The sequence below is a fragment of the Oryzias latipes genome, chromosome 12, assembly GCF_053564925.1.
Source record: "Oryzias latipes strain Hd-rR chromosome 12, Olatipes_Hd-rR_3.1".
In the NCBI taxonomy this organism is placed as follows: domain Eukaryota; kingdom Metazoa; phylum Chordata; class Actinopteri; order Beloniformes; family Adrianichthyidae; genus Oryzias; species Oryzias latipes.
This window is the reverse complement of record NC_136248.1, coordinates 23,328,048-23,458,140: the sequence shown is the minus strand read 5'-3', so window position 1 is coordinate 23,458,140 and position 130,093 is coordinate 23,328,048. Positions and strand designations below refer to the sequence as shown.

Below are 130,093 nucleotides of genomic sequence, written 5' to 3'. Positions count from 1 at the left end.
ACCCTAATATAGACATGCCATAAATATTTTGTTTAAAAAAATATACATAACATTCATGAATTATTTTAGTCATAAACTCTTAGAAATACGGTTTGCTGGTTCACTTATTCTGTTTACAAGTTTGTTTAATTGTTTGAACAAAACCAATGATGATTTTATCAACTGATAAAAAAAAAAGGTTCTGTTGTAAAAAAAAATCTGTTACTTAATTTTACAGGTAATAGCTTAAGAAAAAATATACAGAAAGAGGAGAGTGGTGGTTGGAATGTAAAAATATAAACGATGGTTAAATGTGCAAATTCAGAAAATGACAAGAGACTATTTGAAATATAACACAGAAAATGTGTAACATCCAATGGTGAGGTACATATTTACATATAAAAACTGAACAAAAAGAAGAAATGAAGAGAAAAACCTGCGAGACTGCGAGGACACGTGTGTGCATGTGTGTGTGTGTGTGTGTGTGTATGTGTTTTGAATTGTTTATGCATCATGTGAGTTTGTATTATAATAGAATATGAACATGCCTCTTCTGTAATCTGTTCTTATTTTGTTCAATGGTTATTAAAATAATTATTCATTATGTGTGCGTGTGTGTGTGTGTGTGTGTGTGTGTAATTACACAGTAGTGGACTAGTGGTGAGACAGTAAATCAGCTGCAGAATGACTTGAATTGCTTCGCTCTGCCTGCAGCTCTCCTCATCCTAACCGGTCATCAGGGAGGGAAACTCTCAGAATAAATACTTGGTCTGCACATGTGTGTGTGTGTATGTGTGTTTGTGTGAAGCGTGGCATACATATACTGTACATAACGCTCCTCATGAACATGGAGGAAAAGGCATATTTCAGTGCATCGCTGCATCAACTTTTCTGTTCCTCAAGTGTTTGGTTCAGAACTGGTTTGTGCTCAGGGCTGATGGTAAAGTTCAGGTGATCGATGAGAGGACGACGTTAGCGGAGGGAACTTGTTTATGTGGCCTGACACGGGTTTTGACCTGTGATCAACGAGACCCGTTTGTGGTGCAGCCGTGTATCAAAGCTGAGCGTGCTACAGGCGTGATAAATAGGACACTGCCATGTTTCTGTTTTTTTTCTTTCCTGCGTTGTTGGCAAAAACAGCAAACTAATGACTGAAATGAGATTAAAACTGATTCTAGATTCAAACATTGCTCCTAAAAAGACAATATTACATCCCAGGTATATTATTTGTCTGAATCAGTCATTTTACAGCTTACAGAAACTTGTTTTTTGTTAGATACGTTGCCGTTTTAGGTTGCTTATCAAAACCTTTGAGTTCAGAGAATTTTTAGGACTTTTTGCCTGTTTTTGACAGAAATGAAATGATTCAAACTTTATCATCATTAAAGGATCCGCACTGTTTTTTTTTATTTGTACTGCAAAAAAAAAAATCCATCTTAAATATTCCATCACTGTCATAGCATCGAATAAAGACAGCAAGTCTGAACATTAATTTAGGGCTTTGGCCTCCAGTTAGATGAATGTGTGTGAAATGCAACGCCTTTTCATAATGAGGCCAAGGGTTGCAAAGAAACCATCTAATATTTCGGAGGCATCCGTCTGTTGTTTCAGTGTTACTCGTGTTCACAAGCTGTCTGCTGAACTAATATTAGGTGAAATGAGCTTGGAAGAGAGGCAACTGATAATGGAGCTAAATAAAGCAACTTTTGTGAGTGGGAAAGAATGAACATTTTCTGTTTCTTCAGTTTTATCTGTCAATTTTGGTCATGAGATCATGAAACCCATTGTCTAGGTATAAGTCATAAGAATGTAGTAATGATCATGAAAAGCAATTTTTATGCACGTTTGCATTAAAAGGAACCTTAAGCCAGTCTCACATGTTGAACTTTTTGATTAATATTTAAAATTTGTGGTTATTTCATCAATCGGTGTGCACTGACTAATAAAATGTTGATTTTAAATTTTAAAAATGTGCTTGATTTTTTTTGCAATGTTTTATTTTTTAATTTTTTAATTAAATTTACATTCTATCCGTTTCAGGTTAGAAATTGGTTAAAATTTTATTTTATTTTTAATAAATCTCCCAGGAGTTTGTCGCATTTCATAGCTAATTTTAGTCTATAAATGTGTTTTTAAAGAGCTTTAAATTGTTATTTCAGAGACAGAGAGTTGAAGAGCTAACAAAGCAAGAAAAATGAAAGACAGGCCTGTTCCAGCGTGACTCACAGTCACACACTCAGAACCAGACGTTATTGGCAGCATGCAGCGATCAGCTTGGTTGTTCCTGTGCACCTCCTCGTATCTGCGCCTCCTCTACAGAGCATAAATGTGAAACTTGGCTGCACATCGATGAGTCCTCTTATGTTTGCTGGTGATGCAGAGCAAGCCATGCCTCGTTCCTGCAGAACACCAGCCTCAGTGTTTGCTCATTTGTCAAAGCCACTGTAACGCACACAAACACACGCACACAAAATTTCTTTTACCTTATCGTATCTCATCTTTTGCCACCACTACTGAGAAACCCCCAAAGCCCCCTCGCCGTGGCTACCACATCCAACCGCTCTCAATTACACACATGCACTAAACCCTCTGACTGACAGAATCGTTCTTACAGAACTTGTCAAATAAATGTTGACATCACTTAATCGAATCTATCCCGTAAAATGTCATTAGAAATCCAAAAACGTAACAACCATTAACATTTAAACTTTACTCAAGATGTAAAAAAAGAGGACTGACTTTGAACTTTTAATGCACATTTTATTTTTGGAACTTATTAAAATAATAAAAATGTTACACAATAACAAAAAAATAAAGTACAAACTTGGAAGTGTAACATTAGAAAATAAGAAGCCTTATACAACAATATATGGACAATCACAGCTTGTGAAGTTGTTTCGGTACCTTGATGCTTTTTTGTCGGTTTTTCTGCATTTCTTTTGTGTTTATATGAATAATGATTATGTGTTTAATGTGTAAAAATGTTTGCATGCAAAAAAGGGGGATTGGGGTGGGAATGAATACAATTTTTCTTTTTGAACACTTTATTGATTTTTGTTCATCATGTTTATTTAAATATTTTAATTTGGGTTCGAAAATAAATGGAAACCAATCAATCAGCTCCCCATATTAGGATATATTAAATGATTGTTCAAAATGTCAATAACTTGTTGTCAGGCTTCCTAGACTGTATGTAAGTTTGTAAAAGCAACCAATGTCATTTAACTTGCAAAAGATTTTAAAATATTAATTTTTTCCTCTTGCACACCAAAAACAATTCTAAATGTTTGGCTAATCTGGAAAGGATTTCTGCAGAAGTGAAAATATTGTCAAATGAAATAATGTTTAAGAAGTTTAATTTTGTCTTTTCAGTGTTTCAAAATGTTTCAGCAATGCTTTTATGGCTGCAACATCTGCCTGTTGCAATTTATTTCACCCCCAACAATATCACACATATCTATTATTTGGTTTTTATTAAATTCTAATTAGACAGCAGTCTATCAGAAACAGATGAGCTTGTTTTTCTTACTTTAAAACAGGAATAGTCTTTAAAAAAAACTGTGAGTTCAGTAAGTATAGACATGCAAATGAAAACCATGGCAACACTGTTTTAACGACTCACCTGAGTGACCTGAGCGTGCAATTGAACCATCAGATGCTCGCGCTTAATCTTTCACTTTTTTGTTCGCGAATGCAAAGCAGATTTCAGAAAATCAACCCTAAAAGACATTTTTGCAAATCTCTGCAGCTCAAAGATTGTATGAGTTTCAAAGGATGCATTGAAGAACTCATGAGTTGTTGCTGCAGTTATTACATTACATTAACTCACAATTATTTTCTCACTGTCCATCTTTCTTCCTCTGTTTCATATCAATATGCAAACTGACTCTTTCAAGTTTTATTATTTATTCTATAAATAAGTAAAACCACAAATCCTGGTTTCATAACCACATCAGAAACGTTAAACCTTTCAGCTTCTGTGGAATCTGAGAGGAGTAAAAGACAAATGTGACTGCAGCCATGACCCACACAATTACACACAGACACACAGCAAAGCGGGACGTTTTGACAAAGAAAAAAAAAAGGTTGAGAGGAGACCGCAGTCTCCCAGCCTTGTGTGGGATGTGGGAGTTAAGCTGGGCATGGACGCGGCACAACAGGAAACCCTCCCTCCATCTTTCCCCCACTTTCCAGACAAGACACAAGCAGGCACACGTACTCACACACACACACACACAGTCGCTTCGTAATTTCACCTCCCATCCCTGACCTGGAGCGCCTCATGCCATCACTGTGCACACTGTGCAGTTCAGACGAGGTCAGTCAGTGGGCTGAGATTTCTGATTGAAAAGTTGCGAGTTGGACTGATGCTTCAGCAGACACACAACGTGCGCACACACACACACGCGAGGGTACATGTCAGATATATTAGAACAATGCAGCCTCATGTGGGAAAGAAATGTGTGTGTGAAAACAAATGTTGTTATCAAAATCCAGAAAAACTCAAGCTCGAGCAAACCATGTGTCAGCGATTTGTCAAAATTTGTTTCTGAGCCTAAAAAAAAAGGAGAAACATACAACATTAATAATTGTTTTCATTCCAATTTAAGTTTTCTGGATTTTTCCTCTTTTATTTGTCTTTAGTCTTTAATCTTCTTTAATCTTCACTTTCTTATGTCCAAACTGCAAAAAGTCACAACCCAGCCCAGAAATACAAAAGAAATAAAAAATCGGACATAACTTGATGATGAGAGAGGTGTTTTAAGCAAAAAAAAAACTGGCAGAAATAAAGAATTTATAAAGCATCTATCAATGTGTTTAGGGAAAATGCTTGCTTTTTTAAAACTGATTGTCAATTTAAAAAAACAAGATTTTTATGAGTTTGGAAAGTCCCCCTTTCACTTAAAAAATGCTATTTTTAATTAATTTAGGGGCGTTTCTTCACACAGCTAGACGTCTTTCTTGAAGCTCATGTTGGATCAAAACAGATACACACATGAGGCAAAAAACCTTAAAACCACACACGTTTAGTCATGTTTCTTTTTTAATGTAGAAAACTTGGACTTTGACGCGGCAGCATCATATTACCGCAGAGGAAGAGCACGCTCTGCTCTGCATGCCGGCAGACTTTCTTCATGGAGGTTGGCTTCCCTCAGGAGGGCCATACTGCAGATCAATCAGCAGCATGGCCCATATAATCACCGCAATGATGCCAGACACAGCAGGACGATGAGTCTTTGTTGTCAAATAAGAACAGTCTGATTGACGATAATCACATTTCTAGCTCTGTCATCTGCATCAATGTAAGATTGTCTGAAAAAAATAACACTGAAACAATACTGGGTTAAGAATCTCCATAATTTGGGACTTTACAAAACCCATGTTTACAATATAAGCACTTTCTCATTAAAATCTCGTTATCATCATTAAAAAAAAAGGTAAAAAACATTGGTATATTTTTGGGTATGTGGTAAACAAGAAAAATAATTGGCATAAACACAATTTAACAAAAAAATTATTATGTGTTTATTTTCTTTGTTTTAATTTCAGAAATTAGTTATGTGTTAATTAGTTTTATGGGATTGTACTAATTAAATTCCCACTCCAATCATCTTTTGATACATTGTAAAAGCGTTCCCAGTGTTCTTTTATTGTGATTATGCCCTTTTCAGGCAAAAAAACCTGTCTCGTTTTTTTAAGACATAGTTTCTTAGAGCTTTTTAGAAATTCACCTCCGAATTATTGGGGCGACAGTTTACCATCATCATCATCAGCTTACAGCCCCTCACACTCCCAACCTTACATTACAGGTGCAATAAAAATAGTGAGAAATATCGGAGGTATCCAGCTGTACAGTTTTGAGCCAAATGCCAGCTCAGATGAGTAGGTACATGGATCTATTTGTGTGCAAATGGATGCATCAGAATGGAGCAGAAAAGAGAGTTTGTGGCCTGCTGACTGTATCTCCTACGTCACTGCTACAAGCTTTTTCAAACATTTCTTTTTGTCTGCTCCTGATTCATAACGATTTGAATAAAAACATACTCTGAAATGCAATTTTAAGCTAAATTTCCTTCATATATGTCCTCCATTATGAGAGAAATGCCACAAGAGCATTTTAAAAACACCCAAAAACATGATTTTCATTGAATTAGTTCTTTGATCAAAGTACTAGGTAAAAAAAAATTCTGTTTGTTCTAATCAAACAAGTTTTGAAGGTCACAAAGGTGTCGCTCCCCATCTTCCACCTGGTGTCATTATCACTTTCCAAACCCCCCCTCCTACCTTCTTTATGTACCTGTCACCCCCCCCCCCCCCCCCCCAGCCCTCAGTGCTTGTCACATCCCTCTGGTACCTGCCGCTTGTCTCACCTCTCCATCCCTACACCCTGTCGCTCTGTCTGCACTTCTTCTCTCCCTGTCGCACTTTTTCTCAGTTTCTTCTCCACCTATAATCCCCTAGCCCCTCTGCGGTCTCCCTGACACCCCCCCCCCACCCCCCCACACACACACACACACACACTCTGTCCCTCTCTACTTTCTGACACTATGTGTGGCTGTTGAACTTCCTTCTGTGTTCCATCTGCCCCTTTCCCACCTCTCCCACTCCCTTCCAGCAGACCCACCTACTCAACGGGTGCTCACCATGCAGGCGGGCACTCACACACTCACACACAAGGTGCCCGGAGCTGTCAGCGAGCTCCTCGGACTGTCTGCAGTTCAGCAGCAGGGGGAGTGTCGGGTTGCAGGAGTGGTGGATCAACACCTCAGTCCTGCTTCAGCAGAGGCAGGACCAGGGGAAAAGGCAGGAAGAAGATTTTTTTTTTGCGTGTGTCTGAATTAACAAAACGTATTTTATATTTTGTGTATTTTTAGCTGAAAACAGCTTTAGAATGTTAACTCTGTTCTAATACACTTAGGCAGGTGTATGCAAACTGAGGCTCTGGAGCCACATCCATCTTTTTTCCCTCATTTTTCCCCTTCACAAAAAAACCCACACAATTTGAATAAAAATACTGGGTTTGTAGTTTTGGTCAATTTTTTAAGTTTATTAGGATTATGTTTTGATTTAGATAACTAAGTAAAATGATAAAAGGAGGATCTCATTTGATTCAAGGTGGATTTTATTTTGAAAGGAATTTGGATTTGCTGCTGGCAAAAGTAAAAGAGACAAGGAGGGCTGCAAAGTCCCACTCCACTGTTTAAAAAATACACTTTATTTATGTTTGTGTGACCATTAATTCATTCATTTATAAATGTAGCTTTCAAAAATAGTGTAATATTTTTCTATGAATAACAACTTTACCTTCTAGTACTTTTTACAGCAGCATTTTTAAGTTCCTTTCAAAATAAAATCCACCCTGTGTCAAAAAGACCCTCCTGCTGGAGCAGATTTACTTGAAATAAAAAAGTCAAACATGGAATTTTCTGTCGTTTGAACTCTTATGCTTCTTCTTCCTTATCACCTTGTTCTATAAAAATAAATGTCAATATTGGTGTCGATTTCAGATTTTTATTTTCTGTAAATCTATGCATGTAAAACCAGTTACATTACTTTAAGAACTTTGTATCTGAGCAACAATTAGACACAACTAGACTTTTGTACAGCAGAATATAAGAACAAGTGCTTAACTTAATTAAATTAATATTTATTCAAAGTGTTAGAATTTTTCTTTAAAGCCAAAGCGCCACAAATGTGGCCCGCACATGTGGCTCCACATAGAGCCTCAGGTTGCAGACCCCCAATTTGGGTAAGGATTCAGTAAAGACCATATTGCTTCATCGCCCACTTGGTTTTTTTGTTCAGAATAACAAGTTGCTTAATGTTGGACTTTTTAAAGTAACAATCAAAATTAAAGTCTGCTTATTTTCCCAAAAAATAAATACCCCAAAAATTTCTAAAAAAAATTAGAAACACAAAAATTGATTTTTGGTTTTGTCTGAAAATGTTTCATCTGAACAAAAAAAAAAACTTGTTGCTACCCTACTGAGTGAAGTCACCTCTGATGTTTTATAATCTTTTATCTCTCTCCCCCCCCCCCATGTTTGTAGGTTACAACAGATCTGTGATTTACTGCACATTTTGGTGGCTGGGATCACAGCGCGGCCCTATGGTCTATTTGCTGCCCCCACCTGCTGGTTAGAGAGCTCCGGTGTTTTTTGTTACTCAACAAATTGAATCCCTGCCAATCTCAGGGTGTATATTTGTCCAAGTGTTAACGTGTGTGCGTGTTTGTGTGTGTTTTACACAAGGCGATGATCCACCCACTTGCTTTCCATCCAGCTCACAGTGATCTTTCTCCAACACCTATCTGCTGCAGCCATTCAGCCCGACAACAAAAGAGCGCAGCAGCACAAGACCACTGCGCCCGGGCCACTGGCCCAATGAACTCCAACGTGCTGACAAGCACAAATAATCAGCCTCTCTTTATGAAACCTACACGTACAGCAATGACAGTTTGCCGGCTGGTGTTGTTTATGTCACACCACTGCTCTCGGAGGCCGCACGAGGGAAAATTCTGCGACCTTAAAGTCTGTTGGGTCTGTGCCGTCTAATTCCAGGTTTATGGTTTTGCCTTTTATAACACAGACGAGGCTACCCGCCTGCAAACACACGGAAATGTCATCACCCACCCCCCTTTTGCTGCTAATTGGTGCCTTGGTATACGTTCCCTCCAGCTTCAGCTGGACAGATGTTTGAGGAACCTCCCTCAAACATCCCTTTGCTAGATCTGAACACTAAAGATAAATATCAAATATTGTAATCAAAATTATTGACATTGTGAGATATTTTTATTGACATTTCAAACATTTTTAAAATTCTACATAAAGCTGCAGCAATTTTACCAGTTGTTGAGTGACTACAAAACTCATTAATACAAATAACAAAACAGAAAAAACTGTTTTTTGGTCACACAAGGCATCAGGCAGTAAATGGAAAGAGAATAAAAGGGATAGGACACTTTAAATGTTTCGGTATTCTCGTAGATTTAAATTTAACTTTTAGAGATCATTTGGAAACGTTTCTAGAATTATTCAATTTAATTGATCAAACTTTAGAAATACAAGACCTGATCTAACTAATGAGCCAGCAAAAGTATATATATGTATATGCATATATTTAATGGTTTTTAATCATTTAGTCTTTTGACTGACTACATGGTCTCAAACAAATGAAACAATTTTAAAGCCAATCAAGTCCCTATTTAAAAAAACAGCAATTGAAATGTAAACACTTAGGTTTTGTGGTCATGTCACCAAGTGCTGTTGTATCTTCTATAAATTCTATGTTGTTACCTTTGTGTGTCGTTGTTTGTGCATCATTCAGTGTGTCCAATGTCTGTTTGTTTCTTTACCTGCCTCAGGACAACAGATGTAAATTAGCTTTGATGGTAATTCTGGCATTTCTATGCTCTAGCGGTATTAAAATATTAAATAATATGCATTTTCCCAACATAAAATATTTAATCAAATCAAATTATGTGAATGAGAAAATAGAAATACATGAATAAATAAATAAAAATTTGTACGGCACCCAGATGTTTTCAAACAACATTGTGAACCTGGTGAATAATATTGCTGTCTTGGTAACAAGGTCAAATCCTTTTATGTTCGTTTTCAAAGCTAGAATTGAATAAAAGCTGTAAGTGGAGAAATAGTACACAGGAGAGGAAGAACCTCAGCAACTACAGATGGGATGTGAGACGATAGTGGAGTAACTTCAGGAGGACTGAGGACCGAAATGTAACGGACAAAGAAGATAAGATGAAAGGAAGAATAAAAAGTCAGGGTTCCTAATTTCCTTGGACCGTCACACTTTCTGCAGCCAGCTGGAAACGACAAGAATTTTTCCACTGACTGTCCAACTTTAGATTCATACAACCATTTGTCACAACTGACCATGCGGTTTATCTGTTTTGTTCGTCTTCTGTATTTGTCTAAAACATTTTTTTTTTTTTTTTGTCTTCTGGTTTCTATTTTTATAACTACTGGCGCACTGACTGTGAGGTAAAGTCAGATGTTCACTATAAGTGAACACACATACACACACACACACAAACACCCATCTCCGGAATCCTGCAAACCTTTTTTTTAAACCGCGCTTCCCTTTCTTTCCACACAGCGGCAGGCTTTTACCAGAGAAGACACGGGAATTGTGCGTCACTGCAGACAAAGGTTTACTCTGAACTGAGATTATGTACTTTTCCCAAAAAGTCACAAATAACTGGAAAAAAAACACAACTCAAAACAAAAATTATAAAATGGTTAAAATGTTTTGATTAAATGAGCACATAAAGGTGGAGTAAAACTTAGACAGGTTTCCAACCAATCTTAGAGCCACAATCATTGACAACCACTAGATCCGACTTCTAAGAATGAGTTTAAAGTCACAAACTAACTCATCACTAAATAAATAAACAAAATCCCAGAAAGAAATAGAACAAGCAGACTCTAAACAAGACTAAAATCCACAACTTTCTTATTAGCTATATTTCTAATCATCACACCACTGTTCTGCCACACCTCGCTTATCAATCCGAAATAAAGAATAACATGTTTTTATAAATGTACAGGGAATGATTGTTAGTTGTGTATGTTCCTGTATTCACAATAAAGCCTTCGTGTCTCATATCTTGTTTCTAGGGAAATATCTGGAACAGCTGTTGTCTTTTATTGTTTTTTCTGAATTTTCAGAAAAAACCTGCATAAAAAACATTTTCTTTTTTAACATCCAAACACCGTACACTCCCTCCCAGGAAGCCCAGCTGGGGTTGATCAGGTCCCAGGTTTCCCCTTCCTCATCCACAGCCACCTTGAGGCTATTTCTGCTGCCTCAGTCAGCTCCTTGGTGGCCCTTCGCTTGCTGCCCCCAGTGATCCCCAGCATGATGAATCCCTTGCAAAGGAACTGGCCTATGAACCCCCCACATCCCACCTTGATGAGCTCACACCTTGCCGTTGTTCCGGCACTCCTCTACTAAATCAGCCTACATTCTTCCTATCTTTTGCATCGTCGATCCGGTCCACCCGAGGGATGGTCAATTCCAGGAGAATGATCTGCTTGGAGGGTTCTGAGATGAGCAGCACATCTGGGCCCTGGCAGCTGGTGGTGACTTCTCCCCAGCCCGGACAAAGGCGATGATGTTCTTCGCTAGGCGGAGGAACTTTCAATGGCTATTGCCACTTCTTATGGTGTTGGCTATTGCCTTCAGGACTTTGTCATGGCGTCGGTGGTCATTTAGGGGTTTCGAACAGCAGCTGAGGATGTGCTCCAGGGTCCTCTTTATTTATATAGCCCTATATCACAACACAGTTGTCTCAACAAGTTTGCACCAGTAATTATACAAAAACATCAAATCAGTTATAAAATACAATAGCTGATTGCTAAACTAAACCAAACAGACTAACCGGGGATCCCTGCCCTTAGACCCTCCTTCTTGGTAAGGAAAAACTCCTACAAAAAAATGATTAAGGTACAAAAAGAAGAAACCTCTTTCCACATGAAGGTGTTCAACACCATCAGACACCTATGACTCCTCTGTTTTTTGATTTTTTGTTTAGCAAAAATGTTAAAAACATAAAACCTCCCATCTCCTGATGTCCTCTCCCATTCTCTAGCAACCTTTAACCCCCACAATGTCTCAGTGATCTTAGAGCTCATCTGCAAATTTAAGTCCTCCACATGTCAGCTCCATTCCCCTCCTAAAATTAAAAAAGGCCTCTCTCTTTTCCGTTTCCTTACCTCTAACCAGCAGCTGTCATTGGAGTCAAAAAGTGGGTTTGGTTGTAAAAGCTACAATCTTCCTTCATCCATTCTTAATTTATCATTTAATGTTTTAGATCTAGGGTAATAAAGGTATTTGCCACTTGACTCTGTATCCATCTTCCTATGAAATGTCTTTATGAACCCATTCATTCCCTCTTGCTTCCATCACTGAAACAAACTGTCTCTAAAATCTCCAGCAATCTCCTCCTGACAACACATTTCTACATCTTAGCACAGCTTTCTACTGCATCTCCCACACCACCCTCCATACACCCTGCTTCAGCATCACTCACACCCTCCTGGGCTGGCTTTGTTCAAACTTCACAGCCTCCACTCAGTTCTTTCAACTAAATCTAATTCAACTAATCCATTCCTTTGCTGTCACTTCAGGTACAGTATATTCTCCCTTCTCTTGTTAATCCACCTTGTTCCCTTTGTTAATCTTTTTTCTGGAAATTTGAAATCCGCTTCCTGTGGTTTATGGGTTACTAGTTCTGCTACAGCCTTGGGCTAGTTTGAGTGTATTTGAGCTAATAGGTTGTTTGTCAGGGTGGGTATACATTTAAAAGCAGAAATAGGTGATACATTTCTGGTTTAGGACAGTGGTTTGGGACCATCCAACCACCACCCCCATAAAAGCTCAGTGGCGTTTAGTGAAGAGTCTTGTGGGTTCAAATTCATTGTTGATTAATAGAAGGATATAAAACGTGACCCAAAACACAGAGAGTCAGGATTGAGGGGTTGGACTGAGGGGGTTTAACCAGTGTGGCTGTGTCTGCAGCCCAATGCCCCTTTGGGGAATGGGTGTCATGCACTTCCAGAAATCTGACAAATAATGAAACTTTCAACATCCCATTACACGTTACATTTCAACCTAGACATTAAATGAAACCTAGTTGTCTATTAACCACAAATTTTTGCTTTCATTTTTACATCAAAGCAGACAGAGCAGTAAATCATGACTTTATTGTTACCCTTAGCCAAAATCAATCAAGTGTACTAAAATTAAATATAATGGATACTGAAAGTGAAGCAGTATACTTAAAGTTTACTTTTCAAATACTATCCAAATATTGTAAACTTAGCATCTACAGTTGATGGCTCAGTTGGCTGCATGTATAACTGACACATGGAAAAACCAGGATTTGTTTTCCAGGTGTGCCATGAGCTTCATCCAGTGTGTGTCCTTGTACAAGACCCTTCAGAATACTGTCTATGTCACCAAAGGGGGGGGGGGTTCTCTTCCCCCTGTGATGGTTCCCAGCCCCGAAAAAATACACAGTGGTGTCAGCAAGGGCATCCAGCATAAAAATCTCTACCAAACTCAATGTGTGGATCAGTGAAAGCTAATTCGCTGTGGCGACCCCTGAAGGGATACCAACAACATCTATAAGTTCTAAACTTAAAATGTTCCAGTTCAGTCTGAAGAAGTATTTAGTTAATATGTTTCCTACACACAACTGCAGAGGCTGTGAGGTAGAGAGGAAAAGCAGATAGAGAGGTGGTGGTGGGCTCAGACTCACTGCTTATGATTCCAGACCCCAAAGCAAACTTCCTAATAAATAAATAAATAATTAAATAAATAAGTAAGTAGTTTTCATACTGTATTGGGTTTACTGGATTTTTTGAAAAGTGAAAAAACAAAAAAAAAGGCTGTGCATAAAAGTGAATTTGTATCCATCATTTCACTCATCTTGACTCTGGATGTTTGACAGGCAGAAAACTCAATACAAGGTTGTGGAAAATAGACAAAAAATCCAAAGGAAGCTTAAGGTGCGCAGTTTAGAAACAAAAGAAGAGAAGAGACAGAAAAAAACTGCAAGGATAAAGGAATGCAGCCAGTGTCCAAAATTAACACTTGCTAGGCGCCAAATACAACCACATTTGATGTTTGAGGAATAAAATTAGGAGGAACATTTATACGGCTAAGGAAGGTTTGCAATTAATCAGACTGTTCGTTAGTTCATTGGGGATTTCATAAGTTCTGCTGCCATTGTCATATACGGTCAGTGCCTTATGCAATGTACACAATCGTTTGTCGTTTTTTTGTTCAGTTTTATTTGGCACATGAGCACAAAAACAGAAGAATATGTTCTTAAGATTCCATTGATGTTCATTCTTGAAGCCAACGGAAATGACCAGAGTTATAGTTCATGTCAGTGTTGTTTTCAGTTCAAGAAAAAAAAAATGGAAAATTTGGATTTCAAATATACAAGTATATTTTACTTATATGATTAATAAAGTAAAATAAACTATGTAGTTTGTTCTTGTGTTTGTATTTAGTTATTTAGGGCACGGCTGCAGAGGGGCGTGGGGGCGCCGTCCACTTTTCCCCCAAGGACCGCCTCTGGTGACAGCAAACAACAGCAACAACAACTGGAACTTCATTTCCCACATTGCTCCGCTTCCTAGTGCACGTGTCAAAGCTGCCAGCGAACCGGACTGGACGTCACATTCCTGCATTCCGCTTTTCCCGGTGTCGGAGTTTCTCTCAGAGAGCTAATCCCCTTTCTCCCAGTTGTTTATGACAGCCGGACTCATGACACGGCGGATTTGATTTCACGGGTTGATCCCGGGTCCTAATCTCCTCCAGGGTAAGAATTTATCCGGGTTTAAACCGTCTTCCCGTGGGAATGCTGTGAGAGACTAGAGCGGAGGACTTTTTGTTTTTTTTTAAGAACTGCATTTGAGCTAGTTTTCGCTTTAGACGAACTGGCTAAAGTACATAACCTATAATAATCTCCACTTGCAGACTTGTTGTTGTTTAGCCAATATGAGAGAGAACAGTTTAAATGCGTTTGTGGTCATATGTTTACTGTGGAACTTAATTGCTAAGCTAGCCAGCTGGTTAGCCGCAAAGCTTGCGTCACCATTGTTACCGGCGGCACGCGGGCAGACACACCCGGGCGTGGAGGAGCTTCCAGATGTGGCTTTGTTACCGTCACAGGGACACTGACTGTGCCGCATTAGTTCTGGTGATTGGGGTTCTGGCTGGACGCGCCGTTTGACCATAGCAGCCTTAGCACCCCCCCCTCCCCCCCGCAACATGGGCGTTGCTTTCCAGTCACTTAAAACTGTAGCTAATGCGAGGACGGAGTCTCATAGCTGTTTGTTACTCTCATTTCAACGCGGTAACATTGTACTTTCACCGAGAAGTGTTCGGAAACTTGGTTTAGGGGGTTAAATATGACTGCAGACACAGAAGGAGCTAAGCTAGCTGCAGATCAGCGGGGTGTCTTAGCTGTGTTGACCCTCACAAAGAAAGAGAGGATATTTGCTGCTGCAGCAGACCACTGAGGAGGGATCAATAACTGATTTGACAGCCATCAGTCTGCAAGACTGTTTGTTATAGCATTTTTAAACTGAAGTAAATCAAGTCCAGCCATGTGTTTTGATGTTTTTTTTTATATTAATACTGGTTATCCTTAAAGGTCACTGAAAGTTGCTGCTATCAACACAAAGATGGAAAGCATGCTCATATTGGCTTCATTTGACATAAAACAAATCCAAAATCCATCTTTTTAATTCATAGAAATTCTGTTCATGTCAGTCACATTCAGGTTCCTGTTTAACATTTTCTTGCAATATTTTGCATCTGGCTAATTTGATCAGACTCAGAGATAAATAAGATCTTTGCGTTTCGAGACTATTTGTTTTGAGATGTTTAGAAGGTTGGTTTGACAGTTGAATAGCCATGTGGGGAGTCCACATGGCTATACAACTGTAAAACCAACCTTCAAATGGGTGGAAATTCCTGATAGATTTACAGCTTTTAGTTTTGCTTCACTTGTTGCATTTTCAGGAAAAGCCTAAATAATAGGGAGTTAATTTATTAAAATGATTTGTATTCCTACGATCAAACCAGATGGATCTGTCTGAGGCAAGTTGTTAATCGATTGGACCAATACATTACAAAATTGTTTCAAAATGAGATGCATCGATTTGGAAAAAAACAAAACAAAAAACTTTTGAGTTGAGGTACATTAGTTCTGTTTTACAGTAACGTAAAAACGACCATCACAGCGGACAGCACACGTGATGGCAGCAAAAAATGATCACGCTATCGTTACAGTCCAATGTGTGGAAACACTTTGAATTTAGCAAAGACATGTGACCATACAGTGTGGTGGAATGTTCTCATAATAATCCGTTTGGATTGTTTTGATGTGGAAAAACAACAGAGGGTTGAACTTTATGAAACTAAAAGGTGAATGGATTTGACATTAATTCTTGTTTACTTGTTTGTTTGTACACATATTTAACTTACACTTGATTATCTTGCAAGAAATAGAAGGAATCGTGAAAACTTTACCAGCACTGTTCAGTAACCAGGCATTTATCTGAGTCACACTGGTTTGGCTAAAAGTGTTTTAGATCAATTTTAAGTAATTGAATTGGATGAACCGATATCGACTATGAATCGTATTAGCAACCGCAAATAATAATATGAATCAAATCGTTTTTTAAAATGAATCGCTGCATCCCTACTGTCTAGGATAAATCCTGCAATCCCAATAGCTACATTGGCACCACTTCCCTACACTGTTCTTCAATACTCTGGCTCTTTAGTCTATTGAAAATCTGTAGTTTTTTCCCCACAATAAAATGGACTTCAGCTCAGTGCCTTACTAAGAACCAAAACCTTGCTTTGAAGGAGACCAGAGTTGGCTTCAAAGATCCGCACTATAGACCCCAGGTGGGTTTTCACAACTTCGGACCATCAAAAGAACAAACTCGCACCTGAGGGTGCCATAAATTACTTTAATTTGTCTTTGAGATACAAAAAAAATCACTGCTACAAATCATTGTCATATAAATATATACCGTATATAAAATCAGCTTTGTATCTGCCACTTGCTGTTATATTAATCTTGGTTTCTGTTCATTCTCCTGTGTTGACTTACTGATCAGCTCTGCTTTCATTTACCGGTAGTTTTTTCCCCATAACATACGTGCTTTTTTGAGTAATGTTCTGCTTTTGCATAGATCCCCAACTACCGGTACAACTGTTGCATTTTGAATAAAACATTCTAAGGTCATTCAGGCCACAAAAATTGCTCTGACTAACTGGAAAGTGAGTTTTGCTGCTTTAGACCTGACCTAATTTAGACCTTCATTTTATTGACACCTCAGTGGTTTGTCATCAGCCTGTGATTTGCAGGCCCAGCACTGCTCATGCCTCTGCTGGCGCTCTGTTTCCCTTCCTGTCTGCCAGCAGCAACAACAGGTTGCTTTTAGGATGGCGATGCACAGCTTGTCATGTGGATGCAGTATCTTAAGAATCGTCAAGGGGAGGGGGTGGACTCACCTGCAGGTTGTGGAAAGGGGACAAAATATCTGCAGGAATGTCATCCTGAGTCACACTGTACTGCAGAGATCCAGGCTAGTTTCAGTTGGATGATCTTTTCATTATGGATCACGGTTGAATGAGTGGAGATAAGAATGAGATAACATGGCTGGTGATGTTCTAGATTTGTTAAGAGGAGAGATACCTGGAGGAGGCTGAATGCTTAGAACAGAGGGAGCTTAATTCATGCAGCAATAGTGAGCAAATGAGTGATACCTGCCCTGTGTTTGTGTAAGAACATGCTTGTTTTGTCATCATCTCACGTGTGCAGGTGAATAATGGCCACCACTGCTCTTTATTTCACCCTTTGTTGCTTTTCTTTTCCCCTATGTGTCTGCTTAGCTTTGAGATCTCCCTGTGAAGCCGGTGAAGTGCTTCGTGTGTGTGTGTGTGTGTGTGTGTGTGTGTGTGTGTGTGTGTGTGTGTGTGTGTGTGTGTGTGTGTGTGTGTGTGTGTGTGTGTGTGTGTGTGTGTGTGTGTGTGTGTGTGTGTGTGTGTGTGTGTGCGTTTGTATTTCTACCCTTGTGGGATCCGGGACCTGAAATTTCACCCACCTCGTGGGTACCAATTTTTTCCGTGGGGACCGAAGCTCGGTCCCCACAGGCACAAGCATTGGAATCAATAGAAAAAAGCCTCCTGATATGCCTAGTGCTGTTTTTTTTGCAAAGTAAAATCGGTCCCCTGGAGATGACTTTTCATGACAAGGTGTGTTTCACCATGACATCCTAGTGGTCAGAGTGGGTATAGCAGTGTGTGACGTTGGACTAATGGGGACATTTTCCTGACAAAGTGTGTACTTTTTCAATATCATATTTTATGATTACAAATATTGAAATTACTTTTGGAAAGTGACAATATTTGTATTGTCAAACAGATATACTTAGTTGACACAAATTATGTCATTTTTAAAGCCAGGATAACCTGGCAATTTCTACTCAAATGTCAAAGGTAAAAAAGTGAGGCTTGAGGCCTAGTCCTGAAACAACACCTTTTGGGGTCTTGTGAGGGGAAATGTGATCGTAGGAGCATCACACTTTGTACAGTAGCTAAGTACAAGGTTTTAACCATTACTGGTAAGTTTGGTAGTTCTCACTCTAAGCAGATCTGAGAAATTAAAGAAAACACCTCATCAGGAAAATCTAGGATGAGCTTATTGTAAATGTTTGCGTCTCCCTTGGTGGCCCAGTTTACGCAAGAGACTCCAAACTCTGGATGGTGCATTAGGGTAACAGCCTGATGTAATGAAAGAAGTTTCAGCCCCCCAGGTCAAAGCATTGTTCCTGTAGCCCCCTGTACCCTTGTTTCGGCCTACTCCAATTCAAGTGTGAAATCAAGATTAAAAATGCTTCCCTTTGGCCAATAAAGCCAATCTTTGACTATGTTGTATCATTCATCCCCCTGATGCAAAATAACTTTGTTGTTTGTTGCTAGCATGATGCTAAAGCTAACTATCTAACCAGGCAAACAAGCAATCTAAAATTTGGTGAACTTATTAAGCACCCCATGAGGGGCTCTCATGTGAATTTTCTCCTGTTTTTAAACAATATTGGCCCAAGGGGGCAGCTCCAAATACCTGAAAAACAGAAGTTCCAGGGTTCACAGTTTCAAAAATATATGTCTGATTGTGGCAAAACAGACGTCTCCCAGTTTGCAAACCCCTGTACAACATGTTAAAAATGTGGGTGCACAGAAACCCCTAGATATTTTTCATCCCCAAACTCCTTGGAAGAAAAATCAGGAAGACGTACACAGTTACCCCATTCTGAAAGAAAACAGCAATTCTCAAAATGTTTTTGGATGGATTTTTCCCCCACAGGCCCATTTGAACCAGTGACCAAAGCCTGGGTTAAAAATTTGAATGTAACTTAAACACCAAAGGTGTTTTTTTTCCCCTAACAGAAGGCATTTTGTTAATATCCATCCAAAAAGGGTTTTTTGTGTAGGTACAGAACACCATCCCTCCTAATGCATTAGCATTAGCATAATGCTAATGCTTATGCTAACGACACACTGCCAGAGCTCCACAACAATATCAGCTCGCTCCAGCATAAGCACCCGGAGGCATTTTACGTGGTTGCAGGAGACTTAAACCATGTAAACCTGACAGACACTTTGTTCAAGTTCCACCAGCATGGGAAATAACACTCTGGACTGTGTCCACATCAACAAAAAAGATGCACACAGAGCTGTCCCCATCCTCATTTGGGCTTCTCCGACCACATCGCAATCGTGCTGGTTCCTGTTTACTGCCCTTTCCCCAGACGCCAGGCACCAACACAGAGGACCATCACAGTGTAGCCCAATGAGACTGCCCCAGCTAACCAAGACACAGACTGGCAGGTCTTCAGAAGGCAGCTTTGCACTAGGTGGAGGAGCACCTGGAGGATTATACATCAGGTGTCCTCAGGTACATCAGGAAGTGCATGGAGAACTTCACCTGCACCATGACTGTAACGTACTATCCCAACCAGAAACCCTGGCTGAACGCAGAAGTGTAGTCTCTACTGAAAAACAGGAATGCTCCTTTCCAGTTTGGTGACCAGGTAGCACTCAGAGTAGTGAGAAGGGATCTGCACGCTGGGGTGAACAGGGCCAAGCATACCCTCAGAGGATCCAGCAACATTTTACGTCCAATAATCCCCGTAGTATGTGGAAGGGCATTAAGTGCATCACAGACTACAACACCAGAGTTGTTCCGAAGACCCCTTTCTACAAGACGCACTCAACCTTTTGTAGCGCTGCTTTGAGCTTTGAGGACTCCAACCCTGAAGAGTGGAGAAGTGAGGAAGACCATCCAGAGAATCAATCTTCACAAAGCTTCTGGACCTGACAACATCACTGGACGGGTCCTGACAGACACCAGCTCACAGAGGTGCTAACAGACATTTTCAACACCCCCCTGAAGCAGGCAGTGTTCCCTACCTGCCTGAAGACCGTAACGATCATCCCAAACTCCAAAACATCCTCAGTGACAGGTCTGACGGACTATTGGCCAGTGATCCTAGCTCCGATGGTCATAAAATGTTTTGAAAAACTGTTCATGACCCACATCACAGAATCCATTGGTGTTACCAAGGACCTGCACCTATATGCATACAGGTCAAACCGATTCACACAAGATGTCACTAGTGGTCCACACAACACTCACCCACCTAGAGAATAAGAACTCGTGTGTTTGCCTGCCCTTTGTGGAGTTCACATCAGCCTTCAACATAATCATCCCAAATACCCTCATCCATAAACTGCACACATAGGACTGTGCTTCACTCTTTGCAACTAGGTCTTGGACTTCCTGAAAGACCATAGTCTGTGAAGATCTGTGACCCCCCCCCCCCCCCCCCCCCCCGATCACCCTCAGCACGGGCCTCCCACAGGGCTCTGTGCTAAGCCCCGTCCTGTTCACCTTGCTCACGCATGACTTCACAGCAAGTCACTCCAGCAGTCTGATTGTGAAGTTTGTAGATAACACATCTATACTTCGACGAATCACCAACAACGATGAGTCCAACTACAGGGAGGAGGTGGAGCATTAGGAGGGCTGGTGCAGAGACAACAACCTCTGCATCAATGTGAAGAAGACCAAGGAGATGATCGTGGACTTCAGGAAGGACAGTCATGCTCCTCCTCCTCCTCTTTACATCGGTGGGGCTGAGGTGGAAGTGGTTTTTAGCCTCAGGTATTTGGGTGTGCACATCTCCAACGACCTCACCTGGAGCACCAACCCATCCTGCCTGGTGAAGAAGGCACATCAGCGCCTCTATTTCCTTATTAGGCTCAAGCGTGCTGTGATTAGAATCTCAGTCCTGACCACCAATATGTGCATAGTGGAGAGTGTCCTGACCTCCTCCATCACTGTGTGGCACGGCAACTGTTCTGTGGCAGAGAGAAAAGCTCTGCAACGGCTGGCTAAAACTGTGCAGAGGACTGTGGTTTCACCTGCAGTTCACCACTGAGATCTACAAAACTGGATGCAGGAAACGAGCCTCCTGCATCCTGAAAGACCCCAGTCAGCCCTTGCACCCTCTGTTCTCCCTGCTCTTCTCAGGCAGGTAGTGACAGAGCATTAAGAGCAGGACCACAAGACTGAGGAACAGTTTCTTCCCAAAAGCAGTAAGACTGGTGGAGATTCGGCGATATTTGTATCGATTTTAAATGCTGTCAGGCTGATAATTATTTAATTATTTATGAGCGCCCTGCAGCGTTTAACTCTTGTTTTCCATGTAACCCTTGTGCTATCTTAGGCACTTTAACATTGGGAGTTGGGTCATCTAGACCCACTACATAGTGCTCTGAACCTTTTTTCTTCAATGATTTGTGATCTTCACTGGTGTCCATGGATTACATGAAATCTTTCCACCTTTATCAACCTTTGTCATGGTAGGGAGAAGAGGTCAATGTAAGGGTGGGGTCATCTTAGAATAGCATAAGGGTTAAGCCTCCGACCGCTAGTTGGCACCGAGCCTCTTTGGGCAGCTGTGATGGTGTGGCTCTACACCCCACCCCAATGAAAAGATCTCAGTGAGAAGCAACTTGTTTTTATGAGACATGAACCACGTTGACCACAGTCAACGTCACCCCCCGAAGAGGATGACATCAAATTAATGGGCCGAAAATCGTGTATTTCACACACAAAAAGATTAGTCTGAAACTGAAGTCGAAATGTTCGTCTTCCCGAGGCAACCAAATCATTAAAGGGTTGCTATGGAGATAAAATCAACAGAAAAGCCGCCATTTTGAAAAACGTGGAATTTTTGAATCATGTGATGACATATAGCTCTCACCAATGGAGCAATGTCTTTTTCTGAGTCAGTTGATGATACTGATCCCTAAGCTAGCACTTTTAGCCACATTAGCATAACTAGCATAGTTAGCATTATTAGCATTTTGAGCAATGTGTTTTTCAGAGAGAGTTGATGATGCTGATCTCAATGCTAGCACTTTTAGCCACATTAGCATAACTGGCATTGTTAGCCTAATTAACATTTTGAGCAATGTGTTTTTCAGACAGAGGTGATGGTGCTGATCGCTATGCTTGCACTTTTTGCCACATTAGCGTAGCTAGCTTAGTTAGCATAATTAGCATTTTGAGCAATGTGTTTTTCTTAGAGAATTGATGATGGTGATCGCAATGCTAGCACTTTTAGCCATATTGGCATAGCTAGTATAGTTAGCATAATTAGCATATGCAGCTTTGACTAGCCTTGATCAAAGGTGGGTGATGAGGGCGGTGAGGCTGGGGAGGGCGGTAAGAGCGGCGGTTGTGCTTAGAGTTGGGCGTGGAAGGCAGATTGTGTCTGCTATACCATGCTATACAACGCTGGTTGCGGCTTTAATTTTTACTTAGGATGGGCACCAAACCCATCCTACCATTGCAACAACACATCATCAGTTGGGTGGTTTGGGGACCACAGGATTTCCTCTCTGCTCTGTGCACATGATATTGTCCTGTTGGCTTCATCGAGCCAGGACCTACAGCATGCATTGGGGTGGTTTGTGGCCGAGTGTGAAGCGGCTGGGATGAGGGTCAGCACCGCCAAACCAAATCCATAGATCTCGACCGGAGAAAGGTAGTTTGCCATCTCTCGGTGGGTGGAGTGTCGCTGCCCCAGGTGGAGGAGTTTAAATATCTTGGGGTCTTGTTTAAGAGTGAGGGAAGATCGGAGTGTAAGATTGATTGGCAGATCGGAGCAGCGTCCGTAGTTATGTGGTCGCTGTATCAGTCTGAAGAGAGCTAAGCCAAAGAGCAAAGCTCTTAATTTACTGGTCGATCTTCATTCCAATACTCACTTATGGTCATGAGCTCTGGGTCATGACCCAAAGAACCAGGGCCCGAATACAAGTGGCTGAAATGAGCTTCCTCTGTGGGTTCACACTGTGGGGTGAGAAGCTTGGTCACCTGCGGAGAGCAGGTGACCAAGAGTATAACCACTTCTCCTCCACATTGAAGGAAGCCAGTTGAGGTAGCTCATGCGTGTAGTCCGAATGCTTCCTGGACGCCTCCCTGGGGAGGTGTTCTGGAACTGAATCACTGGGCAGAGGCCCCGGGGAAGACCCAGGACACGTTGGAGAGACTACATCTCAATGCCGCGGGGTCCCCCCAGAGAAGCTGGAGGAAGTGAGCTCTTTGTCTGGTTATCTTTGCTTAGACTCCTGCCCTCGTGACCCGATCCCGGAAAAGAGGAGGAGGAGGATGGATGGATGGATGGATGGATGGATGGATACATACCGAACCGAAACTCTGTGCCATGTTGCTGCCAGTATCAAATAAAAACACAAATTGGGGATAAGAACGGGTGGAGCAGAGCCTCTGACCAGCAAATGCATGGAGCATCATCCAAAATGCTGTTGGCAAAGCCTGTCAAAGTGCAGACTGTCACGTAAATAAAGCATCTTAGGCACATTAAAGCACTCTCCTTCATCCTGTCATGATGCCTCATCATCACACTTTTTTTGTTTTCTGGAAAGAATTTATGTTTTTATTTTCCTTTATTTTTGAAGCACCGTTCAGGCTCCTGAACCGTTTAAAAGTAAGAAACTAAATTAAGCAATGTTGAAAATAAACAGCATTTATTTCCTCAATCAGCCTTTTAGGGCCTTATTGGTTTAGCAACATCCATTCCATTTTTATTCTTACCATTTTTATTCTTTCTTATAGAAGAATATTTTGTTTTGGAAATCAAACAATGTTGACTGTGCCCTTTATATATTTTAAGTTACCAAAATAAAAGCACTATGAATTTGCTTGGGTAAAAGCAACTTATATATTATTTACAGTTGCAGGGCTTAACATTGTGCTAATCAAATAAATTGAATTTTACACTTTTATTCTAATGAAAGATGTATTACTCTTGTTTATCTGCTTATTTAATATAATAATATCCTATTTTCTATTTGCGATTACGTAGGATTTGCTGTGTAAATTAGGGTTCTTAATTACTCTTTCATTTTACCCCCCACCTTAGTAGCTGGCATAACACATAAATTCTTCCCTGTGAGATTATTAAAGTTTGATTTCTGCATTTATTTATAAACAAAACAAACTTTTTAATGATTACACAAGTGAATATAGGTGCTGTAGTAAAGCTGAGGCACCCATATAGTAAATAGTTGCCAGTTCCTGACTTTTCGGGTTCCCACCGTGACTATCCCCCTCCCCCACCAAGACTGAGAGAAGGGTGAGCAGAGCAAAGCCACACCCGCTCAGCTCCACAGGTGCATCGTCTCCCTCTCAGCTCAGGCAGCAGTGCAGACAGCTAACCCAGTGGAGTCTCAGAACGGCAAGGATTTTTCATGGAATCTAGGTAAGTCTCATCAAAACTTTTTAAAAACAGACAGTAAATGACTTTGAGACATATTTAGTCCGTCTAGGCATGCTTTTCTCCGGTGGAAATGCTCGAGAGCCGAGCACATGGCGATGCTAGCTAGCTCGGTCCTTTGAAGCTAACGCAGCATGTGCTTGTGGGGAAGCTAGCTTTCCAAATGATTTTGGTCAGGCTGTTACAGATCCTAAATACATTTTAAATGTAATTTATTGACGTGTGGCCTTAAATGTATTAATTTGTCTTAAATTCTGTGAGTTAACCCCCCCCCTTCGCGCTGCGCCAATCTTGCTGCTTGCCGTTTGTGCAAAAGTGTTGATAATTTTGATGCTCCAGCAAAAGTATCGTAGTCACGTCTGCATGTCTGGGATCATTACATCGTTTAGATATTCTTCGTACCGGGATCAAAGCTCCCGCTGCAGGAGCTCCGTCTGAGTCATGTGACCCAGTCTCACTGTCCCGCATTAACCCGAGAGGGTAAAACTAGAATAGTTAGAGGATCTCATTTTTTTCCTCTTGATGAAAATAAGAAAAATATCAAAGTTTAGGAGGCCCGACCGAAATTTAATGCTTCATCAGTTTGACATGTTCTTACATTTAATGCTTGTATGTATGCTTGCTTAGATAAACATGATGTTCATGGTCTTTGTAAATATGATTTATATATTTTAAAATGATCTTTAAAAGGTCTTAAAGTCTTAAATTTAACTTTTTAAAATCTGTAACCATCTTGGTAGTGTTTATTTTTTTTTTCATTTGAAAATGCTTACCAATTTGATTTACTTTGGTTAATTTGTTTGTTTGTTTTAAAACCAGCATCACTTCAGTATTTTGTGGTCTTGATTTTTAGAGCTAAACAAAAAATGTATGACACCATGGTGCCCTGTTGTACGGTAATCAAGTGACTTTAAAAAGTATTTCTGGTTCCAACATTTAGTAATATTTTGATCATGTCTTTTGTTTAAAACTCGAGTCCCGCTTACATGTTTTTATACTTTTGCTTCCTGGTTGGTTTATGGTGCAGTAGTAAATAATTGAGCACATTTAGTACTGAGCATTTATCTAAATACTTTAAATCAAAAACTCAGGAAGGTCCAAAGCTAATGTTCATTTTGTGAACCTCATCTGCACAGACCCACTGCTGCGTCATCATTAAGATAATTGTGTAAAGTAAACTTTGTTTATATAATAGTTTATCAGTAAGGACATTTTTTTAGCTGAGTCTGTCTTTCATCTGAGTGTTTAATTAAACAACCTTTCTGTGTTTGATTCTTAGAAGAACCTTCAGATTTAAAAAGCGTGTGAAGATGCTTAGGGAGCAAAAGAAAAGGTGCCAGAAGAGGTACACAGAGGGCCTGAAGACCAAACATCCACCTGTGCAGGTAAAGTTTTTTTGCCACTGTTTTCAGTATACTATTTATTGGGATCAAAATACTTATTTATAGTAGATTTCTTCTTTGTAACAAGATTCTTAAAAAAATTCACATTGCAAAATAATTTATCATCTCCTTTTTAATAATGTAATATCTATTAGATGTGAAAGCATTGGTTAACACATTTCTGCTAAACTGATGTAAATGAGTAAAGTCATTTGTGTCCCCTTTATAGCCCTCTGTATCCACTGAAAGCTGCAGCTCCTTGGTTGGATCTTCAGACATCCCAGAAAGAGAAGATGCTGTTGGCAATAGCTGGGTAAGTGTCAAAAAGAACGGTGTTTTTTACCCTATGTTAACTGTTATGAAATTCCTGCTTGCCAGAAATAAATAGCCTGCTAAATTCCTTGGGTGGGGGGAAAAATAAAAATGTGGTTAAAAGTAAAACTGCAAAGATTTAACTTGTAGAGTTTTAATTCATAAATCAGTTAAATATCTTAAAATGTAGATATTTAATTTAGTGAAAAATTAAATCCAACATGTGATTAAACTTGTGCAGTTTTAATTTGTACCTTTTTAATTTTAAAAAGTAAAAATAATCTCTTAAGGAATTGGAACCAGACACCAACACCACTGCCTGTGTCCAACGAGAACAGTCAGATACAGATGAGCCAGAGGTTCCTCCCCTGACAAGAACAGACAGTGTATTTGTAAGTATTTATGATGGAATCCAGCCAATATCAAATACTTTTGTCAATGTTTTTATCAATAGGGCTCAGAATCTTTATCATCAAACTTTGCCTTAGACCAGGGGTGGGCAAACTTTCTGACTTGAGGGCCACATTGGGTTCTAAAGTTTGATAGAAGAGCCGGACCAGGAGCAGATGCCAGGAGTGAGAATGAAATAATATGGAATCTGGATGAAAGCACTTTTCAAGCAAAATTATATTTTACAACATTTTAGAGTTTTTAGGTTAAAACTTTTGTTTTCATTTTAGAGCCAATTACACTAACAGCTTGATGTATGTTGTGAAAACTCAGAGAAATGCTCCATTCATGTGGTGTTTGAATGATCATAAGAATGAAAAAAAAAACACATATTCAAACACCACATGGATGATAAAGCGGAGCCCCCAAACCTTTTCTTATGAGGGCCACAATAAGTCTTTTTTCTTTAAAACTTTAAGCTTCTTTATTTTATTGTGAAGCCCTATAATAAAGTTTTATTAATTCATGATCCTTTTAATACAACAAATAACACTATTTATGAAATAAAAAATAACCAAATTACTCTCTCTGTGATTTTCAAAGACAAAAAGTCAGGAAACAATATGCTGATACATTAAAAAGAAAAAAACAATGAATAGTGGATCCTCTCCCGTCTTCGTCCCGCTGAGACTTTGAAGCTGCAGCTCCTCACACGTCTCATAGTTTGCTCTAATACTGAGCAGCTGTGTCCTGCATGTCGTTTTCTTATCCAGTAATAATGAAAAAAGCAAATTTATCTGTCTTCTGCTGCAGCTAATCGTATATCTGCGTTACCTTTTCACCAGTACAGAGTTCTTCGTTTTTTGCAGGAGTTATGTTCTGAAAATAACCGTGATCTGTGAAATCCACGGAGTTTGGTTACTTACAGACGTTTTTTTATGGTAGTTAAACTTCTCACTGCCTTAATACACTTTTCTCACACAGACATGAACATTTTCACCTTTTCTCTTGTTTAAATTCTCAAACCTTCATAGAAATTAGGTCCAGGATCTTAGAATGAAAACAAAAATTTCTGTAGATCTAAAGCGCTCTGCCTTTCTGTACAGGAGACATGGAGATTGACTGACAGGGTCTTCAGCCAATCAGGACACAGGACAGGGTGTTTAAAAAAAGCAGCATAATCGATCTAAAAGAATGAGCTAAACTGGGAAAGATGAACTGTGACGTAGAAAGGGAAGACTGTCTTCTGCTCTATTTGACAGATTTTTAGAGGGTTTCAGGTTGGAGCTCAGACTGCAGTAGGGGGGAAGAAAATGTCACTTCTAAAATGGGCAGATAAAAAAAAACATGGGTCTCTGATATTGTTCAATGGGCCGTACCAAACATGGAGGCGGGCCGGATCCAGCCAGCGGGCCGCAGTTTGCCCACCCCTGCTTTAGACTGAACTCTTAACTTTTATAAAATATTATTTACAAAGTGGTGTATTACAATTTAAAATGAAAAACTTGTTTCTTTTCTCCAGCTCACTAAAGACTACTTTACCAAGCATGCCATGGTTCAAGATCTGTCAGACCTCCCCTCAAGCTGCATAGAAACTAAAAAAGCAGTAGCCTGCAGAGACTTTCGGCTAGCAGACAGATTGTGAGGATAATTATTTACTGACGGAGTTTTTTTAAATGTGTTTTTAGCTTTTGTTTATTTTTCTGATGGCCTGCAATCTACCCTGCTCATTACGTTAATGAGCACTCCATTTTAACACTTGTTCTATTCTGTTTTTACAGGGACTTCGGGACTTCAACATCTTCAACAAAACATCAAATGGAGTCGAGGAGTGAAGACAGTGAATCTGGTATTACACCCCCCCCCTTCTAAATTTAATCTTTTTATACAAGCGTTCCCAGTTGAGTTTTAATCGTGAAATCGACTATTTTAGCCAAAATCACTAAACCTATTTTGCTTTAAAGACAAAAACAAAACCTAACAGAGTAGTGTGATGTCGCACACAGGGAGTTCCATCTTGCCCTGATGGCTAAAATCTGGCTCAAAACTGTCTGGCAGGATTGATCCAATATTGCTTGTCATTATTTTTGCCCCACTAATATTAGCGTGAGGCTATAAGCTCGTGCTCGCACAAACGGCTATCTGTGACAGGGAGGGGAAGTAAGCCCAGTATTGTATTTCTAATGAACCACTGCCTATGGTCTTAAAAAATGTCTTAAAAAAGCAACACAGCTTTTGGATCTTGGCTAAAAACTGCACAATCATAATTAGGAGATCACTTTTAACGATTTTGACAAAAGAAAAAAAATGCATGTCTATGAAGACTCTCATTTATCCAGGTTGATTCCATTTCCACATCATAGTACAGGGTCGGGCAATTATTTTAAGTCGCATTGGGCCACATTGGGTTATAAAATTGGATAGAAGGGCCGGACCAGGAGCAGATGCGTGGAGTGAAAATGATTTAACATGGAATGTAGATGAAAACATTTGGATTGAAAATTATATTCTAAAACAGAATATTCTAGAGTTTTTAGTTTAAAACTTTTGTTCCCATTTTAGATCTCTATTTTATTGTGAAGCCCTTTGGTACCTTCAAGGAGTTGTAAAGTGTTGTATGAATAAAGTTTCATTCATTCATGATCCTTTTAAGAAAATAAATAACACTATTTATGAAATAAAACAATGACCAAACAACACTCTCTATGATTTTCAAAGACAAAAATTCAGGAAAAATATACTGACATTTAAAAACAAAAACAATAAATGATGGATCCTCTCTCGTCATAATTCCTCAGAGACTTTGAGCTCATCTTGCGTCTCACAGTTTGGGCAGCTGCGCTTTCTGTTTTCATCCAGTAATACAGAAAAAGCGAATTTATCTGTCTTCTGCTGCAACTACACATATATCTGTGTTACCTTTTCACCACTACAGAGTTCCCTCCTTTATTGCAGGAGTTTCGTTGTAAAAATAATCGGTGAAATCCACGGAGAATGATTACAGACGTTTTAAATTTATGGTAGTAAAACTCCTCACTGCCTAAATACACTTTTCGCAGACAGACATGAACATTTTCACCATTTTCTCTTGTTTAAATTCTTAAACTTTCATAGAAATTAGGTCCAGGATCTTAAAATGAAAACAAAGATCTGATCACGATCAAAGATTTCTATAGATCTGAGAGCTGCGCGTTTCTGTACAGGAGTTGAGGCACGGACTGGGGAGATTGATTGACAAGGTCTCCAGCCAATCAGGACACAGAACAGAGCGCACTGTTTAAAAAAGGCAGCATGATCGCTCAGATATAATGAGCTAAACCGGGAAAGATGAAATGCGACGTGGAAAGAGAAGACTGTCTTCTGTTCTATTTGACAGTGATTTTAAAGGTTTTCAGGTAGAACACAGACTGCAGAAGGTGGAATAAAATGTCAGATCTTGATTGTGTGGCCAGATTAAAAAAAAAGTGTGTTCGGCGGGCCGGACCAAAGATGGAGGCGGGCCGTATCCAGCCCGCGGGCCGTAGTTTGCCCACCCCTGTCATAGTAGTAGGTTTAGGGGCTGTCATCTGGACTTGGTTTTTAAAGTTAGAAAACGTTTCACCTCTTATCCAAAAGGCTTTGTCAATTCTGACAGAAAGCTAAACCTACTACTATGAAAGAAAATAAATGTACAGTCAGGACCATAAATATTTGGACAGAGACACATTTTTTTCCAATTTAGTTTCTGTACATTACCACAGTGAATTTTCAATAAAACAACTCGGATGCCATTGAAGTGCAGACTTTCAGCTTTTATTCCATGGGTTGAACAAAAAGATTGCAGAAAAATGTGAAAAACTAAAGTTTTTTTTTTAAACACCACCCCATCATTTCATGGGCTCGTTAGTCATTGGACAAATGAAATAACTGAAAACAAAATGGTCATTACTAATATTTGGTGGAAAAGCCTTTGTTGTCAATGACAGCCTGAAGTCTTGAACTCATGGACATCAGCAGATGCTGGGTTTTCTCCTTCTGAATGCTCTGCCAGGCCTTTACTGCAGCGGCAAACAGTTGCTGTTTGTTTGTGGGCCTTTCTGTCTGAAGTTTAGTCTTCAACAAGTGAAATGCTGCTCAATGGGGTTAAGATCAGGTGACTGACTTGGCCATTCAAGAATATTCCACTTCTTTGCTTTAATAAACTCCTGAGTTGCTTTGGCTGTATGTTTTAGGTCATTGTGCATCTGTATTATGAAACGCCGCCCAATCAGTTTGGCTGCATTCACCTGGAAGAGATTGTGTTTAAAAAATGCTTTCGTTTTTCACATTTTCATGCAATCTTTTTGTTCAATCTATGGAATAAAAGCTGAAAGTCTGCACTTCCATGGCATCTGAGTTGTTTTATTTAAAATTCACTGTGGTAATTGACAGAAACTAAATTAGAAAGAATGTGTCTCTGTCCAAATATTTGTGGTCCTGACTGTAGTTGAAGCTGGACTTGAAGAGCTGCTTCACAGTGCTTCCATGGCTGTTGTGTATGTGCCATTAGGGCATGGGTCTTTAATATTGACATTTTCTCAATTCAGGGAAGACAAAAAGTGTATGATTGTCATTTTAAAATAACCATATTGTTCATACAATGAACAGGACTCAAGACTGAAGAACGGACACGGCAGTGAAAAAGTCTAAAAGTCTAAGAAGCGACCCTTACAAACAGGTATGCTTCCTACATGTTACACTTTTAAAAGTTTCTTAAAAATGGCACAAACTATGTTTTCTAACAACCATTTTTAAGGGAGGGGGGTATTATTTATTATTACATTTCTTGCTTATAGCATATGTAGTTCAAAGATAAAATGTTACTAATAATTGTGCACAAGAGGTACATGTCATCAAAACTGTCTAAATCAGACTTTGAAACATCTCACTGCCAACATTGAAAGACTTGAGTTTCATGAAATTGTCTTATGTCAGCTTTCAATGAAAATGTGAGGTTGTGTGGTTCTTGTTGGGTTTTTAATTAAAATGTTTTCAAAAATGGAGCCCATGGTTTCTACACAGCAGAGAGACTAAGGCATCGATACTGCTGAGACGGGTAACTTTGCACAATACAGAATCATTTCTAACTACACCAGCAACGTGGCTCTGATACTTTATTTCCTTCTTTCAACACAAGATAAGAAAATCTATTTCTGTGGGCTTTCTTTTCTAATGAACATCTGACATTTAGTTAACACTGTTACAAGTAGTCAGACGTTTTGCTGAGCTTTTGATATATATCGTAGCATCTCCTTAGTTTTTGTAAATAAGAAATGCTCATTACCTTGAATCTGGTCTAATCACGTTTTGTACGTTGGTGACTTATAACATTTTTTCCTTTCTTTTTCTAAGGAGCTTAAAAAAAAAGGACCTGGTCTTCAGCAGAGTGCCGAGCATTGGAAAAAATTTTAGGAACCTGCATTGAAGGTGGGAGGGTACCAGGAAAAAATGTCTTTCCTGCATAGAAGCTTCGCAGAGGGAGCTGGAAGGACGAACATGGCAGGCAGTCAAGTTTTTTGTTAGGAACAAAATCACAGCACTGAGGCGGTATAGTTCAAAAAGACGTTAGTTTTTGTTAGTTAGAAAGATGTGATTCAACTTTATTTTGTTTTCTTTAATTTAAACCAGTGCTTGTAAATCTAAGTTCCAAATTTAAGCTTCAGACACATGCACTTATTTATCTTAGTGACCTTTTTTTCCGGAAGCACTTAATTTTCATTTGAAGCACGTGTATCGGTCAAAGGTGACCTTTTAATTTCTGAAGCACTTAATTTGTATTTAAAACATATGTATAGGTCAAAGGTGACCTTTAATTTCTGAAGCATTTTATTTGTATTTGAAACAATTGTATAGGTCAAAGGTGACTTTTTTTTCCTGAAGCACTTGATTTCATTTTGTAATTTTTTGACAGGTCAAATGTCACTTTGTTTTTATAAAGCACTTAATTTGAGTTCAACAGGTCTTTGTTTTCTGGTTAAATCTGTGTTTACGTTGTGGAACTCCAGGCCTTTAGGGCTGATGTCGTTTTAGTTTTCCAGATCTTTTTGCTCTACCCCCTTCCGATCCGCTGCCCCGGTGATTCCAGTCAGTTAAAAGTAGGAAAGGGAAAACGAGGGGGAGCCCTAATTTTTGTTTTCCACCAACTCCTGCTTTTGATTGACTGAGCTCACCTGGCCCAGTAGATCAACAGGAAGTAGAAGAAGAAAATCTGGAAAACAAGCAGGATGTCAACACTCCAAACCTGGAGTTCAACAGCCCTGCAGTAAGTGTGTGATAGAACGTTTAACGGGTCAAAGGGAACCTTGTTCTGTCCAACAGCAGTATATTTAGTTTTATAGATTGGTAACTATAAATAAATTGCCCATGTCTCTTATTTGCTGTTCGCAGTTTCCTTCATAACAAACATATTTTGACAGTGAATGATGCCTTGCATGTTTGGTAAATGACTTTATTAGTCAGGAAGTGTGAAATGAGTACTACAATCCCAATTGCCTTAGTTACAGAGCTGTTAACCAAAGTTAGAGTAACTACTGTTGTATGGGTGGTCCCCATGGGAAACCAAAATTCAGGTTTATTTTTCATGTTAGTGTTTTCAGTATTTGAAATGACAACACTCCTTGAAAAAAAATTACATTATTTTAGCAGTTAAAACCATCTCAGAAAACCTTGTAGAAAAGGTGGATCCCACCAGGAGGGTCCTAGTCATGGGACCTCACGGGGTAAGAAATACGGGTAGGTGTGTGTGTGTGTGTGTGTGTGTGTGTGTGTGTGTGTGTGTGTGTGTGTGTGTGTGTGTGTGTGTGTGTGTGTGTGTGTGTGTGTGTGTGTGTGTGTGTGTGTGTGTGTGTGTGCAAACACAACAGCATTGTGAGTCCATGGTTTGAACAGTTCCACGGTTGTGTCCAATCCTCTCATATTGGGTCACTACAGAAACAAAGGGAGACGACAATGGCGCTATTGTTTTTAATAAACGCGTGTTCAGCCATCCCTGTGACCCCCCCCAGTACGGCATTTGTACCCGGTTTGTGATTGGTCTGTTCACTTCACACCATTTACGCAATAAATACTCATGTGGTGGGTTCTTTGTAATACTGCTTTTATTTTGTTAGATTTTGTTTGCTGCATGGTAATCTATACATCAGCCCCCTATTACTTTTTTGGGGGATGTTCCCCCAGTATTTCTACCATTGTGGTGTATAAGATCTGAACTGAGTGACCCCCCTCCCCGGGAGATTTATCTTGGTTACCAGAGAACTTTTTGAAAATGAAATGTCAAATACCATTTTCATGAACATTTTAATTGACAGAGTAAGCAGTGTTGAAGAAGAGAATGAAAAAGCATTTTGCTTTTTCATTTTAATTTTGAGTCAAAATATGCAGCTTCATTTTCAAAATGAAAAAGCATTTCTGGTATTGACTTTTATTTTTAATTATGCTACAGAATCGCTTCCATACAGACAGACTCTAATCACTCACTGCTTGCTTGCGTTGTCTGGCTCCAGTGTGGTGGTGTCCATATTGTGAAAAAATGGCGCCTGAATTGACATCATTTGGCTGGAGCTGGATTAAGCCAATAATATATACAGTCAGTCAATGATTTCTATAAGATTAAAGAACATCAGTAGCTCAAAAATCTGTAGTTATGTTAAAAAAAACAACCTCAGACACAAAAAGTCAGTAACTCGGCCCTGTCCTGTGGGGGGGCATTCTGGGGGGGGGGGCACTATTGGTACGGGGCAGGGGGGGTTGACGGGTCGGGGTCTCCGCTGAGGCCATCGGCGGTTTCCCCGGCCGGTTGGCTGCCTCGGTCCCGTCGAGGCCTGACCAGAGCTCTTCTAGGGCCGGCGTTTGGGGGTGGGGGCCTGGGCTTGCTCCGGGGGGGGCCAACGCTTTCTGGCTCCTCTCTCTCTGTGTGGGGGGGGTGGTGCTGGGCCTGGGGTGTCGGCGCCTCCGGGGGTGGGGCCCCTGGGCTGGGTGGGCCTGGCCCCCTTGTTGGGGGGGGGGGGGGGGGGGGGGGACAGCTGTTTGACCACCTCATATAACCTCATAATAGGGTGAGGGGTTGGGGGGCTTAGCCTGCGTTGAGCCTTGGGGGGGGGGGTTTACTAGGCAGTGGCCCCCCTCCTATGGTTGCCGTATGGAGTGGGCCCCCCCTCTTTCGGTTTTATTTGCACCTTAAACATGTAGGGCCCTTGGTAGGGGGGGTGCTTGGACATCACTGCCAGCAAGCAGCAGATGTCCTCCTGGCACCCTACCCGCCAATTTTAACCGCACCTTAGACATTTAGGGCCCCTTGGTGGGGAGGGTGAGGGGACGTCACTGTGAGTAATCAGGAGATGTCCCCTTAGTGCCCTACCCGCCAATTTTAACTGCACCCCCCTTAGTACATACACCCCTCCCCCCCTCAATATATACATCCCAACATAAACACACACACATGCACACACACACTCTCTCAAACACACATACACGCACACACATTTTGCAAGGAAGGTGGGACCTAGGACCATCTGTCCCCTGCCTCTTCCCTGGTGGGGGGTACGGGCCCCTTTGCAACGGCGGCCGTGTCCCCGGGGTGCCGGCTCCCTGGGCCCGGCGGTGCTCTCTCCGCACGGTGGGGGGGGTTCACATTACATCTGAGCCGGGGGTGTTCGTGTCCCTGGGGGGTGGGTTCTGGTCCTTGCTCCCGAGTGCTGGGCCCCGCCAAATTTCCAACTGTGGCCGAGCCTGGTCGGGCCATATTTACAACACCCCTTGTGGGCCCTCTTTTTTCCCCGGGGTTCCCCCCTCCTGGGCGGGGGGGGGGCGGCGGGCCCCTGCCTCGCTCCTCCCTGGACCAACCGTGGGCCGGGCGGATGGCTGCCTGGAGTGCGGAGCGGGTCTCCCTTGGGGGGTCCTGGCTCGTACCTGGGGTTGGGGCGGGGGGATGCCCGGAACTCCTGGGTGGTGGTGGGGTGCTCGTCTGGGGCTGTGGGCGTCCTTCTCCGGTGGGGCCCTGCGTTGGGTTCTCCCGGCGCGCCGGGGGGGCTGCTCTCCTGGTTGGGCTGGGGCGGCGCTCTCTTTCCCTCCGTGCCTCCCTGCTCTCTGGCTCTGGGGGCCTTGCGGCGGCCCTGCTGGCCCTGGCCTGGGTGGCGGGCTTGGTCGCCCGGGCGGCGGTTGTTCCCTGCCGGTTCCCGTGTGGCGTTGGGGGGATTCCGGCTGCCGCTGCTGGTGCGGTGGGGGTCTTGGGGTGGGGATGGCTGGGCACTCTCCCTCCTTCTTTTCACGTTCCACCATCCATTTTAAAAGAACATAAACACTCACCTGAGCACAGGTGTTAGCTCAACAGACTGAATGACTGAAATATTTCACACTAGTTGGTTTTAAGGCATAAGTATGCGTGTGAACACTATCTGTTTTGTGTACATGTCGACAGGTGGACATTTTTGCAACTAACAGGTGTGTTTATAACATTTGAGTGTGTGTGGACAGGCTCCGCCCTTTTTTTTTTTTTTTTTTTACATTTAAACCTTACCATAATGATTAACAACCAGTAAACTTGTTGCTTTATGCTGCTTCATGGTCTTATCCCCCTTCCCCTCCTATTATCACCCCCTACCCCCCCCCCTCTCTCTTCTTCCCCTCTTTCCTTTTCCGTCCGGTCCAACACCAAAGATTTTCAGACATGTTTGAAATTAATAAAGTTTGGCCTCAATTACAAAAGGGGTTTATTCAGACATACCTTTGGTTTGTCTGAAAATTAATAACCCCTCTTGTTAAAGTAAAATATGTCCAACCCAAGAGGCCCTCAGCTCTCATCTGACTGCCCAGCTGTTGGACAGGACAAGTTAAAAAAAAAAAAAAATTAAAGTTAAGCTAATTTGTGAGTATGCTAAGGCGTCCAGTCAGAAGTAGACCAGATTAGTTGAATTAGCAGCTTTCCCCGCACGGGGTGAGAACATAGGCTTGAGCTCCCACTGGGTAGACTGGTTCTTATGATCCACCCTGTTTTAAGGCATAGGTGCCGGCATTGTTGCTGATATTCATTATGTTGGTCACCTATGACTATGACTATGAAGTGTATGACTGCATTTTCTACAGATGATACGTCAGTGGCATATCACATTGATGTATTCAGGAGTGAATGTAATCTGCTTTTTTCTGTCTGCCTAATGTTTTTTAATGGAAATATCCCATCTCGGTGTAGACTGATGCTCATGTCTCACCCCACACACAATGAAAGTGTGTGATTGGTCTCAGGCTGTTTCTCACGGCACAAGAGTGTCCCTCTGAATGGTGCTTAGCTTCAGGCAGAGTCTTCAGAGAGCCTTAGTGGGACATGCACTGCTTTTCAATTAATGGTGATTACCAATGTATTTTTGAAAGGTGAAAAATATTTTTTGTTTAAAAAATAAGCCATTCAGTAAATGTACTTTGCAACGCTCAGAAGACTTCAGTCAGTGCAACAAAAATTTGGTTTAAAAACGTTTAATCAGCGTAAAGAATGTTACAAGACAAAGCCTCTTTAGGGTTAATCATGAACAAGTCTTGGAAAAATCTGTCATGTGGAACCCAACTCACAACTAAATGAATTATTTAATGATGTTTGGTTTCTGCTAAATGAAAAAGTTGATGAGATGTGAAAGAGAGAGTCTTCTCATGCAATTAGTATCTAGAAGATTGAATTATTATACTACTTAAAACAAGATATGGTTGGTGGTGATCAAATTTTTTGATGTCTGTGTCTTCATTAGAATCTACAATTCCAGTGCTGTACTACAACATTAAGGATACAAATTAGTTCCAGACAGGATGGCATGCAGCTCTTTGTTGTAACAGTTGGTAGAGTTAAAGAGGGACAGTGGAAGGGTGGAGAAGGGAAGTAGGTGGAGCTTCTGAGGAGAGACGAGACTGAAAATTGCCTTAACTTGGGAAAAGAAGGAAAGGGTGTACTATACTTTTGTCTGTTGTCTGCTACATTGATTGTATCCCCGAATCTTTTTTCTTCTTTATCTTTTGCCTGCTCCCTTTAGGGGTCGCCTCAGTGAGACATCCCCTTCCATAATCCTATACTCTGGATCCTCCTCATTCACACCAACCAACCTCGTTGCCATTTTTAGTAAAAGTCCTTGAAAAGGTTTTTTTTTTTACCAACAACTCACTGACTTTCTCTAAATAAACAATTCATTTGATGTTTTCCAGTCAGGTTTTAGACCCCATCATAGCACAGAAACTGCAGAGTGTCAGGGCTAAACATGGGGAATCAGCGTTTCAATCTTATACAGCCAAAAAATGGAACAGTCTCGCTGAGGTTGTGAAACAGGCCTCTACTATATTAAGGTTCAAATCTAGACTTAAAAAAATCCTTTTTATAAAACTGAAGGGGCCTTATCGTTACCTGTTTTCATTTTCTTTTCTCTTTCCTTTTTTTTTAAAGTAAATGTTATAATTATTATTTATGTTTTTAACATTTGAACTGCATAATCACTTTGCCTTCTCTGAACTTGTCCAAACTATCTTAATCAGGGTTAATAGCTTGATCTTCAAAAAATCTAATGTAATTTGTACCTCTTCATTCATTCAACTCTGCCTTCTGTCTCTTTCTCAGAGCCACTGTCTCTAAACTGTCTCTTTTCATTCTTGCTGACATTCCTCTGTCACACCTGAAACCTTCTTCCATCCAACCTGTTTTCCCACTCTCTCTCTGTTGCTCTGGACTTTTGACTTTAAGTACTTAAAGTCCTCTGCCTTCTTTATCTCTGCTTGAGTTCCTCTTATTTGCATTCAGTCTTTTTTTCTGCTGACCTTTATTGGTCTTCTTTACAGGGCAAACCTCCATCTATCTAGTCATCTACAGTCTATATACAGATCACAATGTCATCTGCAAACATCATGGTCCATAGAGATTCCTTTTATAACCTCATAGGTCAGTCTGTCCATCACCAGAGCAAACAAAAAAGGAGCTCAAAGCTGATCTTTGGTGCACCCCCACCTGTACCCTGTTATCCTCTGTCACATTAACAGCATATCTGGCCACTGTCTTACAGCTGTCGCATATTTCCTGAACAACTTTAATGTACTCTACTTCTCTGCCACTTTAGACTGCCTCATCCAAAGCTACAGCTCCTTGCTATACTCTGTCACAGACTTTCTTTAGACCCAACAGAGCTCCTTCTGACCTTCTCTCTTCTTATCCAGAAGCATCTGTAAAGACAAATTTTGCGTCTGTGGTTTTCTTCATTGACATGAAACCATACTGTTGCCCACAAATGCTGACTTCTGACCTCAGTCTAGATTTAACCACTCTTTTCTGTAACTTCAGTGTGTGACTCATCAGTTTAATTTTTTCTATAGTTTCTACACCTCTGCAAAAGTGCACCATTTCATTCCATTCCTGAGGCTACCTTTCAACCTCCAAGACCTTATTAAAACAGCCAAGTCAGAAACCACTGCCTCTTCTACTCCTTGCTCTCTAAAATTTTCCTCTTTCTTCAAAGTTCGTCTCCCATCTTTCCATCACACCTGTGGAACCCGTCAACACATTTCCATCCCTGTCCCTGATGACCCTAACTTGATGAACCTGCTTCCCATCTCTGTTTCTCCGCCTTTACTAACCTTTATAAATCTGTTTTTGCCTCTTTTGTGTCCAACCTGTAGCACCAGTCATATCCGTCCTGTTACTCTTTCTACCACCAAGTCTGCTTATCCATTTTTCCTTTTTCCAGATGACAAACCAAATACCTTACTCTCAGCGTCCTTGATCACTTTAGGTCTGGCTGTCCAGTCATCTGGGAGAACCTCGTGATCTCCCAAAGCCTTTCTCAACTCCTCCCTCAAAGCCACTCAGCACTCTACCTTTTATAACTTCCACCACTTGGGTCTTTCTTCTGACACTTTTCCTCTTCCTCTCTACTAGTCCTGACGTCCTCCTCACACCACCATTTTATGCCGTCTGGCTACATTCTCTCTGCTACAATTTTGTAGTTGCTGATCTTTTTCAGATTATAGCGTCTGCTCAAGATGTAATCAACTGGTGAGCTCCTCCCACCACTCTTATATCACTACACATTTTCTCTTTTCTGGAAAGATGTGTTCACCTCTGTTATTTCACCATCTGTCATTCTGCATGTTTGTCCTGAACACCAAACTTATACATTATATCCATCTGTTCTCCCCCATCTTTGTTGAAATCTGTCCCAGTCACCACTCTTTTTTTTCCCCTAAATCAACCTCCCTCCAGACTTTCTTCTTCTAATGAAGCTCACATCCTACCTGGAGGCTATAATCACTGACGATATTCACCATCACACCGTTAACTTCCAGCTTCAGACTCATAACTTGACCTGACACTATTAACCTCCAGAATATTACTGGCAAACTCCTTGTTCAGGATCAGTCCTACTCTGTTCTTCTTTCCATCTACACCATGCTAAAACCCTTCTCTCAATTTAAAGGCCTCCCTCCCTTTCCGTCTGGTCTCCTAAACACACAGGATATCCCACTTTCCTCTTTCCATCTTATCCAGGTGACTTTTTTTTTGTCTGGATCACTTTAATCTCCTCCCAGTCTCTTTACTCCACAAATCTGGTTGGTGTTATTTTAGAACAGAAGGTCTTTTCTTCCCAGCAAAGAAACTCGGGAGCTGAAGAAAACCATTCAGACGGAAGTATTATTTAGGCTAAAAGTGGCCTAATAAACATTTGAACAATGTTCTGTGAGAGACGATGGTCTTTAAATCCTATTTTTAGGATAATTCTGTGTTTCTGCAGTACAGACAGTTTAAAATGTACACATATCTATCTTGTTTGTTTTGTTTGTCTAAAAATCAATGACCTTTTTTGTGTGGATTTCTTTCCTTGCGGCAGTAACTCAATACTACACGTCAAGGAGAAGAGTAGGACATCTAACTGGCAAGCAGCCACTTCCAATATGCATCTGTTAACTGAGTGTTACATTCAGGCTACTGTCATTGAATGCATCTTCATTCATTCAAACTGGAGATAAAATGATTGTGACGGATCTATCAAACTGAATCCAACAACTCTCGCAATGAGACAACTGCAATTACAAACGGTGTGCTTCAGTCATTGATGCCCTTCTGACTGGCAGTCCACAGTAAAAAAATAAATAAATAAAAAAAACTTTCATATGTAACTTTTGTAATTTTCTATTTATACACTACTACAGGTTTTTGGCAGCAAGGACAGTAAGCTAATTCATTAAAAGCATACAGTTTTTACTTAAATGAATCAAGTGGACATAGTCATGCAAACAGCTTTTAGCCTCCCGGCACAGCAGCAGGAGAAAGCCACTGCTCTGTCTGTTCCTAGTGGGAGGGGTTTTATAGTAGCAGGGGTCACAGTGAAAGAATGTAAAGTTATAAACTCTGACATCCCCTGCTTCTCTTACTGTTTCTTTTCTTTAAATACTTTGTTTTTCCTCAAGATGCAAAACAAAGTAATGCACTTTGCTTATATGGGCATCTTGAGTATTTTTTATGTATAGGAATATATTGAGTTAAAATAGGTTATTGTTATATATGCGTTTAAACTACTTTGTTTAAATTACTTTAGGCTTTTATTTTGTTTTTTTTCCCCTATTTTTTTTTCTTTTCCTTTTTACTGATCCAAAAGATGATACGAAACTATGACCCTCAAACTGTGACTCGATCCGAACTGTCAGTTTTGTGATCCGCTGCACCCCTAACAAAAGAGATTAAAGACTCACTCCAATGAAAATTGTGGTTTTGGTGTTTTTAATGTGTTCCAGTGGCATTTATCCGATGATGGAGGATGTAAAGAAAATTAAGTTTAAAATTGTGTTTATTAGTATTTCTGTATAAAAATCATGATGGAAAAAATGCTGTTGGAAAAACCTTGTTGCAGTGACGGTTGGAGGTGGGAGGGGCTGTATGCTCCTGGGGAAAGAGTCTTAAGAAAGGGATGGTGGGGCGTGTGGGCAGGCTTACTCCATACCAATGGTCCCTCTCACAACTGAGTACCAGTCACTGAAATTTTTCTCACTGAAGCATCTCTGACTTTAAAGAGTTCAGAACTGTTAATTCTTGGCTCACTTCTATGGTCGACTCCACACTTTGTAAATCCAGCATCTTTCCCATTTATCCCAGCGACTAAGTGATTCTAAACCTGATTCTGTTGGGTTTTGTTTCCAATGTCTCTGGTTGAACCTTTTGAATGTCTTCTTGAAAATATTTAAGCCTACGTACTCTGATTTTTTTTTTTTATCTTTACATCTCAAAAAGCCGGAGAAATTGAACAATATCTGCTAACTAGTGGATGCGTCATAGCATGATCAAAGCATTAAGTGTTATAATAAAGTGAATAGGTTTTAGCAGGGAACAGTTGATAACAGTAGTCATCTTGTTTCCCGTTTATTCACTCTTTCTACTGGTTTTATTATAACTCCATCAATTCAGGATGTCAAATGATCAGTTCAGTGGCCTTTTGGTAGAGTGTCCGCCCTGTGACTGGAAGGTCGTAAGTTTAAATCCAGGCCGAGTCATACCAAAGACTCTAAAAATGGGACCCAATGCATAACCTGCTTGACACTCGGCATGAAGGGGTTGGATAGGGAGGTAAGCCACCAAATGTTACCCGAGCGCGGCTGTGTCTGCAGCTCATCGCTCCCCCAGGGGATTGGTCAAATGCACAGAACAAATTTCACTCAGCTAGGTGTGTGACATATAATGGAACATTAACTTTAACTTTAAAATTTTTTTTTTTTTTTTTTACATTTCTTCGTACCAAATCTTTGTTTGTTTATACAAGAGCTAGACAGTTCTATTGACATTGCCAGATTACAATTGTGACCCCAGGTCAGATTATAAATTACTATAGGACATATTCACAAGTTAAGAGATTACCAGTATGCTTTTGTCCTTTTAATGTACATAAAGATAATGGCAGCTTTTAAGGCTAAAGTACTGTTTGAACAAAATTTATTTCCTTTGACTAGAAAAAGTAATGAGTTTTAGAACTTTGAGTCTATTTTATAAATGGATGATTTCCCTTAGACTTATGGGTTTATGAGCGGATTGGAATGATTTTCTCTTAATATTTAAAAATTTTTTTTTGCAAGAATGCCATTTTTTTTCTTCTCTTTTTGAAAACGTAAGCAAAGCAAGTTTTTTATAAAATAAAAAAGTCTGCGGAAAGTTGTGAAGTTACGCCTCCTGCTTTCAATAAGTTTGCTAATGGAGCTGCAGCTTGAACCAAAATAAAGGCGTTAAAGGGACCTTGTGTTGGTGACGTGTTGGCTGCAGAAGCACAGGGCTCCCCAGTGAGTCCCCAGGGCTCAGCAGATACTATTCTGCCTGTTCCAGCCATAAATCCTCTTTGCATGGCTAGTGATCAACCCAGGATGTAAAGGAGCTTAGTAGTAATAGACAGGCAGGCGGGAAGCAGCTTCGCTGTTGGCTTGGGGTCATGTTATCACACACAACTCTGACAGAAGAAAGACAGCAAGGAACAGGTACACAAACAAACTAAGGCAGGTAATAAAGTTGTTTATATTATGAAATATGGTTTAGTTTGGCCAGAGGTCCAACTTTTAAAAGTCTAGATTTATACTAACTGAGTAACCTGAGTGCCCTGCTGTTTTATTTTTTTTAATTAATTTTATTCTTGGACTGTAGTTAAGAAAAAATAAACCAAAGTGTAGGACACCTGCTTGGAGAATTTGGTGTTATAAATCTTGCTCTACGCTTTGTATGTAGAGCAAGATGGCACCATTGTATGTGGCAGGCCATCAACCTCTGCTCTTCATCCTGTTTTTTATTTATTTTTTATTGTTTGTTGAAGTGACATCACTACTCATGTATGATTGCTTCACTCTACTAAACATTTTGTAAATAATCTGGAGACTTCTGCTATGGGACAACCAAAGACACTTCCACCGTCTCTGGCATCTTTTCCTCCCTAAGAAGAACATTGAACTATTGGGAGTGACCAGTATTTATCTATTTGTTTGTATTTTTGAAATACGATGTCACAAACTGCTGTCTTGTTGTGATTACTGCTAAAATTCTAAAGAAAGCTTTCTATATTGTAGGGCCTGGACTTTTGAATTGAATTCACACTTTTTTTAAGCTCTGGAGTTCTTCCATACGCTTTTAAACATGCTTTGGTTAAGCCTCTTCTTAAAAAAACTTCCCCTTGACACCTCTGTTTTATCTAATGTTAGACGTTTCCCATTCGTCTTTTTTTATATAAATGATTAGAAAAAGTTGTTTTGAATCAGTTGCATTCCTTTTTAGAATGCACTTTTATTTTTGAGAAGTTTCAGTCAGGTTTTAGATCTTGGCATAGGTCCACAATGACATTACCATGTCTGTTGATGCCAAGCAACCTGCTTCTCTTGTGCTGTTGGACTTGACTGTAGCTTTTGACACGGCGGGCCATACAGTCCTTTGTCTCAGCTAGAACATCACATCGGCATTCGCGACACTGCACTTGACTGCTTTAAATCCTATTTAACTGGGAGAAGTTTTTCAGTCAGGACTGGTGAGGCCTCCTCTGTCCTGTGGGGTTCCACAAGGTTCTATCCTCGGTCTTTATATTTGCTGCCATTGCACGGCATGATCTCTCTTTTCATTGTTACGCCGATGATCTGCAGATATATCTACCTCTCAGTTTGGGGGTTAGGGAGTAGGGAGGAAATTGGGACATAGACTTTTCATTTGATCATACTGATACATTTTTTTCTCTTCTGCTTACTTTTCACACAGGTCACATTTCTCTCCCCTTTGCCCCCCCCCCCCCCCCCCTGCCCCCCCTCTCCAGTCACAGCAGTGGCTGACATGGAGAATTCCTCAGTGGCATCTGCATCATCTGAGGCAGGAAGCACACGCTCACAGGAGATCGAGGAGCTGGAGCGTTTCATCGACAGCTACGTGCTAGAGTATCAGGTGCAGGGGCTTCTGGGAGACAAGGCAGATGGAGAGCTGGACTTGGACAGTGGTGACAAAATGCCACAGGTTAGTTAGTTTTATTATGTAAACAGAGTGTTGTGTGTGTTTGCAGGCTGAGTTAAAGGGCTACTTATGTTGTTGTAACAAGCTGACGTTGATTCCTTAGTCACAACTGCCCGTACGGCTGGACACGTGTTGTCTACAGGTGAAAAATGGGCAAATCTGTCAGGAAGAAGACAGTTTATTAACAACTAGAACGCAGCGTAAGGACACCATACGACAGCATCACCTGTAGGTCATGAGAATGGGCTACTCACTTTATTCTTACAACTACTTCATAATACATTTGAGTAGGGCTGCACGATATGAGGAAAACTCGCGATATTGGTGATTAATATTGCGATAACGATATAATTTGCGGTATATAAACAAATAGCAAAACAACCAAAAACATAATTTCCATTTCACTGCAACAGTTAAAAAATTATACTCCAAATGACCCTTGTCGACATAGGAGGCAAACATCAAACATAAAAGGGCTCATCTGATTGATCAACAACGTAAACGGGTCTTTCCGATTGGTTAAATGCACAAAGGGATTTATTTCATTTGTTCAATATTTCAAGCTGCCATGAGTTTATTTTAGCATATTTAAGGTAACCATTTATTGCGATTTTTGTCATCTTTTGCGGTATGCAAATTGCACAGCTTGCTGTTGCGATAACGATAAATTTGCGATATATCGTGCAGGCCTACATATGAGTTAACTACGTACGGGTGCATGTGACTAAGATGTGCGTTAAGTCACACAAACAAAATGGTCAATTTCAGCTTAATAAAAAAAGCCAACTTTGTACAAAGCATAAAGCTAAGCTGGATCCCACAAAATGTCCCTGTATTTTAGCGTGTGGCAGTTAAGAACTTCTTTATTTCTGGAAAGGACTCCAGCAGAGCCAGACTCAGGAAGGCGGTCTGTTTAACCTGCCCATGGGAAAGGGCACAAAGCCTTTAACTCCAAACAAACAAACAAAACAAAAAACCACTTCACTACTGATGCATATTATGGGAAAGAAAGGAAAAAAAGAGGAACACTAGTTATTATATGCCAAAAATTCTAATGTAAACATTGACTCTGCAGATTGCAGAGTAAAGAAAAGAACACTGAGTTATTGAGCCAATGGGACTATGAAGAACTGTCTGTGGGATATCCTGTGTTGTATAACAAAAAATCTGGTTTATTCATTGAAGCATTGTGATGGGTTAATTATATAGATAGAACTCTAAAGTACACATAAAAACAAATTTATTATTTAGTCTTGAGCTGCAATTTGAGTCAGTGAGCTCTTTAAAAAAGCAGATAAATAATCCACATTTCTACATTTCAGTGGACTGAAGACTGCTTTGACAAAAGAGACGGAAGCTGGACATCATCACAAGGAAGAGGCTCCTCTAAACCTGTAAGGATTTTTGCCATATTCAGTAATTTTCCTGTGAGATGGTTTCACCTTTTTTTATAAAATATATTTTATAAAAAGAATTTCCCCCTGAAAAGAAAGGATGGATTTGTGTTTTGTAACCCAACACTCACAAAAGCGAAATATTAAAAAATTGAACTCAGATCAAACACCCTGGTATTTGTAAAAGTAAAATGAGCTCATAAGGAATTTATGTTTTCCAAACCCATATTTATTTTTTAGGTAATGACTGGATAAAAACATACAATACACAGTTTATACATTAGAAAAGTTAGATAAATTCTGCTAAATGTGGTCTAAGGGCCTCCTAATAAAGTGGGATTGAAAAACAGCCAATGGTATTCATCCATGATGTAAACCTGCTTTTACCTGTACAGGGTCCCAGGGTTGTCTATTTTAGGGCAAAGGCAGGTTACACCCTAGAGCAGGGGTCACCAACCTTTTTGATACTAAGAGCTCCATCATGGGTACTAAGTCATACAAAGGCCTACCAGGGCTCCTGAAATAACAAATTTGCCCAGTTTGCCTTTAGTTATTTATTTATAATGATTAATGATACTCATATGTGAAAAGATTCATCACTTTAATGATTTCTGTCAATAATTATCAACAATGACAACAAATCAGGAAACAGATATCAACATATTCAGCCCTTTTTTAATTAATGCTGATTGATGACTTAAAAAAATAAAAAATAAATCACAACCAACACAGTTTTGCTCCCGCTGCCTTTTTTAAACCCACACTAGCATGCATGTTTGACCTGTATGTGTTAACGTGCCCACAAAGGTGCGGGCACGTTGCGATAGTTCATTTGGCGATACTTGTATTGATTCAAAATGATGTCAGGATATTTATTTAATTATTTATGAGCGTGATGTTTCCTTTGGTCTTTTGTCCATTTTCTACAACCTTGAATAGACTTTTCTTTGTTGTGAGTCTGGAATCGCAAGTGGTGAGTCTAAGCTCCGTCCCCACCCCTGGATTAGAATCTGTACAGTTCTTAAAAGTCCCCTTCAAAATAAAAACATGTCCAGTTTTTCAGGATAAGGTTATTCTTGTCATTTTTAACAACACATTCATTCTAAATGTTGTCTAACATTGTAATTTAAACTGTAAATAAGTCACAACACACAACACTAAGTGCAGTTATTTTGGGAATGAAACATATGTCGAACAGCTTACTTTTATATTGTATTAAATCTTTAGAGTATTATCAAATATCATATTTTTGTGCTAATTTGAAATTTCTGGTCGCCAAAACATTTATACTTCACAAGCTACATAAAGAAAAAGAGACTCCAACTATTATTTCAACTCAACATTCAGACTGTTGGATAGGTAGATAACAGCTGAGCAATATGCACTCTGACATTATGTTGACTTGATGCAGTTTTAATGAAGCTCACAACCAACCAAAGGGGCAGAAACTGCCAGTTCATTGGTTTGAGTGAAACTATGAATTCTTGCCTAAAGGCAAATATTAAGGCTAAGCTGTAACCTGATTTGACTTACAAGTTAAATTAAGATTTTTCTCAATTTGTTTTTCTTAGTTTGACACAACCTCCGGACTGTCATGTCTTTTATAAATGTTCAGTATATCATAGTCTCTGCATTTTCTGCTTTCCTCCCCTTTAAACTGCAGGACGAGTGGGAGCACAGCAGCAATGGCAGTACTGGCTCTAGGCCTAGTTCAGGGTCCAGACAGGGGTCAGGCTCCCGTTCTGGCAGCAGAGGCCGGAATAACCAGTTCAAAGCTCCTGCTAAGGTAGTGAAAGATGTGCCTGTGTGCTTTCATTAGCAGTTTTGAGTGTTCTCCTCTGGCATCGTGCAAATGTCCACTTTATTAGGAAAAGAAAAAACACAAATTGAAACTGAAATATGGTGTGAATTTGTCATCTTTGTTTTTGTCTAGAACGGGAACAAAGATGGCTCCTTTGACATCCTGGGAACAGACATTTGGGCCGCCAACACAATGGACTCACGCGGGTATGCGTCTTAGTGTCTCACACCTTTTTTGTGTCTGCTAGTTTTGGATTCCATACATAGTTTCCGGTGAGTCATGTTGCAAATGTAGATGCTGTCTCACAGCTTTTGCTAGTCAGTCTCATGCTTTAAAGCTTAGTGTTTACAATCCTCTCTGTTTTTCCTAAATAATCTTTCAAACCAAACTTTGCTTTTCTTATTCCATACCAGTTTTCAGGCTAAAACCCGATATTTCAACATGTTTGCTCTGATATTTAACCAGCTTCACTGCCTCCTCTGAAAATGTTGGTCACAAAAAGTTTTATTGAAAAAAAAGTCAAACAATTTTTATGAAAAATTGATCTTTAATGTAAAAAATAATTTATTTAAAAAAACAGCAAGACACTTAATATTGTAAAGGGTTGATAGGTTTGATATAGTAAAATCTAAAGTCAAGACCATAAATATTTGGACAGAGACACATTCTTTCTTATTTAGTCTCTGTACATTACCACAGTGAATTTTAAACAAAACAACTCAGATGCCATTGAAGTGCAGACTTTCAGCTTTTATTCCATGGGTTGAACAAAAAGATTGCATAGAAATGTGTAAAACTAAAGCATTTTTTAAACTCAATCCCTTCATTTATTTCATGGGCTCGTAAGGAATTGGACAAATGAAATAACTGAAAACAAAATGGTGGAAAACCCTTTGTTGGCAATGACAGGCTGAAGTCTTGAACTCATGGACGTCACCAGATGCTGGGTTTTCTCCTTCTGAATGCTCTATCAGGCCTTCACTGCAGCGGCTTTCAGTTGCTGTTTGTTTGTGGGCCTTTCTGTCTGAAGTTTAGTCTTCAACAAGTGAAATGCTGCTCATTTGGGTTAAGATCAAGTCCACTGTTGTCTTCCGTGGACGTCCAGGTCTTTTTGCGTTGCTGAGTTCACCAGTGCTTTCTTTCTTTCTCAGGATGTACCACACTGTTGATTTTTACCCTCCTAATACTGTAGCAATTTCTGGCATGGTTTTTTTCTGTTTTCTCAGCTTAATGATGGCTCCTTTCACCTGCATGGAGAGCTCCTTTGACTGCATGTTGTCTGTTCACAGCAAAATCTTCTAAATGCAAGCACGAGTCCTCTAATCAACTCCAGGCCTTTTATCTGCTTCACTCATAATGACATAACAAGGGAATTTCCCACACCTGCCCATTCAATAGCATGGAAGTCAATTGTCCAATTACTGACGAGTCCATGAAATGAAGGATTGTGTTTAAAAAAATGCTTTAGTTTTTCACATTTTTATGCAATCTTTTTCTTTAACCCATGGAATAAAAGCTGAAAGTCTGCACTTCAATGGCATCTGAGTTGTTTTATTTAAAATTCACTGTGGTAATGTACAGAAACTAGAATGTGTCTCTGTCCAAATATGTATGGTTCTGACTGTACTTAGCGGCTTCACTGAGTACCAGCCACGTTGGCACAGCTGAAGACAGGCTGAAGTTATTCAACCTGCACCGTGGGATTATGTAAGCAGCTCTGTCCTTACCAGACACTGATGGTTTTAATTTAATTGTTTCTGCACTCCTAATTAAGCTGTGTGGATCTAGATTGAGAAGCTCATTCATTCATTTTTTAATCAAGCGACAAACTATGATGATATATCTGAATATTTAAATGTTATACTGTTTCCTGCTGCACGCAGAAAACACACAACCATTAAAACAGTTCAGAGTAATACAAGTGAGCGTGGCGTATATTCACACCCACCTTGTCTATTTGATTAAAATAGACCAGCATTTGCTCACTAAATAAGGCCGAACTCTGGTCTGGACCAAACAAGTGGAATGGATGGTCTGCTTCTGAAAGGGCTCTGGTGCGCTTTGCTTACTATGTGAATATAAACTAGCCTCAGTCTGGCCCAACTTCAACTGTCATCAACCTTTTTTAGAACCAAAATGTTAATGTAGCTGAAAGCCACAAGCTGTCAAACCTGGAGCAAGGAGGAGATGCCACGCAACCCGTTGAGACAACTGTGATGTGATATTGGGCTATATAAATAAAATTGAATTGAATGCATCCTTCATATTCGGGCTGACGCACATCAATTCATATTAATCGTTCTTTGTATATCACTGTTCATTAGGGTTGTCCTTAAAAGTGGAAATTGGAAATTCTAAGCTCCAACCCATGAAGTTGGTTGGATTAGCTGAAAAAAACTCTCCTTGGGAATTTTTCTCTCAATTGGACAATATTTACCCCTCCCTCAGTGACCTAGAAGTTTTCCCCTTCGGCCCCTATGGGTGCGCATTGTCAAAGAATAAAAACAACATAACAATTAAAATTAGAATTAAAATGAAAGTTTTAACATCAGAACTGATCTCAAACAATTTAATCTACAATTCTACATGTATGAAAAAGAACAAATATTAATGATGATGAAAATTGTAAACATTCAAAACATCCATTATATAACTGAGTATGCTTGTATTCCTGTTTGTTCTAAATGTGAAAAAAAATTCTTAAAAAGGCGATATTCATATTCCATATCCAATCTACAGTCTCTGTCCCAAACATTTGTTAGTGTTCACTCTGAGACTGCTAAGCCCATCTATTGGCAGCCAGCTTAGTTCTCCTTACTCTTCTGCTGAGGCACCATACCAGTCTCATTGAGGGAGGGGTAAACGTTGTTGGAATTGGAAAAAAATTTACAAGGAGAGTATTTTCAGCTATTCCAACAGATTTCAGGGGTTGGAGCTGAAAAAATATTAATTTGAAAATTTAGCCCTCTGGAAGGACCACCCTACTGTTCACACATGGTAACACAAAGTACTGTACACTAATAAATACATAAACAAAATATTAAATAAAACTGTTTTTGTATTTTTAAACCCCCCCCCCACACACACACACCACTCACCCATTTCACCTATAGCAATAACAACTCATGGTCGCACAACGTGCAGCTACTGGAGCAAACACAAACGCTGGCGTATCATCCTTTTAACAAATAAATGGAAGCGTGTGGTTTCAAACTCCTGAACAGGCACTAGTTAAAAAACTTTGCCATACACATGCTTCCACTTACAAACATTTGTCCACTTGCAAAATTTCAATGAAGATACATGCCGAACTAATCAAAAAATATAAATCCCACAGATAATTTGGACCAAAGAGGTGAACCAAGACTCTTTAATTTCAATACCCACTTCCATTATTCACGTTCAAATAAAGAATTTACAGTAAACTCTGAATCGTCTTAATGTAACTGAATTTTTCTGCAAGGATTTTACTATTTAAGCCCCATATGTTTTTAAGAGGCTGTAGCGTCTCTAATCATCATGGTTTCCGTGTTCCAGAGGTGCAGGTTGGGATGTGCAGCCAGAAAAGCTGGACTTCAGCCATTTCCACAGGAAACACTTGAGAGGCACGCCGAAGCACCTGCCACACATTGACAGAGAGGGGTGAGGCACTACTTGATCCACTTTATCTGTACAGTTTGGATCATGTTCAAAGTATAGTTTGAACATGGAACAGCATATTAATATTAAAATGATTTGAACCCCTGATTCACTGATTTCCTTTTTTCGCGCTCCTTTCATCTCCAGGATGAACAAAAACAAGTTTGTGGAAGAGGATGGCATAGACATGAATGACATTGAGAGGTTCCTTCCTCATCTGTGCTCTGTAAGTTGGACAAAAATTGCTTCATGATTTCTATTTTTTTCTTGTTTTATTAAGTTTATTAGGTATCATATGGTCAGTAATTTTGGTTAAGGACAAGGATTTGGCACTGAATATTTTACTAGCTGTTGGAGAGTGACCTCTAGTGGTGTAATGGAGGTAATGCTCCCTGAAGCAGCACTGAAAATGGAACAGCATATTCCATGCTGTTCCATGGTAAGCAGTATGCTGCTGCTTCAGAATAACTGGTGAAACTGATTTTAGAAGCCAGTAAAAGAGGTGACCTTTTGTTGGCTGTAGTTTTAGCAGCAGCTGAAATGTTCTGTTACTGCAGGATTTCAGTAGCTGTCAAGAAAAACAATGCTATTTCACTGGAGGAGACAAATCGTTCAGAGTTTAGATTAGTGTTCTCCCGCTTATTCGCGTTTAAATATTCGCAGTTTCACGTATTCAGGGATTTTTTTTCTTAAGTCACGGGACTCCTCCCGTTAATCACAAAGGCTCAGACAGCTCAGGATGCTTGTATGAGACTTTTGCATCTGAGGGAGGTGCTGCGGGAATTTCTTAGGGGAGGGGAGCGGATACAAAACGCACGCCGGCCCGTCGGCTTCCCTGCTGGCTTCTAAAGAAAAGGGGAAAAAAAGAAAACAAATATTTCACAGCGAACAACAGTTGCTTGCACCGGATATTGAATGGAGTTTGTGCCCCTCCATGAAGGAATGGCATCAGCTGACCCAGGTTTGTCCGGAAAATATCCTGAGAATAATTATCGTCTGGATGAATGAATGATTGATAAAATCGGCCTCTCCTGAACTTAACTGAAGGAGGAAGCACGGGCTCCTGGTTTTAAGGGACAGAGTGACTCTCCTAATGTGGGTTATAAGGTGCGCTACGGTGCAGCCCAGTGCTCTAAATAAATAATATAAAAAAAACTCTATGTTGAGCAATATTCAGGTGTTCTTTATTCAATGTTTTACAAAACATCAGAAGGGTTATTAATGAGTAAAGATCGTGACGGACATTCTTTGGCCTCAGTGGTTGGGGGGTTTCCGTACTTGCAGTTGTCTCTGGTCCCTTATCACCACAAATACGGAGAGAATACTGTAGACTGTGGGGCAGAGGTAAAGCAGTCTACCTCTGATCACAGGTTTGATTCCTTCTCTGCCTGTCCATGCGTGGGCAAGACACTAAATCCCCACATTGCTCCCAGTGGCCTGATTAGCGTCTTGCATGGCAGTGAATCCTGCCTCCTTAAAACGGAGTTTTGATTGTTTGTTAAGCGATTTGGACCTTACAAGAAGGTGGAAAAGTGCATCCTAAACACTCCCCACCTACCATTTAAAAGTTCAGACTGTATTATATATTTATAAAATGATACATATATATATACTATTTTATATTGAAATAAAAATAGCCCCTGAAAATGTGGAAGCATAGACTTAAATAACCATTTCTGGTGTTTTTTATGTGGATACATGAATGTTTCAGCTAAAAAAAACAAGTAGTCTTTTCTACATCCACGTGTGACATAACTGGGACAGTGGTCTTTGTTAGAAAACTTATCACACATAAATCATAAACAGCATGGCTTCGTAAATAAAGCTATAAATATCCTTTATGTTATATCTTTTTACAATGTCCAGCTCATTCTTGGTTAGTTTAAGAACAGATTAGCTTTACTGCCATATAAGTTAGCAAAATGACACATTCATATGGCAGCTGAAGTTAACTTTTGAAGTTTATTTGTTTGTTTTTTTCTACTTTCAACATTAACTAAAAAGGACTGAGGTGAAGCATCATTCTTATCGAAGCCCATCCAAAACAACCAAGGTCTGCTGCATTCACATTCTTTTTCAGTTATAGATGAAGCTAAGTCATTTTGGAGCACTAATGTGATATTTGTCTGATTTTTTTAACTGGCTGTGCCTGCGTCTTGCCCAGGACTCCCTTACAATAAGAATATCCTGGTTGAGTAAAGGTCAAATGTTGCAATGTTCAACCACCCAATTAAATTCAAGTCAATTTCAATTTTTAGATATATATTTTTAAATCTTAAATAAATTCCTAAATAATTCCAAATCATACATTAATAGAAGGTCAAATCTTTTTAAATCCTTGGTCTCAAGTCAAAAATACAAAGTCAAATTCAAGTGCAGTCTCTTACCAAGCAATTCAAGTCTTAGAGTTGAGACTCGAGTCTCATTGTAGTCAAGTCTCGAGACTGGAGTATTACCACCACTGGTGATAATAAAGACAAAAAAAGCTTTATGAATTACACATGTGATGCATCATTTCCATATATAGTGCCTATGAGACCACAGTGTAATGTATTCTATACCTGTTAAGACATTGCAGGATGCGAACATTGTTCTCTTTCCTGGGTGAATTGTGATTTATTGGAATGAGTTCGTTGTACGTGAATCCCGTCACACTGCTCTCCTCATGCATTCTATTCCCAGCCATGTCCTCCCTTTTCCAGCGTTTGAGCTCCCGCGTCGTCCTTTTTCCTTCCCTTCATGGCCTTTGAACTGAGCAGAAATCTCCTTTTAATCACGTTCTGGCCTAGATGGTCTACCTGAGTCACTAAGACGTCTGACTTATTGTATAGGCCTGAACCAAAGCTGCAGTTTCCTTTCATTCATGCACGGCCAAAAGTAAGAAAGGGTCAACTGAGTTTGTCTGCAGTGCTTCGGATCGGAAATATGCTGACAATGGGACACAGTCAGTCGGAGACATTACCGCGGGAACCTGGTTTTCCTTTCTCTACTGGTCTCATGCCGCTGAGTGTCTGTGGAAGTTTATGTCTAAAGCTCTACCACACAAAATCACAGGCTCTGATGCTACATTCATTCTTCTTTCATATCATTATTTATTTTAATTCTACTTTGTGCCCAAAATATCTGCAGATTGGAGTTCAGAATTCAAAATGTTTAATTCCTGACCAATAAAGTCTCATCTAAATCTGTTGCGGTCCTGATCCACAAGCTTAGTCACCATCCAGATCCTGACTGAACTATTGATCTGCTTTCCCACTTACTGCTGTTCTCTGCAAAGTCTGCAGTGACATTTTTGTGCAGTTGAAGAGAATCTAAATTTTTTTTCACACCATGCTTTGTGTCAATCTTAGCTAACGTAATGCAAAGATCCTTTCAGCAGCACCCCAACACAGTCAGAGCTCTGTCCAGTGTTGTTGCAAATGCTGCAGCCCTGGCTTACACCACCCTCTGCTGCAGAAATGTCACATTGTTGGAATTGCTAGTAAAATCCCAATGAGATGTCATTTCCCACAGTGGCATTAGTGAAAAGAAACCCAATTTATTCATATCTCTCTTTTTTTTTTTAAGTTATTGCATTCCAAACCTTGATAAATAAACTGAATTGTATTAAGTTTTACACACAAATAGATATTCTTTTATTAAAATGTATTACCTCTCTTCGATTTTTGGTGCAAGTTTTAGCTATCATGTCTGTGCTGTTTAATAAAAAAAAGTGTCAGAAATATTTACTAAAGCCTGCCATCACTGCTACATTATTGCTCTGCTATTCTTCAGCAGTGACTTGAAATGACAGATTTTATCTCTGCAATTGAATTAAAAAAAACTATTTATTAGTTACATCATCTTTGGACTTCCCTGTGACTTTCATGCTGGGTCATTGATTATGTTGGTTTAGGCTAGGGGTGTGACAACCGCATATATGTATAACCGCATAATCGCATCACCCCGGTGATGATCACCCCGATGAGATGATCACCGCGGTGATGACTCATCACCGCACGTCCCCACATGTTCCTCTTTTTTTTGTGTGAAAGTTCTGCATATTATGGTGCATGATTTGAACTATAATGAACACATTCATCTTTGCTAATATTTTACTTTTTCTGCGAGTTCTGTGTTCAGACTTCAAGGGCTTCTGGGGGAATTTTCATTGTATTCATTTCTATTACAAGCTGCGTGTGTTCTTGAGTGCGCGATGCGGCCCCTTGCCGGAGGATTTTGTGTTGGGTGGGGGGGTCACAAGAGTCCCGACACCGCACTGCTTCATCACCGCGGTGATCAAAAATCTCACTCCGTCACAGCTCTAGTTTAGGCTATGGCTGTGTACAGTTAATGTGAGCAAAAGGTTTTTTTTATACTCAGTCACATTCGGATGTTTTTTTTCTTTTCTTTTCTTTTGGAATCAATTTTTTTTTTTTGACATGCTCATTGTCACTAAGCACATAGTTAATCTCAAATGGTGAATGTTTCTTAAAATGGGTCTTTAGACTTAAAGTACCCCTTGGTTTATGCTTGTGTAACGAATTTACCACTTGTCTGACATGTAAATTGTTCCAGTGTCTCACAATTTTTTGGGGGGGAATAACTTTAGAAGTGATACGCTAATCGCTGGGGTCAACAGTCTGATAGCATCTGCTCGTTCCTCTGAGTATTTAAATGAGCGTTGTCACATTCACCACACCTGAAATGATGAAGGACAAATAAAAAAAAAATGTAAACAGGTTTTAATGAAAATCAAAAAGGAAATGCTTTCAAGTGTTGCAGCTATTTAAAGGAACATTTTTAAGAGGTGATGGTTGGACGCAGGCTTTAAATCAGAGTTCATATATTAGTCAGATAAGGGACAGGTTGGGCTGTCGTGATCTCCCCAGACAATTCAGCACTTGGAAGGAGAAAGTGGCTGGTCACTGAGGACACTTCCCATCTCTGTGGTTTGTGAACAAAGCCCGTGGCGAGGAACAAAGCTGAGAAACTGCAGACTGGTTGACCCCGCTGCCTGGAAGTGTACGTGCTGCAAAGCAGGACTTCAGTTGGGAAGACAGACTGAGGGCGGGTGGGAGTTTTGGGGGGCAGTCTGTCTGTCAGCTGTCAGTTCCCTCAGAGTTACTCACAAATATAAATATTTACTACTATCTTCTGGGTTTCCTCTCTGTCTCCTTCATGTCTTCAGTATCATTCACGACTTCCTCCGGTTTCTTTCTTTACGCCGTTTCCCCATTCCTCTTTGACCGTCGTCATCAGGGTTCCTTCTCCTTCGCTTCTTCCGTTCTTCACTCCTCCCCTCCATCCTTCAAATGTTGGTGGGCAGTAGAACAAAATCCAGGAGGTCATGGTGACCGGCAGCCCCCTTCATTGGCTCACTTCCTGCTATTGTCCTGGTGTTTGCAGTTTATTGGCTCCTACACATTATTAACCTCTTACTTTCATTCTTGATCACTACTGGACGCTGTTCTGCTGCCAGACCTCACCATGTGAGGAACAGTTGAGATATAAGGACATTCATGACGGGAGAAGCTTAGGAATGTAATACTTCCCCCTTGATGCTTAAAAATAGTTCAGTTTTTTGTCTTTTTTAGTTAAAAATCTAGAAAAATGTAGAAAAAGTCACAATAGATCACATGACAGAAGAAAAGCAGGAGGCTTAATTTTAGTTAAGTTTTTCCTTTTTTTTTATACACGATTTGGGATCTTTTTTATTTATTTAATATAACCGATGTTTCTTTTCCTCTAAATGAAAGAAATGTGTTGCGGCTTAGCTTTCCACCACAGTGCTGCTTTATTCTAACAATGATAAATTCTTCTTCTTCATTGTTAGCCTAAATACTTTGACCCTGCTGTCTGGACGTGTACGTGCTGCAGAGCAGGTCGCCATGTGTAAAAACAGCATTTCAGTTGAAAGGTCCAAATCGGTGAATTCAATTCCCGTCTGTTTTTATTGCATCTAGGCCAAACTGGTACTGACATATTTATTTAACTAGGTTTGTTAGTTTTTGTAACCCAAATGAAGAAAGTGTTCTGATTGTGGAGTTTTTTTTCTTTCTTTTTTTTGCTTCTGCAAAGCTTTTGTAAATACCTGCATCATTTAAGATGATTATTGGCTTTAAATGTTGTCCTCACTTTAAATGAGCAATTTAAAGAGTTACTTATTTGACCTGTAGCCCATACAGTTTACTTACCTAATGAATAATGACTTGATGCACATCAGCTGCTCATGACTCAGCAGTGCTTCTAAACAGTTTACTCTGATTTCAAAGCAGGTTTTAGAATTTACTTTATTTTTTCATTTTAAAGTTTGAAATTCAACCAACATTTTAAAAAAGAAAATATTTTGTTCTCAAACTATTATAAAATGTTTTTTTTAAATATAGACTTCTATTTCGTTTAAGTCATGGATCCTTTAAAGGGCCTACAGTCAAGACCATAAATATTTGGACAGAGACACATTTTTTCTAATTTAGTTTCTGTACATTACCTCAGTGAATTTTAAATTAAACAACTCAGATGCCATTGAAGTGCAGACTTTCAGCTTTTATTCCATGGGATGAACAAAAAGATTGCATAAAAATCTGAAAAACTAAAGCATTTTTTAAACACAATCCCTTCATTTCATGGTGCTGGTAAGTAATTGGACAATTGACCTGATCTTAACCCAAATGAGCAGCATTTCACTTGTTGAAGACTAAACTTCAGACAGACATGGCCACAAACAAACAGTAACTGAAAGCCGCTGCAGTAAAGGCCTGGCAGAGCATTCAGAAGGAGAAAACCCAGCATGTGGTGATGTCCATGAGTTCAAGATTTTGGGCTGTCATTGCCAACAAAGGGTTTTTTCAACCAAATATCAGTAATGACCATTTTGTTTTCAGTTATTTCAATTGTCCAATTACTTATGAGCCCATGAAATGAAGGGATTGTGTTTAAAAATGCTTTAGATTTTCACATTTGTATGCAATCTTTTTGTTCAACCCATTGAATAAAAGCTGAAAGTCTGCACTTCAATGGCATCTGAGTTGTTTTATTTATAAGTCACTGTGGTAATGTATAGAAACTAAATGAAAAAGTGTCTCTGTCCAAATATTTATGGTCCTGACTGTATATCACGCTTTTCTTAAGGCTTTCAGAGTAAACTAGATCTATATATATGATCACACTAAAGAACAATTTTTTAATATGAAACATCAGGTATTTTCGCAGCCCTTTTTCTTACTCGTAAGACGACTCGATCTCTGAGGCACCGGCTTTCGCTCCGTTTAGGTACCGCCCATTTCCTGACGTCAACCTAGAGGCCCTCGGCAGCGTCTGCGTCAGCGTTTGCCCACAAAAAAACAAACATCCAAACTTTTGCAAAGATGGATGCGCATATTGTGGATATAAAATCGTTTTGCTGATCCATGAAGAAAGTGTGTGTGTGTGTGTGTGTGTGTGTGTGTTAGCCTGGATTCCTCGCTTATCTAAGTTGCAATATCAGACGTGGAGTGGGAGGGGCTGGTGCTCAATGCGCATGTTTTTAGGGGAATACTCAGAAATGCGTGAATGGATCAAAATACCGCTTTGGGGTTGTTTATCATGAGAAATGAACATTATAAAACACTTCAAACCTCAAAACAGTTGATTTTTGTATGATTTAGGAACATTAAAGACCCACAACAATAAAAGGTGTTTTTAGCATTTTTTACATATTCTTGTGGCATTTTCTGATGATAGAGGACATGTTTAAACAAAATTTAGCTTAAAATTACATTTCTGAGTTTTTCTTTATTCAAATTGTTGTGAATCAGGAGCAAATGAAAAAATGTAGTTGGGGGAAAAAGCTCCCCGCTCCGCTCTATCCTGACTCATCCACTTGCAGACAAATGGATCCATGTACGTCTTTGTTTTCCTCGTCTGAGCTGACATCTGGATCAAAACTGTACGGCTGGATAGCTGCAATATTACTCGCCATTTTGTTGTAATGTTAGATCTGCGTTGTGAGGGGCTGCAATCTAGCAAGAAAATGTGTAAACCAGGGATGGGCAATTTCAGGCCTCGAAGGCCGGTGTGTCTGCATTATTTCCAGATATTCTTGCCCTACTCGTGACTGATTACCTGGTTCAGGTATTTCCAGCCAATCAGAACATGCCAGAGCAGGGTATGTTGGAAAACATGCAGGAATGCGGCCCTCAGTGCCCACCTCTGGTGTAAACGGATGGGAATGGGAGCCCCACTTGCACCGCACCATTGGTCCTGCCAAAGCTCTGAGGTGAATTTTTTTTTTTTTTTTGGCTACAAATGGCATAAACATAATTAAAAGACCAATGAGAACAATTTTAAAATAGATCAAAGAATGATTGTGGTGGGACTTTAACAATGAAACAAATAAAATCTGGATGTATAAAAGGAATAATTAATATGAAACACTGGCTACTTTATCAAGCACATCAGTGTAAATGCTTCTAAATACCAGTACCAGTGTACTAGTTTAACTAGTTTATCACATTTACATTTTCAGATGAGATAGATGCTGCAGTACAAACTGAGCAACTCCATAACACAGAAGAATATTTAGTTTTGTTTTGATAACATAACTAATTCACTTTGTTCATCTGAGAACTGATTAGCAGCTGTGTTGTGGTTCTTTGTTCAGAAATCAGGATAATATTTCAGAACGTCTGCTGCTCTTGCACCAGAAAGAGGGTTTTAAACTCTCGACTGTGCCGCTTGTAGGTAAATCTATGAGAGACAAAGATAAAAAGGTCTTGGCATCTTTGTGTCTTATGATAAACAGTCTGAAGCCAGAGTCACTAGATGGGTGTGCAGGTTCATCAAAGAACCAGAAATATGACAAGAGATGAAACCGTTGTGGGATCAAAGTGCCAAGTGGAAGAAAGAAGGGGAAAAAAACGGCTAATGTTTCATAAAACAGGAGTTGTAAGAGTTTTCTTGAAACAAGCTCTGTAGTTTGTATCCCTGAGAAGGATGAAGTCAGTAATTACTTTCTTTTTCTCCTAAAGCTTTGATGGGCTCTGACACAAACTGACAAGCGGTTGACTGGAGCATTAGCAAACGTCTGTCGCCCTTATTTAGTCGGTTTGTAATCCACCGTCAGCACTGTCAGACCCCATCAACGCCTTGTTTGACACATCTGTCAGTGAGAAAGATCACTTTGATTGACTGTTCAGTGAAGCGAAAGAGTGCTTCACGAGGAAGGTGTCAGCGACAAGAAACAAACAACTTTTTTTCTCAAATGTCATGTTGCTTTGTCCAAAACAAACCTTTATTTTTCATTATTATTTTTTAACAAAAATGCAGTCATGTGGAGTTAAAAAACAGTACTAGATCATGATGCATGCAAAATTCCTACATCACAGCAATGTCCAAACACTGAAACCTCTAACAGGATCCCTGCAAGGTTTTAAAAAGACTTAAAGCTATCAAAATCGTCTTAAATTTGATGTGATAGGACATCAATTACATTGTTAGAAAACATGTCTGAGTGACTGAAAATGATAAAAAAGTTGATTCCAAAATAGAATATAAAATGATTTAATATTCAAATTTCAATTTAAAACCTTTTTTGGGGCTTTTAAAAATTTCTTTTGAAATAACTAGTTAGATCAAAACCTCACAAAGGTGGAAGCATCTTTAACATAATTAGTTATCTCAATAAAATTCAATTGAAACCACTTTCTTGCTAAAATAGGATGCAAGAACCACATTAAAGTAAAATTGAGTCACAAATTTAATGATTTAATATTGATTTTTCTAAATTATAATTGATTTCAATTTGGATCCATTTTTTATTATTTATTTTTTTAACTCGGCCCCTTTTACAAGCTTCTTTGCTGCATTGTGCCATGCAAAGAAAGGTCAAGACTCAATTTTACTGGTTTTAAATCCATGAATTGAACCGAAAGTAGGAACCGATTATTGCAAATTTCGAGAACAGACAAATGATCGCGAAACACTGAACGGCAACATTGACTCTGTCCGAATTCCCTCACTAATCCCTAACTTCTAAAAGAAAAAAAACTATTTAGTGTGAGACGACGATCTAGTTCCCTGAATTTTTAAACAATTTGGACACCATGCTCACATTTGCTGAAGAAAAACCTAATAAATATGAACATTCAGAAAGACAATTTAGGAATCAACTGTGTTCTGATGATGAAACTTGGATGATTTAAAAACCATAATTAAAATAGTTTTTTTTCCACATGAAATATTTTTCAAACGCAATGCATTGTGGTCTATATTCCCCAGTTTATATTCTGTGAAATATCTTGGGCACTCGATTTTGGAATTGTAGATTAGGACCACTCTACAAAATGGTTAATGCACTATATACCATAGTGAGAAGTGAAGGAATTTAGACACAACTATTGACTGCTGGCTCATGGGCAGCACGGGGAAGAGCAAATTTAACAAGCCATGGTTAAAGAAGAAAAAAACCTTCATTCCTAACTTGTTAAGAGGAGTGGCGTGTTTGAGGCTCGCTGCACCTTCAGCCAGTTGGGAGGAGAAATTAGGATTAAATTGTGCATTAATAAAGGTTTTTTAATTTATTTTACAGAGCCCTGAACAGGGTTAAGCATCATATACTTTAGTTTCACTGTGAGCACCAAATTCCAGAAATTTGATCTTACCACTTAAAAAAAAATCAAAATAACTCAAATTTGGTGGGAATGCTGCTCTAGATGCCACATCACAATTGATTGCTTTTTTTGAAAATATTCTGCTAGAAATTTCTCTAAAAAAAAGGTTCCTGGCTTCTTTTCTTTCTCATAAAAAGGTTTGTATTTCTTATTGGTTAAACAAATGTGCAATCTGAAGATCCATGACACCATCAACTACAGTAGGAAGTCTTCCATCAATGTTAGTCAAAGTTGCAATGACAGTTTTTGATACAACTGTCCAATAAATTACATTTTATTTTTGCTTTTTTAACCTTTATTTAAATAGAATATTGTTGTTTTTTTTAATTAAGCATATTTGAGCATTAGTCTTTTGTGCTTAATCATCCCACCGTCTTCTCACCTTGTTGCATTGACAGCCTCTCTTCCCATCATTCTTGCTGTCTCCTCTGTTCTCAACAACCTGTCCTGCAGTCCAGCCCTGGACTAGTTTTAAATTTATTGCTCTTGGCCAATGGCCTCCTTGTAACATAAATAAGCTGGGAAGAACAATGGGCTGGATGACGGAGCATCATGCCAGAATTGTTACGCACCAGAAATGACAGGAAATCATGGACTTCACTTTCTATGCTATTGCAGAGAAAGTCCTCCTAATCTTCATTCTGAATCCATTCTTCACATTTCCAGCTGCCGTGGCGTTCTCATTTCCTTACTCTCCTTTCCGGACACTTGTACCTTCGCTGCACTAAAGCAGTGTCATTGTTATGAAGGGACTGACAAAGACATTGATACCAAAGATGTAAAGTTGAAGTACTAATACCTTTTTTTTTCTTGCACTTTCAATGATTTGTCAGTTAGCTTCCTTGTAATGCACTTAATAGGATCTATTTTAAATCTCAAGGTCTGATTGCACAAAATAATTTTTGTTTTTCAGCTGATTGAGCCTTTTCAAGAAACTCAAATTGTCTGGACGCATTTAACCCCAAACCACCGTCCTCTGTCTCTAAAGTCTCTGAACTAAATCCTTTTGTGGTAAAGCCATGTTTGTTTCATACTAAAACATTTTTCATATTTTTATTCTATTATAAACTTACATACAAACAGATATATGTTGAAAAAAAAATCCTTACACAAAAAAAGCTGGCAGTGAAGCTAATATAGCTTTATTTTCATGACTAAACTCGCCTTTGTTCGGCTCAGTCTCCACTTCTGTACAAGTGCCACATCAATGCAGGGTACCTCATGGTAGCAAATCAAGCAAAACGCAAACACCTACTGCTGTCTCGCACCGTTTCCAATAAAGGGGAAGAGCCCAGGCCACCAGTCTTCCTGCCTCTAACCGTAAATCGCACCGTTATAGCTTTATCTAATCAAATTGTTACCGAGAATGCGCAATAATTTACTCTCCCTCCCTGAACGATGGATCTATTTACTCCAACTGGATTTACTGAGACAGTCTCCAATGTTACCCCAACAGCCTAAAACTCTTTTGTTACCAATAAGTTTTAACACAACTATATTTACATTACTCTTCCTTAATCCTGCTATTTTATCAGCATTTTTTATTAAAGATATTAAGATTTATAAAGATTAAATCTTTTATTGAATATTTAACAAATACAATAAAATATTTTAAACCTTTTTTTAGCCAAAAGCACACAAGCAACAAATGGAAATGTTTCTCTTTCTGTCAACATTCTGCCATTCATCCCCCCCTTCGGCATCATTGTCACGTCCACAGCACTCACACTGGCTGCATGTAGGTAACAGGTCTTCTGGCTGAGGACCAGGACAGCTCAAAGCTCGCTTTGATCTACCTATCCATGCCTGCTAGCCTGCAAATAGCTTTTACACAAACACTACGCTCTTCCGCTTGGGCCATTTTTCAGCTTTCAGATTACTCCTTTTCTAGACATACATGGTTCATTCTTTATTATTGATGAGTCTCAATATCTGCCAACTAAAAACTTGATCAAGTTTAACTTTTATGTGTGTAGTTATGTTTTCAATCCACAAAGGGTGTAACGATTCATTTTAATGATTAATTTCATATAACAATTTGTGGTTGCTGATACGTTTCATAGTCACTATTGGTTCATTTTGAAAAATCTGATTTAATTCACAGATCTAACATAGATCTAGGACATCTTTAGCCAAAAATGTAACCAGTGTGACAGATTCCTTTTATGTCCTGCAAGATAATCAAGTGTGAATTAAACGTGTAGAAACAAGTAAAAAAGACTTTATGTCAAATCTATTCACATTTTAGTTTCCTAAAGTTCAGCTCTCCGTTGTTTTTCCACAACAAAATGATACAAACTGAGCATTAATAGAACATTCTAGCACACTGTATGGTCACATGTCTTTGCTAAATTCCAAACATTGGACTGTGATGATGGCTTGATCATTTTTTGCTGACATCACGTGTGTGTTTTCCACTGCGATGGTCGTTTTTAGTACAACCAACCTACCATACCTCAATCCAAATGGTATTTTCCAGTATTGATTATAGATCGATTTATATCATTTTGAAATGATTTTATAATGGTATTGGTCGATCATATTAACAACTTGCCTCAGACGCATCGATCTGGTTGGATCGTAGGAATATAAATTAAGTCGATTAATTATAATCCACTAAAAGGCACACTACTGGTTAATGAGACCTTAGAAAAATGAAAGTACGATAAGGAAAAAAGGAAAAAGTTGCCGCCTACTTAGAGAGTACTTTTATCTCTTTGGGTGTCCTGGTGCAAAGTGGTTATAACCTGGGGGAGGAAAAAGCTTGACAGATGTATATCACTACTACATTAGCGCCACAAGTAAAAAGCAGAAACCCTGTGTTCAGACACACTTTTGTACTCTGGTGTAAGAGGACTGGTAATGGAACCCAACCTTTCCCCGACAGCCGCTCTGAAAGTAGCAGAGCAGGGCATTGATGACACATTTGAAGATTTCTGGCTGTCAGAGTCTGCAGTAAACATCAACATCTGAGCCTTTTACCCCCAGCTAGCAAAAAGACTGTTTTACATGTACACTGCTTTCTTTATGGAATAAAGTTAAAGCTTCTGTGAAAGTAAAACCCAAGAATGGAAATTACACGGAAAATGCTGCAGTTGCAAAATGAGTAACATGGGGGCATTTATGAATCAGAAGTAGGGGCTGTTTTTGCCTTTTTTTTAATTTTCCTGAGAAATTGAACAAGGAAGAACGGAGTGATTATGCAAACAGCTGCGTAAGCTGTTTTCCTTGCCGACTGTTGTCAAACTGTTGCTCAATGTCAGGGGTTGAAAGTTTCTTCCCCCTCGGCACAGGCATGAGCCCCAAACACCCTAACTGAACACCAGTACCCTGAACTTTCATTGGGACAGGATGACACACACGGCGTACTCACTCCTCATGTGTCACGTCTTGGACGTTACAATGTGTTCACAGCTGTTCGTAATGGAGCTTATTTATGCACTCCTCCTCTTCACAACACCGCCCGTCCTCGCACACTGTATGTTTACCTAACAGCACTGGTCCCAAGCCACCTGTAACCATGGTAACCGCTCATAGTGACAAGGAGTGAAGGGGAAAATGTTCTCTTTGACTGACAGGCATAATGTTTTATGGATGATAGTTGTTATTTCTTTTTCAAATGAAGTGAGATGCATAAGTAGAGAGCAATATCCAACAGACCTTGTTTCAGCAAAATAAGAATATGGACGCCACCTCTAAAAGAATATCTTAAATGTTCTTTAAGTGTATTTTCCCTTTTCAAATAAACACTCTTTGCATCCAAGAACGTCTGCTGTCAAGCTGGAAAGATAAATGGAAAATATTTTAGTCACTTTTAAATTAAAGATTTACAGGAAGGAAAAAAAAAAAGCTCATTAGTCTGAGCTAAGTGAATAGTGCTGCATACCACCAAGCCATAATATAATAACTGTCGACACGCTATCTTCAGAATGAGAGGTGTCACACAGTTGGGTGTCGTTAATTAAAGTCCAACTCGGCAGCAGTGAGTTTGCTCTATACACAAACGTCTCTGTGCTCAGCAGAACATCAAAAGTTTAGTCATGTTTAGGTAGAAACGGTACAGAAATGTGTAGATTTCAAAAGCCCTAAAAATTTTTTTTGTTTGTTTTTGTAATTAATAGAGGTTACCAGAACCAGTCCTTGAGTCCTAAAACTTTTAGTTCAGCAGATTTCATGTTTGGTTAAATAAATATTCTCCTGTTAGCTGCACATTTATCTGATGCTTATATTTCCTGTCAAACAGGTGGGGGTGTTTAAGGTTCTGCTTTGACTCCTTCCTCTTTAGAGCAGGGCTGGCTGCTTCAGTGACGTTTGATAGTTTCCTGACGCATACCTTCAAATATTATTAGGCAAAGTGGTTTGGCTTTTCCAAAAACCAAGCTTGGTCCATTTATTCCTCAAGTTTAGGTTCTGCTGAAAAACTGGAAAGTTGTGCGTGTTTCAGTTCAGAGTCACAAATGGCCAAAACGACTTTTATCCTTTTGTTTTATTGAGTTGTAAAGCACTTTGGTACGCCCAAGTTTTGGTAAAATGCCATAAACTTTAATAGATCAAAAATGACCAACTGGTCAATATTGAACTACATTACTGAGCTGGGATTAAGCGAGTTCTTAGAAACATCTGTTCTTCACATCTTTCAAGCAGTTAAAGCTAAAAGATGTATATGGATACATAAATATTTGTAATTTGTGCAAATTTTTATGTCTTAAGACCACTGGTTTGCAATCTTTATAAAAGTATACTAAAAAGAAACTTCAGGCAGTGAAATTATGGCTTTAAAAAGTTGAAAAATATTGAATTCTAACTAATTGTATGAACTAATGTATACACTACTGTCACTGAAAGGAAATAAACCTTCAAAGTAAAATGTCTAAAGATTTTTTATTTTCAAACTAAAACTCTCAAGTACATAAAGGAGAAAATGTTTCTGTTGGAAATAATGTCAGTTTACATTAAGGTGGTTTCTAGTTGTTAGTCTTTTTGTATTTTTTTTAGGTGTTGCTGTGTCTTCATGTTCTATCTTCTTATCATGCTTAAATATTTGAAATAAATACATTTTAAAATTATCATCTATCTACTGTAACTGTAATCAGCAAAGCTTTGAGTGAAGGAAAACTGAATTTGTTGTAAAATGTTCCAAAACAGTGATTTTTATGTTTTTTCTACTGCTAAAGTTTTCAATCAACTTCCTTGTTTTTGAGTGACAAATATAATTTCTATCTTCGAAATATTTGTTTTTTTTTTTAATCTATTATGTATGTCTGATCTCTTGTTCTAAATTAAGATATAAATAATGATTAAATATTTGAAATTTTCAGACATCTAGAAAAAAGACATACATATAGAAACCGTTCAGACATGAGTCTGTCATGTCGCACATCTGAATGTGAGACACTCCTGAAGCATGTGGTGGTTTATCTGCCATTCCAACCTTAGTGTGAAGAACACAAGCATTAGGTTTAGATAAAGTATATTAAAGTGAAGTGTGATGAATTGTCTGTGTTTTCAGCTGCTGCTCCTTATGCAACATTTGCTCCTTGCAGGTCTTCCCACCCTTTCCTAATGACGCTGAGATCGCACACACCAAAAAGCTCTTCAGACGCAGACGGAATGACCGACGGTAACCAAGCACACATACGCATACAACAGACATAGACCCACACGAGTCGAGGCAAAGAGAAGAGACACATGCAGGCTCTACACCTTACTAGAAAAGTAAATAAACGTAGCAGTTGTCATTTGTGTTGGAGGATAAGGTCTAACTTCTTTTTAGATGCCTGATTTCTTGACTCTACTGTCCCAATTGGTTTATCATTAAAATGTAATTATTATTTTTTCCTAATTAATTTCTGTAGATTTTATAAAATCTGACTTCGCTGAAACTATATACTTGAGGAGAAAAAAAACCTCTCACTCCTGCCTTGATGTCACTACAAAACTGTTCTTCAGTTGCTAAGAAACAGGCCCACAGAAAATATTTTGGTTGTATTCAGGAAGAAAAAGGAGATTGTTTTTTTAACCAAACTGAGAAAAACACCTTATTCCTGTTTTTAAGTGAAGCAAATAATCAGTCTTTCCAGGAATTTTGTGTTTATGTGGAATGGCTGCAGCAAAGAAATGTCCAAACCGAGGAATGGAGCCAGCAGCAGTCTGCTTAGGTTTCGCTCTGTGTTTTGTGAACAGGAAACATCAACAAGGTCTATCCTGTTATCTTGTGCATCTTGCTGTCGTACAATTCTGTGTCACAGAATTGTTGCATCCCAGAGTAATTTTTTTATTATTTTTTATTATTTCTATATACTTTATATTTACTTTAGGCTGTAACATGATGAAATAATCTTTAAAAAAATGTTCTCTGATAAAAATAGTGGATTTTAAACATGTTCATGTGGCTTTTTTCTGACAATGGAAGACATGTATAAAGAAAACTAAGCTTAAAATTGCATTTCTAAGTATTTTCTTTTCATTAAAATTATTAGATGAAAAAAATGCTGTTTGAAAAGATTTTATTTATGCCGTACATAATACTCTGGGGAGGCATTTTGCTCCCAGCTCCGCTCCATTCCGATGCATTTACTTGCAGACAAATAGATCCATGTACGCCTTCGTTTTCCTCGTCTGAGCTGGAATCTGGCTCAAGACTGGATAGCTCCAATATTGATCGCCATTTTTGTTGTATCTGTAATGTTAGGTTGGGGTGTGAGGGGCTGTAAGATAGCTGGAATTAGTGTAAACCGAGAACTCTCAGCAACGGGAGGGAAAAGAGCAGCAAGCTCCGATCACCACCTAGATGTGAATTTCTAATGAACTCCTACCGCTCTGCAGAAACTATGTCCTAGAAAACAGCACAGGCTTCTGATTTTGGCTAAAAACGGCAACATCAGAATCAAAAGCCCACTGGGAAGACTTTTAAAATGGATCAAATGATGATCGGAGTGGGTCTTTGTTACTAAAAGGTAAAACAAGATGATGATGTACTAACAGTTTTTGTTCAGTTGTTCTACAAGTTCCACTGATGCTGAACCAGTTCATAATAACTTGACAAAAGGCACTTTTACTTTTTCTTGTGATGCAAACAGTTGATGTTTTTCTTTGTTCACTGTGAGAAGATTTGTCTTCAAATATTTATCATAAATAATTCCATCAACAGTAACAGTTTTTTCACAGCCTTCTATTCAAGCTGTAGTTTTAGTTCATATAAAATTTTAGTGGTTAAAAATGTTCCTTAAATCCTTCTTTAGCAGTTTTTTAATTACTTAGTAATATCTATATTTTTTTTACAAAGTTACAACATTTGTTAACATAACTAGAAAAAACATCCCTTTAAGGTCATTTTTGATTAAATTCCAGTCTGTGCTTCACCTACCGGTAAGTGTTTGTGGGTCACTGACTCTATAAGAGTTTGTTTTTCATAGAAAGGATATTTTTCTTTTATTGATATTAAGTGTTATCCATACCGGTTCTGCATGCATTTATGCCCACATATGCTGCATTTCGCTCAGTTTTATTCAAAATCTACAGATTTCTAAATGCAGATGCTCAGTCAGGCAGTTAAAGCTTGTCTCCCCACAGTCCATTAAGTCAGTGTGTTGTGGGCAGTGTGGAGTTTCTAGCCGTGGTATTGACCGTCTGGCCTGCAGCCCTCTCTTCCCCGGAGTCGATCAATTCTGCAGTCTGGGTCAACCAGCGATTCCATGAATTCTTCATCCATTCTCAGCAAACAGATTGATTGATCGTCTTCATTCTGCCTCTTCCCATGATCACATCTGCCAATTCGTTTGTACCTTTTTAGTCACTGTAGTGTTCTTCTGGACTCTGCAGTTCTTCACATGTTGTTTTTATGATGTTATCAACCTGTAGTTTGTTTTGTTTTTCTTTTTTGCTTTGCTTCTTCCTCCTGAAATTCTTATTTTCCTCCTCTGTGAAAATTCTCCTCCCATCAATTCCGTGCGTCTTCTGTCTGTTCTTATCACCTGCATTGTGGCATACCCTCCTCTCCTGCTTGTAGAACATTTGATCACTTCACCCGAGGGCAGTTAACCGTACTATTGCCTACAGGCCCGGGGGGGAAACGGCAAGTCTCGGCCAGGTTAGTGGTACAACTCCAAAGTTCTGAGGTTCATGGGGCCATAAATGTTTTTAGTATTGATCTTTTTGTCCTGCTCTTTAAAAAACCCTTTTTTCCAGTTAGCAAAACTTTTATTGTCTGAAAATCACACATTTAGAATAAAATAGAAGGCTTTTATTATCTTTATTCCAGAAAGAGTTATTTTTAAAGTGGGCAGACAATACAAACAAATATATATAATAAAACGCAGACTTTATAAAATAAGCAATAATAGAAAATGTGAATGTAAGAAATATAGGCTGAAAATGAAGCAATTTAGAAAAGTATAACCGTCAGAGTAATTTATATTTTAACATCTCACCCTAAAGAAAAGTCTATCCCAATTTTATAATGTAGTAAGTAAATATTAAAAAAGCTGGTGAAATGTCATCATTTATCCAAAATGCTGACAGCTTCTTGGCTGCTGTATGACAAACGGATGTTCAGCACCAGGACTGATGCAGTGTTCACTCTTTTAATGGGATCGACATTTAAATGTCTCACTGGCACTTCTCTGTATTATTACAAGATTAGCTGGACATCTTATGAGATAGTAAGCAAACAGAAATTATCTGTCAAAATTTAAAACCCTTTTCACTGACTGAGATTTAATATTTCCTAAATTTTTAAGTGTGTGTCTATGCGCATGTGCTCTATGGCTTAGTGATTTAAGAAGTGCCATTTTGTGGATGTCAAAAAAAGGAATCACACAGACAGACATCTCATCACTTTTGTCAAGCCTAAATTCTTAATCCTCCGGATTTTGGGGCTTTGTAGACTTGGCCTCACCTGTATCTGCTGTAGTGATAAGTTGATGGCGGCGGCCCTTTAGAAAGAAACAGCTGTGCGTGTTTACAGTGCAGCCCGTCTGACGTGTTTACATTTAAAAAAAAGAACTGCTCAAAAAGAACTTTCAATGTTTAGATTTCCACACCAAAAAGAAACATCACAATAAGTGCACTGGTTAGGATTGACTGGTGAAAGCTCAGGAAAATAAGTGTTTTTATTTTGTGAACGCAAGTTTAAAGGCACACTGTGATAAACACAAATTACACTTAACAGTGGAGGCCGTTTCTTTTGTGAGGACTTTTTTCCAGCTTTTCTGAGAGACAGGAGGCAGCTGAAAAAAATTGTAAAAAAAACTAAACTCCCTTACAATTCTGTGAAATGACAAGATTCTGAATTTCAAATTTATTTTTTGTTTTTGGAGCTATCTAGCTGTACAGTTTTGAGCCAGATGCACGCTCAGACAAGGAAAATGAAGATGAGGGGGTGAGGAGGACCAGAGTAGAGCAGTGAGACTATGGCCCATCCATGTCCGTTTCAAATGACCGGTCTTAATCTCCTGATCCATCACCATCTGAATAAAGAAATACTCAGAAACGCAGTTTTAATTACAAACGATTTTCATTGGAGTGGGCCTTTAAATGCAGAAGACCCTTACCACACATGCAACAATTGTACGTTCTATTTTCACGACTTTCCTGGAGGTGGCCGTAAAAGCCTGCAGGACACACCTGTGCTCCACTTAAGGTGTGCCCGCTCTTCTCTATGACACCCCACGAACCTGCAGCTCCCGTAAACCATTGAAATTTTGGCGTTTTATACTATATAGTACAATTGAAAGAACGGATTTTACATTTACATAATTAGATTTTAACAGCCATTGCTAATGGCTAATTTATCCAAAAAGATGATCGCCTGTTTGATGTAATTCAATGTAAATACTTTTCTCATTCCAGCTTCCAACACTAATCTGAAACTATTTTGCTAGGGGCAACAATTACTTTTACTTTTCCAAGAAGATATAGTCGTTTTGTTTGTTTTAATCACTCATAGCATTCCCAGGGCTAATAAAACTCATATGGAAGAGGTTCAAGTTTGAACTTTTAAGTATGAATGTGTCAAATAGTTCTGCTGCAAAGGTTTGTGTCTTTGTTCCCTAACCGCAGAAATGTCTGCCTCATCCATTTTCTTTGATGTGCTTTTGTTAAAGGTCACTTTTGAATAATTAAGAAACGCTCACTTCAGCTTCCATGATTAAGAAAACAAATAAAAAACAAACACAAAGCAACTCTATCATTTTGGGCCCACGTTGAATTTAAACATTTTTTTGAAGACAGACTTTTCTTTTATCATTTTTTTTTTTGTTGTTGTTTAAAAGCAAACTTTGTTTATGGATCCTCAATGTTGACTGTGTTACCCTGTGGTCATGTGACCTATGTGTTTGTAATGGCAAAATTGATTATATTATATCTATATCTCGTCATTGAAGACTTGAGCGAATAGTTAGGAAATATGGTTTTGACATACCGTATTTTCTGGACTATAAGTCGCCCTTTTTTTCATAGTTTGGCAAGGGGTGCGACTTATACTCAGCAGTGACTTATATTAGAACTAAATTGAAATGAATACATTGTTAACCCTCCTGTTATGTTCATTTGTGAGGAACAGAGATGATATTCCTGGGTCAATTTGATGTATGAGGTATGTTGAGTGTTAAGAGTATGTTAAGTGACTCAGAGAATCAGCAAACTTTTTTTACAGTAAGATCTTGAAGGCTAACAACATAATATTCTATTTTCCAATGATTTCATTTATTCAGAAATGCAATAAAAACGACAACTGTTTCTACAAATACAGGATGAAAACAGAGTATTAGTTGGCTAATGATGCTTCATGTAAGGAATAAAAAAATAAGTATGAGAAAGAATTACTGTGAAATTATGAGATAAACAGTCTGCTATGATTGTGTCATATGAGTTTGTGCAAGTTATTAGTTCATGGTCTCAGATTATGTCAAATAAATTTCCCGTCAAAATGCGACTTATAGTCCAGTGCGACTTATCTGTGTTTTTTTCTACTTTATAATGCATTTTTGGGCTGGTGCGACTTATAGTCCGGAGGGACTTATAGTCTGGAAATACGGTATTTGAACACACCCATCAACAATGTTTGAGCAGATGAGTTAGGTCACCTGTCAATCTCTGGTGGTGGTGGTGGTGGTGGTGGTGGGGTTGCTCAGGACTCTTGGGCAGTGATGCATGGGGCATCTGGGGGCATCTCTGCCATCTCTGCCTGGGCAGGAGTTGGGGTTTGTGCTCCCCCTGCTCCAGCCCCAGTGGGTGGTCCGTGCTGCTTCCCATGGGCTATGCAGAGGGTTTGGGGGTTCACATCTCCTCTTCTGTTCAGTAATATTGTGATACTAATAAACCAACTTACCTGAACCCACCTGTCTGCTCACACTGGTGTTAGTATGTGTGCCTGAAAAATGGGTTACCTGTGTTTGTGTTGGTAAACATATGCATGTGTGAGTTAGCTTGGATGTGCAGTTGTGCGTGTTTTAATTTTTTCCTGTGACAATGTATTAGTTTCTCTTTACTCCTTCCCTTCTTTACCCTTTTTTATTCTATCCTACCCATGCTTAGGATCTAGATCTAAATACCTAAAAGACTATTCTTATTATTTTTTTCAAATGTATTTTAGTTTTTTATACAAATCAAGGGTTTATTTAAATATACTCTTGTTTACCATATTTGTAAAAAAAAAAAAAAAAGGGTTTGTAAAAAAAAAAAAAAGAAGTTTGCTCAGCTTCTGGACAGGACACACAGCAAAACAAATAAAATAATGAAATAGTCATCTGTCAATCTAAACGCCGCTTCTACGTTTTAGTGCAAGTTTCTAAAAAAGTCTACATCGCAAACATGACACTAAGAATTTAGATTATTACAATTCTTTTTTGTCCTTGTCATATCTGCTGAGAATATTTGGCAACTTGCAATTGTTTGTGACTGCATTATATTTAAATTCGTAGAGATTTAGCGTGTTTTTTTTTTGTGTTCACATTTTACTTGGTGTAATCTTGATGATCTATGTCACTGTGAACTCAATGCAGCCATAACCGCTGTTGTGCAAGGTACTTCTAATTTGTAATACAGGTCAGATTACTTGTTAGTGTCAAGTAATCCCTCACTTTACAATACTCATAATAAAACTTGTAGTAGTAGAAGATGACACTAAAGGGACAAATATACATTTAGATGTGTGATGTTTAAAAATGATGAACATATTTGATTTTGGTGAAATGAAGACAAAATGGCACAAAATAATAAAGAACCAGAATGAGAAACATTCCAATCCTGGTAAAAGTATTGTAGGTGCAAAATGATTATCTGGTTTTATTTGTGGATAGAAAAGGTTATATATACATTAGACACTGATGTATCTAAACCTTAAGACCAAGATAAATGAATGCTCTTTTTGTTTTACTGTTACATCATTTTGTTTTGGTAAAAACACAAAACTGAGCATTATAGACACAACCTACAATGCAAAAACTGAATTCTAAGAATGTAAAAAAAAAAAAAAAACTTGTTTCAAGAAAAATTATCTTTAAAAAAAAAAGTAATTTTACCACCTAGAATTATTTTTTAAAAAAATGTCTTTGGTAAGACCACTTTTCTTACTTCTTTGACAGATTTTTGCTTATTTAAAGAAATTCTGCCATTGGGGTAAGAATCTTTGACTAATTATAAGGCCCTATCTTTGCAGTGTATGCTCTCACAGGAAGTACAAGTGAAGAACCGTCCCTAAGCTTCAGACTTATTAATCAATAATAAAAAAATCATACAGGGCTAAATCTAATTTAAACAAAGAAAAAACGAGTTATAAATAAATGTGACACAAAAAGACAAAAATACTGCTTACTAAAAGCGAGGTTGGATGAGCTCACTTAGCAACAAGATAGTCGACTGTGAAAGACCTGTAAGAAATGTTTAAAAATCCTAGTTTTTTTGCTCTATGAAGCATAATAGGACATTTAGTTACATAACCTAAGACTGTAAATTAAAAAAAAGCTGCTTGACCACAAGCACAAAATAGTTTATTTGTGACATTTTTGTATTTTTTATAATATTATTGTATTAACTCAACTCATGTATTCATTTATTTTTAAAATAATACATTTTTATTTGACTTAATGAAAAGAAGGATGTAGGTTTACTGACTCTAAAAAAAACTTCTAATAGAATTTGTGTGCTGTGACCAACAGGACACAACCATGCAGGGCAGGAAAACAGACGCAGTGTGCATCCACATGTAAGCAGACATGTGGACTTTGAATATATATGCAGCTGAGTGGGTGATTATTTGGATGATAGTCAGGTTAGTGCTTGTAAAAGGTTTTTTTTTGTTTTTTTTACTTGTCACAGGACAGCAGTAGCTGGCTTCTGCGAGAAACCCAGCGAGGAACATAACAGTGCAGGTCCAGGACAGCTGCTGCTACATCACACTGATGCTAACTGAAACCTGCTCTTATTTTAGGAAGCAGCAGCGACCTCAGGGCGGAGGAGGAGGAGGAGGAGGAGGAGGAGGAGCGAAAACCCTCCCTCAGCAGATTCAACAGCAGTCACCTCAGCTGCAGTGGGATCGAACCCAGCAACAATATCCCAACCAACCACAGCAGACGTTGACAGAACCTGGAGAGAACAGACACAGTCGGCCACCTCGCCAGTACCAAGGAGGGCAGCGCACGGCGGGGCCAAGTCACGGATACAGCCAGAACCGGCACCACTACCAGAAAGGTCAAGGGCAAGGACCGACTAATGCCCCATGGGAAAAAGGAGTGCCCCCCAGAGCAACCAAAGACAAAGACACTGAGAATGTAAAAGTGGATGACAAGCAGAGCAGACCACTGAAGCAAAACGACAGCAGTAGGAGTCCCAATGACTCAGCCAGACCTGACTCAACACATAGTACAGACCCTTTACCAGATCTAATAGTTAGGAAAGAATGTCCCAACCCCCAGCGAGGTGGAAAGGCCAGCGAGGGCCAGTCGGAGCAGCCCAAAGTCAGTCTTCTGCAGTCGTCAAAGGAACGACTGAGGGGGAGACTAAAGGACAAGGTACTGTAAAGCTGCTTAGTTCTGTCAGTCAGAATTACAGTAACCAGCCCTGATCTGCATGTGTGCAAACATCACAGGTTGGTTTTAATAATTGTTCTTGTCTCCACAAAGTCTGCCTTGAAGGTTTCTGTACGTGCTCATCATGCACACCAACACCTCCAAAGCGGCAGAGACAACAGCCCCTTATCGTGCAGAAAATGCATCCGTTTTTCCATCTTTAACTGATTTCCCTTCAGACAATTTCATCACTACGCTCAACCCTTCTCTGTCATTTCTGATGGTGTTTGGTCATTCTAAAGGAAATCTCTTCATTTTCTGTACTAGAAGCATTATTCAACCATCTGATATGATTTTCATTTTCATTGGAAAAAATCATTGTCCTATGAGAAGTAATAAATTTCAAATGTTGCAGTAGCTCAAATCCTCTCCTCGAGAAGCTCCTATAAAGTCCCACTCAGATCATTTTTCGATCTATTATAAAAACGTTCTCAGTGGTTTTTTAATTATGATTATCCCAATTTTAGCCAAAATCAAAATACCTGTGTGGTTTTCTAGAACATAGTTCCTGCAGAGTGGCAGGAGTTCATCAGAAATTTACCTCTGAGTTGTGGGGGGACTGTTGGCACTGACGACCCCGCTCCCCTTTCCTCTCCCCGTCGCTGAGAGCTCTTAGCATGGAGCTGGTGTCCCAACCAGCATTTTTTTTCTACTTCTCAAATGAGCACTTTTCTAAATTGTATTTTTTCTTTCGCGCCTGATTCACAACAATTTCAAAACGAAATACTTAAAAATACAATTTTAAGCTTGATCTTTTTATATAAATCCTTCAGAAAACACCACAAGTATCTGTTAATAGCACCTAAAACTCGATTCTCATCGGAGTGGGTCTTTACAGAATCTCACTTAAATTTCCTTTGCCTTCACGCCAGCAAACACGCTCACATGAACTCAAAAAGTTTTGATTTCAAACAATATAATTTCTCTTCACTTATGTTCAGATTCCAACAGTGTTTCAGTTGGCCGCGGCAAGAACAGACTAATTTTAGTGTTTGCTGCAAAGTTGTATTTCAGAATGCAGCTGATTACATTTTTGATGGCGAAAAAATATTTTTTTAAACATAGTAGTATGTTTAAAGGTTGTCATCTGGACTTGGTTTTTAAAGTTGAAGACGTTTCACCTCTTATCCAAAAGGCTTTGACAATTCGGACAATTCTACCTTTTGGATAAGAGGTGAAACGTCTTCAACTTTAAAATCCAACAGCCTTTAAACATATTTTCGTTAATATATTTTTTAATGTTCATTTTTATCCCCCAGTGCAACGGCTTGCTGTTATTACTGTGATATACTGACCATCCTGACTGTTTCCAGCCCTTTCATTTAATGTTTCAACTGTTCTAATATGCATTTTCTTTTCTTTTTTAATCTCTACAGCATGAAGCGTTGCAGCTAAACAAGTCTAACATCTTGCCCCTTTCCCCCTCGACTTTCTCCAGGAAGAAGCTCACGTGGAAAAATCCCAGTCCGGATCGCAGAGCTTAGACCGACTGGTGGACCTCCTCAACAACATGAGGAGCAACAGCAGCGGGGTGGAGCAGCAGCTGGCCTCCTTCATGGAGGAGGCACAATGCTCGGCGCAGTCTGAGGAGTCGCTGGCCCAGGTGGTCAGCACCATCTACTCAAAGGCCGTGTCTGATCGAAGCTTTGCAGCAACCGCCGCTAAACTCTGTGACAAGATGGCGCTGTTTATGGTGGAGGGGACCAAGTTCAGATCGCTGCTCCTCAACCGGCTGCAGGTAAAGGCGTCCCACTGCTTTTTCACTTTTAGCATCTTTTGTTCTTTCACGTTTCCACAAAACAGCATATTTGGCTACGTTCACACTGCAGGCTGAAACGACCCAATTCCGAATTTTTTGCCCCTAAGCGGCCCAATTCCGATCTTTTCATGACAGTCTGAATGACACAGATCCGATCTTTTCAATTGCGACCCAGGCCCCGTGGGTTTGCCGTCCTGATTCCGAATTGTAGCCGTTCTTTTCAATTGCGACCGCCGTGTGACCGGCCAGGCGACTTGATTCCGAATCGTACGTCATCGACACGCAACAAACGTCATCATTTTGCGGTGAAGTAGGCGGGAACGAGAACGTAAACATCAACCATGGTGGACGATGCTGCTGAGATCAGTCAGTGGAAGGGAAGCGAGATCCCCGATTGGATTAATATTTGGGGTGATCGCTCTTTTCAGGCCAAACTCCAGGGCTCTTATCGCAACTGGGCGGTTTTTGAAAAATTTTCCAGATAAATGGCCGAGCGTGGTGTTGAACCTTTACAGCTATAACTTTTTTTTCCTTTCTCCCCTTCCGACCGTCACCGTGCTCAGAAGCGCGGGGGACCCGAGGCGATCCTCCTCCTCCTCCCTGTTCTGATCCTTAGATTCTCCAGAATGGGTTAATAAAGAGTCCATAGCATTTAATCTGGGGGAAACCTTCTTTTATTATCATTTTTTATCCTCCTTCCTCCGTAACACACAACATGAATGCGCGCCCACACTGCCCCCCCCCCCCCTTATTCTCTATCGCGGCACGCGCTTGCACACACGGGGCGCGCGGGCCCAACACATACACATTCCTATTCCACAACAGTGGGTACAGACGATCCCGACTCCATTGCCTTCTTAAAATGAGAAGATTGTAATTGTGCTGCTCCTTCGTGAAAATAAATTTAATATTACAAAAAGAGCTCCGCTTTTGACAACACTGTTGTTGACATCTGCTCCGCAAACAAGTGACGTCGTTCACCGTTGAGTATTCTTCTGGCTTCTGCGCATGCGGGTCTCGTTTGGGTCGTGTCACGGTCACACTGGAGATCACAAAAGTTCGGATTTACTTGGAAATGTGAACGGTCTAGCAAATAATTCGGATTTTTTCAAAAAATCCGAATTGAGCATTAAGCCCTGCAGTGTGAACGTAGCCTTTAAGAGCTGTGTTTGCTCTGCATCTTCATTTATTATTAAAAAAAAACATCTTATAAAACTTTTGCTGTTTTTAACTACCTTGTGCTGTTAGGAGAAATAAACAATTTGTGTTTCGTTTTGTTGATATGCATATTTTAAAATTATGTTTTAAAAAAAATATCCACAAATTTAAAGATTAAAATATAAGTTACAATTTTTTTTTTTAAATTTCATTTACTATTCCAAAAGAAAACTGCAAAATTAGTTTCAAGCACAACGTAGTCTTGATTGCATGTCCTGCAGCCAACATTGTCTAACTACAGCATAAGATAAGGGCTGCCGGAGACTGGTTTAGGATTGTTCGATAAGCTTCCAGCTTGATAACAAGCTCACAGTCTGTAGTTAAAAATGTAATATCTACTGATTCTGCAGTTCCACAGTTAAGAATCTCGTGGGATCTCATTAGTTACGGTAAAAAAAAGGAAAAAAGCTGTTGGATATTTGAATGTGTGTCATGTTATTATGCTCTACAGCCAACGCAGTTTTTTTGCTCACTTTATGTAAAAGTTTATCTAAAAAGGGGAATAAAATCAATATTGCCGCTCTGCGGAAACGTTGTCCTAGAAAACGACACTGGTTTTTTGATTTGGGCTAAAATTCTCATAATCATAATTAAAAGAGCACTAGGGACGCTTTGAAAATAGTTTACAAGATGATTTGAGTGGGTCAGGAGATGAAACACTGTATGTTGCAATATATATTGCTATTTTACAAAGAAATGTATTTTTCTTTGTCTTTCCAAATCCCCACTAGGATTTCATTTATTTAAATGAAGCCTAATATTATGAGAAAGCAGCCCCAGGTGGAGTCCAGCTAAGTGTGAGACACTGTAAATGTCAGTGGACAAAGCAGCTAATCTGAACACCCAGGGGACAATAAGACCTGCTCTCCTTCACCTTTCATCTCTTCACTTAGCTGCACATTTCCAGTTTTGGGCCCGGGATGAAAACAAATGTTCCTCCATATCATACTTGACTGCTGCGTCCTCTGTACTTTCCTTTTCTGCCTCTCCTCCTCATCAGCTCTGTGGTCCTTCCTCTGACCTGAACAACACAGACCAATGCCCTCCCTATGTCTCTCCACACTTGTATTTTTTCCTCACTTTATTACTTGTCTCCATCCTGAAGTGTGTCTACCACGGTGCCAGTCAGTCTGAAAACAAGCTCAGAAGGTCTCCATGTTAACCCACCTGCTGCTGCTGCTGCTGCACTGTTTTCCCCTTTTTACCCCAAAGCCAGACTTTTTTATCTCAAGGGGCTAAAATCTTCATCCTCCATCCAGCAGAGAAACCCCCTCCCTTGATCCTTTTGCAACCATTGCCACATCTTATTTACTCCCACTTTCTCACTGCTCTGTGGTCTTTTTCTTTTATCACTCACTTTAATCTTTTCTTCCCACGAGCACAGACCCCCCCCCCCCCCATCTTTGACATTTTGACTTTTTTGGGGGGGGGGGGGGGGGGGGGGCTATAAAACATTTTAAATGTCATAAGTGGTCTCCTGAGGGCCTTTATTAAAAATGTTGCTGCTAGAACCCTGGATCTCAACATGGGGGCAATTAACATGTGACTGCTCTGCTCATTAAAAGAGGGTTTTGTGTGTGTGTTTTATTTATTTTTTTATATACAAAGCTACTGTTTCTTTCATAAAGAAGCTTCTGCTTAACATGATTTATTTCACCATTATTACTGACAGTTACTTGATCATTTTCTATTCTTTGGTGCGTTTGTTTCAGCTATTATTTGACATGTGAAGTTGCTGGTCTTTGTAGAGTCCTGAAAGGAAGAAAGCAGCAGCTCAGACTCTTCATAAAGTTTCCCTCCAACAGCTTCACAAGTGCACATCGAGCATTAACCCGCATTAACCACAACACTTCCACAGCACAGACAGGGTTTAGCACCCATCAGTTTAAACTTAGCACCCTCCTCTCCTTTTGGCAGATAAAAGAAGAGTGCCTGCCGTGGATTTCGGCTGCTTTTTGGCTTTAAGTATTTTAAGGCTGAAGGTTAATGTGTGTGTCGGCTACCTAAAATCCCATCAGAGAGTCTGTAAAGATGTGTAATGATGATTAATGGTCCTGCCAGGAAAGATTGCTCACCGCTGCTTTTAAATTCATAAACATTTAAATATCCGCCTACCTGCTGCCCACACAACTACAAAAGCTCTGCAGCATTTCTGTCTATGTTCCAAACTTTTTTTTCTCTTTTCTTTCACCTGTACAGAAGGACTTCTGCCGCCGCGGGGAGATCCAGCAGTCGGATGTGGAGCAGTGGTTAGGTTTCATCACTTTCTTATGCGAGGTGTTTGGAACCATGAGGAGCAGCTCCGGTGAACCGTTCAGGGTGTTGGTGTGTCCCATCTACACTTGCCTTCGAGAGGTCTGTATGCAGTCAAAAATCGCTCCCATCCATTCTCCAGTGGGAGACTTCCTTCATGGATGTGTGTATGTCTGTGTTTGGTTTCCTGTTTTTGAGCAGACACACTCTAGACAGCAGAAACCACATTTGGGTTTTGGGGTTGTTGTGTTTTTTTGACTCGCAATCAGTCGGGATGACATCAGTTCCAGGAACATGTGTGACCTACGGTTAAGTTCCCATTAGATGTTTGTTCTGTCTTGCACACACTCTCCCCTGTAACCATGGAAACCAAGTCTGGTAGCCACAGCTGATGCTCAGCATTACAGAAGTGGTTAATGGCAGATGGAGAATCAAAAAGGGGAAGCAAGTGTTTTGGAAGGAGTTGAGAGGAAGTGCAGGAGACTGTGGTCAGGTTGACGGTTTCTGTAGAGGAAGTTTGTTCAAACACCTTTGTTATGCACCATTTTAGTGTGAAGAAGAAATAATAGTAGGTGTTGGGGAACATGTTACTTCTACCACCATCGTCCACACCTCTGCCAGTCTGTCTCTTAACACAACCCCATGTCTTGTTAACAATTACAACAATGACACACAGCTAATACCATCCACGCCCTGTCTGAGGGTATTCCCAGGGCATTCTCTTAACCTCTTAAAAAGCTCTGCAGCAGAAAACTGTGGGTGTGGAGTAACACATCAACTATTTTCAAGAGGCAGCTGTAGCGTATTAACCAAGGTTATAGTCGAGGTAAGAGCACACCTGTGTGTTTGTCATAACTTACAGCCTGAACCCAAACAGAAGACAACAAAGTTACGACCTGGGTTTGACGAAACTGGAAAAAGCCTCCCTTAGAAAAAAACTGTGCAAGGATTAAGGAAGTGATAATGCCAGACAAGGTGTGAATTATCAGAAATTAGGCCTGAAACGTCTATTATTTCTGATAATGCACACCTTAAAGGGCATTACTTTGCTCATACCATGGAAGAAACATTAAATCAATTATTAGTACTTTAATGTTTATTTTTTTTTAGGTTTAAATCATTTTTCACAAAAAAGACTTTGATGCGTGGCGAGACACGTTGTCATGGTAACGGCTATAGAGCCTGCACCGGTCTCGCTCTACCACAGCAGAGGAAAGTGGTAAATATGCTAAACATCATGTTTAGTCAAGCAAAGCTTCATTTTAGAGGGAAGGTTCCCATCTTATTGCTTGTTTCTCTCCAGATGATGAAGAAAAAGTTTGTTTCAAAGAAGCAAAGTCTAAATTGTTAAATTCCTTTTGGTGTCACTCATTTCCTCCTTATGTTCTCTTCTCTTTTTGTCTTCTACCTCATAATTTTTGTCTTAACTGCAAAATTATCAAACTCAGCAAACAGGTTAAAAGAAACATGTCTTTTCTTTCTGTTTGGATAAACTGTGGAATATCATGTTCTGAGTTTCTGTTGTTCCTCCTACCAACTGCCGTTTAAGCCAGCGCTTAAAGATTGGAGCTTTTGCGACCTGAACCCCACAACCTGCAGCCAATCAGAATCCAGTCCTCAGCCAAACCATGGTATATGTTAGAGCTTGTAATGAGTTGGGTCAGCTGTCTACGTGAAATGACCAAGTTCTTCCAATGTTCTCTTTCTATTTGTCGAGTCTCCTGAGAGCTTTGAGCAGGACTGTGCCGCTCTCCATTCTCCACAAAACTGAAAAACTATAAACCACAAACAAGTGTTATGAACTAACTAGACAAAGAGCGATTCAGATTCTTTCTTGTTCATTTAGTGTCTGTAATTCTTCAAAGCGGATCACATTTGTCCGATGGAAAGCCCCTGATCTTTCCAGATCTCCAGATAAATTTAGAGGAGAACTGAATTCTCCTGATGTTGCTCTGTCCTCAGCCCACTCAGAAAAGGATCATAACAACAAAACACATTTTAGGAGCTTTTCTCACAAGCATCGAGGTGTGTAGATGAGGCACCAAGGGTAGAGGATTTTTATGCTTTAACCTGCCAGTTTTTTCTGCCGTGAACAGAAGCTGCTTGACTAACTCAACTACTGTGGTATGTGGTTTTGGGTCTAAAACCATTGAAAAAATGGAAACCTATAGGTATACAGTGTTCCTTTGTTTTTGGAGTTACCTTCAAAAAAATAACCTGCTAAGTCAACTTATTTTTTATAATTATTCTACTTGTTTTAAGGCTGTACAACTCCTCACTACAGACTTTATCCACTGTTCTTTGACAGACACGAACATTTCCACACTATTCTTGTTTAAACTCTCAAAGTTCAAACCTTAACAAAAAAATAAGTCCAGTGTTATAGAATGAAAAAAAGATTTATGTAGATGTGCCAAACGACACGCATTCTCCACGGGAAACATGGCACAGGAAATTGATTGACATGGTCTGCAGTCAATCAGGATGTAGAACACCGTGCACTGAAAATAAAAGCATGCAAAATGGTACTAAACAAGCAGCGAAACAAGACCATGAAAGGTACACCGCGCTATAGCGAGGGTTACCCCCAATCAATTTTTTTTTTCACATCATCACAAGCCTTTTAACAGATCCTATTTAACTAACTGAGAGTGACATGGAATGACAATGTTTCATACTCATCCTTTACAAATCCATTCAGTGTCTTTGATACCTTTGATCTTCCTGAATCTTTCATCTGATTACTAGATTCTAAAGCAGAAGTTGTTTTTTTTCTCCATATTAGGTTTTTTATGTGTTTAAACTACCTGCTGTTGTTCCTTCTTTAACTGTAAACCGTGTGTAAATTTAGAATAAAGACTCACCTTAAGGGCATTTGCCCTTGCAGAAGGGCTTTCAGAAATAACTCCTACCTCAAAAATGAAATTCAGAAATGTATACTCATCCAAAGTCCTGCTTTGAAATAAATAAGTAAACGGGTCTCAATGGGGGGAAAAAACAGGAGCACTTCCCAGTTTTAGAGTCAAAGAGCAGATGACAGGTAAAACAAAAAACTGTCTTTTATCAAAGTAAATTGGTCCATGTAAGGCTCTCAAACCATCAAAAGGATAGTGCTTTGCAGTTGCACACCACAGCAGGCATGCTAGTCGTGACATTACAAGTTATTTATATGCCGCCTTGGTATCCCTCTTTAAAAGTCCACACATGCCTTCATGGTTAGCATATATTTTAGATTTTGCGTCAAACGTAAGCTTGTTAAGTTGTCGGTTTGTAAAAAAGAAAGCAGCAACTCGACAAGAATCCTGCACTCTGTCTAATGCCGTCTACGCGCTGATGCGCTAGAGTTTTAATAATTGGGTTAAACTGAGAGATAAAACCACAGAGGAAATATTCCATGATTGAAAATGTTCCTGGTGGTTTGCTGATCCCCTGAAGAGGTTTACAACAATTGCTTTTGGTTGCTTTTTATGTTCCTGATCGAATTTCTTCAGAACGCAAACACTGAACTGAGAAATCACTGCGGAAATCTGTTCTTTGGTCGTGTGATGACCCTTCAGACCAAGTTAATTAAACTGTATTTTTATCTGTAGCAGATTTTCTGTATTTAATCCAAACCATTTTATTTTTATATAACATCTTGAACTTTTCTTGCAAATAATAAAATACTAAACAACAGAAATGTACAATAATATTATGATAACAGAACAGCAAACGTATAGTTATATAAATGATGACGGCTGTAAAGAGAGGCAAACTTTCTGATCAAATGCAGAACAGCTAATGAGGAAGAGTTTAGTGTACTAAACCAAACAATCTTCTGAACAACCCGTTAAAGGCCAGTCCTGCTTGTCATGTAGTTCCTCTATTCTGGAAGCCATGGGACTCAACTTTTTACGTCAAGAGGGTCTTCTGTTGCCCCGCCTTTCTGAGCGTGGTGAGGAGCTGATATAAGAGCTTCTGAATGAGAGGAGGAACAGCAGGAAGCTTACAGTGTGGGGCAAACTCAAGTGAAATGTCTGTCATATATGTGAAGGCAGCTTTTACCTGGGGGGGTATGGGGAGTATGATAAGGCTACATGCGAAGCTGAAGTACCTAAAAAGCATATTTACTTCTAATGTTAGTCATCTTTTTATGCTTATTTTATAAGTAGCAGAAGAATAACAGCAGATTTTTCTCTGTGAAATAACAAAAACTTTCATATCATCATGCATTTTATTGCATGTGTATTTTTTGTAAAAATGTTTTTTTTTTAATTATTATAACTGTTTTTGGTTTGGGTTCCTCAATGCTCAACAGTCTGTCTACAGCACTGATTGTATTTGAGAACTGGAGTGAGTGACCCCTCCCCCCATGGCGTTCCAATTTTGGTAATCCTATTTATAAAAAACATTTTCTGTAGTGTACGTTATTCAAGTTATAAACAGACCAATCCGAGGCCTCAATAACAGTAGATGGCCTCATATTAAACATTCAAATCCTTTGATTGACAGATTCTCCCGAAACCACTTTAAGTGAAAGGGTGTTGGTTTCCAACAATCTTGCTCCTGGTTAGTGACGGTGGTTGCCATAGAAACGGTGACCAAACACTGCTTACTTGCGTCGACTGGTTCCAATATGGTGACTGAATTGACTTTAAGTACAGCCAATGGTCTACTGTTAGTAGCTGTGATAACGGAATAGAGGTGACTTTTATTTTGACGGGACTTTGTGGCGACATGCAGTCTCCAAAAATTACATAAAACAGATGACTGTCAAGCTAGAAATAAAAGTTATGGAACATCTGAGATTTCTCTGAAGGATTTTTATTGTTGCTTTTATTGTCTTTTATTTTGAAATGTTTTTCTTTACCAAAGCCAGCTTTCATTTACTAAATAGCTCTTCTTTCACTTACATCCTTTCTTGAGGTTAGTTTAGTAGAGCTTTTGTAAATTTTACGGCTCTGTCTGAACTCACTCACTTTTCCCTAACTCTTCAAACTTGTACTGTGCAGGACTGCCCAGTGCCCTGGATTTGATTCCATTTGGATGCATGCTACTACTTTTTGTTTTTTAAGCCAAATATGTTGTCACCCATTTGCCAAAGTTAAATTTTTCTGTCACTCGACTCGTTTTCGCCATTTTTCAAATTACAAATCACTAAAAGGAATCCATGTGGTCTATATTTGCCAGTCCAGTGAGCATTGATACTCTGGCTTTGTCTGAATTCCCACCTTAATCCCTAACTACTAAAATATTATATAGTGCGGGAATATTTGGTGCCCTGGATTTTAAAAGCAATTTGGACACCATGCTCACTACTTTTTGTTTTGTTTTGTATTTTTACAGCAAATATGTCACCAATTCCACGAAAATCTAATTGATATGAGCGTTTAATGACTATTTATGAAAACACTGTGTTTAGAAAATGGAAACGTTGATGGTTTATAAAAAATACATTTAAATACTTTTTTTCGCAAAATTGTTTTAAGCGCAATGCATTGTGGTCTATAATTGCCAATCTAGTACCATTCTAGTGAGCATAGCGCACAGTGGTTTTTTGCAGAGACTTCTGGAAATATTCTAGGGCACTCGATTTTGGTATTATATATTCAAACAGCACTACCCACAAGGCAAACGCACTATATAGTGCACTATGTAGTGAGCAGTGAAGGAATTCAGACATACCCCCAACAAAATGGCGACTGCCCTATATAGTACACTATATAATAGTGAGTGAATTCGGACACAGTCAACGATTATAATAATATCTGACGTAAGCTCACACACATATTTTTGAGTCCTCGTTCTGCTCCGAGTTGTTCCAAAGCAGCAGTTGTTTCTTTCTATGAGGGGGGCCTCTGTGGGGGGAGCAGTCATTGACTGTGTTGACCATCTCTATTTGTTTTTGAGTGCAGCGTGTTTACAGCATGTCTGGCTGTGTACATAAAGCAGATTGATGTTTGATTGGTTCCAACTTGTCTGAAAGACCTGCTTGTTTCTCCCCAAAATGAAGAAACTTAGACCACAAAATCTTGAGAAATCAGCTCGAGTTTGGTTTCTCTTCTTCTTTTATGGTGATAAAGAAGCATTAGTCTAATTTTCTCATTCCATCCATGTTCTTGTATTTCCACTGTGCACCATCTTTGAACTCTTTAGTTTGCTATATTTTAAATCATTTTACCACTGCATTTCTCTTTTTTTGTCCTTTTGCCTTCCTTGTATAGTCATGTAGTTTCTTCTCTTTCCTTGTTTTAGCTGCTTCAGTCAACAGATGTTAAGGAAGATGCAGTCCTTTGTTGCTCAATGGAGGTATGGACCACACACACAACCCCAAGTCCTTAGAGTAACACAGGCCTTTGAGGAATGCCCTCACGAAGCAAAAATGTCCTCTGACGTCCAGTTGGTCTCTACATAGATAGACTTGCAGGTGTTCACACACAAAAATTCTTAATTTTCATTTAAACTAGCAGTTTATCTCAACTTGTCTTCCGTTTCTATCGGATGTGTAATGTATGGAAACAGCTTAGATCCCCTGTAGCGAAACCAAAGTTGCCCTTTCGATTCATGGGATGAGTTACAAATCATTACAAAGGATAGACACTGTATGACCTGCACAATACACTTTAAATACAACTCCATGTTAAGGAGTTACATAAGGAAGAAGAGCCACCTGTTTTAATAAGGCCTCACTTTAGTGTTAATAAATAAGTTTAATTAAGCCTTAATGATAAATATATTTAGCAGGATTATTCAGATTTAGAGAACCAGAAGCTTCCTCTGACATTTCAAATATTCAATTTTCAGGAGAAATGTAAATTTCTGTTTGGACTAAAATTACACATTTTTCAAAAGAAAAACACATTAAAGTCCCACACGGATCATCTTTTGATCTACTTTAAAAGCATTCCCAGTATTTAAAAAAAAAACAAAAAACTATTATTACGCCATTTTTCTAGGACTTAGTTTCTGCAGAGCGGCAGTTCTTTATCAGAAATTTGCCTTCAGTCATCTTCCTGTATACATTTTCTCCTGCTAGCTTACAGTCCCTCACAAACCCACGCAAACATTACCGGTGCAACAAAAACGGCGAGCAATATGGGAGCAATCCCGCCGTACAGTTTTTAGTCAGAGAGCAGCTCAGACGAGGAAAACAAAGACGAATGGATCGATTTGTCTGCAAGTGGAAGCATCAGAATGGAGCAGAACAGGGAGCTTATGGCTCTTTTTCATCTGCTCCTGATTCACTACGATTGGAATAAAGAAAACTCTGAAACATTTTTTAAGATTAATTTTCTTTATATATGTCCTCCATCATCAGAAAAACACCACAAGAATATGTTAAAAACACCAAATACACCATCTTTATTGGAGTGGGTCTTTAAATAAAATGCTACAACTCTTATATCGCGACAAATAACCCATATTGGCAATGGCTTTACTCATTGGTCATTTTTAAATGGAAGAAAGTCACGGGATTCAAAATAATAGCACAGAGGTGAGAGTTCCTAGCTTCTGGGGTACATTGTGGACACGATTTGCTGCCAATAAAGTGGCAGACGTTTGTCTCTGGCTTTCAGCGACACTCCCGTCCCTAACGTCTACCCCTCCTCCACCACTCTCTTTGTTCCCCCAGCTGCAGAGTATGGGCCACCTCCTGGAGGAGCAGCTCCCAGAGATGATGACGGAGCTCCTCGCCACCGTCAGGGACAAGATGCTGTGTCCTGCTGAGTCTGAGCTGACTCGCTCTCTGCTCATGGAGGTCATCGAGCTGCACGCGCATAGCTGGAGTCCCTTAGAGGCTTTGACCACCCAGTACTACAACCGCACCATCCAAAAGCTCACCACCTCCGCCTAGCCAGCTCCTGCTGCAGCGCTGCAGATGAACACCGGGAACGTCCAGAGGAGCCACTTTCCAGAAAGTCTAATTAGTCTTGCCTGAATAAATTAACGCTGCGTGAGGGTTTTAAATCGATTGGGTATTTCCACTAAAACAGGCGACCTCTGCTAGAACCAAACCACACACTACTTTACCAACCACTTCCCCCTAAGCTGAGATGGCAAACCAGAACTGCAGTGTGGCCAGCAGGGGCGTACGCAGCCACGCAGATTCTGGGAGCTTTCCCGGCTGTTGACTCTAAGGGATAAAGGACGAAACAAACACAAAAAAGCGGGGAGAGGGCAGCAGCCAGTCCATGGGGAACGGCAAGAGTTGTACCCCCAGATGAATGGAGGAGGGGACGGGGGTCAGGGTGCTCTGTTGCAGGCTTTTCATCGTGCTGATTTGCCAAGCCGCCCTACCCTCCTCCTCCTGCTACCCCCATCCGTCTGAGTCTGGGTGAGCCCCTGGGGTCTGTGTGGCTGATTACAACCCAGGCAGAAGGAGGAGGCAGCAGACCTGGTGATGTCTGTCTGGGCTGTCTGCTCCATCAGGCCAGGGACCAGGTCAAAGGGCCCTGCAGTGAAGCTCTTACGCCCCCCACCCCCCTGCCGCCTTTGTATCTTCCACCTCCTCAATGACCCACCCTCAGCAGGAAGCCCCTTTGAGGGGATGAGACAGCAGGCCTGCTGGGCCAGGCTGGACTCGGGATAAGGATCAGACAGGCTAGAGTAGGGTGGCAGATGGCTGCCTGAGCCCCTGTGAGGCGACACACTCCTAACACACCCCACCGGCACCCCGCCTCAGAGTTACCCACAGAGACCCAAACCCAGCAGTGGTGAAGGGGGGGTTGGGGGCATCAGACACTGCTGTCTGATAAATCCTTTGTCTTGCCTCTTCTCTTAATGAGTGCATGTCCATGCTCGGTCAGTCTGTATTGTTTATTCCTTCATCCTTAAGGTTTGTGTATGAGCTGTCATAGCAGTAGGCCTTATTGCACAGGTTGGGTTTGTTTTGCACCGTTCTCAAGCCACGTTCACACTGCCATTGACAACGCACGTTTAGCGGCCCCCTGCAATGGAAAGTCTATGTAAACGCGCGTTCCAGCTTCAAAATTCTCTCGCTCAAGCATAGTTAGTCTCTACGACCGTTTTCGAGCTCTGTATACAAAATACACCGGCACTGAACGCCTGTTAAAAGTAAAACCCGGTTGAAGTTCGACCAATCAGTGACTTGGATAGGGTAGTGACTTATGGATGCGATGCCTTTTGATTCACAAATAAGGGTGGTTTGGTCACGGCCAGAGATCTATGACACCAAGGCTTTCATTTATCAGAATAGAGCTGAAAGAAAAAGTCTGAGGCATGATTTGCGAGATTTACACCACTTTGACATTTTGCACCAAGCCTCTTCCAACTGTAGGTGCCGGACATAGTCTAGTAATAAGTAAAGAGAAGACCCTCCCTGCTTGTTCAGTGTGAACACCAAATGCGTGTTGCATGCCCGGTGTGTCCGTTAGCTTCAGCTGCTCGTTATGAAACCTGAGTGTTTCTCTTGACTAGTGGCCTTGTCAATGATCCTTCTCTTGGTTGCGCAATCAGGTAGGTTGGACCAAACTGCCGAAGTTCCTGTTTGGCAAAAAGAAAACGCTTTTAAAGATGAAAAAAGCAAAAGAAAAACGATTAGAGCATGGCATATAGGATAATAAGTGTAAATATTCTCTTTGCAGTGAACATTTAGCAAAATGTGGATTTGAATTGTATTTAATTTGCTTTGGAAATTAACCTGTGTACTTTGAAAATTACTAGGAAAATCGTACCGCTTGACCTCATGAGCGCATTATACCATGTTCCACCTAATGTTTGTTTTATGATACTGACAAACCATGCCAATCATTTATTACATGTAAATGAGCTTTATATTTAATCTGCAATGCAGCATCATAAGAGGGTTTTAAGAGGAAGACCTGTAAAGGGGAATTGGTGCGACCTAGCTGTTACGATCACAGAGACTGGCTGTGTGTGAAGGGGTTGACCTTTCCGTGCATTTTGAAGAAGTAGTTTCTTACATAAAAACATGTCTGCTTAGTTTCCCACAAATCTCTGTGGGCTGTTTTGTATTATTTTTGCTGTCTTGCATCAAGAATCAAAATGTGTGGCGTAGAAGCACAAAGCAGAAGTTTGGCCCAATGAAATGGATCCTAATCATCTGTGTGCATGTGTCGGCTTAAATGTTTTTTTTTTTGTTTTTTTTTTATGTCTTGTTTTTAGATTTTTATTTAAATTAAATGTAACTCATTTATGTCTTCTGAGTTTGAAACTTCTGAAAGCATAATATGTTGCTAGCGAGCGCTGTCTTACTGTGTAACTGAAAAGCTCATTGATCGGCTCTCACAGCAGATTGGGGCAGGTGGGGATCCCCTCCCCCCCCTGGAGCATCCCCACCCTGCGTGCCCTTAGACCCTTCCACCGGGGTCACGCAATTCACTCGACGGCTGAATGAGACACACCTTCATTTGCATATATTCTCATGAATATTGACAAGCGAGGGCGCCAGTCCCGAGGCGCTCCATTGGCAGCTGTGGGTCACCTGTCCTTTTTTTTTTTCTAACTGATAAATAAACAAAAAGAGAAACGGATGCGAGAGGGAACCGTGTTTTGTCTGAGTGATCGCCAGCCCAGGCGCACAGAAGTCCACGTGGTTTCCTCAACAAATTCCAATCTTCAATTTCAGCAAAAAGAAAAGTGAAAATGGAAAGACGGCATCAGAGGACGCAAACACAGGAAGGAGCAAAACAATTCAATTTCCATGCTGCTGAATCCCCACCACCATGTTGGCCTATTGAGTAACTAATTCAACTAGGAGAGAGAAGACAGAGCCAGACCTGTTTGACAATTAGCATCACAATTAATTAAGCTCCGTGCTTTGAAAACAAACACCAGACTTAAGGGATCATATCCACCAGGCTTGTGAAGAACATGCAGCTTTAAATACAGAAGGCCTCAAAGGAATAGTTTTCCATCAAAGGCCAAGCAGGGTCGACAGTAAAATGACTTGTTTCTTAAACTCTAGTTTGAAAGATTCATACAGATTAAAAAGAGGAATCTTGATGGAAAGAAATAATTTGTGGCAAACTGTCTCAATCTATGGGGAGATTCAAAGCTCTGTGCCATTTTTATTAGCTCAGTGGCTCTAAATCATCCGGAAAACATTCATTTCAATGGAAGAGGTGTTTCTATCAACTCAAGTGGGTTTGTGGATGATCCAGGAGCTTTTTGTGAAAAATCTACATTTTTTCCAAGTTTCGACGGCAATCATGCAACAGTATAAAAAAATACAAAAAGTGTAAACGTCTATAGCACTTATCTGCGTTCTTAGAAGACCCAAAGAGTACAGACAATGATGTGTACTCTCTGGCAGCGGCTCCACTGTCTAATGATATAGCCAACCCATAACCACCAGGAGCAACGTGGGTCAGTGTCTTGCCCAAGGACACTTTGGCACATGGCAGGAACTAAACGAACCAACCAGGGATTAGTCCCTTTACCTTGACACCACGGCCAATACAAGACATTTAGCAGACAATAGCAACATGGAGGTGATGAAGACGGTGATCACCACCCATCCTTGAAAATCTGGACTGTAGTGGTGGCTGTACCTGAATCCACACTATCAGACGCCGCTATGGTTCCACGGGCGGGGACTAAAGGCCCGTACACACCGGGACGAATATTCGCCAGGCGTACGCCAGCGTTTTTCGCCACGTTTTTTGTGTTCACACCCAGGCGATTTTCGCTGACGGTGAGCCGAGCGAACATGCAATTTCATTCCCTGACATTAGATGGCGCTTAATGTAAACAGAAATACTCCTGTACACAAGGTGGCGCTGCGCAACTTTACGCTTCTTAAAGTCGCTTTTCACTCAGAAGAAGATAGCAAGTATTTACGCGCTTGTCAGAATAATACAAAGAAAACATGAATATTTCAAGCATCAGTAGCTCCAACTGGTACTTGGTAAGGGGATATTTAAGAATGTCCGTCATTATTTCTTTGCGGCAGTGTTGACGCTACTTGGCGTCTATCTTCTTCGCTGGTATGTGTGCTCAGCAAGGCAGTTTTGTGTTTGAGCGCCCCCAAGTTGTGTTTTACTGTAACTTCAGAAGCTCCAGACACGTGTGCAAAAGCGCCATTCTCATTGGTCGAATAGATTTCGACGCAACGCGTCGAAGAAAAAAAACGAACGAGGCGTTTTTTTTTTTTGACGCTTTGTCGCGTGGCGTTTTTTCGCGTCGGTGTGCACACTCTCATTGGTGCCCTTTGTTTAGTCACGAGGCGTTAAACGTCGGCGAAAATCGCCGGCGAAATTCGTCCCGGTGTGAACAGGCCTTTAAGGAAGACGCCACTTATCCAGACGAAGCACACATAGACCTGCTTGGCCGGTGCAAACTCACATCTATACAAAGATGACTTTTTGTCTTCTATTTTAACAGTTTGATGAAACATGATTTGACATATTTTAGCCAAATCACAGTAAACAGCATCATGAAACCAGAGCAGGACATCAGGGTTCCTAACAATTTCATGAAGACAAAGATGACACACAGCAGAAGAAGTGGTATAGAAATAGTTAACAGATAAAAGCATATATTTTGCAGTGGCTCAGTTCTGACTCAAATCCTGTTGAGAGTTTGTGGAGGGAGCTAAAAGCCCCCTTCATTGTGTCATAGTGCGGAAAAGTGTCTGTGCTGCACTGCGGGAAGACTTTTTTTTTTTTTTTTTTTTTTACATTTTTTTGTCAGTGTCTTTGATGTCTTTGATCACAAGGGCAGAAGCACACGGACACAGAGACTTTTGATTCTAGTCCTCAGTGTTTAAAAGATTGATTTTATGAAAGGAGCATCGTTGACTCTAAAATCCATACCAGTGAAGGATATTAGACTGCCTCCTTAGATATTAAAGAAGAATGATAGATTAAGTCATTACTTGTCCCCAAAAAACCCCCTTGTAAAGACTGTTTATATTAATCTTTTCCTTATCTTAAAATAAATAAATGAAGTATCACTCGTCAGTGATTTTACAAGAAGATCTGCAACATTTTCTTTAATGAAAAGAAGAACTTTGTAAATGTTCTGTTACTGTGTAACATTAGAAAATGTCAACAAAAACCGACTTTGATGTTTGACTGAAGAGGCCTGTTTATCATTGTGTTGCATCATGCCTTCATTCATCTTTAATGAGGCGAGGATGCAGCCTAACTGTTGTAGTTTGGAAGTAGAAAAGTCGAGTGTAGCCGTTTGTCATGTTCTCTGCGGGGGAGCCAAGACGGCGTGTGCTGCTGTCTTTGAAGCTAGGTTGAAGAAATGTACATGCCTTCTTATCGTTTTTCACTTGCGTACTTGACGTGAACTTCAGGTTCAAGAAAACTGCTTCTGGCAAACACTTTCCCCTTTTCCAGAGTCCCCAAAGAAAGGGCGTCCGAACTTTTGCGGGGGGGTGGTCAGCTTTGGTGACCTGATTGAGGGCCATCCATTCCGTCAGCATTATTAAAACTATTTTAATCATATTAAATAAAAATTAAAGATTTGTTCGTTTCTTCAGATACAAAACAAATACATCTGAATACATTTTTACCCAAATTACTGTACATTTTTTGCACCATTTCTTTCCAGTCATTTTGTTGTAGAAAGCATGTCTTGGTAATTGCTCTTGATATTGAACTCCTTAAACAGCCACAGTCATATGGGGACATATGTCACAGGCATATGAGGCAGACAGTAGTTTCATATTCCACAAAAAATAATAATTTCCACTTGTCCTTGAAAGTGACAGCGTTGCCACAGGTTTACAATGGCTTAAAACATGATTTAGCCAATCATAATCAAGAAATGGGTCGAAATATTATTGATTTTATGACAAGAGCCTGTAGGCCGGTACAAATTTGATTGCGGGGCCGCATTTGGCCCACTGGCCGGACTTTGGACATGTCTGACCTAAAGAATACAGATAGTTTATCAGACTGTTAATTTATTTTTCATATTAAAGTATGTCTTCTATTTTGTTGTTTTTTTCTATCATTTTGCTAACATAACTAGTTATCTTATCCTAACCAAACAAAATTTGGCGGACAAAAAGGATGGATCAGATAGAAATCCAATGGTAGAATGTAAATGAAAATCAAATTGATTCAGTATTCTGGCATTGACACTTGGCTCTCGTTATAAAATGTAGTGGAATGTAAGAAGGTTTGGGCTCTTACAATTATTATTTAAACTTTTCAGATGAGTCAAAACAGATGCTTGGTGTCATGTAGGAGGGTTTCTGTCTTCCAGCAGTTCAGACGGTTCACTTTCATAACCGCTGATTATTTGCTGTACTGAGAGATATTATTGTTTTGAGGTCCAGCCTTATCAGATTGCCATTCCAAAAATGTCGGAGAAACGCAGCGGCAGGGTTGTTCAGACTAAACACAGACGAGTTCAGTTATCACTAGATAAGAAAAATAACCCAAAAATGATGCAGTGTGTGACTGAAAGGAGCCATAACTAGCAGTGAAATCCCTCGTTAGCATCCTAATGTAGACTTCAGTGATTAGAAGACCAGCAGATCTGGGCGCTAAAGATGAAACATCTGAAAGGAACACCTTGGTTTAAGGACAAAGGATGCAGCTCTGCTGACCTTGTGGATGAACTGCAGAGGAGCAGAAAGATGCGCTGCCCCCAAATTCAAATCTGAGGCAGCAACTGATCCTGAATTCAAGCATTTCCTTGTGCTTCATATTCATTAGCTGTCTAATGGGGCTTTGTTGTTTTTGCGTTCCCTCCTGTCTGCACACGGTGCATGTTTCTGTGTTTGATCAGCGAGCAGGAGAGCCGGAGGAGAGCGCTTTGGAATATATTCCGTCATCACAGGGGAACAGAAGCCAGATATTGTGCAAAACAAAAGTACAGTTAAAGCATGCAGCAGCAGCAAGCCCAGATGTGTTTCGACTGTGTGCTTTGCTGTGGGAGAAATCAATAACTGTGGGCTACGAAGTGGTTTTAGCTTGATCCCGTGACCTTTCCATCTTAGCAGCAGCTCCTGCGCTGCTGTTTATTCCTCACTCCAAAAGACACATTCTGTTTTAAGTATATTTGGATTCACATATTTTATCTGGCTCTTAAATACACATTTTAAAGGGTAATGTAGATTTCTGGGAAATCATTTAAAACTTCCTGATTATCTGTACTGTGACCTGAGTAATCTTTAAAATGAGATTGACTGTGTTTCGGGAGTTATTCATGAATTATATTGCATCACATTTGTTTTCACTCTGGTGTTTTTGGAAAAAAGTTCAGACTGCAAGACAATCTTACCTGAAAAACTCTTCAAGCTAAAATACATCACCAAAAATAAAAAGATTCAGAATGAAGAAACAAAAAAGCTATTTAGACACTTTTTTTCCAAACACAAATGCCAAACCCCTCCAGTTTTATATTAAATATGCCTACAATAGGAGTATTTTCTGGAGAATATCAGAATAGTTACATACATGTAATCTTAGTCGCTGTTGTTTATTTGAATAACTTTTTGCTTTTTGTTAAAAAAGCATTTAGGGGATCCAAGTCCTGCAAGAGTTGAAGTGACTTGCATCTAATTTGCCAACATTTTGAGCATGTCCAAAATATTATAAGACAAATATCTCTAATGAATCACAGGCTCATGTCATATTTTTCTTTTTGTCGTTTTTATTCTTTGAGTTAGGAAAGACAAATTGTGAGCAGCTCACTATCAAACTTACTGACCATTAAAGAAATATACTGAACTTATTTTCTTGCAGAAGAGAAAATAATACCTTTTTTTTTTTCTTTTGAGAAAAAAAAAGTTCTTGAGATTCAGTATTTGCTGTGAGGAGTCTGTCAGTGTAAAGCTCCAGTCCTGCTGGAAGCCATTGAAAACAACATTTTGTTTGTTTGTTTTGCCTGCAATCAATTTCACTTTAGTGCGGAGAAGTAAAACTTAACTTTAGCTTCTCTTTTCTATTCTTTTTTTTTTTTTTTACATTGTAACAAGTATGGCGGCACAAAATATCATAAATATATTTTTCTTCAAATTCAACGTGCACACGTACAATTGATGGAAAGACTGAGGTTTTTTAAGTAAATGTAAAATGTGACATTTAGCAAAGCAGAAACTGAAACGTTGAATTCCTGCTTCCTGGACAGGCAGTAATGGAGGAAATGATGTCATGACCTGCTCACTTCCTGAATGAACTGCTTCAGTGACCTTTTGGTAAAGAGACAGTTTTTTTTTAATCTAAATATGTCAGGTTATGCAGATTAAATGTTTAATTTGTATCCCACCTATAAAGCATATGTGCATATGGAGGTGCAAGAGTGAAGTAACTATATGTTTAAATGTGCTTTTTTCTCTAATTTATCACTATGGATTTTAATTCTATTTTTTTAAAGCAATTTACAGAGTCCCTCCTATGAAAATCCTGTTCTTGTGGCATTTTTTCTGACGATGGTGGAAAAATATGAGTTTAAAATAGCATTTCTGATTATTTCAGGACAGCACCTCCAGGGCTCTCTTTTATTTGGCTTCTCTTCTGTTATAATCTCTTCTCCTTGATTGGTGTTTGTTTGCTGGGTTTTAGGGTGTGAGGGACTGTAAGACAGTGGGAGAGCGTGTAAACAAAGGGATGATGGGAAATGGGGGCAGGCTTACTCAGTGCCAACGGTCCCTCCCACAACTCAAAGGTAACCAGAGTTTATTTATGTTCATATTTTTAGCCAGAACCGCTCTTCTTTTGGAGTCGAGACAATAGATTCATTTGGAAATGTTTGCATCCACTGCATCCATGTGTGAAGCATGTCTTTACACGGATACTTGACTGGAAAAGCTTTTATTAATCCTCTACTGTGCACTTTACTCTGAATAATAGCGTGAACGGCTGATTAAGCTTCCAGGATCTTCAGATGACTGACTTTGAGTGGATGTGCAATCAGACAGATTGTTTAAAACAATGTCAGCTGTTCTTCAGGTGTAGTGAGAACCGTGTTATCTTTACTAGCTTGTGTTAGCAAACCAACTGTCTCTAATGAGCCACAGACTCAAAGCCCAGGCACAGTTCATCAGGGTTACGGCAGTTTTCAGGATATTTATGCATGAATGAATACAGTGGAGATTTAGAACACAAAAATGAAGCCCTGCTGGCTCACCACTGTTTTAACTAGTACTCCTTCAGTGAGCAAAAATGTACGCCAACATTTCCAAGCAAAACACAGCTTGTGAAAGTCTATCAATCACAAGCTAAAGAAAAGCAATAATTAAAGCGCCCAGAAGCCTGACCTTACCAAACACCAGTCTCTGTAAAAATGTCAAAGTGCTCAACGAACAAGTGATGTTTCACCACCCAAACAGGCTTTCAAGCAGAGCTACAGTAAACCTTAAAAAAAAACAAAAAATAATTATTCATACAAAAAGGGATTCTTTGGATTTATAATCAACCAACTGGTACTTTTTATGAATTTCTTGCTCCCGTTTGCAGCTGCTAAAAAGAGTCTGCATTCAGATGGCCGTGCATGACGTCTCTGTTACTTAGCGTGCCCTTCTCGTGGCCTGGCTAAAAAAAGTGTGCTGCAGTAGGCTGTTCTCACTCCGCCGCTGCCAGGAGCAGCACACGGGCCGCCAACGTCAACAGACAGAGCTTCATGCAGGGGAAGGAGGGGAGAGCCAAGGTGAGGCAGAGGAGAAACCCTTCCACAACGGAGAAAAGCTGAAAAACAACCAAGGAAGGAATCGATGGGAACAAAACAGGTGTGGAAAAAAAAGATCAATTCTGCTGTGTCATCACTTAGTAGTTTTGAAAAAAAGAAAACCCCTGAGCTGTTCACTTTATGAACAGTGGGAGTAGTAGTGTGTGTCATTTCATGCCCTAACTGGACCAGCCACTCTTTATTGCTGAAAAACAGCGTGAGCGAAGCTTCCGCTGTGAGCTGCACTTAGTGACCGATCATTCAAGCGCTATTCCACACACATGAAGCACAATGAGGAGCGGCGAAGGGACCCGGCAGCATCCGCAGAGCGTCCTGCTCACCGAGGCAGAAGCGAGTACACAAATGCTGCGCACACACACACACACACACACACGCAGAGCAACCGCTGGAGGTGTCAGCAGACGAGCAGTGGGAAGTCACACCTGATGTCTTTGTCGCAGGGCCTGTCAATGTGGCAACATGCGACAACACGCAGGATCCTGTTGCTAGGCAACCCAAACTTCCCTGACAGATCGTGGGTCGGTTCCCGGGGAGAAACAAAATTTAAATGAAAGGAATTAAAGTGCAAAAAAAAATAAAAATGTGAAGGTTGTTTGCGGAGATCTGAGGAAGAGCGACGGCACAAGGTGACATTTGAACTGGAGCGCGTCTTTATCAGAACAGCTGCAGCTGTCTGTCCTCCCCTGCTTTTACAGACCCACTTCCCCGCATGCCAGCAGGCCTTTGACATGTGAGGCGGCGTGCTGTGCAAGGCGTGTCCCTCATTTACTGCGTGTGTAAACACACACATAAAAGAGCTCAGAGCGTGGCCAGGGATCACATGACCTCAAGTACAAGGTACCTCTCTGTCTGCGAGCATGCAAGACTCCTGCCTCTGATTCATCTGGCATCGGTTACACACACATGCAAATGCTACGTCAAGGCAGGTTAATTTTATTTGAACAGCCAAACATCACATATTTGCCTTGAGGGCAAAACATAGCTGAGGAAATTCAAGAGTAGAAAGTTAATAGGACTTAATCCACAATAAAAAATCTAGTGCTGGATCCATAATTATACCAAACTTGTTGGGTTACATTCAGTTATTAGGCTTAAAGAGCATCCCTGCTTCAGTACACGTCAGGCTGCAGTGTCACTCAAACAGTCATGTGCTGCAATTCACAGCAGTAGCATATTCCCTGGTGCTAGAGAGCCAAACTTGTTTGTTTGTTTGTTTTTCATATTTTTGGGGCAGAAAGTGATGAGGCTGTCAGAATTGAGAGGCATGCTGTTGTTCCTATTAACTCTCACAAGCTAATTTAAATCAATCAATCAATCCACCAAGTTCTGAACCTGCTTAATCCCTTTAGGGTCACTGTGTTGCTGGAGCCTATCCCAACTACTGTTGGGTGAAGACGGGGTGCACCTTGATTAGGATCGCAGTCTATTGCAGGGCCACAAAAGACACCCTTGTCACCCCCAAAAGCAACATGCATACCACCCTTGACAACAGATGTTCAAACAGCCCCTCACAATGAAAACCCTATGTGAGCACATGCAAAATGCACGGCTGAAGAAGAAGAGTTTTTGTTCAATTACAACAAGATTCTGACGTAAAAAAAATCAAGTCTTTTGTCTTCTAAAACATTCATCACCTGGAATTTTAAAAATATTGCTATAAATAAAACCCCATCAATTGACTTTCAGGTTGTCAGCACTAAGGTTGCCAACTTTCCCTCCTCTCCTATTTTAAATGATGATTTATGGATAATATCATCTAGAAACTCCAGTGAAATAATACAGCAACACTCAGACGGTGTAAATCGTTAAAGGAGACCAGAAAAAGTTCAGGTCATTCCAAAAGTGTCCGCTCCACCTGTCTGACTGAATTCATGAACACTCATCAATATGTAAATCATTTACAGCACGCTCATAACCGTGTCTGGTCTGTGTCCTGCAGGTTTGTTACAAAGACTAAAAGGGAGGATTCTTTTCTGCTTGACATCTTTCATTCCTCTTAACACCATTTTGGAGCATGCGGGCACACACACAAAGACACACATACGCCCACACCGACAGAAAAAATGTAGAAAAAAAGAGATTTTAGACGGGCAGTTCGTTGGTTCCCTAGTAACAAACAAAGCAGTTCAATGTGCTAAAATCAGATCAGTAACTCAGAGACACATTAGACATAGATTCAACAACATCCCACTGTCGAAACCAAATTCAGTGACTTATATTTGCATAGCGGGATGTGCTAATATACGTTTTTGCCGAAAAAGGAAGGCTATGAGGTATTGATGACAACCCACACAACAAGAACAATGCAGTCTAAGTCCCTGAAGTCCAGGTCGCATGTTCCCCGGCCCGCTTTATTCTGATGCATCCACTTGCAGACAAATAGATCCACGCCTACGTCTTTGTTTTCCTAATCTGCCTCAATTATTGGATAGCTCCGATGCTGCTCACCATTTTTGTTGCACCGCTAATGTTAGGTTTGGGTTTTGAAGGATTGTAAGCTAGCTGGAGAGATTGTACACAAGTGAATGTTGGGAAATGGGGGCAGGCTTACTCTGCACCAACAGTCCCACCCAGAATTTAGAGGGGAATTTCTAATGAAACTATGTTCTAGAAAACAACAGTATTTGTTATTTGGGCATTTCGTTTAAACAGAAAACTTGCAAGTTTAGTCATTCTGCCCTCATTATCTGTTCGTCATTTTTAGCTGTGAATGTGCGCATGTATGCGTCCAACTTTATTTAATCTGCTAAAAGATATTTCAATTAAAGCAAAACTTAAATGACTGATTCACATACGTGCAAGAGGAAGAAGAAGTATAATTTTGGCAAAATTTATCGCTGCTTATTTGATCGCCATGTATTTCCTCAAAGGCTTTGGTGGCTACACTGGAAAATAGGGGGGAAAGTGTCCACATTTAGTTCTAAAACCAGTCATTTCCACCTATTAAACCTGTTTTTTTGTCACTGTAATCAATATACAATTAAGTACGTGAAACCTCAAAAATACAAACCATTTGCTAAGAACTAGCAAGAAAAAACGTATAATTGGTCCGTATAACATTTCTTTTTAAGTAATTTTATTTTACTTATTTAATTATTACTTTTTCTCTTTTTTAAAGCTTATATATTTTAATATCTTATTATAAGATTAAGTAAAATGCTTTGCTGCATGGACATATTATTTACTTAGTAGTTTCTTCTTATGGTTAGTGTTCCTTACCATTTTTAGGCTATCTCGTTTTGCAGTGAAGAAGTTCTCCTGCACTTGCTAGCATTCAAAGTCCACATCAAGTTCTCACCTTTTCAACCCCCTTTCTGCTCATGACCACACTTCTGCTCCTGGCCCTGTTGGATCATAGGTATCATATCATATCATAGGGTATTGAATCTGGACTGTTTTTACGGTTATGCTCTTCAGTCTCCCTCTTTGAATAAATCACTACAACCATAAAGGGAGTTTATCGGAAACAAGACTTCACCAACTTCTGAACTTCAGATTCTTGCTCCCCTCCAGGCGTCTTTCATAACCACTCACTCTGACTCTTTTCTGGACAAGCAAGAAGTCACGTTAACAAGTTGTTGCTCTACTTACCCAGACTCAGATGAATTGTTTGCCTTACTTTTCAGTGTCACCATCCACCAGCGGCCTCTGAGTTACAGCGGCCAACCTACGCATTTGTCCTTACCATCTCAAGTCAGATGGATTCTTCTTCAGCTGAACCCATGTGCTCACAGGATGTCCTCAGTTGCCAGAAGATGTGGCCTCGCCGCCGCGTGCCCTCATCCTCCTCATCTGAGCTTTTAATTAAACTGTTAACCTGTCACTCCTAAGTCTGAGTCTAACCGGGCTGTCCAGCAAAACAACAGGACAAAGTTGTGAGGACAAACACTGGAAAACAATTACGATTTTAAATGTTCCTGGCCATTTATTTGATGTTAGAGCCACATTTTTCAAATTAAGCATTATTCAAAACAATAAACTTGCCTTGGAGTTCATGGTTCTATTGTAAACCATTTTAAAAGCAAGAAATATGATTGAATATGGGTCTTCTTCTCCACTGTACAGTCCATCTCAAAGTGTTCTTCATTTGGTCACATTCTTTATAGTAAAAAGCTGAATGCCATTTTAACCCATGTATTCTAAATGCAAATTTGGTTTGGCTGTAAACCGGCCAAAAGAATCCGGTCCTAAATCACTTTTAAAATGAGATTTGAAGTGAAGCGTTGAGCTTCCATCAAAGCATCCTAATGGCTCCCTGTGGTAGCAATGTACATGGCTGCTTCTTAATGACAATAATACCATGCTTAATGATGCACCATCTTTATGGCCTAGAACTCTTCATCCAAGATTCATGCTTTCATTAAATGTGAGCTTTTTTTTAATATTGACTCCTAAGTAAAATGCCAATATAATGTATACGATAATTACAAAGCGTGGGATTGAGCATCTCTCACTTATTTAAAGTAATTCATTTTCTGTGTCTCCAGGCTTCATATCTTTGTATCTAGGTGTGTGTTTGTGTGAACAAGTGTGGTGGTAAGACAATATCAGTGTAAAACATGTTGTGTAAGTCTGGCTCTTACAATGAAATAATGCAACAGATAGGTTGGAACTGCAATGATGTGCGAGAGTGTGAGTGTGTACGGGAGTCAGAGCCTCTTTGGCCGCACTTAAGACACGAGCCCCACAGACAAAAGACCATTTATCGCTCCATTCAGGGAATTGTGTGGCCTCTTTTGGAGACACTGGGGCTGACACCGAGCTTGGCGGCACCGGGCGCAACAGTAGTCGCATTATTTGGTGTCAGCAGAGGAGGAATGAGTCCAGACTTAGGCTCTGAATGCCTAACGTGCACGCAAAAGAGGCTGCGTGAGTGTAGGACGTGTTTGTGACTAACAAGAGCGTGTATTACAAACTTAGGGAAAACAAAGTAAGACGTTGCAGAGCGTTTGGCAGTCGTGGTTGCAATATTTCCTACCCCTCCAAGGAGCTGAAGGTGTTTAGAGTTAAGTTGTCATGGTAACTGCATATTTCCCTTCTCAAGGTGATCAGCTTGGTTCACATGTCTTAGCGCTGCTTCACAAAAACTCATTGTTAGAATAATGGTGTGCAGGCGAAGGCTCCCTCTCCGCTTGCAGATTCTGTGATTTCTGCCAACACACTCAAAAAAAAAAAAAACTGTTTCATCGACATGAAACATTGATTTTAGAGACTGATATGCACTGTAAATTCTACCATTTATTTTATTGAATGAAGGCATTCATATCACCTGCAAACTTAACACACCAATAAATCTGTAACCGCAATGTTAAACATTCATTGATGTGTAATATTTATTGGTCAATTTTTACTGTCCAGCTTCAACTAAATCAGATATAGAAGACATTTTTCAAATGAAATCAGTTTTATTGACAAACTCTTTAGACTATCATTCATTTGTGATTGATTTTTTTTTCTACTGATTGCTGCTTAAGGTTAGACATTATTGGACACCATAATTGGTCATCATCATCATTTACACCTTCCTCTGACTGATTAAGTTATTGATCAGTCACTAACATTCCCCTCTGGTGTCTTTTTATCTCCACACAAAAACCTAATTCTTTAAATTATTAATAGGATTGGCAATTAGCAGGTTTTGATAGCAGAGTTCTAAATATTCTGGGTATTTACAGGACATTCAGGCTTGTGTGCGGAATGACTGCCAAGAAAGCAAAAACACTCCAGTTTGTCTTGACGCTCTCTTCAGAGCCAAAGAAAACAGCAAAGTGTCAGAATTAACATACAGGTGTAAAAACGTGTTTGGCTGAAGGTTATTACAGGTCTTCCAAAGCCACAGGCTTGTTCGCTATATTCATGCAAACATAGCTGCTGTACTGCGAGCTGGCTGACATAGGTGACAGTTTATTTAAGAATCTTTAAAAAGGAGTTTTATATCGGCGTTATTTCAGATACAAACAGTCATGCACTTTATCATGCCCATGTTTTCCTTTGAAATGCCCTTCTGCAGATGCTTCCTTTCCACCGTTTTACTTTTGCATGTGGATGGTCCACTCCCAAAAGTGCAATGTGAAAGCAAGTATTGTTTTTCATTTCGCTTGTTAAAGCTGTGCCATATTAGTTTTAAACAAACTAGTAGGGGTGTAATGATTAATCAACTCAATTGATAAATCGATTTCTACGATCTAACCAGATTGATCTGTCTGAGGCAAAGTGTTAATTGAATCGACCTACACCATTTTCAGATCTATTTAAAATTAAATAAATAGATTAAGATGAAATTGGAAAGTACCATTTGGATTGAGGCACTGCAGGTTTATTTGACTATATCGAAAAACGACCAAGTGTCATTATAGCCAATAAAACACCTGTGACGGCAGCAAAAAATGAAATATGAAAATGATCAATCCATCATTCCAGTCCAACGTGTGAAAACACTTTGAATTTTGCAAAGATGTGTGACCATGCACTGTGGTAAAATGTTCTATTGTTTTAATGTGGGAAAAAAAACAGTGGGCTGAACTTTAGGAAACTAAAATGTGAATAGATTTGCCATTAATTCTTGTTTATTTGTTTGCTTGGATACATAATGTTACAAGAACAAGTAGACGGCTGGATCCAAATGCAGCAGGTTTATTAGCTCAGCTAAAAGTCCAAAAACTAAATCAGGGTCGGGCAGGCAGGGGTCAACAACAGGCACCAGATGGTCAGAAGAAAGACGGGGTAGTCAGGATCCAGGCGAGAGTTGGGGCAGGCGGCAGACAAACAGAGTCAGAAACAGAAGATCAGATCCAAATACAATGCTCAGTAATGAAGGCAGAATGGTACTAACAATACTTCACACTGAGCTTCACTCAGTGCAGATCTTAATCCTTCTGCTTTCTTGTGGGGTCCCCCACAAGAAAGCCGAAGGGTTAAGTATGTTGTGGTTGATTGAATGAATGAGAGTCAGGTTCGCAGCATCCAAGAAGTGTGCGCTGGGGTTGCTGGGTAATGTAGTGTGGTTAGAACTCTGGAGATGGTTCCCACTGGTGACACAGAGTTCTGACTTCTGACTCATATTTAACTTACAATTGATAATCTTGCAAGAAATACAAGCAATCTGGAAAAGTTCACCTGCACTGTTCAGTATCTAGGTATTAATCTCTGAGTCACACCCATTGAACTTTTGGCTATTTTGGATCAGTGAATCGGATCGTTCAAAATGAACCTATACGGACTACAAATCGTATCACAAACAACGAATTATGATATTTATAGTAGTCAAAATGAATCGTTACACCACTAGAAACTGGTATGATTTAAAAAAAATGTTGCTGCTTTAAATGATTTAACACCAAATTTAGCTTCAGTGTTGACATCTTTTTCAACTACAGTGGCTCTTCAACTGTTTGGGAAATTGTGTCTGTCCATTGGATTCTGGAGTGGAGAAAAGCAGCCTAACACTGATAAGCAACTTTTTCAGCAGGGAAGTGTTTACATAATCCACGAGAAGGATACATGTTCACTTATGATGAATGTGTAAACGGTCAAAGAGTTCTTTAGGTGCTGCCAGTGATGTCTCCAGTGTTAAAGGGATCATTTTAGAAATTCATATAAAATATGTTTAAAAATTGTTCCTTAAAATGCTAGGGAGAAAGCTATAAAGTGTGTGAAGAGAATAAACAACAAAGACTTTGTCTAAAAAACTGAAAAAATTCTTTTTTTCTTCTAGAATATTCAATTCAGAAGGGTTATTCTTGGTTAAACGCTTCATCCTTAATAACAGAGCGATAATTAATAGTTAAACTCAGACATGTGAGGGGAAAAATAGTATTTTTCTTGTATGGTTCTTTAAAGTTAAATCCCCAACATCTACAAAAATTGGTGAAGATCTTTGTGCATAGTTAGCTTTTAAGTCTGTCCTTGCAAGTGTGACTGTCTCCTTGCATTATCACTTGTGTTCTGCCCTGGAGACCTCCTGTTGACAAGCAGAGCAAGAAGAGCAAAAACCATAACTGTGAAGCACAATGTGACAGACAGGCTGGATGAACTGTTAACTTCCTCAGAGCACCCACCCCCGTTCACTTCTTCCTCACAAGTGCACAGTCTTGCACTCTGCTCTTTGTCCCAGCCCTCCCTTGTATCCTTTTCTCAATTCAACCCTCCTCCAACCCACATGCCCGCCTCTATTCAGCCTCTATTCTCTCAGTCTCTGCCTTTGACCTCAGCTGTAATATAGAGGCTAACCTTACACGTCAGAGAAAGGTCACTCGCACACAGAGGGGGTCAAGGAGAGGTTGCCTCTGTGCCCTGAGGTGCACCGCCTTGGTCCCAAAGGACTGTAGGTTGTGTGACAAGGAGGAGGGGTGCGTATATGACCTCAAGGGGGTTGGCAGATGTTCATTCAAATACATATGCAGCTGTATGGTTACCATGGCTATTCTTGAAAAATTATTTTGATAATACATTAAACGTTTTCTGTATATTTTGTCATTAAAGTTAAGTTTAACGTTTTTTAATTTATTTATTTTTTGTTTTTAATTTTAAAGCCATTTGATAGCAGAACTATCTAGTCCCAAAATTGTTCACAGCCCTGGCTAATTCTGGACCTGTTTCAATAAAAAATAAAAGCTCAGAATCTTTTTCTCACTGATGGACCTGAACCCTATTTAATTAGTTTCTAGGTAAATCCTCCATCATTTACAGTCACAAAAAAATCTTACCTGGGGTAAAGCTAATTTTAGGCTTGGCTACCGGTATATACATTATTTAGAGCAACAACAGACTAAAGATATTCCCAAAAAAAACTTTATTTTTCCAAAGTTCTAAATGTTCATTGTGTCTGTCAAGTAATTGTCTCCCGCCCACAAACTGATCCATCTTCGTCTGAAAGGGACCCTTCTGCTACAATGGAAAGACAACCCCCTCACACACATGAACACAGTCACACTTACATGCAGCCAGATGGGCTTGTGTTCCCCCCATCACCAGACAAATTAAGTTTCAGCCTCTAGATTAATATTCAGGCAAAGCACTGGCTCTATATAATTGAATCACGGTGCCAGGATTGTACAACAGGGCCTGTTTTGGATGTAGTTATCAAGTGCACACACTCACACACACACACACACACAACACTGGGCTGCCAGCTGTGCTTGGGATTCTGTCAGCCCAATGGGGACAACACAGAGCTGCAATTATTTGTAAACCAAACCCTATTAAATACAAGTATTTTTCACCTTTAATACTTTTTCATTACAGAGAAACTCTGCTGTTTATGATGGAGGACAAACAAAGACTGAAAACTAATATAATACCACATACTGAATCTATTATACAGAATTGTATTTTGAAAAAAAACAACTGCTCAGCGGTTATTGTAGCCACATTAAAAATCTCCTCTCTACAGTAAAAATGATTTATTAAAACTAAACAAAAACTTTTTGATGTGCACCTTTTAAGAGAACAAACATGAATCTATTGTTGCTCAACAATCTCTTATATTTACAATATTAAAACAAGTAAAGTCTGTTTCAGCCTAAAAGAGCTTAATCAATTTTACATGGGCCTAAACAATTATGTCCCATTTTGTTAACGTGTAAAAGGTGTTTACTTAGGCTTTTATTTTTTACAAAATATATAATATGAAATCAAATCATCTTTTGATCTCTTGTAAAAGCGTTCCCAGTGAGTTACAAAAGACAGATTTACATGGATTAATTTGTCTGAAAGTGGATTGATCAGAATGCAGCAGAGAAGGGAGCTTGTGGTTTGCCGTTTGTAGGTCCTACGTCACACCTACAAGCTTTTTCCAACTGCATTTGCAACTGTCTACTCCTCATTTATGATTTGAAAAAAGCCATACTCAGAAATGGAATTTTAGGCTTATTTTATCTTCCTAATATATATCCTCTATCATGACAAAAATGCTACAAGAACATGTTACAAAAACACCCACAACACAATTTTCATTGGGTTTTTATATACATGTCATTTAGAAAACCTGGTCTCATCTGCTTGCCTCTACTCCACTGATGCATTTGTGATCACAAAGACTCAACCCAATTATATATTATACAATTATATACATCAAAAAATCCTGATCTATGTAGTAGAATTTATCAGATTCATGTCAGAGTACTACATGTATGTAATGAAGTAACTTTCCAACTCCCCTATCATTTTGAAAACCCTACCCATCTGTTCTTTGTAAATGAGGCGGCACTGGCGGTTGTTGCGTTGGCTCTGTTAATTTGGAAATTCATATGTCTAAAAAATAAACACTGTTGCTGCTTTTCTCAGCTTTTACTCCTTGAGGAAGACACAGTGTTTACCCTGAATACACACCTCTACTCTGAGGCCTCATGTGACTTCCTCCTCCTCCTCCTCTTGCGTTTCTGCTCAGATGTTAAACTACAAAATATTGGAGAAAAGAGGGAAGTATTGGCTTTTGGGGGAGAAATCTACATGTGTTAATGTGATATCTCAACGTGAACTTGAAAAACGAGACAACCTGATATTTGGTGTGTCTGTATCTTCTGCTTCCTGTTCTCTCAAAGGCTGTCAATATGGACACACACCTCATTTCTCACCAACCCTTGACTGTCACTTGTGCACATTCTCCTCCTCTTTCACACTCTTGAGGTTCAGATGTTGGGTAGCTCATGTCACTCGCCACATTTTGCTTTCATCTTTGTTTCGGCGTTCTTAGTGATCTAAAACTAAGAGACAAATATTCAATTTCAATCATCTTCATCCACTACCTTCTGATTTTTTAATCTAACACATGCTGAAGAGGACAGGAAAACTCAAGAAAAAGGCAAAAGTAACTTCTGGAGCATTGATGAAACCTTTCCTGCTCTAACCATTTGGCACAGTCTGCTCTAAGTCACAAGGCTATCTTTCATCCACAGCTGTTTGTAGGCTGCATGAGAACTTTCAGCTTGTTAAGCTCAAACAAACTTATCTGAAGACAGCAGGACAGGTAACTTTGCTCCACAGGCGACTGTTAATCTAAGGGATGTGCTGCACATTTTTAAAGAAAGAGCTGTGCCAATTACCCAGACCACTTCCTGTGTGGGGGCTAACAGAACCAGACTGCACTTCTCTGTCTGTCTGCACTAAATTGGCTGTCTTGGTTTCATAAAAGTAATACTTTACATAATGTTGGCCATAGAAAACAGTTACTAAAGACACATAAATTCATGTTTTGTTTGAATTTATCCCATTTCCCTCCTGAATTCTTCAGTTTGTGGAAACTTGTACCTCTAGAATTTCATAAAATCCCTGTACTATGAATTGTTCTAACATTTAAACACATTTCTTCATATAAGATTAGCATGCATTTCTCCTATACTCACCAATTTGAATATAGCTCTAAAAAAGTCTAGGCTTTTGCTGGTTATTCTGCAATTTGACAATACATTTTATCTTGCGTGTCATTATAATAAAATCTCTGATTGCAACCAGATGTAATAATCCAAACACATATCTGAGGTGTGTCGAACCCACACCACACAAAGAAGCATTCAGAGACCTGCGTGTGCAAATTAATAGAAACACTCTGCCCCTCCGAAAAGTGCCACAAAAGAGCGCTTCATGTTAGACATTCCATTTCCTATAATAGACGTTACACACCCATCAACTTAAAGCTATAATCACAACAACAGCACCACTAATGACACGCTATAGAATGCCACACCTTTATTAAATCACACCACCACATAACTGACTAGCAAAACAGAGGCACAGAAGGACTAGCAGCCACGACAAAGTGCGCATCTATGTCTACTGTAATCTACTGTACTGCTCCTGGCCAGATGACTGTATAAGGAGCATGAATAATAGAGCCAGATGTACTGTTCTGGGTCAGCAGAGCCTGTCCACTTTCCCAGAATGCAATGCTAACATGCTGTAGAGATGCCGTTCCTATGAAGAAAAGAAGACCTGTGTAGCAATAATGATCAATGCAGTATTGGAAAAAAAGCAGATTAAGAAATGAAATAATATTATTGCATAAGGTGACTATTGCAGTTTTGCCGAACCACAAATAAAAGCATGTGGTGGCTTTATGATAATTTTCTTTATATCCCAATCATCTAGATAAATCCTTGGTACAAAGGCAGAATATCTGGTGATATGCTTAGATGAATTCATAAAAACTGCAATTATGTGTTTTTCAGCTTTAAAAAAGCCTGACCTTTGGGGAAGTTTACAGTTTAAAACCCGTTCATGCTTGAATTTATTTCCAATTATATACAAATATATTCTTCTGTGTTTTTCTTTTTAAAGTGATGCTAAATTTGCAAATTAGCAACCTATGATGAAAAGGGGTTAACAGTTAAAGTTAGCATAAACACTTGGACAGATCACTTCATAAGGAAAAATGTAAAAAACGACAAACATATTAAGGTGAAGTATAAAGACCCACTCCAATGAAAATTGTGTTTTTAGTGTTCTTTACATGTTCTTGTGGCACTTTTCTGATGATGGAGGACATATATTCAAAAAAAAACCTCAACATTGCATTTCTGAGTATTGCTTTATTTGAACCACTGGAGCACAACAAGTGCCCACAACTGGGAGGCTAATTTCTAAAGTTTCTAAACTACTGCAGCTCTACAGAACATATGTCCTACAAAATGATAGTTTTTTTTATTTGGGTTAAAAATGGCATTAGCATTATCAAAAGACCACTGAAAACGCTTTTAAAATAGATCAAAAGCTGATCAGAGAGGGTCTTTAAGATTTAAGCAGCAGCAAGCTTTGTAGGAATATAACAAATGTAAAAATTGGCAACATTAAACTTTTGAAATGGCATTTTTATAAATCCAACACTACAGAAATTTTTTTAGGTGTTTTTTTTTATCAGTCACAGCAGATAAAATACAGAAAATAGCCAGAATAGCTGGTTCCCGGTATTACTAGTTATTACTGTTTTTACCTTCCATGTATCCCTTAGGTAACAGCTGCAAAAGGCTGCTCCACTGGTGTTTCACTTGGTAAGAAATGAAGCTAAAATGAGGAAATGAAAACAAAGAAAAAGAGGAAAGCCAAAAAAATGCAGCAAACGTCAATAGAGTTCGTAAGGTCATGTGGGGAAGATAACCTAAGCTACCTGGACACTGCTGCTGACATTTAGGTGGTTTAGACAAAGCGAGTATATGTGGAAAACCTCCTGATGGACTGCAAACACCAGCATAGGTTTCAGTTTACAGCTGGTAGATGGCTACTCAAAAACACAGAAAAATGTATCTCCTGTGCACGCTTAACCATTTAAGTCACATGAGATGAAATGAAACTGTAAGTTTCCAGATACAGATGCTCGTCTTACTGCAATGGGTGAATGGGACTGTGAGCGTGAAGCGCTTTGGACCTTCTAAGAAGTTCTACAAGTATACACCATTTACCATTAACCCTTGTGCTATCCAATAACCCCACCCTTACACTGAAGTGTTCTCCCTACCATGACAAAGGTGGATAAAGGTGGAAAGATTTCATCTAATCCATGGACACCAGTGAAGATCACAAATCATTGAAGAAAAAAGGTTCAACGCAATGTCTAGTGGGGTCTAGATGACCCCACTCCCATCGTTAAAGTGCCTAGAATAGCACAAGGGTTAATGAGGAGGAACTCGTAGTGGGGAAAGACACCAGTAATGAGAGGTTACTGTTTTTGATGACTTTCAAATATTAGGTGATATTGGGTCTTTGTAGCTACTTTATTTTATTCTTTTTTATTTTAAGAGTTAAAAATATTGAAGTTAAATTGCTTCATTCATGGAGGTACGTTTAGGTCATAGTGTTTACACTGGACAAGCAGGCAGGGGCTTCTTCTTCTTTTTCTACTGTTTACTAGCACACGTCCACCTATAGTTGGCAGAGGCTTGGTGCAAAATGTCAAAATGGTCCAAATCTCATGAATCTTGCTCCGGGATTTTTCTTTCACAGCTGTACTCTGTAATTTTTAAAACTTGATGTCAGTAGTTCGGCTATGCAAACACTGCAATTATTCATTTCTCCTCCATGATCAATTTTCAAATAGTTGGCACGTCTGTGAATTAAAAAGGACGCCATCCATATGTCACTAAAAAATCGGAGTGAACTAAATTCAATGGACATGTGTTTTGTAAGTAGAGCATAAAAAATGTCGTAAAACCTCGTGTAGCTTCACATGAACACAAGAGTTTTGATGGCGGAAGCCCGAAAAGTGCTTTAACATAGATTTTTTGTTGGAAGCGTCTGCGTAAACACATGTTGCCAAGGGCTTCACAGTGACAGCTATGATAAAAATCAGTTTTAGTTTGTAGGAAATTATTGCTATTTCATATCTTAGAATTTATAGGATATGATTCTAAAGTCTAAGTCTAAACTGTGTGCGGAGATTTGTTTCTGTCTGGTGTTGTAACATAACAGTGTAGGTACCACAACCATTCGGCCTGCAGCAACCGTTCGGGGTCCTTCGACTAGTGCTGACGTCACATTATGTGACTGACTGTCCTTTGGTCCGATGACATGTAAAGAAGATATTATGAAGTCCGTTGTAAACGAACAGAGCTCCGACATCGAGCGTGATTATCTTCTGAACGTGCTTTTATTATGATTATCATTCAATGCATTTGCAGCCGAACGGACTGCGGTCCGAACCCTTCTCTGGACTGCACACTATAACAAAGCACCTTCCCTGCCTGCAAACACGAAGCTACAAGACTCCAGCTGCTCCGCTCAGAGACACGGTTCGCTTGTGTGGAGCAGCAGCTTTATTACAGCCACAGATCTTTTATCACAAAGTGGTTTGTGGCTAAATCTCTCTATAAACACTACAAAGAATAATGTCAGACGCAACTTATGAAGGAAAAGAACTTTATGTTACAAAAGAAACGTAAAATGACAATATGTAGAGCCCGAGCAGATCTCCACACTACGTGGTTTGTCCACGTGGAGTTACCGTAGTGTGATGTTTTCCTCAGTCGAAAGGACCCCGAATGGTTATTGCAGGCCGAATGGGTATGGAACCTACAACAGCATTGACAAGTTGAGCCACAAAACCCCCTAATTTTATCTTTTTTTTTAACATTGACATCTATCCACCCGTTTTTGTCCTCCATCCCCAGAGGAGTCAGAGAATCTCTGTCTGGTATCTTGCCAAATATTTGATAAAGCTTCACATTATCCAGATAGACCTTGGACCCATGGACAAATTCCTCAGCTAACAAAGAGGATTTCATTACATGACCAGGATTTGCTGTTTATACATGTGTGTGTGTGTGTGTGTGTGTGTGTGTGTGTGTGTGTGTGTGTGTGTGTGTGTGTGTGTGTGTGTGTGTGTGTGTGTGGGTGTGTGTGTGTTTGTGTTTTGTGAAGCCTGTGGTGAGTAATAGAAGTTGTAGAGGTGAAGTACATTAATTATTCTCATCCAACTCTCCTTCAGTTTACATTTTGTGCCCTGTGTTTAAGGCTTTGTAGTCTTAAGATGTTTGTTTACAACCAGCTCTGTGCATATTTGTCTCCATAGCTAAATTAATTTCCAAAAACTGTGTTCTCTGTTTTGTGCTCCAAGGATGTAGGTTAGTTAAACATTTTGATCCTGACTGTGAAAGTCTGAAGTAGTTTGTAAGTTTATGGTATTCTAATCTATTACATGATGTTCTTTGTGTTTACAGAGGCTGAATCAATAAGCCTGAAACATCAATTGACTCTTTTTTTCCCCCCCCAAAAAAAGATCTTGTTTGGTATTGTTTAAAATTAGGTACTGATTTTATTCCTCATTATCAAATTATGAGGAAATAGGAAAAGCAATAGATGATCTGTAATTTTTGGTTTAACTTTATTGACATCTTTGTAAAGGTACAGTTTCTCCCGTCTGATTACTTCCAAATGATTTGTAATATTCATAATCTTGATGATATGATAAACACTTAACTTAACATGAAAGGACTATTTCATTAGCATGTTCCAAACGTTCATTAAAAAGCCAGCTGAATGTACCTTGGTCTTTTTTTCTGCCTTGTGGTGGATCAACCATCCACTAGGGGCAGTAGAGGGTTTTTCATGCTCATTTCAAAATGGCTGCTTCTATGAAAGCTCAAAAACATGTTTGGCAGGAAATGTTTAACTCTAAAAAATATTATTTTTATTCATTTCTTTTAAAAGAACTTGCTCCATTTAAAGAATGCAAATGTTGTCGGTAAGTAATTTTAATACAGTTACACCATGTTAAAATGGGTGAATCAAATTTGAGACATTGAAATAAGGTCCTTTTTTATGTGACACTCATGTTAATATTTTAACATTTTAAACTAACATTGCTGTAAAAAAAAAACTTACAAAATAACCCAACAGATTATTATTGGTACTATCTATAACTAATCGAAAATAAATGACATTCCAAACTTTTTTATGGATTTCATCAATGGGTTTTTAAAAAAACATCTTAACTAAAAAAAAAGAAGAAATTTCTGTCAATTCTTTGATATAGAGTGTTAAGTCAGAGGGATTACAGGGTCAAAAAAAATATCTTGAACAGTTAGCATAAAAAAACAAGATTTTAGGAATAGTTTTTTAACACAAAGTTTTTTTTAAAAAGTCATAATATGGAACCAAAAAAAATCCTTTTTGTTTCAGTTCTTTTGACGCACATACCAGAGGACCTTACTGGATGTCAATCAGCTTCAAACATTTCAGCTGCTGTTATGAAGGAGAGACAAAACAGCCTTTTTTCCTGATCATTTAAATTTGTTTCTTCATTCATGCTACAAACTAAAACAAGACTTTCTTGGTTTGTTAGCCTCAGGGTTGTACTTTAAAATTACACTAATAAGAACAATCCCTATTAATACCTTGAAAGATTTTCAGTGAAAAGGATTTTAGAGGAAAAGAAACAGGTCTCTGCTCGTTAATTCCTAATCTAACAAAATAATAGCCTCAATTTAATTTCTATGTTTATTTTAGAAACGAGTTGATTTTTTATACAGAATAAAAGGGACTGTTATTTTCTCTGATTGTCAGTTAGAGAATATTGATTGAATGTTAATGAATGCTGATATAAAAAACCCCAGTTACAGAGAAAACGTAAAACTCCAGAGACGTATATCTTTTTTGCTTTAGATTCCTGTTTACGCTGAATACAGCTTTTATTTTGCTTGTTATGCAGAAGACACATTTACTTTTACTTTGTTTTATTTTGGCAGCATCGGATTCTTCGTCATACAAGAACTGTAATTACCAGAACAAATCAAACATGAAAAAAAACATTTTATAAGATCTCTTTTGCAATTTTTTGAGAAGATCTGCGCACGTCATCTCACACATAGAGCTTGTCGGCTCACTTCTTCTTGCTTCTGTAATTATTCTCAGTAACCCTCGACACCAAATGACTGGATGAAGGCAGTTTCAGCTTCACTGGAACCAAAAGTCTAATTTTATTAACTCAATTCCAAACACGACTAATTAAAAAATGAAAAAGGACTGTTTGAGGAGACAAATATTTTTTTTAATTCTCATCATGAGGGAGATTTAAATATGTTGTGCCAAGAGAATTTTTAAAAATCACAAAGGAATGAAACAATTCAATTTAATTTAATTTTACTTATACAGCCCAAAATCACAACAATAGTAGTCTCAATGGGCTTTGTACCTGTAATTGTAAAGTAAACATAAAACCATAAGGATCATGAATACATGGAACTAAACAGACTACTGGTGAAATAAACTGGGCATCCCTGCCCTTAGACCCTCCTTCTAGTCATTTGTAGTTTTTCCTTCAGAATTAGTTTTAATTGTTCAGAACTGTCACCAAAATAAAAGATCATCTGAGGAATCATCAAAAATAACAATCAGAAGCAGACTTCAACATTGGAGATGCATCAGTGTGTGAACACACTTTAAAGACTGACAGCAGCGATTAAGGCTGAGGCTGAGTGTGTCATAATATCCACATGGACTTTGTTCAGCATTTTAAGAGCATAGATGCAGCAACAAAGTATAAATCCACCACAGTTCTTAGTAAAGGGAAGAAAGCAGCCTGCACCTACACACTTTTTAGAACAAACCATCCAAATTTCTTTAAGTCATTTAGATGTACATAAGGAACCAAAGTTTTGAAAGAAAAGTCTGCAAATAAGTAATTAAAGAGCACTCAGCTGATCTATTGAATCTCTACATGCTAATGAAGTTAACCGGCACAGCAGCACATGGAGCACAATTCAGATCTGCTTTATGAAGGTTCATTCCACCATAACAGCAAACAATCTTATTTATAAAATAAACGTTTTTTTCACTTTTTTAAACTGTTTTTATTCAAATATATGGGCAGTCACAGCAAAGACTTTGGTAAGATCACATTAAAGTGGCCACCACTAAAATCAATTACAGTAATACTGTGGAGGAAAGTTATTTTTTGTGTGTATTTTATCACTACACACAGTAATTGCAGCCCCATACTAGGGTTCATGTGTTGGGGTAACATAATGTAACAAACAAACATAAAAAAATGATAAAGGTTAGTAGAAGTAAAAAGAAACAAAGTTTTCACAAATTCTAATAACTATGGTCCAAAATGAATTTAAAGTCTAACTCTGATCATCTTTTTGATCTATTTTAACATCGTTCCCAGCGGTCTTTTAATTATGATTATGACGTTTTTTAGGTCAAATCCAATGTGTCGTTTTCATAGACATAGTTTCTGTAGAGTGGCAGTAGTACATTAGAAATTCGGTTGAGTTGTGGGAGTGATAGTTGGCACAGAGTAAGCCCGCCCCCCTTCCCCTCCCCATTGGTTATAGCTCGGAATAGGAAGCTTGTGACCCACCTTCTAGATAACAAGTAAGTTTTTTTTCATCTGCTCCTGATTCACAATGATTTGAATAAAGAATTCCTCAGAAATACAATTTTAATGTCATTTTTCTTTATACAGGTCCTCCATTATCAGGAAAATGCCACAAAAACACAATTTTCATCGGAGTGAGTCTTTAAAACAATGCAACATAATTATGTCTCCTTGCTAAAGAAACTAAAAGGAGATGTCTAATGAAAAATATTTAAAAACTTGATTTTATTAGACTGCTTAAATTTGTTTTTCCTTAATGACATTGTGTGTAGCGTTTCTGTCTTTACTTCCAGCTGTATCATTTTCAGGTAAAATAAAACATGTGCTGTTTTTCCAAATATTCTAATAGGACTAAAGTTTTCCCTTGATGTTTTGAATGTGTTGTGTCTAAAACAGTGCAGAAACAGCAGCACAATTTATAAATCAAAATCAATTTCAATAAACACTGCCTCTCCCTAAGGGGATAAAGATTTTTCTGGAAAATGCCTTTATTTTATTTGGGCCACTGTTTCTATCTCAGCCCCAGTGTGTTTGTTCGGAAAGCATCGCTCAGCCAGTACAGCGTGGAAGTACGTAAGCACTGATGGCTTCTTCGGGGAAAAGAGGGCAACAGGAAGACAACACTCAGTGAGAAAGGACATGGGAGGGGAAAAAGGGAGGAAGCGTAGAAGTCATGAAAGGAGGTGATAGAAGTGGTGCACATGTAGACATCAGAAGTCTGAAATCAAGCGTTTTGTCTTGTCCAAATGCTTGATTGCTGGTCCTCACAATATCCTAAATATTTCAAATCATTTAAATATTAAACAAAGAAAACACAAAGTAACACAAAAAAAGCTGTTTATGATTCATGTGTTTTTAGCAAGGAAAAAAATTTAAACCGTCACGTCTGTGTGTGGAAAAAGTGATCCTTCACCACTTCTAAAGTACAAAATTAAGTGAAACTTTGGTGCAATTTCAGTAAGAAGGGTCATTCTACAGGCAACTCAAGAATTAGGTGTTTACTCTGAACCACTGCAACTATTAATTCCACCTTCATAATTGATTTTCAAAGTGTTGGCCTGCGTGAAAAAAGGACAGCATCCATATGTAACTTCTTGGAGTATAACAATTTATTGATTCATTAATTTCCATTATCACGATCCAACCATATCGATCTGTGTGAGGTAAGTTGTTAATCAAATCAAATTGGCCTATACCATTTTTAAAAAATCGTTTTGAAATGGAAAAACTCAATAATTGATATTGGAAAATACCATTTGGATTGAGTCATTTTAGATTTATTTTACTATAATGTAAAAACGACCAAGTGCATCACAGCGCACAACACACACATGATGACAGCAAAAAATGATCAAGCCATCATTACAGTCCAATGTGTGGAAACAATAAATTTTACAGAGACATGGGACTTTACAGTGTGGTAAAAACAACAGTGGGCTGAATTTATGAAACTAAAATGTGAATGGATTTATGATAAATTCTTGTTTACTTGTTTTTTTATACTTACAATTATCTTGCAAGAAATCCTAGGAATGTTGAAAACTTCACTTGCACTGTTTAGCACCCAGGTATTTATCTCTGAGTTATACTGGTTGAAGTTTTGACTAAAAATGTCCTGGATCAATGTTGGGTCAGTGAATCGCATTGTTCAAAATGAACTATAAATCGTATCGTCGACTACAAATTATGATATGGATCGAATAGTTGTTAAAATGACTTGTTACCCCCATAGTTTTACAGCAGGACAAATGATGCCATCCAAAAATCTCTGCCAGTTGTTACAAGATTGTAGCCGAGGAGGACCCAACCAGTTTTTAAGTTTAATTAAGTTTCCACACAGGGCTCAGTAGGTTTCAAAGATATTCATTTTTAATAAAAAAAATAAAATAAAAAACTTGGATTTTGTGTTAACGTTTTGTTCTAATAATGAATTAGTAGATGTTAACAAATATTGGGACCTTTTTACTCCTCTGTATATGTTTATTACTAATAAAGCTGCCAATAATAAGTAATAAATGGAGCCAAAGAAGGAATTTAGTGGAAAGTAAATGAAAGATTCAAAATCTGCTCAATAGCTGTACAAATTCTTGTTATTTTACCCAGATTTCCAAAAATCCATTAATGAATCTCTGCTATAAGCCTCTACTTTAATGGAAGTAGTTGACAGTAAAGCTACTTTTCCATTATGCGGCTTTGCTCTACATGTGGCTAGACACGGCAACACATCTTGGTTTAGTTGAAGCACCCAGCTTCAGGCGAGCTTGTTATAGAAAAGCAGCCCAAAATGTAAATACCACAGATCAGCGTGGGAGAGGACCGCGCAGAAAGGGGTAGGACTTATGGGGAAGCAGCTTAAGACCTCAACAAAAAAAGTTTAAAAACAAACATTTAATTATTACAATTAGAGGAAAGACAAAAAGCCAGTGGCAAGTTTAAAAATAAGTTTTTTTTCAGTTTTCCCTAAAGAAAACAGTAATAAGGCCACTTTTTGTAGTACATAAAAATAAATTAAGCAAAGAGCAGGTCTGAGAGTGCAGAGAAATGCCATAAAAGCTCTAAAATAAAAGGAATGTGTAAACGTATCAGATCGAATCAAAAATGACTATTGCTATAGCCCCAAACTCCTGTGTCTATTTAAAGGTTAAATATAAACAAAGCTCTGATATTACAGTTGAATTTAACCAGAAATTCTTCAAAAAGCTCACTTGTGAATTTTTAAGGGTCAAGTTTCTTCTAGAAAAGATAGTTCAGCTCTGCAGTCGTGCGAATAAATTCTAGTGTTTTCATTGTTCTGTATTGACCTACCGGTGCTGTATAAGTTAAGAACAACATTAACAGCAGAAACCACAGGAGTAAACTTGTGTCATTACTTCCAGTCTGACGTCAAGTGAAAAGCAAAGGAAAAACAGGATCTTCCAGAAGCTCTCACTCAAGTGTGTTAGTGATGAATTGGTGGCAGTCTGTGCCTCATGTAACCTTCTGGCAGAGAGCAGAGAGATAATTAGAGAAAAAGCAGAAGTTGCCGCAGTCATCCAAGGATATTCTTTCTTTCTATGTCTTTGTATCTCCTTCTCTCCTTTTCTTCCTCCTGCTTGGATCAGCACTGCTGCTTTGATCTGACTCTTCACATAACAAGGCCCCGGGGTTTCCAGTTGGAGACGGTAGAAAAAGTCCAAATGTAAGTGTGTATGTCAGTGCATGCTCGTCTGCAAGTGTGAGCATGCGCATATACTTAAATTATGTGCTGAATATCATTCTGCTTATATCAAACTCTAGCGTAAATTCCCCCTAAGAGATTCTTGTACTTATTTTTTCTCTTTAGTTTATTCCTGAAATGCACTTACGGTATATTAGTAGCAGAAGATATCACAGTCTATTAGTTAAAACTGCTGCTGTGGTTTTTTTTTCCCCCCTCCTGCAAGTTTCGTCTTAATTGGCATAAAAGTGAGACACTGTAGAAAACTGTTGAAAAGGGTGATAAGTTGACTTACCAGTCAAACTTGTAATGGAAAGGAAGAGGAACTGGCAATTTCATTTCCTTCAGCTCCAACTTAAACAACATTGCTCAGACTTTCAACATCCTGGGGCTTTTTGAACTAGAAGATTATTTCCTTGAAAACTGCTTCTATTGATTTATTTGGCTCTTCATAGATGAAGCTAATTAAATCATCTTGCGAGTGGCATCTCCCTGCAGTGTTTGACCTGAAAGACTGGCCAGAGCCGCCTGCACAGCCAACAACAACAACACAAAAACCTGAGAAAGTGATTGGATATTTGGTTTTTATGTAAACGGGCTCCTTTATACCAGCCAGCGTACATTAGCGTGATCATTGTTGAAAGACGAAAATGTTTCTTTTGAGTCTCAATAAAGCTTTGAATTCAAAAGTAGTTTTTTTCAAAACCATTTATGTCAGAGCTTCATTCAGTATTAACCTTATTTTAATTTTGGCTTTGTTTTTGATCATTAATGAGAATTGGACCGTGTGAGTGTGATGTCACCCATAGAATAGGGTTTACTTCCAGCTCCAACCATTTTTTCATGATATAGACGCCGCTATGTTGGAACCAGACAACTGCAGTGAGCAGTAATGTGTCCGAGTCTGTCTGAGTCATTGTTTTCTATGGCAACCACTTTGGCCAATCAGCTTGTTGGACGTCCATACCCCTATCAAACCTATCTGGAAGGTGAGCTAAAGAGAATCGGTCAATCAAAAGTTTCGAAGGTTCTACTTGAGACCACATACATTTATCGAGACATTTGATTGGAACGTTTATAACTTAAGTGACTTGCATAACAGAAAAAAAATTGTGACCAAAAAAAAGAGGATTAGCACGAACATGTTAAAAAAAAGGTATCAGAGCAAGAATGGGTGTTCTGACAAATGTAATGACAAAGGAACGGCTGTTTATTTCTCTAGAAAAGTCTATGGGATTTTGGCTTCTTGGGTACTTCCTGTTTGGAACACAGAGGGGGAGGAGTGACTCCGTCCAGTTCTCATAAACAGTCAATAGTTTTGATGTATTTTAATTTTATTTGTTTTTTTTTTTGCATTGAAGTTAAATACTGGCAATATTTGTATATTGGTTATTTCTGGTCAGTTTAATTGATCATTTACTAGCAGTTTAATTTAATCTATTGTAGTGACTCTTAATATTCTATTAGTTAAAAAATGTTCCAGACCTATTAAATGGATTTATAAATTATTTTTTTAATGCTAACTAACTAACAGCAATTAAGAGGAACACTGGACACTAGGGTCTGCTTTGGTTTAGGAGAGCTCAGGCAGTTTATTCCCAGCCAAGGCGTCTCCTGTAGGAGGTGGCGTGTCTGGGTGACGGGATTCCCATTCCTCTGAAGTCTGGCAGTTGGTATCTGGTTACTCCTGTAGGTCTGCAGTGATTACCCTCCACACAAATTCCACAGTCCCAATTCACTCCAATACACACAGGAATCCTACAAAGTCTGCATCATGAACAAAGCAAATACACACACAAACCCAGAGACCATCAAGCCCAGTACAAGATAATTAAATCAGCTATAACTGAGTATTTTATTCTGTTTAAAGCTTTTTCTCTGTTTAAACTGAGTCCTTTAGCCATCCTCATAAACTGAAATAAAACTACCCACCCAATTTTCAAACTTTTCAAAACTTTAACAGTATGTGTGAGGTTTTTGTTGCCGCTGTGGTGCTAACTTGGCTGTAAAACTCCAAAAACGCTGTAACCTACAGGCAAGCGTTTGTCACCTCACACCAAACTGCAATGAGAGCAGCGGTCATGGGGGGGGGGGGGGGTCAGCATCGTCCGTTTTCTCATGCTGGAAGGAATGCCGGCAAACACCAGCAGCTGAGAGGACCTGGTGTTGCACAGTTTCCTGCTATACAGTGGAGATTTCATTTGATCACCTTAACAATTGGCAAAAGCTGTGGCTCAACTAGCACACGGTTCAAACTATACTTGGCATAAAAGTGCAGATGAGCTCCATAAACTGTTCTCCTATTTGTATTATTGTGATGCACATTTATTGCAAACATGTGCTTCTGATCATGGAGCTGTTGGGGTCAATCATGGCCAAAGCCTTCTGAGTTCATGCTGCCATTTGTATATTTAAAGCCATTTAATGTTTAACCTGTCAAAACTATCTGACAGAATATATGTCAAGTTTTACAAAAATGCTGCAGCTATAATAGCTATATATACATTATGTAAACCATAACAATAACTTAAATTAAGGCTAGAAACCCAAAAGGAGACAGTCTAAAGACATTGTTATAAATAGAATTTAAGGTCAGAAAAAGCAGAAACTCAGGCAAAACATACTACTGAAAACGCGCACATTGAGTACAATGGTTTCAATACTGTTTCATAAATTAATTTTAGTGTTTTCTTTATTATTAAAAAAAAGGTAACGCAATTTTTGATTGTCAGCTGTCTGTTAATTGCTGTCCACTTGTTAGCCTCTTCTAATTGCCTAGTTATGCACAGCTAAAGGTTTGTTGACGTTTTAGAAAGATAAAACTTTTGTTTTTTATAATTTCAGTGCAAATCAAGCGATTTTCAGCTGACCTCTTTATGACCAATATTAAGTCTTAGTCACATACTGCACATCTGTACATGTGCTGGGGGATTTTGAGTTCTCCCGGCTGGTGGAGGTCACTGAGATCTTTAGGGGAGTGCGGGTGTGTCTTAAGACGCGTATGGCCACCTCAACTGACGTCATGACAATGGAACGTCCGATTGTTATGTATGGGGTAAATATCCTGAAGTATCTATAAGGCAAATATAAGTTGCATGCACTTAGGACGTATCAGTGAGGCTGTGGTACAGTACTCTAGTCTTTTCTAAGTTGCACTGACTCCTTACTGACTGCGTGCATTCGCTCATTGGACACTTTTAGGATGCCAACACAAAATCTGCTCTAATTGTCTAATTTCCTCATTTCTAAGGTTGCTCCTAGGGACCCACGCAAGGAGCGTGCACTTATCACTTGAACAGCTCCAACCCGGCTCCTTACAAGGTGCAGAGGATTTAAGGGGGTTAAAATATAAGAAATCTATATGACACCCCTTTGTTTCACCTACTTCACCCTTTTGTGTTCACCGCGACTTCATTTGACCAAACGGTCTACAACAAACAGTCTACAACCATGCCAACAAGCATGTCCTATACAGGTTTGACCATTTTTCACCTGAAGACAACCCAGGAAGGGCAGTTGTGACCAAGGCCGTATAAACAAATAGAGTTTCTTTAACCCTTGTGCACACCATCCCATATCTACCCTACGCTCTTTTTAGAATCGCAGAAACAAATTTTTTTAACCCTTGTGCTATCTTAGATGACTCCACCCTTACATTGACGTGTTCTCCCTACCATGACAAAGGTGGATAAAGGTGGAAAGATTTCATGTAATCCATGGACACCAGTGAAGATCACAAATCATTGAAGAAAAAAGGTTCAGAGCACTGTCTAGTGGGTCTAGATGACCCAACTCCCAATGTTAAAGTGCCTAGGATAGCACAAGGGTTAAGCTATGCAAACAAACTGCAGGGTACAGAAAGAGTAGGATGGTATGCTTGAGGTTGACATATTTCTGTGTAAATGAATTAATAATTATAAAGCAACAACAAAAGCAGCATACAAGCACAGACTCCATTGCCTTCAGCCTAGGAATGCATGAAAGATTTTGTGTTCTCACACTGCCTTTCATCTTTAAAAATGAAAATTTAAATTCTAACTCTACGTTAGTAGATCTGCCATCAAGTATTCTTCTGTATTGGTTTTGTTTGTATAGATCAATACCCTCATTGGGTCAAAGCCGGCACAATTTACAATCAAGAGGTGAACTCTTGACTGAAACTACATGGAAAAGGGTAACTGTAGGCTTAAAACATTTGTTAAGTCAATATTAAAACCAAGAATTGATTTTTCACACTCAATGTTAAGCATTCTCCCTGACATTTCTGGATTTATCTTGTTAATAACGAGCAAAAATGCCAAATAAAAAAGAGTGATGTTGGAAATCAAGAGGAAAAAGTATATACAATAAGAGGGAAAAAGTCCAGTTCTCCACAAAATCAAGTGTTTTTAGTAAGCTAAGTGATTTAAAAGAAAAACGGGAATAAGCAAATAAAAAATATAAATGTTTTTAAGAAGGTGTCCACCTATGGAAATACATAAATGATACTGAACATGCCACCTGCATTTGTTGTGTATATTTCACCCAGTTTTGCACGTCTGTTGGTATATTACTAAAGCTAGAAAGATAATGAAGACAAATTAATAAAATTGTGGATTGTATGTGGTCAAAATGACAATTTCCTTAGGTTGAGTTGCTTTTTAACCCTTGTGCCATCCTATGACCCCACCCTTACATTGACGTGTTCTCCCTACCATGACAAAGGTGGAAAGATTTCATGTAATCCATGGACACCAGTGAAGATCACAAATCATTGAAGAAAAAAGGTTCAACACACTGTCTGGTGGGGTCTAGATGACCCAACTCCCGATGTTAAAGTGCCCAGGATAGCACAAGGGTTGAAAAAGGCAATGCTGTCACTTACATCTAGGAATGAATATTTTTCTAAAAGTATATTAAATATTGAATAGAGATTACGGATCATGCAACCTGCAGAAAGACAAAAACAAGATCACCCACTGTTTGTTTTTAAGAATATGGTAATCTGATTATCTGTGATCAGAATTATTGCAAAAAAGTATGGTAAAAAAAAATGTAAAAGTCTATCTGGAAGGTGAGCTAAAGAGAATCGGTCAATCTAAAGTTTCAAAAGTTCTACTTGAGACCACATACATTTATTGAGACATTTGATTCGACACTGACCTAGCATTTTGTTTTGACCCACAACTAAAATGATTGATTGTTTGATTTGACTTTTATCAAAAAAGAAAAGAAAAAGTCTCTTGGCCTCCATTTGTTGACTTCATTCAACATTTGTTGCACCTTTCAACCACAGTTTCTTTGCTTTTAATTGAAAGTTTCTATTTACTTACTGGAAAACAAGGATATCCATGCTAATTTGAAGGCAAACCAGCTTTTTCTTCCAACTTGGTGTTGGAATGAAGTTTTCATTTGACACATTACAAAAGAAGAAACTTTAAAGCATAACAGAATTTTCAAAAAGGCATCAAAACCTCAACCTACAAAGATCAAAAAAGACACAACGAAGAGACTAACTAGGACACCCTGAGCTTATTGAGTTTAACAGTGAAATGGAAATTACAGCACATTTTGTACTCTTATCCCTGTGTTTTTATTCAGTTACCATAACGACAAGGCTGGGTGGACACTTGAAAATGGTTGCACTTTTTGAAGCAGGCTAAATGTGTGGACAACACTACAAATAGCTGGTATCGCCCAAAGAAGGAAAAACAGGAAGACAAAGAAAAACAACCACTGTTTTAAACTTCTATATATGGATATATGTATATTGAATCATTTCTGTCTCATAATTTAAAGTAAAAGTCAATACCGGTATTGCTTTTTCATTTTCACAATAAAGCTGCGCTCGTTGACTCGAAAATAAAATGAACAATCCATCCGCCAAAGGGCTTTTTCTTCTTCTTCAACACCGCTCATTCTGTCTCTCCATTCCGATGCATCCACTAGCAGACAAGCAGATCCACGTATGTCTTTGTTTTCCTCGTCTGAGCTGGAATCTGGCTCCAAACTGTATACAGCTCGGATATTGCTCACCAGTTTTCTTTCACCAGTAATGTTTGTTTGGGGTTGTGAGGGGCTGTAAGCTAGAAGGAGAGAGTGTTAACAGATGGATGACTAGAAATGGGGATGGGCTTACTCCACGGGATATTTTGATTTTGGCATAATCACAATTAAAAGACCACTGAGAATGCTTTTCAAAATGGCTCAAAAGATGATGTGAGTGGGTTTTTAGCACAAAATATTGTTAAAGAAATCATGTTACCTAATTTTTATTAATGACATGATCAATTACTACCTAGCTTATGTCTAAGGAAGCATTTGTGTCTCATAATTCAAAATAAAAGTCAATACCAGAAATGCTTTTTCATTTTCACAATAAAGCTGCCCTTGCTGACTCAAAAAAAAAAAGAAAAATCAATCCGCCAAAGGGCTTTTTCTTATTCTTCTTCAACACCGCTCATTCTGTCACTTCAGTTAACCCTTGTACTATGCTAGGCACTTTAACATTGGGAGTTGGGTCATCTAGACCCACTAGACAGTGCTCTGAACCTTTTTTCTTCAATCATTTGTGATCTTCACTGGTGTCCATGGATTACATGAAATCTTTCCACCTTTATCCACCTTTATACCATGGTCCGGTTGAATACTCGATTCTGATTGGCTGCTGGGTATGCGTTAAAACCTGATAACCGCACGATGAAAAAAGAAGTTCCGGTCGGCTAGCTTAAATGATTTGTATCACTGCGCCGGCTTCTGTAAAACAACCTTTTGCTTCATCATCTGGGCAAAAACAAGCGGTAAGCGATTAACTTTCCCTCTGAATTGATGCTTTATTCAACCCATCGGGACGATCAGCATATATATATCGCCGAATCTTGACTGCAGCGGTGGTGCTGCGCGACGCGGACTATATGTTACGTGATGCGCATCGCGCCGCATCACGTAACATATAGTCCGCTGTTTATGAGAAAAGTGATCCAAATCGGAAAAAAAAAACAAGAATTAAGGACTAAAACCTGGTTAATATGTATTGCTTTTGTAAGTGACCATGGTATAAGCGGGTTAATGGCCTTCGAAGTGTGCGGTTACTACTTTTTAACGCACTTCGCGGAAGCAACCGTCCTCCGCTTCGCGTCGGACGGTTCAGGCTTCCACGGCGTGCGTTAAAAAGTAGTAACCGCACACTTCGTCGGCCATTAACCCTTACTTGTCATGGTAGGGAGAACACGTCAATGTAAAGGTGGGGTCATCTAAGATAGCACAAGGGTTAAATGATACAGAGACACAGTTCTCCCAGGAGACATGGTTCTCCTAAATCCAGTAACTCACTCACACAGAGCAGCCAGCCTGTTCGCTCCAAGGCCTTCTCTGGAGCGCCACACCGAATGACAGAGTGAGCGGTGCTGAAGAAGAAGTAGAAAAAGTCGTTTGGCGGATTGATTTTTCAATGCAATTTAGACCTTAGTTTTCTTTATACAGGTCCAATTTCATGAGAAAAATGCAATAGGAGCATGTAAAAACAGCTAAATCCAGATTTTTATCGCAGTGGGTCTTCAAAGTGAACTAAATTTTGTTTCCTACCTGTTCATTTTAGCAAACCAATGATTGTAAAAACTCCTGCCTCCCGAAGCAGATTAATATTGGCTCAAAATAAAACGTAAAAATTGCTGCCTTTTGATTTAACCAAATGTATGAAGATGCAAGCTTTAAACATCAATTGCATGGCTACTGTCAACAATATCGTGTTTACTTTTAATGAGATTAGGAAAAACTAGACTGTGGGGCACGGCGGCGGCTGCGCAAATAGGCAAATGAATCTAAGAAGTGACAGTCCGAGTCTTTAAACCCCCAACAAACGCTTCCAGCTTGTAAACATGGCTAGACTGTCCCCACCCCACCTTGTCTGTAACCTCCCACCTCGAAACCCTGCCCCCTCCCGCTGGGCGCTGGCAGTTGGGCAGACTGTGTGTCTTATCCACCCCCCAGGGGAGGAGGAAGAGGGGGATGGGGGCGGGCTTTGTGTCTAGCACAGGATTGCGCCCCCCCCCCCCCCCCCCCCCCCATCTCGTGCAGGCCCATGTACAAATAAACACAAGAGGAAAGACAATAATAAACAAAACAAACTAAAGGCCCGCGAGCTTCTAAACAACAAAAACTCCACAATGACATTAAGAAAGTAAGGCACAACAAGTCAATCAAACAAAAGAGATGCTGCTTCAGAGTTAGAATAATCCATGACATGAAAAGGTCATGGCACATCTAGACACAAAAGAACCGGCCTCCAACCCCACCCAGACAGGCCTGGAGGACCCCCACCTGTATGCACATCAGTACACAAGACATCCTGCTGCACAAATAATGCAACCCTGTGCTTCCAGTTGAATCATCAACTACATACAAATACTAACAACTGGTGAAAATGGGAAACTGAAATGTTTCATATTTACTTCCCTTCATTTTTTTAGAATTGTGTCTTGATTTCTGGAATTTGGTTTGATTTCTAAAATATAAAGCTGGTTTTTTTCATGTGTTTTGCTTTAAGAATTGTGATCTTTTATTTTGCGGCGAGTGATATGTTGGTGTGCTTTGCCCTTCAGGGCCACTGTACTATAAGGAAACAAATGAAAACTATCTTCTACATCCAGATGGTACATTTTGAGGGTTGCCATTAATATATCTAGAGGTTTCAGCACAAAGTATACTTAAAAGAAAAAAACTGGCTGCTTTCTGCCACAAACACATTTAGGTGTATGTTTGCTACACTTAATATAACAGTCTCCTGACATTTATGTGGCCTCCTATTTGCATATATATGGCTTTGACAGAAACATATTTTATATTAAAGAAAAAACATGTCAAAATGCTAAAGTCCCACATTTGCATTTTAGGATTCTGACCACTTCGGTTTGGAAAATACAGGATCTGCAGCTCCAGTGGAAGGAGAACACGAATTAAATGCAACCAAAAGTAGGGGGGGATTCTGTTTCCTTTCTATTGGTGTTTCTGAACTCTGGTCCTACCATCCCTGTTCTGCATGCTTCACTTCTCTTCCTTTAAAGGTTAAAATTTTATTATGAAAGTAAAAAAGTAGAACATGAAGGACAGGGGGATTTGAAGACCAGAGATGGGAAGGGTGAGGGCCAGATGAGACTTTCAACCTGAAAAATGCTTAAGAGGCCTCATTCGATGAGCATCAGTTTGTGTTTTTTGCTTTTAAAGGCCACATAAAGTTAACAACACTAATTCACAACTT

At 39.3% G+C, this 130,093-nt stretch overlaps 2 protein-coding genes and 1 long non-coding RNA gene across 8 annotated transcripts; all 3 read left to right on the top strand.

Annotated features, from left to right (window-relative positions):
• Positions 1 to 14,159: 14,159 nt before the first annotated feature.
• ctif (CBP80/20-dependent translation initiation factor) lies at positions 14,160 to 91,734 on the top strand. 2 transcript variants are annotated; one of them, XM_023961200.2, is made up of 14 exons: positions 14,160 to 14,338; positions 44,235 to 44,483; positions 45,803 to 45,874; positions 47,538 to 47,660; positions 47,808 to 47,881; positions 51,213 to 51,317; positions 51,462 to 51,540; positions 67,489 to 67,565; positions 69,954 to 70,034; positions 75,375 to 75,954; positions 77,450 to 77,749; positions 81,188 to 81,343; positions 87,476 to 87,529; positions 88,854 to 91,734. In XM_023961200.2, the coding sequence occupies exons 2-14, from the start codon at positions 44,307 to 44,309 to the stop codon at positions 89,073 to 89,075; spliced, it is 2,100 nt and encodes a 699-aa protein (XP_023816968.1). In that variant the 5' UTR covers positions 14,160 to 14,338; positions 44,235 to 44,306; the 3' UTR covers positions 89,076 to 91,734. The 2 variants fall into 2 exon arrangements, with proteins under 2 accessions (XP_023816968.1, XP_023816969.1); XM_023961201.2 differs by lacking the exon at positions 69,954 to 70,034.
• Positions 24,249 to 32,882, top strand: LOC144996689 (uncharacterized). Of its 5 annotated transcripts, XM_078956392.1 has the most exons (8): positions 24,249 to 24,392; positions 25,687 to 25,792; positions 26,019 to 26,102; positions 26,392 to 26,493; positions 28,014 to 28,132; positions 28,273 to 28,340; positions 31,118 to 31,187; positions 31,862 to 32,882. In XM_078956392.1, exons 1-7 carry the CDS (start codon positions 24,382 to 24,384, stop codon positions 31,147 to 31,149), a joined length of 522 nt encoding a protein of 173 aa, XP_078812518.1. In that variant the 5' UTR covers positions 24,249 to 24,381; the 3' UTR covers positions 31,150 to 31,187; positions 31,862 to 32,882. The 5 variants fall into 5 exon arrangements, 4 of the variants coding, with proteins under 4 accessions (XP_078812518.1, XP_078812517.1, XP_078812519.1 ...); XR_013659544.1 differs by lacking the exon at positions 28,014 to 28,132; XM_078956391.1 differs by having other exon boundaries at positions 31,118 to 32,882.
• A 6,998-nt stretch (positions 91,735 to 98,732) lies between the features above and the next one.
• On the top strand, positions 98,733 to 102,883 carry LOC110016054 (uncharacterized). Its single transcript, XR_002291317.3, has 2 exons — positions 98,733 to 98,894; positions 102,481 to 102,883. It is a non-coding gene; the product is annotated as an uncharacterized LOC110016054 (long non-coding RNA).
• The last annotated feature ends 27,210 nt before the right edge of the window (positions 102,884 to 130,093 follow it).

Bases quoted from the DNA above. Each gene is read 5' to 3' on its own strand.
- LOC144996689 (XM_078956392.1), top strand. The intron at 25,793-26,018 runs GTAAAGTTTTTT...TCCCCTTTATAG, and splicing joins CCAAACATCCACCTGTGCAG to CCCTCTGTATCCACTGAAAG. The intron at 28,341-31,117 runs GTATTACACCCC...TACAATGAACAG, and splicing joins GAGTGAAGACAGTGAATCTG to GACTCAAGACTGAAGAACGG.
- ctif (XM_023961200.2), top strand. From the start codon at position 44,307: ATGGAGAATTCCTCAGTGGCATCTGCATCATCTGAGGCAGGAAGCACA. The intron at 44,484-45,802 runs GTTAGTTAGTTT...TCTACATTTCAG, and splicing joins GTGGTGACAAAATGCCACAG to TGGACTGAAGACTGCTTTGA. The intron at 75,955-77,449 runs GTACTGTAAAGC...GACTTTCTCCAG, and splicing joins GGGGGAGACTAAAGGACAAG to GAAGAAGCTCACGTGGAAAA.